At 40.8% G+C, this 140,590-nt stretch overlaps 14 protein-coding genes, 1 long non-coding RNA gene and 1 pseudogene across 15 annotated transcripts; 8 read left to right on the plus strand and 8 right to left on the minus strand.

Moving 5' to 3' along the window:
* Positions 1 to 1,984: 1,984 nt before the first annotated feature.
* On the minus strand, positions 1,985 to 4,939 carry LOC146611707 (leucine-rich repeat-containing protein 31-like). The gene is made up of 5 exons (XM_085343355.1): positions 4,721 to 4,939; positions 3,490 to 3,592; positions 3,000 to 3,164; positions 2,716 to 2,871; positions 1,985 to 2,442 (listed from the first exon to the last, which is right to left on the minus strand). The coding sequence occupies exons 1-5, from the start codon at positions 4,937 to 4,939 to the stop codon at positions 1,985 to 1,987; spliced, it is 1,101 nt and encodes a 366-aa protein (XP_085199481.1).
* An 880-nt stretch (positions 4,940 to 5,819) lies between these two features.
* Positions 5,820 to 6,699, minus strand: LOC146611708 (kinesin-like protein KIF1B). Its single transcript, XM_085343547.1, has 4 exons — positions 6,696 to 6,699; positions 6,263 to 6,371; positions 6,078 to 6,144; positions 5,820 to 5,930 (listed from the first exon to the last, which is right to left on the minus strand). Exons 1-4 carry the CDS (start codon positions 6,697 to 6,699, stop codon positions 5,820 to 5,822), a joined length of 291 nt encoding a protein of 96 aa, XP_085199673.1.
* A 5,718-nt stretch (positions 6,700 to 12,417) lies between these two features.
* Positions 12,418 to 13,907, plus strand: LOC146611709 (glutathione synthetase-like). Its single transcript, XM_085379262.1, has 3 exons — positions 12,418 to 12,654; positions 12,798 to 12,879; positions 13,888 to 13,907. Exons 1-3 carry the CDS (start codon positions 12,418 to 12,420, stop codon positions 13,905 to 13,907), a joined length of 339 nt encoding a protein of 112 aa, XP_085235388.1.
* A 6,240-nt stretch (positions 13,908 to 20,147) lies between these two features.
* LOC146611710 (uncharacterized) lies at positions 20,148 to 22,844 on the minus strand. Its single transcript, XM_085343356.1, has 3 exons — positions 22,746 to 22,844; positions 21,177 to 21,773; positions 20,148 to 20,825 (listed from the first exon to the last, which is right to left on the minus strand). The coding sequence occupies exons 1-3, from the start codon at positions 22,761 to 22,763 to the stop codon at positions 20,148 to 20,150; spliced, it is 1,293 nt and encodes a 430-aa protein (XP_085199482.1). The 5' UTR covers positions 22,764 to 22,844.
* A 2,870-nt stretch (positions 22,845 to 25,714) lies between these two features.
* LOC146611711 (serine/threonine-protein kinase pim-3-like) lies at positions 25,715 to 27,651 on the minus strand. Its single transcript, XM_085343358.1, has 4 exons — positions 27,373 to 27,651; positions 26,153 to 26,333; positions 25,896 to 26,066; positions 25,715 to 25,806 (listed from the first exon to the last, which is right to left on the minus strand). Exons 1-4 carry the CDS (start codon positions 27,649 to 27,651, stop codon positions 25,715 to 25,717), a joined length of 723 nt encoding a protein of 240 aa, XP_085199484.1.
* A 10,068-nt stretch (positions 27,652 to 37,719) lies between these two features.
* Positions 37,720 to 55,441, plus strand: LOC146611712 (DIS3-like exonuclease 1). The gene is made up of 11 exons (XM_085343361.1): positions 37,720 to 37,793; positions 38,327 to 38,488; positions 44,487 to 44,734; positions 46,754 to 46,846; positions 46,929 to 47,217; positions 49,650 to 49,885; positions 51,072 to 51,226; positions 51,402 to 51,580; positions 51,671 to 51,816; positions 52,480 to 52,656; positions 54,201 to 55,441. Exons 3-11 carry the CDS (start codon positions 44,496 to 44,498, stop codon positions 54,511 to 54,513), a joined length of 1,827 nt encoding a protein of 608 aa, XP_085199487.1. The 5' UTR covers positions 37,720 to 37,793; positions 38,327 to 38,488; positions 44,487 to 44,495; the 3' UTR covers positions 54,514 to 55,441.
* A 570-nt stretch (positions 55,442 to 56,011) lies between these two features.
* On the minus strand, positions 56,012 to 64,880 carry LOC146611713 (TIMELESS-interacting protein-like). The gene is made up of 8 exons (XM_085342865.1): positions 64,815 to 64,880; positions 63,501 to 63,648; positions 62,952 to 63,042; positions 61,668 to 61,743; positions 61,237 to 61,359; positions 61,087 to 61,150; positions 60,079 to 60,291; positions 56,012 to 56,256 (listed from the first exon to the last, which is right to left on the minus strand). Exons 2-8 carry the CDS (start codon positions 63,634 to 63,636, stop codon positions 56,012 to 56,014), a joined length of 948 nt encoding a protein of 315 aa, XP_085198991.1. The 5' UTR covers positions 63,637 to 63,648; positions 64,815 to 64,880.
* A 1,266-nt stretch (positions 64,881 to 66,146) lies between these two features.
* LOC146611714 (uncharacterized) lies at positions 66,147 to 75,942 on the plus strand. Its single transcript, XM_085343357.1, has 6 exons — positions 66,147 to 66,195; positions 66,306 to 66,418; positions 67,346 to 67,527; positions 75,271 to 75,427; positions 75,563 to 75,670; positions 75,808 to 75,942. Exons 1-6 carry the CDS (start codon positions 66,147 to 66,149, stop codon positions 75,940 to 75,942), a joined length of 744 nt encoding a protein of 247 aa, XP_085199483.1.
* Positions 70,642 to 73,991, minus strand: LOC146611715 (serine/threonine-protein kinase pim-1-like). The gene is made up of 9 exons (XM_085343354.1): positions 73,931 to 73,991; positions 73,280 to 73,522; positions 72,993 to 73,145; positions 72,777 to 72,871; positions 72,592 to 72,639; positions 72,277 to 72,495; positions 71,080 to 71,260; positions 70,823 to 70,993; positions 70,642 to 70,733 (listed from the first exon to the last, which is right to left on the minus strand). The coding sequence occupies exons 1-9, from the start codon at positions 73,989 to 73,991 to the stop codon at positions 70,642 to 70,644; spliced, it is 1,263 nt and encodes a 420-aa protein (XP_085199480.1).
* Positions 75,943 to 81,836: 5,894 nt separating the features above from the next.
* LOC146611716 (interferon alpha-inducible protein 27-like protein 1) lies at positions 81,837 to 82,744 on the minus strand. Its single transcript, XM_085343548.1, has 4 exons — positions 82,720 to 82,744; positions 82,535 to 82,558; positions 82,300 to 82,467; positions 81,837 to 81,970 (listed from the first exon to the last, which is right to left on the minus strand). The coding sequence occupies exons 1-4, from the start codon at positions 82,742 to 82,744 to the stop codon at positions 81,837 to 81,839; spliced, it is 351 nt and encodes a 116-aa protein (XP_085199674.1).
* A 1,840-nt stretch (positions 82,745 to 84,584) lies between these two features.
* LOC146611717 (interferon alpha-inducible protein 27, mitochondrial-like) lies at positions 84,585 to 86,022 on the plus strand. Its single transcript, XM_085343365.1, has 4 exons — positions 84,585 to 84,608; positions 84,744 to 84,773; positions 84,904 to 85,065; positions 85,719 to 86,022. The coding sequence occupies exons 1-4, from the start codon at positions 84,599 to 84,601 to the stop codon at positions 85,799 to 85,801; spliced, it is 285 nt and encodes a 94-aa protein (XP_085199491.1). The 5' UTR covers positions 84,585 to 84,598; the 3' UTR covers positions 85,802 to 86,022.
* A 2,339-nt stretch (positions 86,023 to 88,361) lies between these two features.
* On the plus strand, positions 88,362 to 90,119 carry LOC146611718 (uncharacterized). Its single transcript, XR_014904948.1, has 5 exons — positions 88,362 to 88,482; positions 89,231 to 89,332; positions 89,418 to 89,447; positions 89,523 to 89,684; positions 89,969 to 90,119. It is a non-coding gene; the product is annotated as an uncharacterized LOC146611718 (long non-coding RNA).
* Positions 90,120 to 96,841: 6,722 nt separating this feature from the next.
* LOC146611719 (interferon alpha-inducible protein 27, mitochondrial-like) lies at positions 96,842 to 98,275 on the plus strand. The gene is made up of 4 exons (XM_085343452.1): positions 96,842 to 96,867; positions 97,003 to 97,032; positions 97,163 to 97,324; positions 97,972 to 98,275. Exons 1-4 carry the CDS (start codon positions 96,858 to 96,860, stop codon positions 98,052 to 98,054), a joined length of 285 nt encoding a protein of 94 aa, XP_085199578.1. The 5' UTR covers positions 96,842 to 96,857; the 3' UTR covers positions 98,055 to 98,275.
* A 10,877-nt stretch (positions 98,276 to 109,152) lies between these two features.
* On the plus strand, positions 109,153 to 110,586 carry LOC146611720 (interferon alpha-inducible protein 27, mitochondrial-like). Its single transcript, XM_085343449.1, has 4 exons — positions 109,153 to 109,178; positions 109,314 to 109,343; positions 109,474 to 109,635; positions 110,283 to 110,586. Exons 1-4 carry the CDS (start codon positions 109,169 to 109,171, stop codon positions 110,363 to 110,365), a joined length of 285 nt encoding a protein of 94 aa, XP_085199575.1. The 5' UTR covers positions 109,153 to 109,168; the 3' UTR covers positions 110,366 to 110,586.
* Positions 110,587 to 129,456: 18,870 nt separating this feature from the next.
* On the plus strand, positions 129,457 to 130,894 carry LOC146611721 (interferon alpha-inducible protein 27, mitochondrial-like). The gene is made up of 4 exons (XM_085343427.1): positions 129,457 to 129,480; positions 129,616 to 129,645; positions 129,776 to 129,937; positions 130,591 to 130,894. The coding sequence occupies exons 1-4, from the start codon at positions 129,471 to 129,473 to the stop codon at positions 130,671 to 130,673; spliced, it is 285 nt and encodes a 94-aa protein (XP_085199553.1). The 5' UTR covers positions 129,457 to 129,470; the 3' UTR covers positions 130,674 to 130,894.
* A 7,663-nt stretch (positions 130,895 to 138,557) lies between these two features.
* Positions 138,558 to 139,254, minus strand: LOC146611722 (uncharacterized; annotated as a pseudogene).
* Positions 139,255 to 140,590: the final 1,336 nt, after the last annotated feature.

Consider the following 140,590-nt stretch of genomic DNA (forward strand, 5'->3'; position numbering starts at 1 on the left):
TTATTGGAGAGGTCAGTGCAGACAGGACGGATGGGGGGAAGGCGAGGGGGGAATGACACACAGGAAACTGTGTTGGTCAGACCCAAAGACAGGCGTGGGCAGTGAGGACTCTCACCTTCAGACTCACTGTCTAATCAGTCTGACAGTGAGTCTGAAGACAGAGCAACCCAACACACGTTACTATGTTCATCATCATCATCATTGTTTATTTATATAGCACTTTAAAAACACACAAGGCTGACCAAACTGCTGAACAATAGAAACATAATAGATACCATAAGAATAATAAATACGATACAATAATAAACATAGCGAAAAACAATAAAATACAAGTCAGTCAACCACTGAGTCAAAAGCCAGTGAATAAAAATGCTTTTTCAATCTGGATTTAAAAACCAGCACTGATGTCGATTGCCTAATGTGAAGAGGAAGATTATTCCAAAGCTTAGGAGCCACGATAGAGAACGCTCGGTCTCCTCTCAGTTTCAGCCGTGATTTGGGGACTGAGAGCAACAGCTGCTCAGCTGACCGGAGCGAACGAGTGGGGACATAGGGCTTCAGCAGGTGCCAGACCATTTAAAGATTTAAAAACCAATAAAAGAACTTGAAAATGAATCCTAAATTCAATTGGAAGCCAGTGCAGGGAGGCCAAGAGTGATGTTATCACTAAGCAGGACATTAAATCAAATTAATGAGACACCAAAACAAGAGCTGGAGCCCAAGACAGCCATGAAGTCACAGTGTACACAAATACACAAGAAACACAGAAACCAGCTGGGTGGATGTGGCTCGGGAACCTTCTGTTACCTTGAACGTCGGTGTTTTGAACGCTGGCTGCTCCAGTCTGCTTGTATTTGTCCAAGATTTCCCCTCATATCTTGGTTATGGTTATTTTTTCTTTTATTAAACTGATCACACTCCTGTTCATGAATAGAAAAAAACCCCATCAGTGTATTTTCACTTAAACAAGCAGCTGTTTTTTTTGCATTAAAGTTATATAAAAATGTAACAGTGCAAATTCCTCGCTGACAGTTTAACCAAAAGGCATTTCCAGTGGAAAGTAGCCGACATATCCTCAGCATAACCATGTATAATATCCACAAAACCTGAGAAGGTTGGAGAGAAGGTAGGTGAACTCTGCTGGGATCTGCGTTTAACAAAGTGTCTAAAGACGAAACAAAGAAATCTTTCTGTAAATGTTCAGATGCACAGACTGGACTGAAAAAGAGTGAAAAAGCAGCTAACGTCCAAAAATAAGAAAACTTTGAAAGAACTCCAAAAAAACCTGGAGAACTTTTGCTCAAAAAACAGTTTTGTTTTTTTTAAATTACAAGGCAATCTGACAAAATGTCATCAAATGAGACTCAAGACTTCTGCAGGTCTCTGCCATGACTCAATTTTTTTTCTTAACAGCAGAAACAATTGTTCCTTTTTTACTTTGTTTCTATTTTCTCTTCTTGTTTTTATCTGTTGAACAACAAACAACATTCATGCTGATTCACATAATATCCTGTCTCTAATCTCTGGGATTTCCTCGTAGCTCTTTGATGCAAAGAACATCCATCAAACGCTCCAGCTTGTGCTCAACATCATCGTGAACGGTGAAGGTACTCTGACGAGAAAATACTCAGTCGACCTTTTGGTTGATTTGTTAAAGAACCCCAAAATAGCTGATTACCTAACAAGGTATGCAGATAATTCACAGCTCTTTTCCTGAATAGCTGCTTTAAAACTCTGCTGAAAGCCTTTGTCCATTTCCAGGTATCTCCACTTCTCGGCATGTGTGTCTCAAGTGTTAGGACTGCTGCATTGGAAAGACCCAGACCCTGCAGCCAAGGTGAGAGACGACAAATATGATAACCCACACCAGCTGTGCTTAACTCTGTAAGTTCCCAGTATTCCCTGAAACCATCACGTGTGACACAGTTTACATCAGACGTGAGGCAGCTGACGTCAACACTGACCTTCTTGTGGTAACAGAGACTTAAAAAAATAATAATAAAGCAACAAAGTGGGTCGCTCTTTGACAGTAAATTCCAGTGCGGTCCGCTCCAATCTCCTCAGGCTGACTCTCTTCTAGGCTCTCCTGACTGTTCCCTTTACATGTTGATGATGTGTCTTGTAAATCTGGATCCCTTTCCAGCAGGACGCTCCTCTTTTTCAGACAGTACCTCAGCTGCTCTCTCTCCTGACAGTCAGCTGTCCACCTCTGCATGGCCAGTCGAGCCAGCGCCGGCATTTGAGGCAGAGCTCGGAGCAGAGCGGGCAGCCAGGCTGAGCACGGAGCAGAGGTTGAAGGTCGCAAACTGACATCCACGTCTTCCAGAGAGCCCAGACCTCCTGCTGCAAACAGACTGCACCAACCGTTGTCTCCCACCAAGCTGTTGTAGGACAGATCCAGTGCACGGAGTGAGGAGAGACAGCCCCGTCTGCACACGGCAGCTGCACAGAGGAAGAGGACCCATTGATAACTGATCACTTTATGCCTGTTCACTTTACTGTTTTGTTCACAATGTTTCTGATGGAGACAAAAATAACACCGAATAGTTTCATTGTTTTGTTTTATACGACAGCTACAGATGCTGGCAGCATGAAATAAATGAAAGAAATATCAATTTCCTTCAGGCTTTACTTGTCTTAATATACATTTATGCAGCCTAATGATCCACTACAGACCAAAAAAGAAAAAGTATAATGTCATTGTGTGTTAGTTACCCAGATGTTGCATGTCATCAGTGGTGAGCTCGCAGCTGCAAAGACGGAGCTCGCTGACGACTGATGGCTGCAGAGCATCCAGCAGGAGCGCCAAGTGACCGCCAACCACTTTACACCAGGAAATATCCACCGTGCGCAGATAGGACACCGCCAGGGCTGATGCATAAACACAAAGTTTTCACCATTTCAGGCTAGAGGGTGGAAGAGGTATTCGGGGAGAATGACTTGAAGGAAAACTTCTATAAATAAACAAGTGTGTGTGTGTGTGTGTGTGTGTGTGTTACCCAGAGCAGTGAAGGACTCGTTGCTCATGTAGCAGCTGTTGAATGGCAGCCTCCTCATTTGTGTCGCAGGGAGGGCGGAGACCAGCAGGTGGACCACACCTCCCACTTCCTTATTGGATGACACATCAAGCTCGGTCAGTGCAGTGAGAGAGGGCAGCACCTGGACTGAAAAACAACGAGTCACATGACTGCTGCAGCGAGCATGCGATTAGTGTCCGGCGTGTGAGATTGGTAGCAACTGACTCAGAGCCTCTAGATCATCTCGCGTGAGGCAACACAGGTGGAGGTCGAGTCTCTCCAGGTGTGTGACGTGAGCCAGGTGAAAGGTGAGGCGGCTCAGTCCACCAGCTAGAAGCAGCTTTACAGTATATTAATCAGAACAATGCTGCTCTCTAATGTATCTTGGTAAAGTGCAGAAAAATCTAATGTTTTATATGATACAGTGTGATTTCAGTAACATATCATAATGGAGGCTTCAGCAAGTACTTACGAAGGAAATCTTTCCTCTGCTCTTCAGTTAGTTCATCAAATACCTCCCAAAACATCTGTATGGTGGGGTGGCGGTCATGATATCTCCAACCATAACTTGTGTTCTGAAAACAGTGAAAATGACTGTTATAATCATAGAGTTTGTAAGGTCAGGCATACACTATGTTGCCAAAAGTATTCCCTAACACATCCAAATCATTCAATTAATGTGTTCCAATCACTTCCATGGACACAGGTGTATTAAATCAAGCACCTAGGCATGCAGACTACTTCTACAAACATGTGTGAAAGGACGAGTCGCTCTCAGGAACTGAATGAATTCCAGCATGGTAATGTGATAGGATGCACCAGTGCAACAAGTCCAGTCATGAAATTTCCTCGCTATTAAATATTCCATAGTCAGCTGTTAGTGATATTATAACAAAGTGGAAGTAATTGGAAATGACAGCGAGTCAGCTGATGCTAAGGCTCATAGTGCACTTAAGTCACCAATATCTGCAGTCTGCTGTTGTTACAGATGTCCAAACTTCATTGGTTTCCATGGCTGAGCAGCTGCATCCCAGCCTTACACTGACAAACACAATGCAAAGCGTCAGATGGAGTGATTTAAGCATCTCAACACTGGACTCTAAAGCAGTGGAGATGTGTTTACTGGAGTGACGAATCACACTTCTCTGACTGGCAATCCGATGGATGTGTCAGGGTTTGGTGGTTGCCAGAAGTACTTGTCTGACTGCACTGTGCCAAGTGTAAAGTGTGGGCATGTGTGCACATGGCTGGGCACCAGTGCACAATACAAGGTCCATAAAGACATGGATGAGTGAGTTTGGTGTAGAAGAACTGGACTAGCCTGCACAGAGTCCTGACCTCAACCTGATAGAACATCTTTGGGATGAATTAGAGCAGCAACTGTGAGCCAGGCCTTCTCCTCCAACGTCAGTGTCTGACACCACAAATGCACCTCTGGAAGAATAGTCAAAAAATTCCCATAAACACACCTAAACCTTGTGGAAAGCTTTCCCAGAAGAGTGGAAGCAGTTATAGCTGCGAAGGGTGGGCTGACTATTATATTATACTATCATACAAAAGTCTGGATTAAGACTGAGATGTGACTCAAGTTCATATTTGTGTTAAAGCAGCCGACTGAATGCTTTTGACAGTATGCAGTACACAGTTATTGTGCTACAGGACAGCTGTGAAACTACAGCCTGTGTCTGTTTGGCTGACTGTACCTGTTTGAACTTTTCCCAGTCATGCACGTCCTGGCCGACCAGCACTCCCTGCAGCTCCTCTGGTCGAAACAGCCTCACCAAATCCTGCTCACACACCAGGAAGAAGCCTCGCTTGAACTCCTGGAACAGATTCTCCACTGATGTGTTGAAGGCATGATTCACATAGGCCTCCACAAACTCCTTCCTGTTTAGGAGGGAAAATGTTAAATTAGCAAACATTTCACAGAGACAAAGGTGCTGCAGATGAACCTCACAAACACTTCATGTTTTATATTTACCTCATATTAAGACCTACTAAGGACCTGATTGTTTTTAATTATGTCCTGATACATAAAACCTGAGAGCTCACATAACTGCATATGCTCAGAATAGACAGCACACATGGATACAAATTACTGCCTTGCAGCAGCAATCTTCAGACCATCACTATGAGTTCCATACAAGGTTACACTGTTCCTGTTATTAACAGCAGGGGGCACTATCAGCCACAGACTGGGAGCCAGATATGCTCTGCTGGTGCCTCATTGTTACAGAGGAAAGACTCTATAGTGAGAAACAGCTGAGGGGGAAACACTGATCTGGAAACGTCTGAGTGTTACAGAGGATATACATAGCACTGTGGTTCAGTGTCACACAATCACAAACAAATACAGCAAAGTACTAAAAAGGGTGTTGCCTCCAAAGATTGCTTTTACTGGTTTGGAGCTTAGGAGGCTTAATAACAACAGGCATGAATGAAGACAGATCAGAACAGCTGTTTGATCACAGCATCCAGTACCAACACAATCATCCACACTCAAGAGCCTGTTGGCTTCAGAGTCAGCAGCTGAATGTCTAAAATATCAAATGTCATTTTTGGTCCATCAGCTACAGCATGAACTGCTTAAAGTGAGAAGCAGCCTGAAGCCCGACAGATTCATCTTTCCAGACTGAAAATATCTCAGAGTGAACCGAGTGGTGCGTTTTCAGGGTGATCTCACAAAGTCAAATCCCTTTAATGATGTTCTGTCCTGTCTTCCTCTATCAAAAGCACACAAACACTATAAAACATTGTTTCGGTGCTTTGGGGTTTTGTTTTCTACACAGAGGTATAGCACGACTAGACCCTAAAGGCAGGCTGCTCACCTACAACCAGCTCACGAACATCTTTCCAATGGAGCTCGCTGCCTTTCTCGTGGATGAGGGTCACTGTGATCCTCCGCTGGATCCCCTGCAGCAAACATAACAGGAGCTCAGGATCACAGTGAGCACAGCTAGAGCAACATTACGCTTTAAAAGAAGATATTCAACTGTGTACAAAGGAAGCAGTTACCACTGTGTGAGTAATAAGGAAACAACATGTGCACCAATCCTGTACCTGGTGCAGCAGGTAGGTACCATGACAGGGCAGGCCTCCACTGTGATCCACGATGGCTGGGATGTACCTGTGCATGGAGGGAGGAGGTGACACAACATCCCAACTTATAATATTCTTCCTGGAGATCATTTTTATGGTTCCTTTAAAGCTTGTGCGTGAATATAACACTCCAGGTGGATACTCACTCTCCAGTGGGCTCCAGCTCGCTGATCTCAAACCAGACCAGCAGGTCGTACTTGCTGACACACTGACCCAGGTTGGATTTGGTGATGGTGTTCAACTTGGAGGCTGCAACTGGCACACACACACACACACGCACACACGCACACACACACACACACACACTCAACGTTAACAAGTGGGAATTTTTCTGGATTTAAGAGAAGGTGAATAAAAGTGAGCAGTATTTACTACATGCTTTGGGTGACTAAATGGAGGATGGATAGGTGACATGAAAACACTACTGACCCTTTATACTGAGCCAATAGCTCACACACTTCTATTAAATCTGTCTAAAGAGCCAGTAATCACAGAGGATAGATACTGGAAGAAAACTGAAATGTTAGGAGGAACTAAATCACACATTACAACACCAGTGGCAGCACCCTGCTGTCTCACACATCGGGATCACGGTCCTGTTGAAGCGGGCTAATTGCTAAAGCTCACAGTTGCATTCCTCTATATTCAATATGATGGAAAAAACTATTTTAACAAACAATTAAAAAATGAACAAGTAAAAGATCTACTATAGCCAAAAGAAGACCATTTACAGACTATAGCCCTGTGAACAAGTATTTGCCTCCTTTCTCATTTCCTATCTTATTCCATATTTGTCACACTTACACCTTTCACATCAATACATTTATAACATTAGACAACAATGTCTAATATTCAACGGCAGTTTTCAAGGGCAAAACGCTATCCAAACATACTTGGTCCTATATGAAAAAGTAATCACACAGAAAACCTGATACCTTGTGTGTCACCTCTGACACCAACAACTGCAGCAAGCGTTTGGTGCTAGAGGTCACATTTGGACTCTGGACCTCTGTGGAGTGTGCACATGATCTCATTACTGTCTAAAAATCCAAGGAGTGCTGAATCATTGAAAAATACACAGTAACAGGTGTGTAGCATCGCTAACTAGGTAGCAACAAGCCTCTAACACAGTGTATGTATGCTAGCGGCTAATCTAGCAAACAAATGAACAGAGTGCTTTTAGGTGTTGCACAAGGATAAGATGATAAACTGTGTGTCTTTTTTATAATGACCTGCTTCAATTTACCTTAATCCAAGGAGTGCTCAGTGTGGGTAAATCTGCCATGAGCAGATAAAGTGGATGAGTGGGACTAGGTAGGTGTGCCGAAAACAGGCAACAAAGCTGACGCTGAAGAGTGTGCTGAGAACATAGTGGCGCCGCCAGCAGGTTTCCGGCTAGCAGGAAGACTTTGCAGTAACACCTCCAACATTGGCAGTCCCATTTTGTGAAAGCCAATAAAAAAATAGCTAGGTTTCCATGTGTCATTTGTGTGGAACAATACTGCACAACAAGCTAAATAGATTTAAAAAAACGAAAAAAAAAATTGTTGAACAATAGAAGATAAATGTCCTTTTTTTCTATTTCCAACTGGCCGGCTGTGTGGTGCGCAGCCTTAAGAGGCCAGCATTCAGACCCCAGAGTTTAACGGCCAAGTTCGAGTCTCTGACGGTCGGTCTGCTATAGCGGGGTAGGCCGAGCGAAAGACGAAGCTCCGGGCTCCCCCTTTTTCTCGTTTCTCTTTTTTTCATTCACATTTATTTACATTTATTTACATTTATTTAGATATCAAGCTGCAAGTAAAAGCTCAGGGAAACACTTTTAAGGCGCCCTTTAAGGTACCCTATATATGTCCTTTCACATCTTATCACTTCATACAGTGCTATGGACCAGTCTACACCTGCTACTTTCTGCACAAGCTTTTATCACACAAGACCCGCTGTTTACAGGTAAGAAACACAGTGTCAGTAATGTTAAAGTGGCTGTGTGGAGTAGCACAACCACTGCTAATATAACACTTTTCACATGCATTTCTACATATTACAGTGTCTTTTACCGTCTTTATGGTGCTAGCTTAAAGTCATGCTGTAAATGTTAGCTTGTAGTCAAACATATTCTGACCATGTTAGGACAGAAATATTGGCTTCTATCATGACTAGTTAACAGAGATGTTAACTGCCCACGCGTTACTGTAATCCGATTACTTTTTTCAAGTAACGTGACACACTGTTTACAGCAACACTGTTTACAGCAACAATACTGCACAACAAGCTAAATAGATTTAAAAAAACGAAAAAAATTGTTGAACAACAGAAGATAAATGTCCTTTTTTTCTATTTTCTTCTGGCCGGCTGTGTGGTGCGCAGCGTTAAGAGGCCAGCATTCAGACCCCAGAGTTTAACGGCCAAGTTCGAGTCTCTGACGGTCCGTCTGCTATAGCGGGGTAGGCCGAGCGAAAGACGAAGCTCCGGGCTCCTCCTTTTTCCAGCTTTTTTTTTTTCATTCACATTTACACTGAAGCTGTGTTCACATTCATCCTTTAATCATGACAAAACGTGAGGAATCACACTGAGGTGAGACCTTGACAACAGACAAATCAGAAGCCGACACCAATGATAAGAAAGAAATTCATTTACAGACACGTGAAAAAGCAGTTTAAGCTTCTAGATCTGGATGATTACAACACATCATTATTTATTTAAAGCAACCCAAAATGCACAAATGACTATAACCAAGTACATCCTGTGATTCAGCAGCTGATGGAACCAACTTTAGCAGCAAAAACTTGAGTTAATCATTTTTTATTAGTGTTTCACAGCCAGAGATGGGCAGTAACGCGGGGTAAAGCGTTACTGTAATCCAATTACTTTTTTCAATTAACGAGTAATGTAAGGGGATTACTATTGCAAAAAAGGTAATTAGATTACTGTTACTTTCCCGTAAGCACGCTGCGTTACTGCGTTACTAAAAAATTTTTGGCCAGAGTGCCTCATGACAATAACAGCTGTGTGCAGATCAAGAATGGATAATCTATGGAGGAGTGCAGAGAGAGTATGACCGTGCAGCGTTTAAAGCGTGGAAGTACTGAGCTTACTTTGAGTTTGATTCCGTAAAAAGTGACAAAAACTTTTAGAAACTTCTTTTTACAGCGAAAAAACCCTTAACTTCAGAGCAAGCACCGAGTACGCTACTATGGGATTGGAAATTCACAGAGAGACTCGCGGATTCTTCCACAAATTTCTTCTAGTCAGGATGTTGCATATAATTTAATTTTTGCTTGATGCATAAAGTAAAAAGATTCAAACTAATAAAACAAGTTTTAAAAACAGACTTTTCCATTTGATTACATTTTGTATGATGGATGATGCAGAAAAAGTAGAATTGGGCTGAAAGATCTATTGCTTTATTACCTATTCAGGTCATAAATCATGTTTTTAAAAAGTAACTAAGTAATTAATTACTTTTGAAAATAAGTAATCAGTAAAGTAAGGGGATTACTTTTTAGGGGAAGTAATCAGTAATTAGTTACTGATTACTTTTATTCAAGTAACTTGGCCAACACTGCTAGTTAAGTTACTACCATAGTTAATACAGTTACGGGTAACATGATAGTGCTAACCCATAACCCCGAACTCTGTAATACTGTAAATGATGAGTGATTTAAGTTAACACTAAACATTCAACAGTGTCTCCTGAACATTTATAATCAGGTGTGAGTCTGGCTGCATTGACTTTTGAAGATGCAAATTTAGCATGATGGCTGATGGTGCTGTGTAAGCTTCTACTTACCTTCTACACTGTGTTTAACACACATTTCAGAATAGCAAAGAGGAGCACTGTTGCTTCATCCTTAATACTTTAGAGGAGAACTGGACTGCAGCTCAAAAGGTCCTTAATAGCTTTTTGTCCTCCCCGACCCTCAAAGCCAAACCAGCCATGAGAGCTGATGGGACAGGATTTGTAAAAGTGACATTATCAGAAAGAAAGGGGAGCAAGAATACTTGATATTTGCATTCTTTAGAGAAAAGTATTTGAAAAGGCTGTCTGCTGTTTTGGATTGATGTCGTTCTCCGGAGGCTCAAAGAAGTAGGGCAGTGTCACGGTCCTTTTGGCAGCAGAAAGCTGCTGAGTGCTGGAAAGAAGCACGGCCACACCAGCTGAAATGTCTCACTGACACAGAAGCTGTTGGCCATCCTCTGTGTTGCCACTGTCTTCACCCTGCTGTTATTAAGTGTCAATAACATACATTTCTATGGAGCTAAGCTTGATGAGCGATGCCTTGTTGGCTGACATTTATGTCTTTGAGCGTGTGAGAAGTTTAATAATTATAAAACCACATGAGTTTGACAAATGTCCTTTTAACCGTCAGCTCATAGTGAAGCACACTGAGCCACCCGGAGCTATAATATCAAAATAGAAGCTGCTACCTTTGTCAAGAGTGGCTGGATCTGAGTGCATACTACTTTCAGTTATTCAAATTTTGCTGAATTTGTTCAAAGTCCTGTCTATGTGCAGAGAGTGTCTTCCAGAGGAATGGTTCTGTGGGGATTGTGATGTTCTACATCACGAACATCAGCCACTCCACAGCAGAGAAAGTGTTATTGATGTTTTTAAAGCCATTCCTCCAACCACATGTATTATTAGAGTGGATGGTCAAAATTGCACCAATATACAAGATATTTCCTCATGAGATTCACTCAATTTTGGTTTTCATATGTGTCTACAGCCAGTTAGAAAGAATCTATTTAAGTGGTTTTCTCTTTCTTGGTAGCTTGCATTCTGCCAACAGTAAAGCTTTGAAACTGCTCCTGTGGGTTGCGTAAACTTCACAGTATCAGCAGGAAAAATCGTGATTTTAATCGACATTAATAGTAAACAGCAACCTGCTATTTAGGTTTCTGTGATGGATTTGAACATAGTGTGATGGAGCATGTTTTCTGCCCTTGCTGTACAATCAGAACATGGTATTGCTTTAACAGAAGTCATCTGTGAAGGCAGTGGTGTATTATTCATGTTGTTTCTTCTTCTTTTTGGTCCAAGGACGTTATGATGTGCACCAGGCGATACACAGATGTCAAACATGGCAGCAGCAGTGCAGCCCTGATTTAAAGGACCTGGTTAGGAGTGGATATTGGCCAGCATCTGTCAACATGTCTACTCTTTACACTTTAGACCTCTTGAGCTCCTTCCTGGAACTAAAAGTATTTTCTCCATGATTCTCCAGGGAAGCTTTTGCAAAACTGTTGGAGCGTGGTACTACAGTGGCTTGCAAAAGTATTCGGCCCCCTTGAACTTTTCCACATTTTGTCACATTACAGCCACAAACATGAATCAATTTTATTGGACTTCCACCTGAAAGACCAACACAAAGAAGAAGTGGACCAACACACGTGAGAAGTGGAAGGAAAATCATACATGATTCCAAACATTTTTTACAAATAAATAACTGCAAAGTGGGGTGTGCGTAATTATTCAGCCCCCTGACTCAATACTTTGTAGAACCACCTTTTGCTGCAGTTACAGCTGCCAGTCTTTTAGGGTCTGTCTCTACCAGCTTTGCACATCTAGAGACTGAAATCTTTGCCCATTCTTCTTTGCAAAACAGCTCCAGCTCAGTCAGATTAGATGGACAGCGTTTGTGAACAGCAGTTTCAGATCTTGCCACAGATCTGAGGGGGGCGAATACTTTTGCAAGCAACTGCAAGTGTGGGGGAAGGCTGAGTGAAGTATTTCTTTGATATTGTTTTTCAATAAGCAGATGCAAATATTTACTCCTCTGTTATGTTTCTGTACATACAGACTGGGCGTGCCAAAAGCGATGCACTGCAGCACAGCTTTCTGGATGAGGAAGAGCAGCTGTGCTGTGATGTCAGCTTCAGCTGCCCAGCATGCACACCTGAAATGTTGGCGGTTTCAGTTGATGGTAACAGAAAGCTATATCACTTTCAGCAAAAAGAAAGGTGCTCATTGTTGATGTTCTTTGTGTTTGTGCCTTCCATGGTTAGACTTTATTGTTTCTCTGATGTTGCTCTGATGACCATGACTTTTTTGATGCCGTTTTTTTGTTGAAACCAACTGTTGTCACCCTCTGCTGCTCAGTGTGCTGGCTGTTTTCTCGGGAATCTCAACCACAAGAAAGTTTATACGAACGAAGCTAAAAAACCTGTGACAGTTTGTGAAACGTCATTAGCAGCAGTGAAATAAGTTAGTTAGTGAAATGATAGAGGCTATTTTATGCTGGAAAAATTCTTCCAGCACAAAGTGGCCCAATAAACGGAATTTTTTAATACAGAAATACATCTAATGATAAAAAGCAGAGAATTCATTGTCTGTTTTCCATTGCAGAGCTGGGATGCTCGTCTCCTCATGGAGCGCTCTCGAGCTGTGAAGTGTCCAGATATCAGCGCTCACCTGGCTGGTACCAAGAAGGTTCAGCAAGTGCTCCCCAGACCTGGAGTCCTGGACAGATTCTTCCCAGACCAGCCTCAAGCTGTGCAGCAGATCCGAGCGACATTGGCTGACCTCTACACTCTAGACATGGTGAGACAAAGGGCACGGTTTGTTCATTGTTTGGAAAATTTGGCATTAGATAATCCTCACCTGGGTGTTGCTGTTCAGTGTAAGCAATATCATTTGCATTTTATTCCTCTGATTTATTTCTCTGTGGTTGCGCTGGTCTACAGGGTCCAGAGAGGGACAAAACAGTATCAGTGGCCTTGTCAGCAGCAGAACGGTTTGTCTTGAAGTCTCAGCGAGAAGGAGGAGGTACAGCGGGGGGATAGAAGCATCTTTAAACATGTTGAAAACTTCTGTTTGTTGCTCACCATTTGTTAAACTAGGGAAGTTTAAGCAGTGCATGTGTGGATCTGCACACACATGCAGCATTTTCTTGCATTCCATGTATGAGCTAGCCTCAGTCAAAACAGTGACGACACATACATGACTGCCTGCTGTTTTGCATTACTGTGTATCTACTGTGATTCATGCATGCTGTACTGTGACTGAGATAATAGTGTATATGAGACACACTTGACAACAACATTGATCAGGATGTGAAAAAGCTACCAGATACAAGTTGTCAGCAGGTTATGTCTGACTAACCACCCTGCCTTACATCACTCTGGGCTAATACTGTAAAAAGCAATCATTAGTTTTCTTTGTAATATCAGATCATTTGTTTTGATAAATACAAAGTCCAGTATCAGGGTTCATATGAGCTATTTTAGCAGTAATTTTACACTCCACTATGATAGTGTTTAGCTGTTAATCATGTTAGCAAGGAAGCTCGGGTTTGTAATTCATTCTTAATTTAGCCACGCTGCATGAATTTGGATGATACGATTTTTGAAAATGGCAGTTTCATTTATGGGGCGTTTATAAAATGGTATTTCTTAGGCTGGCTTTTAAGGAAGGAGAAAAGGTATGTATCAGTTGGCTGGGAAGAAAGATGGAGGTGGAAAGGATGTGCAAGCTATGGGACAAAGTTGCTGAGACTAGGTTAAAAAGAGGTGAGGATCAGTGAGCAGGAGTGTGGCTTTGTGCTGAAAAGAGCACAACAGATTGTCTGGAGAGAAGGTGAAGGAAAGTCAGCTGAAGCAAGACAGTTTGTGGAGTTTGTGTTGGACTGTATGTTATGCTGGGAGCCTGGGGATTAGTGCACTTTGATTCCAAGTTAATACTAGCTAGTGTTTCTCACTGGTTTTTGGGTGGTGGAGTAAAAGGGATTGGTTGGTGGCTGTTTCTAATGTTAGCCTTTTCTTGGTTTTCTTACAGGCAGGGTAAAGACATGGTGATGAATGAGTGTGTGGGCCGTCTGCTGAGGACCAAGAGCTCAGGACAGTCAGACGGGGGCGTCGCAGCAGGAGTCACCGTGCTCGACAACCCTCTGCTGTCCTGAGATGTCAGACTCCTGCCTGCACATACAAACCACACTGAAGTCAAAGTTCCACCTGCACCTCCACCTGTTCTTGCAACAGCATGAAAACTGACAGAGGTGAGACAGCAGAAAAGTTCTTGTCTATTTTATTATTTTTTTTACTAAGTTAAGGAATTAAGTTAAGAAGAGTGATTAAATAAATAGTTTCTTGCATTTTTGATTTAATGATTGTGTTTAGGATTATTTCAGAAACATGTTTAGAGGATCTTTGTAAGCCTGTATTTACTTTAAAAGAAGGGAAGCACTTCTTCATCCTACAGAAAAGGTGACACATTACAGATGAGTTCATAAAAAGTGTCTCTGTCACTCTTTCAAGGCTCTGTCACTTTTTCTTTTTTACTGGAACAGCATGGTAAAGTAGGCCTAGGCTGCCATCTTGTGGCAGTGTGTTGTTACTACAACATATGAAATTGTGTTTCTATTGGAAATATAATTCAGCGCCACTGAGCCGCTCTCTCAGTTACAAACTGAACCTGTTTCTTAGACATATAAATCACTAAGTACAGTGAAGCTTTTGGTTTTGTAAAAGTGTTTCTTATTCTAAATGCATGTTGATTTTTATCAGGGTGAAGAGCAGTTAGCAGTGCATTCATGGACATCTTTAAACTATTAATTGAAGAATCTTTGGTCATGATGGCATGAACTAGAAGCGCGAGCTCCAGGTGAGACTGCACAGAACAACAAGTGTCCTTAAACTGCATCAACTGATGACGTCTTACAATTTTATTCCACTGTGTGTTTTTATCATTGAATGTTTCTGTCTTTGTGTACATGTAACGCAGACACTAAAGCTGAGCCAGAACTTCATGCTGAAGAGAAGGATTCTTTTAAAATGCATGGGGGAGCAAGCGAGTCAGATACCAAGGGCACGAAGATGAAGCAGGTCTGATCGGAAACCGTTTATTTCCAGGCCAGGGAGCACAAATAAAAACACCCTTAAAAGGTTCCCTCCTGCTCAACCGCGTCACTCCCTACGGAGAGAAGATCTACATGACCTTATCTGCGTATCTGGAGGTCAGCCGCTGCTCCGCCGTGTTGTACCTGTTTGTACGTGTTTTTAAGTCTCTTGATGTCATCGTGTCTAACACACACCCTTTATCTCCTCTCTGCAGCTGGACCATTGCATCCAGCCTGCCATTATCACCAAAGACATCTGCACGGTCTTTTACTCCCGAGACGCCAAGATTTCCCCACCCCGTTCTCTCAAGAACCTCTTTGGGACTGGATACTCCAAAACTGCTGACTGGTAAATCTGGGCTGCTGCACTGTGGCCATCTCTGTTTCACAATCAAAGATATCTGCCCTGTTACAAAGTTTCCTTGTTCAAAACTTCTGCTTCATTATAGCAACCGAGTGACTGGGATCTACGAGCTGAGCTTGTGTAAGATGTCTGACACTGGAAGCCCAGGTGAGCGGCCATGAAACATGTTTAAAGAACGGCAGCTGTTTTATCATAATTCTGTGGAGAGCTTCATCCTAATGAGGGCTCATGTCCTGAGCAGGGATGCAGAGGAGGAGGAGGAAGGTCCTGGACACATCAGTGGCTTATGTGCGTGGAGAGGAGAACCTGGCCGGCTGGAGGCCCAGAGGAGATAGCCTCATCCTAGAGCACCAGTGGGAGCTGGAGAAGATGGAGCAGCTGCAGGAGGTGGGGCCTTAAAAGATTCATAAAGAAATAAATCTGTTTAATATCGTAGAGGGAAAAATGACTTTTCAACTCAAAGACCAAAGTGCTATTCTAAAAAGTTTTTTCTTAGAGTACAGACGTTACATGACTAACCTCCCCTCTTCTCCCCACCTCACATTCGCCCCCATCTTTCGTCCAGGTGGAAAAGACCCGTCACCTTCTGGGAGAGGCGGCTCCCGTGGGAACAGCTCCCACCACCAAGTCCCTGAGTGAGTCTCTGTCCCCCAGCGTGAGCTCCGGCACTCTGTCCACGTCCACCTCCGTCTCCTCGCAGATCTCCAGCACCACCTTTGAAAGCGTGAGAAGGAGCTGGCCACCAAGGTGAGAAAAACGTGGGCTTAGTGGGCGTTCTTGTTGCTGCCTTCTTCCTTCTCTGCTCGGAGCTGATCGGTCTTGTTCCTGTTGTGTTGTAGTGCCTGCGCCTTCTGACACACATCTTCAATACTGAATACAAGCAGCTGGTGAACAGCATCAGTGACTGCAAGGTGAGAAATAATACAAAGAAATAAAAAAATAGCCTTTCTGTGTCACATCAGGGAGTTCCTATATTGACGTCTACCTCATCCTGCTGTTGTTTCACTTCAGCTTTCTCTCATCTCACCGATCGGACGTGATCCATCCGTGACGAGCTTCAGCAGTGCCACCCTCACCCCTTCCTCTACCTGCCCCTCTCTCTCGGACTCCCGCTGTGGCTCCATGGGCCAGAAGTAAACATATTTTTAGGAACATTGACCTCGATCTGCAAACGGTTATTGACAGGTTATCCATTTGATTCTAACTTGGTGTGATTTGTGTTAAAGGACCCCTGAGAACAGCTCACGTGCCTCCAGTCCCTCCTGCTCAGACTGTGAAAACTTCCCGATGGTTCCCACTCTGGAGACCTCCTACCTTGCGCGGGCTGCAAAGAACGAGTTCCTGAACTTGGTGCCTGATATTGAAGAAATGCGACCAGGGTGAGTAATGCCATATTAACCCAAATACTGTCACTATGACATGTGTCTCACAGACCAAATGTAAGTCGACACTCATGTTCTCTAGTTCAAGCAGAAATGATGTGGATCGATTCAAATTCCTGAGCCTGGATGATTTCAGCTGGAAACAAACCAACTCTGCTTCTTCCTCAGATAATTCAATTCAATTCAATTCAATTTTATTTATATAGCGCCAAATCACAACAAAAGTCACCTCAAGGCGCTTCATAGATACAGAGAAAAACCCAACAATCATATGACCCCCTATGAGCAAGCACTTTGGCGACAGTGGGAAGGAAAAACTCCCTTTTAACAGGAAGAAACCTCCAGCAGAACCAGGCTCAGGGAGGGGCGGGGCCATCTTCTGTGACCGGTTGGGGTGAGAGAAGGAAGACAGGATAAAAGACATGCTGTGGAAGAGAGACAGAGGTTAATAACAGATATGATTCAATGCAGAGACGTCTATTAACTCATACTGAGTGAGAAAGGAGACTGGAAAGGAAAAACTCAATGCATCATGGGAATCCCCGGCAGGCTACATCTATTGCAGCATAACTAAGGGAGGATTCAAGGTCACCTGGTCCAGCCCTAAATATATACTTTACCAAAGAGGAAAGTTTTAAGCCTAATCTTGAAATCTTGTCTTCTGAATCCAAACTGGAAGCTGGTTCCACAGAAGAGGGGCCTGAAAACTGAATGTGTTCACTGACCGGTGTTGCCAGCTTTGGTGGCTCGTCTCCCGCTCGAAGAGGACCAAAAAGAGAACAATACAGTGTTCAGCTGCCTGGCTGTGCTCTACACACACAGCCCTGCTCTGGTACAGTAAAAACCACATTTACATTTGTTTACATTTCCAATGTAGAGGATGAGTTTAGATCACTGTGGTCCAAGCTTGTCGTCAGTTATAGAAACTGGATGTTGCACAGGAAAGTGTGTTTCCTTACATTTATTTTGTGTTGACAGAAGTCTTTGATTCATATTGATTATTAAAGCGGGCTTTAACATGTGGAGAAACACGTGTGCTCTTGCTCCTTCAAACGGTTTTCTTCAGAGATTTCTCACTGTTTGTACACATGCTGAGTGGCTAGTTTTGAAAACACTTACTTTACCTTTACTACTCTGCTCAGAAATGCAACCTGTGACCTTACACAGCCCAAAAACTTATCCTAAAACATAAATTAACAAGGACAGAAGCTTTTTACAAATGCTTCAACAGTGTAATTCTAACAAGGTATGCAATACATCTAATGTCAGTTCAGAGGTATGAAGTGATGACACTTTGACATCACTGAATAAAAGCAGTCTTGTCATAATAAGCTTTGCTGTGGACAGTTGGCGCGTTAAACTTTTTCTTATAAATAAAAAAGGTAATCAGATGTTAAGTTTGTTCAGTTTTAGTTGTTCTCATCGTGTTGCTCCTCAGATCTCCCGTTGTCCCTGAGCCTGACTAAAGCTCGGCAGCTTGTTTTCAGGGCATGGCAATGCAGATATGAGCTAAATGTGACACAGCAAAGAAAAATCAGAATCAAGAAACCCTGAGCTGACTTACATGGCTGCAGACGTGACATTAAGAGCCTCACAGATCAAAAAAGTATGGGATTTAAACTGCTTCTAGACCTGCACACGTCTGTTTCCAGGGCAGGATACCCATATGGAAAAGATATATATAAATCTTATAAAGTTTGTATCTGTCTTGTGTGAAACTTGTATGAAAAGCATATAAGTGTGAAAACAGATATAAGATCCCTTGAAAAATTATATAATGAAACTTGTATGTTTTGGATACTTACTAAAACAATGTATGAAAGTAATGCGAAAGTGGCCACTTTCATGAGTAAATCATGTAAGCCTTATATGATTTACTCATGAAAGTGGCCACTTTCATGCCCAGTAATCAGTAATTACAAGTTTTTACTATTTCTTTTCCGTATGGGTATCCATTCCAGTGCAGCAGAAGGAGCGGTCAGTGTGGACCTCGGTGCTGTACAGGACCTCCTGGAGCTGCTTGTCTCCTGGCATCTGGGCTTTCACTCGTATCTGAAGGACAAAATAGGAAAATCAAGTTGCTCTCACTGTCACCTGATTTCCACAGACTGCCATCTGACCACATCCCTGCAGTTGGATCCCACCGCCGTACCTCTAGGATGGGTCTTCTTGGTGTCAACCCAAACCACCCTCTCCTTCAGCTCTGAGCTGAATATATACACATGATTGCTTCTTAAAAAACAAACAAAAACAAAAAAACGTCCCCACACGGAGTGAGACTCAGTCTTGGATGCCCAGATCAGCCAGTGTGGTGTCCAAGAAAGGGAAGGGTTGGTTTGCCAAGTTGGGCTGTACCTCGATGGGCAGTGTCACCAACATGGGGATATCCTGCTCCAGTCTGACGCGCAACATCTTGTTGTGGGACCCCGGGAGCTTCCTGTCTGCCGATCCGCCTCTCCGTCGGCCTGCTCCACAGTCGCCGCCTCCTCCAGAGAGCGTTTTGTGTCGTCTGCTGCCAGCTTGACTTGCTGATCTTTATCTCAGGAGGCAGTGGGTTTTTACCCTCTCCCCCTTTGATTCTGTGCGTTATCGTTTAAAACTCGCTATCTGCATCTTTTGGCTCCAGCACGTCTTTATTGTTAGAGTTGTTGCTTGCTGTGTTCTTCTGCAGGGTGCTGATGATTCATTGTTCTGCTTCTTCTGATGGTAAACGCCTCTGGAAAGCCTGAATATGTGAGCGCGTCTGATTCATACAGAGTTCTGCTCTGCCCCCCCGGACTGATATATGCAGCCAGTGTGAATGTGTGTTATGTATCACTCACATGTTAGGTTCATTAGACTGACACAAGGGTGATGCACGGATGTTGGTGTTTTTAGGGCCAAGTGTGAAAGTGGAAGAAAGACAATTTCTTTTGAAATGTTAAAAGAATGTTGGAAATTTGATCAGAATACAGTAAAAATGAGAGAAACAGATATTTTTCTCAGATCATTGTGTTAAATTGTCATAATCGCCATGTTCTCTTTAAGACTATCAGCTCTACTCTAAACAACCCTGAAAGCCTCTGCTGACACGTGTCATCAGTTCCTTTCTTTCTTTGTAAACAAGGTCGAGTCTGTCAGGTCAGCAATAGTACTTCCTACAGATGACCCATCAGTGTTTATTCCATGACTGTAAACATGTTTCCATTTGTCACTTCAGTCTTTACTCTGAAATACAGGAAATGACATCATGGCTCAAAATCTTTGTCGTTCAAACAATTCTTTATTTAACAATATTTTAACTTTATTTAACAAAATACATTCAATAAAAACTTGAACAACAGAAAACTGATTTTTAATCCAACCACTGAAAAAAAAGGTAACGACTGAACACAAACAGAAGAACAATTTATAAAGATTAAAATGGAACTACAGGAAGTTTGATTCACAGCCTCATTTGAACTTTAACTTAAACTTAAGGAGAGCCGACCTGAGCTCTGTGGAGCCTGATCTCCAGGGTTTTAAGTTGGACTCTGAAACCAGAGGATGTTTCTCTCTCTTCAGAGTCACTCTGATCCTGTGATGGGAACGATTTCAGCCCTGCGTGATCGCGCTGATGTTTGCACAGAGCAGATGATGAAGTGAATGTTTTGGCACAGTGGTAACAGTGAAACAGTTTAGTAGTAACGTGGGATCGTTTGTGTGCAGAGTATGAACTGAGATTACTGAAGCTCTTGTCACACTGCTCACAGCTGTAGTTTCCTTCCATGTGTGTACGTTCATGGTTGCTACGATGACCTGACTGTGAGAAGCTTTTGTCACAGTGTCTGCACTTGTATGGTTTCGCTCCTGTGTGGACTCGTTTGTGTCTTTTAAGGTGACCTGCAGTGGTGAAGGATGACCCACACTGATCACAGAGGTGCTTTTTGACCCCACTGTGAAAGAGTTCATGTTGTTTTAACTCAGCTGATGTGGGGAAGCTTCTCCCACATTCTTTGCAGTATTTCAGTTTGTCTCCAGTGTGTTTACGTTGATGTATTTTTAGGCCGGCTTGCTGACTGAAAGTTTTTCCACAGATGTCACAACGAAAGTCTTTCCCACCACCACAGCGATGACAGGGTTGAGAAGTGGATCCATCTGTGTCGCTCTGCTTCTAAACAAAGACACAAAGACAGTGTAAGTCAGTCCTTCAACACTTTTATCCTGAAAGTCGCCTGAAATAAAGAGCATCTCTGCAGACGTCCAATTACATTTTACTGTTTCAATTAACACACTCAGTTTACTGGGCTACAATAACTACAATACTACCACCATAATACTACAGCAATACTTATTTAATATTACAGTAACATCTGACTTACACTTAAATGAAATGAAAACCTGAGTAATGGCTCAGAGCTACTCTTCGGTGCAGTAGAAGTGCTAACATGCTAACACAATTTAATGAGCAGACTTGTTCCAAACAGTCAGACTGAACTTACAAGATAAAAATAAAAATACAAACCTCACAGTAACTGCACTTGTAGAGTCTCTTTCTGGTGTGGATCTGTTGGTGTTGTCTCAGGTACTGTGGAGTTTTAAAAGTCTTCTCACACAGGTCACATTGATAAGGTCTCTCCTCAGTGTGGGTAAACATGTGGTGTTGTAACTGTGCGTCTGTTGTAAAGTATTTGCCACACTGATCACACCAGTACACATCTTCTCCAGAGTGAATGCGTACGTGTATATTTCGGTACCCTAGCTGGCTGAAAGTTTTTCCACAGATGTCACAGCTGTATGCCTTAACTCCAGAGTGGGTAACTAGATGACTCTGTAAGTGGCTACTTCGAGTAAAAGCTCTGCCACACTGATCACAGCTGTAAGCTTTAACTCCACTGTGGACGACTTGGTGTGTTTTTAGGGCATTCTTCCAGGAAAACGACTTTCCACACAAGTCACAGCTGAACGGTCTCTCTCCAGTGTGGATGAGCTGATGTTGTTTTAGTTTAGACTTCCAGGTAAAATCCTTCCCACACTCGTCACAGGTGTTTTTTTTCTCTCTCTTTCTTCTGTGAGGTTTGTCGGCCTCCTGAGAGCGCTGACTTCTCGGTCCATGTTGGTCCTGCAGTGACAGAGATACAGAGTCAGTGAGTGAAATGCAGTCATTAAACAAACTGAAGCTTCAAACTCCCTCCATTAACACTAGTTTTAAACCTGAAGGTGGAGTGTGGCACCAAACACCACCAGAACCTGAACGACTGCAGGTGCTGATAAGTTGCGGTCGCGGTATTTCAACATCTAGTTAGCAATACAGAAGACGAGCGAGAATAAATGGAGTAATATTTTTTATGTGGCAGGTAATTTCAAATGCAGCGATTCTATCAGCCCAACAAACATCAGTAAACACACAAACTGTTTGTGTGCAGTTTGTCTCACAATGTGATGTAAAGACTGCAGTAAAATCCTCTGCAGGTTAGTGCAGGATAAGCAGGCAAGTTTACTGTAATGTGATGGATTTAAGTAAAGAACAGTGTGTGACTGGTGCACAGTGACTGTGGTGCTCATGTCAGAGTTAGATTACATCAAGTGTAGCAAAGATTAACTTAAACTTAAGCTCATGATGCTGACATTCATTCACTGAGCTCCACCCACATACCAACAGTTTAGTGTCTAATATAAAGACAGTGTACTGTCAGTGTAGAGAAAGGAAATCAGCCAGGACAACTCATGAAACATCTGCAGACATCTGGATGAATTCACAGAGAGCAGCAGGTCAGCTGATCACAGCCTGTACATTAAAAAAATCTACTGGAGCTCTCAATAGAAATGATTGTGAGCTGTGACCCTTTTCCCCACACTGAGCCACTACAGCTGATTTTAGGGTTGAATCCTGCTGAATCCCACTTTAACATCTTCCTGCTCATTTTGATGTTTAGAGGCAACGTCACCGTCTAAGATGTAGGCATTGTATACATTGTATACATTATTTCTACATTACATTAATATTGCACAAGGTTCATTTAGTTTAGCATAAAATATACATATCAGTACTTCAGCTTTTAATGGAGTATTTCTTAACACTAGTATCTGTCACCTTCTGTTTTGAGCTCATTGTTTTCTCTGCAGTGGCTGAGCTGAGTCCAAGTAGCTGAAATTTCCTCTGCTGCTCCGTCAGACTCTTCTCCTCCTCCTGATCAGCTGGGACACAAAACAGAACTTTGTTAAGCTCCACACTGCACTGAAGAGTCAAAGTGTCTCATATGTTCATCTGAGAACACACAGAACACATTTTAGCTTCCCTGGGTGGACAACTTGTTTGAAACAAACACAAAAGGTTTGAGCACCGATACCAAATTCAGCAGTATGACACACCAGTACCAGGAGAGCAATTCCTCTTTAAAATATGCCCTGGCCAAGAAAAAACCCGACAATATACGTGTGCCATGAGAAATGATAGATAGATAGATAGATAGATAGATAGATAGATAGATAGATAGATAGATAGATAGATAGATAGATAGATAGATAGATAGATAGATAAAATTTGTTTCAAATATGCAAATATAATTGAAATAACAACAGAAAAAAACCAACTTAAAAATCATCAAGTAGGTGGTAGGCCTAAACTTATTTTCAGAATAATTACATCTAAGACTTTGTTTCATTGTAAGATTATAACACTGACGGCAATATAATTGTTTGTTGTTCAGCAGAACAGTGTCCAGTATGTTGGCTGTTATACTTTGTTGTGCTTGAAAATAAAAGTTGGGCTGATTTTAACATCATTACAAAAAGTGTTGTTAATTATTTCTAATCATATTCAGGTTACCACAAATAGTTTTTTCATTTAGTTGAACTTGTTTGTCAGTAGGTAAACAATTAAAATTGTACAGTCAGAAATATCAAGTTATTCTTAATACTGCAGACTTGCAATGTGTAAGTTGTCCTAACAGTCATCTTAAGTAAGCTTTACTTAGTTTTTTTGAGGCAACGAGTTTCCTCAATTTTTTGGAGTTCTGGGAACTAACAAGGCTGTACAGTGTACTCAAAATGAGTAAGTTGCCCTAACTTGGTCATCTTACGTAAACTTGATCCAATTTTCTTGAGTTCTGGGAACAAATGAGCTTGTACAGAGTACTCAAAATAAATAAGTTGACCTAATTTAGTCATTTTTAGCTAAGCTTTACTCAATTTTTTGAGGCAACGAGTTTCCTCAATTTTTTTGAGTTCTGGGAACTAATTAGATTTTACAGTGTACCTACTTCTTTGTTCACTGTAAACAATTGTACTTTCTGTAAAGTGCTTTCAATAAAACAGAAAAGAAAAGTATGTTTCGTTTTGTTTTTTTTCTTCAAGATCTGTTCACATGTACTTAGCAAGAGTGAGTACACAGCGTTAAAAAATGGTACTTAGTGTAGTGAGGAAGGCGAAAAGCAAAGAGAGCGTATGAAGGTAATATTGAAGTAGGCGCAGTTTTGAAGTGGTGAAAGGCAAAGGCATGAGTGCAAGCGTAATAAAAGGTAATAGGAGAGATGTAGAGCAGGCGGAGGACTTGGCTGGAGCAGGAAAAAGCGAGTGCACGTCTCCCCGCCCCCCAAGCGAGGGCCGTGGCACTGAGTTCCTACGAGCTGTGTTGTCGGTTGCAACCTTAGATCACACCATAGGGAAGGCAAGAAGCTGGAAAATCGCCTCTCTTTTCATCCTTTCCCCTCCTGGAAGGCAGCGAAAGCGAAAAAGAGCACCCATCGGAGGTAAACCCCCCCCCAAACGTACCAAATTGCTCTCATTGTACGCTTCCAAATTTTTGCAGGAGCCGCAATCGCGGGTCATCGCGCTTTTCCATTGACTTTACATGTAAACCTGACGCTCTGTTCGCGTCTATCGCGTTCAAGCTTTTTATAGAATAAATTGCATGACTGCAGTGAGAAATCAGTAACATCACGACAATGTCAGTAGGGAGTGGGGAGAGGGTTTTAGGAAAGATTCGAGTGCCCGGTCTTACAACTGCAGCACAGATCATAATAAAATTGCTATTTGCTTGGGTATTACTTTCATGAATGACATCCATATTAATAGGAATCAAATTCTGCATCTTCAAGTTAGGATTTTAAGGGGGATAAGGGGCGGGGACACCAACTGATGTGCAACCTCTACTAAAGCTTTAGCATAGGAGTAATACTAATGATTCTTGACGCCAGCGAGGCTGACAAAGTGGTGTAACAATTTGGGTTTTTTTTAAAGATAGAATTTCCTATTACTGACAGCATTTAGAAACTAGGGTTTGACTCCTGTGTGAGACCGTAATTTTCTTTACTCTTCTTTATTTATGTAACTTTTGTTTTCACTGGCAATTTAGTATTAGGTTAGGACAAAAAACAAATTAGGAAGGTTAAAGACAGAACATTACTAGATTGTGGTTTTAATTAAAATGTAGCCTTTGACAATGCTGAACACATGAGAAGCTACTTTAAGGCATATCACCCAATTTGTAATATTGCTAAACATTTCTTAAGGCAGACGAGTCATGCTGGCTGGGTCAGTGTCATTTTTGTTGTAATTGATGTCTGGTTTGTTCTGTTCCCTAGTGATGGGTAGGGATGGGTACCAGTATCCGGTGTTCTGACATAATCCTTGAAATAGTAATAACACAGTATCCTCAGCAAAGATGAATTAAACAAGTTTTATTTTAATGGAAGTTTACTTCAAGTCTTCAGATTTTTACTGTCTTTTATTTGATTACTTTAAAGTATATGATTACATTAGAGTAATTAAATAAAGACAGTTTTGATGGAGCTCCTGAGCCAGCCCAAGCTCTCTATGAAGACGAGGAAAAACTCCCCTGGGGGGGCCAGACTGACGGGAAGAAACCTCGGGAAAGCCCATTCAAAGAGAGATCCCCTTTCCTGGGATGGCTGGGGGGGGTTACAGGAATTCCAAAACACTGAAATTTAAAGTGGGCCAATTAAAAAAAAATTATTTCCTGAAAAAAAGAAAGGTAATTCATACATCACACATAAATGATAACGTCTGAATTGTGTGTGTTTGTGTGTGTGTGTGATAGGCTTATCTCAGCCAAGTGTGATGCTGTAGCTCCTCCAGCGTCGGCCGCGTCTCCGGGACTTTGGTTAAACACGCGTCCAAGAAATCCTGGCAGTCTGGAAAGAAAGGAAAGAGAAAAAACATGAAGATGATAGTTCCAGTGGTCCAAGCCATCAGTCAGTCTTGAAGTGTGACGTTTTCTTACTTTTGGACAGATGTCTTTTGAATTTCAGGCGCTTTTTGAGGAAGCTCGTGGTGTTAAAGTCCCCGGCATGAAGCGCTTCGTACAGAACCACTCCCATTTGCCATACCGTGGTGGGTCCACACCTGTAGCAACTGCGCCCGTACCACTCGGGAGGGGAGTAAATTTCTGTACCTAATAAACAGACACAATTGCAATTTCTTCTAAAACAAAAGGCGAAAATTGTGACATCTGTGAAGAGCAAGAGCAGAATATGTTACCATAGAAGACACGGTACTGCGACTGCTCCTTAACAAAGCAGCTCAGTCCAAAGTCGATGATACGAACACGCGGTACATCTGAGCCGGTCTCAATTAGAATGTTCTCACTCTTGATGTCCCGGTGAAAGATGTGTTTATCCTCCAGGTGCTTCGCAGCATCAACCAGCTGCTTCAGAATGACCTGGAAATAGAGCAGGGCGATATGACCAAAAATATTTATCACGATATACATTTGAAAAGTTGCGATAACGATATAACTGACGATATAACTGACGATATAACTGACGATATAATTGACACTGGACAAAATACTTTACAACTCCACAACTTTATTAGTGCAAAAAACCCCATAAATGTATTTTCACTTACACAAGCAGCTGTTTTTTTATGTGCATTAAAGTTATATAAAAATGTAACAGTGCAAATGCAAATTCCTCGCTGACAGTTTAACCAAAAGGCATTTCCAGTGGAAATTGGCCGACATATCCTCAGCATAACCATGTAAAATATCCACAAAGCTTAAAAAGAGGTTATACACACACAATACGGTAATATCACGTTGAGGTGCAGTACGTATCACTCCGCGAGGCGCCTGCCTACGATAGCCGTAATGCTCCGACAATCCATCGAGCGGTGCGGCTTTGTAGCTTAGCAAAGTCGCCGTGTACATAAAATCGTTTTGAGGTCAGTAAACACAACCAGAATTCATACATAAGGCACACGGGATTATAAGGGGCACTGTCGAGTTTCAGAAAAATCAAAGGATTGATTTTAAGTGTGCCGTATTTTCCAAACAACACGGTAATAACGACGGCCCGCTAGCATGCGCTACCAAAAATCGTGCTTTGTTGTGTATCTGACGGACGAAAGCTAAACCAGTTCCACACCACTAAAGTTGCAGCATTTTTACAAACCAGTTCTGGTTCATCCGTTTCATTCAACGATCCACTTTTGCTCTTCTCTTTCTGCGTCACCGCCATCTGCGTATGTAAACATAGGCACTGCGCATGCGCGTTTTACCTATTCTAGCGCGATATTTCATTTTCCTATCGTTGCCCAAAATTACACCGGTATTACCGTGAATGGTATGATATAGCCCAGCCCTACCTGGAAACGATGAAAAAGACAATAATCAATCAATGGGTTAATGTTTCTCTAATACTCTGTGCTTTGATTGAATGATGTACAGTCTAAGACTCTTCTAAGGCAAGTCAACTTGCCTTGGCCTTGTCCTCTGGCAAAAATCCTCCATTTTCTTCTATGTATTTATCCAGGTCCACAGCGGGGACAGGTCTCTCCATCACCAGGATCAGCTCTCTGCCAAAGTCAAACCACTCCAACAGAGACACTGGGGCTGATGTTTCCACTGATCCATCTGCTTCAGCTGCAAGCTTCAGCATGATGGCAACTTCCACTGACACATTCTTCCCGTTATCATCCTGAAATATTTCAACAAAGTGGATGATGAGGCACAGACGTTCCACAGGTGAACGCTGCATGCAATCCACTAATGTAAAAACAATTCAAGTCTTGCACATTTACCTTCACTTTGCAGTACACTTTCCCCTTTGGGATGTGTTTGATGGCCACCTAAAAGACACAGGGCATTGATGAGCATTTCCTCAGTATGACATCATTAAAGGTGTAAAACAGCATACATCTCAGCTTACGATATTATCCCTTATCTGCATTACTGCCTGTCTTACTACCACCATCTGAACACTTACTGGTAAATGATCCTTTATGCGGTAGCCAGCAAACACTGCTCCGCATCCTCCTTCTCCAAGCCGGTGCTCCTCCACGTATCTCGCTTGGAAGTCACCTAAACAGACAAACACAAATTGGGTTTTACTACAGCTGTCACACAAATTACTCTCTGCTGTACCCTAAATGTTCATTTTGCTCTTCACCTGAATATAAGTACCTGGGTATGTGTCAGCCAGTCTTACAGGACTAACACAACCATTCACACTCGCATTTCTGCATTCACACCTATGGGCAATTTAGTGTTTCCAATTAACCTGTCACCACTAACTGCATGTCTTAAAATGCAGTTAGTGGTGATGTCATTAAAATGAATGCAACTTGTCTGCGTTGTTAACTATCCCCAAACACGGCACCTGCTTCCTGAAATGCTCAGAGTAGCTCATCTGCAACCAGTAACCAGCCGTGCTCAAAGTCTTTTAAACGACTTTCCTCCCCATTCTGATGCTCTGTTTGAAATGTTGAGTTGCATTCATAATCAAGCTGTTAGCTGTGTGTCCAGCTTAACCTAGCTACACATGTCTGTAGACATTGACCAGGGGTCAGCCTCATTATATCAGAGCTCTGCTGACAAAGCTGAAAGAGACGCAGCCTGTGACTTGAAATATGTGTCCAGCATAAACATGCAGGAGCGCTTTGGACAAACTTGATGAGCACTGTAAATAAGAAGTCCCACGTGAACTCGGGTTTCAGTCCAGTTTATTCCTGATTTGTGCTCACACAGCCATTTTAGAGTGTTGCATCATTAATGTGATGAGGCTTCACTTTGATAGCGTTAGGTGGACATCTGGTGAAACATACAGAGTTGTCATACTGAATCACTACTTACTGTTTTCCATTGACTTTAACGTACACAGCAAAGAGAAAAAAGCTTCATCGTGGACTCTCTTTGCAGTTTCACTTTGCAGAATCGCTGAATTTTCTATACATCATCTATATTAACTCAACTAGTGATCGGGGCATTTGTAGGCCTTTATTTCTTATTTCATCTGTTTGATCAGTACAAGTGTTCATTTTTAGTGTGAAACAGCTACTACATGTACTCTGAAATGTGCCACGTTAAAGTTAGTGCAGTATAGTGTTCACACATAGTCAACATGTTTCAGAAAAAAGCAATCTGCTGCTTTAGTTCACCAACTGGGCTTTTATTGTGAAACTCAAAGGATAACAAAGCCAGGTGTCATCCTCTTTCAATAATTTCAGATCAGGATCTTATGTTTAGGTCTAATGCATATTATCTGACAGACAAGTCTTTGTTTTATTTTGATTTTTACAAACAAGAGTGAATTTAAAAAATGAGCCAAAATGAACAAAGGAACATAAATTATGTTAGGAAAAGTCAACATACGTTGGTCTATTTTTTCTCCCTCGTGCTTCAGGGTTAACGTTCTCCTAACATCCCCACCATTCTCCCAAACTAATGAGAGGCTTTCTTGAGTGTAATTTATGATTTTATTGAATGTACTTGTTTTTGTAATGTGCGTTTGTGCAGATATTACAAGCGGCTGCAAACCCTTGTCAAAGACCCTCGACACGACTGCGTGCTGTTTGCCAATGAATTTCAGAAGTACTCTTACTGTCCACGAGAGAAGGCCGAGAGCCAGGAAAAATGGCAGACCAGGTCAGTGCTCATTATTTACCACACTCACTGAAGTGTACAGTCAAGTTGCTGCAGCACATGTAGCATAGAAATAGAGTCTATAGAGTCTTTTCCTTTCTCATTTTTTCCTCTTTGTCATGTTTTTTCTTCTACTTATACTTCTTTGACTTCATTTTGTTTTTCTGGGTCAAAGTGTGACGTTACATGTTTCACTAGGTGAAATTTGTAAATCTCATTAATTATAATGGAGATTATGCTAATAAAACATATTCAGTTCTTCAGTAAAGATGAAATACTTGCACCATGGGAAGTCCCCAATCTTGCCTATTGCAGCGTAACTAAGGGAGGATTCAGGGTCACTCAATCCAGCCCTAACTATAAATCAAAAAGGAAAGTTTTAATCCTAATCTTAATAGTGAGAGGGCGTCAGTCTCCCGTGTGCAAATAGGAAGCTGGTTCTACAAAAAAGGGCATGAAGGCTGATGCTCTGCCTCCCATTCTACTTTTGTAAACCCCACAAATAAGCCCGCAGCCTGAGAGTAAAGTGGGTGTGTAAAAGGGGTTTGATTATTCAAGACTTTTCTGTGTAAGAAGATTTTAAATTAAATTCTGGATTTAACAGGGAAGCCAGTATGGGAGAAATATGTTCTTTTGTTCTTGGACTGGATTAACTGAAGGTTTTTCAAATGATGCTTTTAGGACATCCTGATAATCATCCAATCACACAAAATGTCTTTGACTGCACCTGCTGACTACTTCTGCTCAGCAACTCTTGAAAGGAAATTGTGTTTCTAAAAATGTTAAGTCTCTGGGTTTAAAAAATATTTTGTGAAAGTGACATAAATGTATAGTTCACACGTGTGCAAAATTCATCTGGGAGATTTAAAAATGTAAACATTACATTTGAACTTTCTTTCAAATTGTGCAACAGGCCAGCGGTGCAGATGCATATGGCACTTAGAGCACACGTACTGGCTAAGATGTCAATCGAGCATTCATAGTGTTTTGTCCCAATAGGGGTTCAATGGGTAAAGGGGTCATTTTAACATTTTCAAAAATGTTTTTCCTCCACTTCAGGTAGAAAACAAGTGCAGGAACAAAGAAGTCAGGAGGACTTGTGAATGGCAGCTTAAAAGTGATTAATATTTATACCAGTTTAATAGAGAAAAGCACCAAAAGGATTTAATGAGTGTTTTTAATAATAGAGACTTGGTTGTAATGTTAATCACGATCTGACAAACTTTTATGTTGTGCCAACAAATGAAGCTAGAAGTGCAGTGTGTTCTCATGAAATGTGTTTATTATATAGATAAGGCACTCAATTATTTATTTTTTATATTCTTTCTGTGGAAGCACCATTTGAATTACAAGTAGTGTGAAATCATAACTTCCACCTACAAAACAGCAAAAACTTAGTGGGATATGTTAAAGATTATTGCTTTAGCGGGCAATTTGCTTTCATGCATCTTATGCTAAACTTGTGAGTTCATTTAATGTGTGTGTGTGTGTGTGTGTGTGTGTGTGTGTGTGTGTGTGTGTGTGTGTGTGTGTGTGTGTGTGTGTAGGTGTGTGTACTCAGCTGCAGTGTGGTACTACAACCACCTGGCAGGAATGATGAATATAGTGATGATCACTGAGGATCCTGAGGCCGTAGCTCAGTTCAGCAGCCTGACGTCTGGAGTGTACGTCATCTCCGTCCAGGTATATGAAATACCTTTATAATACCATCTACTCTATATCGGCTTCTTATATGTAGCCACCTTACAGGGATTTATCATCATGCATTTAGAGAAACACGTGGTTTGAACACCTAAAACTGAAAGTCAGCTCTTTGTGTTAAAGTCGTTGTGTTGGAGCCTATATGATGGAACAGTTGGTTGGTCTGTATTATTTCACTAATCTTCAGTGGGACTATTGTAGCATGTAGCAGGCATGGGTTTTTGAAACACTTACATTTTTGGCAGCAGTATTAGAACAGTCTCACTTAGAAGTGAAATTGGTGGTTGTTGTCAAACTTTCGGTCATTACACATGATTTCTTGGTTAAGTGACAAAATGTAAATATATGTGGCATTTAGTCTGTTTACATACGGAGAGCTGCACTTTGTTTTTCAATTCATGTCAGCCTAGCAAGCATGCTGTGGTTGTATAAAACACAGTGACAATGAGTCAGAAAACTATTAAACTAGTATGTAAATGAGAATTTCGCTAAAGGTGAAGGTCACAGCCTTGTTTGTAATTGCACTGATTGATCCGAGCTCTGTCAGAAAAAAACAGTTACACTTTTTACCTATTTGTCGATACACTGGTATCGCCATTTAAAATGGTCAATAAATGACAGTTAAAGTAAAGAAGAGAGGTTAGAAACAGCCTTTAGCCATGTTATGGGTATTGATATTATATGTTTGGCTTCACAGGTACTCTGCATCTTCTCTCTTGGCAACGTGTTTGGAACGCCGCAAACACGAGTCGGTCAGAGAGTAAACTCATTGCTCAATAAGGACTGATATCAAGTCTGATGTTTATTTAAAGGAAAAAGAGCAGTACATGCTAGTAGCCGTGAAATTAATATTACATCGCTTTCTATTGTGATACATTTTTGATACATTGCTGCCAGATTTGTATATTTTTATCCAAACATACGTACCCGGGTATTTTTGAAAACGCAGATTTTTCTATGTGTTTGCGCCTTTCGTCCACACGTAAACGGCGTTTTCGGTCACTGAAAACAGAGATTTTCAACCAGAATTGGTAGAATTCATTTAAATTGGTTGGTTTCCTAAAACGGTCGTGGCGTTTAAGCACGGTCCAACAATTAACAACAGGGTTGAGGTTGTTGCTTTGGGAAGCCCATTCCAAAAACTCGCTTTATTTATTCTGAAACCAGTTCTTATATCTATTTAACTATTATTGTAATACTAATACTGAGGACGTCTAACTGTATCAAAAGGTTTAAGCATCTGGCTGTTGATTTGAGGTGAATTTGAAAGATTTTACTCTATTTCTCTTTCTCGAACCTGATAAGGTTAAGTGGAAGAGGATCCAAAACTTAGGCCCTTGAAGGGATGTTACTGGAACTAAGAAGGCCAACTGAAGTAATTTATTTCTTGACCTGTGTGTTTTTCCTTTGCCAGGATTATTTGCAAAGCTTCTGGTCAGATCTGCAGGCAGCCCATGAACTGTTTAGCTCCATTTCTCAGGCACAACAAGAGACAGAGGGCGACGATGGGGAGAAAGAGTTTCCCGAACATCTTCCCGCTGAAGTCCTGGAGGCTGGTATAAAGTCTGAACGTTACATTCAGGTAAAAATGTACCAACCTGTTGTTGGGTCTAACGCTCAAACCCCGCTGACTCAGCGCTTTCTTTTACTTGCTGCAAGGGGAGAAGCTCTTCATCTGATCTTAGCCCAACTCCAGCCTTCCCTCAAAGCCCTTTTATTAACTTCAGTGGTCACACAAACATCAACATTAATGATGCGACAGATAAGACACGCACATGTGAACGTGTGTCTCTGCAAGAGTGAACATGTGATGTGTGTGTATGTGAATGTGTCTCTGTGAGCATGTGATGTGATCAGTGATGTGTGTGTGTAGAAAACAGAGGTGAGCATTCATGCTAAAGATCTGATCATCTTGTGCAATGACAAACATATTGATCCACAATTCTCTAACTCCTGTTTTAAGTATACCGGATCTCTCTTTAAAACACGAGTTTAAAACAACTGCAGGAACAAAGTTTAAATATTTTAGTAGCTTTAAGCCTGTTCATTTTTCAGAGAAACTGCAGGTACCTTTAATACATATACTAATCTATACTAACGAAATACACTGATGAGTGTAGGGAGTGTGCTGAGGAGGTAGGAGTATTTGAGGGGCTGACGAATAAAGAAAATGAGATGAAGAGCAGGACTGTTATTGAATGAAGAAGATATGAACTGTCTCTAAGTTTTCTTGCAGTTTAATTTTAAAGGAGAGAGACAGAAAAAACACATCATTATTATTATTATTATTATTTTAAAAAGTCATAAAGGGATTGGCAAGTTACTTTCAGTGAGTCCCCAAGCAAAACATGGCTTAGTATTTGGGGTAGAGACCTTTGTTGCCAGTGGTAAGACTTTTCTTGGTATCAAGTGGAGTAGTCAGAGGGTGACGATGGGGAGAAAGAGTTTCCTGAGGCAGATGGACATCTGCGTCTAAAGGTCAAAGGTCACTCTTTCGAGGATGCCAATGTTCACATTTTGGACAGAGAGGACAGATGGTTTGAAAGAGGAGTGAAAGAAGCCATCTATGTCCACTGTGAGCGACCATCTTTGAACAGAGGCGGGGCTTACGACACCAACTCTCTGCCATCTATAATCCAGTTTTGAGATCCTTCCCAGACGCCTTAACGCCCACTCACATCCTGGGCCATCTGACCTCAGGAATTCGCATGATAAGGTGGGGCCAGGTTTCACAATGAACACACCCGAAACTCTGGCTGATTGGGACCCACACCCAGTTTCACACCTTGGCTCAGGCGATTAGAGGATCATCAGGGGGTCCTTTTGTCCCTCTGTGGGGGGAAACTCCCACTAGGTTTATATCTGGGACTCTCCACCATTTGACCTTAGAACTGAAGAAGCTTCTCGGATGAGAGGTGAAACGTCTTCAAGCAACTTAAAGAAGTCCAGACGCTTTTCTTTGCAAGCTCCTTTGACTACGATGACCTGGATGACTGAGAACCTTCACAGACAGTTTTTGGTTGATATTCTATCGCTCTCCATTAAATGAAACTAACATTAAAGAAATAACATGAATAATTGTTCTTTCTTTGTAACTGAGGAAACCTACAAATTCAGCAGTGATAATTATTTCCCCAACTGTACCTGAGCAGGTATGGAGATGTCACAAAGAGAAGGCAGTGGAGTTTTTCACCAGATTGTTTAACACAACCTCAGTGGCAGAAGAGTAAATGTCTTGTTTCATTCCTTTTTACTAGGGTACACTGAATGTTAACAAGCATCGGGCACAGAACGAGGCTTTCGTCAGGCCGAAGAACTTCTCAACCAAGAGCACAGGTGAAAACGCCTTACATTTTCAAAACAGGTGGAACAGACACATTAAACTTATATTTGCTAGACGTTTCTGATCTCTTCTCCCGACTTTGACCCCCCCCTATCCATCTTAGATCTGACTTGGGATGTGCTTGTGTATGGTCGAAAAAATCGAAACAGAGCGGTGCATGGGGACGAGGTTGTGGTGGAGTTGTTGCCCAAGAACGAGTGGAGAGGGAGGGACACAGCCCTGACTGATGGGGATGAAAAAACTGGAGAGGACAATGAGAGTACACCTCTGCCAACAGGTGGGAATGTTTGTACTCCATTCATTCACATTTGATTTATTTTTGTATTTAATGATATTTTGTGTATTATATTTTCTGTCTGATTTGCCTAAAATATGTTCAGGATATCTCACAAATAAGTAATGAAAACAATGAAGCATCTTGATCGAACCACATGAATGGTTCGATCCGTGGCTCCCCGAGTCTGCAAGCCGAGTATCTTTGGGAAAGATACTAACCCCAAGTTGCTCTCCGATGCATCCATTGGAGTATAGTGAGTGTGAATGTTGCTTAGTAAGCACTTAAACGCATAGAAGGAAGTGCTTGTGTGAATGGGGTGATTGGGTGAGAGTAGAAAAGAGCTGTATAAGAATTAGTCCATTCACCATTCTTGTTTATATCACCTGCATGAAGCAACATTATAAGAACATATTTGGGTGAAATAACATTTGGAAGCTATTTTCTGGACAGGCATTCACAATTAAACTTTTTTTAAAGTTGCTACTGATTTTTATTACAGTTCTGGTGTAATTTGGCACAACTGAACCTCTTCTCCATGGTTCCATTCGTCAGGGAATAGCTTCTTGACAGCCACATTTCCAGAGATTCAAATAACGATGAAGTTTCGTCGAACAACTCAAGGGCCAAATGCATCTCTCAGGTTCTGTGTCACGTCTTTGCTGGTTTTTCCTGCTTTTTAATGACATGGCAGATATTGTTCATCTTCTGTAGAATTTTTTTTACGTCTGACACCTTTTCTTTCGTCCAATACAAAAGAAAGTTTTAAGTCTAGGAGACACAAATGGCAGGGAACGCATCCTGAGCTTCCACTAACATACAGTTCCCTTTACCAAACACAACAGAACAGAGACAGACGGGGCCCCGTAAGTTTGCCAGTGTAACCTCGCAAATGACAAAAGAGAGAAAGAAAGAAAAACACTAATTAATTAAGCACACAACTCAGGGCCCAGTATTCAAAAGGCGAGGAACACTCCTGCAACTATACACGTGGACTCGCACAAATAATCAATAATCTTTTCAGCTGTGGCAGACCTAGAACAGGGAGGGATAGTTCAGGTGCAAAAATACTGTTTTAGCTTGTCACACTTTTAATTTGGCTAATGGGAACACCCTGTGTTTTTACATAAAAAATATGCAACACATAAAATACATTTTAATCTAACTGGAGGCAATTGACCATTGTTAACCCTTCTTATTGTTATTATTTTTACACACGAGGTCCTAAGGACAAAAAACTTCCCCCCCCCCCTGCGGGCGGTCAATCCTTCAAGCTCAGGTCCTCTACCAGAGGCCTGGGAGCTTGAGGGTCCTGCGCAGCATCTCTGCTGTTCCCAGGACTGCGCTCTTCTGGACAGAGATCTCAGATGTTGTTCCCGGGATCTGCTGGAACCACTCGCCTAGCTTGGGAGTCACCGCACCGAGTGCTCAGGTTACCACGGGGACCACTGTTACCGTCACCTCCACATCTTCTCAAGCTCTTCTCTGAGCCCTTGGTACTCTAGCTTCTCATGTTCCTTCATCCTGATGTTCCTGATGATTGCTAAATCTGTCACTACAGCCGTCTTCCTCTGCTTGTTCACCACCACTATGTCCGATTAGCCATCACCATTTTGTCCGTCTGTATCTGGAAGCCCCGAAGCATCTTAGCTCGGTCATTCTCCATCACACTAAGGGGCGTCTCCCGTTTTGACCTCGGGACTTCCAGGCCATACTCGGCACAGATATTCCCTTTATACTATGCCGGCCACTTGGTTATGGCGTTCCATGTATGTCTGCTAGCATCTTGCACCCTGTTGTTATGTGCTGGATTGTCTCAGGGGCATCTTTACGCTTGTATCTGGGGTCTTGACTGACTGGTCTGGTAGACCCCAGCCTCTATGGATCTTGTACTTATGGCTTCATGTGCTGCCATTATTAGTGCCTCTGTGCTCTATTTCAGTCCAGTCCAGCCACTGGTAGGATTTCTGGATGTGAGCTAGTTCTTTTATCTGTTGGTGGTACTGTGCAGGATCCTGTCCTTCCATGATGGTTCCTCTTCTTGCTCCTCTTTCTTGGGTTTCTGGTGCCTGAGGTATTCACTAAGCACACCTGAAGCCCCTACCAGTCAAAAGTGTGGACACGCCTTTTTTTTAGTGGTTTTTCTGTCATGGCCTGGTACTTCTACATAGTAGATTCTCACTGAAGGCATCAAAACTACGAATGAACACATATGTAATTATGTAGTACATATGTATATACCGGCTCCCCCCCAGTGCTGCGTTCTTTCTCCTCTGCTCTTCTCCCTGTACACCAACTGCTGCACCTCCACCCACCAGTCTGTCAAGCTAATCAAGTTTGCAGATGACACCACCGCTATTGGACTCATCTCGGACGGGGATGAGTCTGCCTACAGGAGGGAGGTTGAACGTCTGGTGTCCTGGTGCAGCCACAACAACCTGGTGCTGAATGCCCAGAAGACAGTGGAGATTATTGTGGGCTTCAGGAAGCACACAGCCCCACTCCCCCCCATCATCCTGACTGACACCCCCATCACCTCTGTGGACTCATTCCGCTTCCTGGGTACCACCATCACCCAGGACCTGAAGTGGGAGCCTCCGTCACCTCCGTCATAAAGAAGGCTCAGCAGAGGATGTGCTTCCTGAGGCAGCTGAAGAAATTCAACCTGCCAACACGGACGATGATGCAATTCTACACCGCAATCATCGAGTCCATCCTCACTTACTCCATAAATGTCTCTCTGTACTGATGTCTGACATTTAACCCCACAGGTCGTATTGTAGGGATCCTGCAGAGGAACTGGAGAGACTACGTGGTAACTTTCCCCACTAGGGATGGGATTCAGTCCTAGAGCAGGAATTCCCAGCGGATACTGACCATACCTTGGGACCAGCGTATTCCTAAAATACGCATCAGTACTCAACAGGCTGAAGCTCTGCAGGTCTGACTTGACTTACATCTATAGGTTGATTTTATTTTCATGATGTACATTATGGCTTAGTCACATGAGTAAAAATAGGACGGCACCTGCCTTGTAACAAAGAAAAAACGCTGCTTTTCCAGTGATTGCAGTGAATATTTTGCATTCAGCGTTCAATTACAAGTAGTTACGGCAACCAACTGGTCGATCAAAGGTTGAGAATACAACACTGTCAACCTCTGGATGAACGCTTTCAAGGTGATTGCCTTGAAAAGCAGGACTCTATCTCCAGACCATCTTATCACCATTTGATTGGTGTTTTGCACCCTTTAAATAAAAGTAACTGACTGAGAGTAGTTGCAGAATTAGTCCCCGTCTTTCAAAGAAGCATTTCAAAGCCAACAATATTGCAAATTCATTGCACATAGCAACACCGATCTTGTTTGCGCTCCAGTCTCTAGTGTTACTATAGCATTATGCTTTTGTCTCATAGTGTGACCAGTGTTTACTAAGTGCTGTCTCATTTCTATCCCTGTCTTCTCATCCTCACCTAGGACCACAGAGTTGTGGTGCGCATTGATTCATGGGAAAGCACGTCATTCTATCCCAACGGCCATAGTGTACGGGTTTTGGGTCGAGCTGGAGAGCTTGAGACTGAGGTCCAGACCATCCTCCTAGAGAACTGCATCCATATTCTTCCTTTCTCAGACGCACAGGTGAGAGCACCTACGTTAGAGATAAATTCAAGTTTTTACATCTCTAAAAGGCAAATTCCACAAGCCTATATAGTATGTTTCACCTTTCGTATTTAGCTGTTGTGAACCCATCAGCAATTATTGTGAATATAAATATTATGATAAAATGTGATTTTTTTTTATGTCTATAAATTGCAATTAAACAGTTAAATTCAACCATAATTGACGCAAATGGTGGCAAATACCCATCTACACAGTTTGGAAATACTTTGGTGAGTAATTTGCTTCATCCTGTGTGATAAAACTTGCAGGATTCTAGTAAGTTAAGTAATTTCAGAAAATATGTTTTTGTTACTAATTCCCAGCTCTGGTTGTACTTTGGATGTAGGTTTTTGATTGTTAAGGATTAATAAGCTTCAGAATTGTCCAAAAACAGCTGGACATTATTAAAACATTATTACCAAATCACCAAGCAGTGAAAGAACCCTAGCAGCTCCATATACCAAAAGCTTGGGGAAAAAAAGAGTCTGGACTTTTTCTTGAAGATGTTTCACCTCTCATCTGAGAGGTTTCTTCAGTTCTAGGAGAAACTGGTGCAGAGTCCCAGATTTTAAGCCCTATGGGAGTGTCCCCCAGGAGAGATGGACCCCCTAATGATCCTCTACCTAATCACACGAGCCAAGGTGTGAAAATGGGTGTGGGTCACAATCAGCCAAGTATTCGGGTGAACCCACTGTGAATCCTAGCCCCACCCTATCATGTGATTTCCTGAGGTCAGATGGCCCAGGATGTGAGTGGAAGCGTCTGGGAAGGGATCTCAAAACTGGATTATAGATGGCAGACAGTTGGTGTCGTAAGCCGCTGCCTCTGTTCAAAGATGGTCGCTCACAGTGGACATAGATGCCTCTTTTACTTCTCTTTCAAACTATGTCTTCTGACAGCTGAGTCTTGTCTCATTTTAAGAGCTTCCTTTACATGTGTGTGTTCCCTCTTTTTTCCTTCAGGCTTAGAGGGAACATGTTCTGCCCGGTGGTGTAGGGTCCTGATTACTCAAAGTTTGTGTTCCAGAGGGTGATGGGAGTCAAACAGGAGGTACTGGTCCGTGTGTGTGGGCTTCCAGTAAACTTCATGTTGAGGTTTCCGTTCTCTTTAATGCGCACGGCAAAGTCCAGGAATGGCATACTGTTATCCTTTGTGTCTTCCCTGGTGAACTTTGTTTTTATCCACAGCGTTGATGTAAACAGTGAAGGATTCTACTTCCTGGGTTTTGATTTTGACCCATGTGTCATCAACATATCTGTACCAGTGGTTAGGTACTGTCCCTTTAAAAGAGCCAACAGCCTTTCTTTCCACCAGTTACTCCTAGACCTGAAGAAGCTTCTGACAGGTGAAACGTCTTCAAGGAACTTATAGAAGTTTGGACGCTTTTCTTTCCAAGCTCCTTAGACTACGATGACCTGGATGACTGAGAACCTTCACAGACTTATATGACCAAAAGGTTTGCAAGTTGACAGCTCGGTCCATAATAACCCTTAATGTGGTCACCCTACTGTCAGCTTACTTGGCTAAGCTCTTTCAGGACATTGGCCACCTGCTTGATAAGGGCACCTGTATGCATTTTCCCCTTCTCAACCTCATACCAGTGATACTGAGTGGGGTGAGGGAGGAGTAGCTGTCTCTCATTTTTATAGATCCCATACTGGCCCATCAGGCCATTGATGGCAGAACTAGCTTTTCTGTTCCACTACTGGCCATGACCATTGCCTTTGAACATTGACTTGGCGTGATTTTTTTCTTCCACATCCCAAATGGTCAGCACTCTGGGCGTGGCACACGAGTGGCTGATTTAAAATGAAGCAGGTCTCTCTCTGAGAGTCATTGTGAACATTCAGAATGCTAGATCACTTTCTACATGCTCATTTTATGAAGTATTTGAGAGATTCCTTATCTATACTCTGTTTAGGGATGGGTATCGTTTAGGTTTTATCCGATACCGGTACTTTTGAAACTGTGCGGGTGCTTAAATGGTGCTCTAACCGTTGCTTCCTTCTCTCACCCCAACCGGTCGCAGCAGATGGCCCCGCCCCTCCCTGAGCCTGGTTCTGCTGGAGGTTTCTTCCTGTTAAACAGGAGTTTTTCCTTCCCACTGTTGCCAAAGTGCTGCTCATAGGGGGTCATATGATTGTTGGGTTTTTCTCTGTATCTATGAAGCGCCTTGAGGCGACTTTTGTTGTGATTTGGTGCTATATAAATAAAATTGAATTGAATTGAATTGCTTAAAGAATGGAGAACACAAACTTTGTCCAAAAACCTCTTATGTTTTTATTTTTAGCAGTCTCTTTTTTCTGCAAAATGATAACCAAGTTAGCCTTTTCTTTTGATACAACATACCTACTTTGTTTGGAACCGGTGAATAATGGAAAACATGTTTAGCTGTTTGTTTTTTTGTAAAAAGATAACGGTGTTAGCTTTTTCTGCAGCTACAGGGCATGTATGGTATCACTCTATCAAACAAGAAGACAGTCGCATGTAACTACGACGGTGTTTGCTAGTTCACCTTACATGCATTAATGTAATAACGTGGTTAGCCTACTCAACGTAAATTACACACGAACAACATTAAGCTACTCACGCAGAGAAGAACGGCTGCTGCTGCATCATCATCCGTCTGCTACACTGGCAGGGCTAGGGGCCAGGACTCTCCTCTTCGGGTTTTTGGGGGATGTTGCTAACTCCAGGTCCAATAACAGGCAACCCACCCGCAGCAGATGTGCTCGGTGTGAAGTCTCGCAGCAAGCTATCAAATACGGCGCATTTCTCTGCTTTTAAAAAAACGCTATTGCGTTGCCAGGTGTTTCATCGGATTCGAGGTGTTACTTCCTTTGCACAGTATCACAGTATCACCTTAAAGCACTTGTTGCTGCTGAGTTTGCATATTTTGCTGTGAAGTACAGCCAGACTTTTGACCGCTTTGCCTTGGACATTTAATCTGTAGCTCTGCTCTCAAAGAACATACGTACCTGGACCCGCCTACTATCCTCGGAAACGTAAAATGATTGGCTAGAATCCAAAGTGTATGACATCTCAAGAAAAAAAAAAGCCACCCGTATCCGGTATACCCGCACCCAATGTTCCCTCTAATTTTTCATGTGTCTGAGCGAACACAGAAACTCCCTGAGCGATCCCTTGGACCACTGTGAGCAACAGCAGACGTGTGCACTGTGGTGACGCCAGCATTGAATCCATGCAAGTTACATGGTTTATTAAAATAATAAAATTACAGCATTTACATTTATGTTAGACTACTTTTAATTAACTATTTTAGCCCACTTACAATGAAAATTTAAAAAAACAAAACAAAAAAATCTTGTTCATGACCTGTGTAGCATGTTAACACTATTGGAAGTAAAAATAACTTGAACTCCAATTTTGAAAACACAAGTTTCTTTTGTTTTTTTTTTCATAAAGCTCTGACTTGTATTATGAGTCTGTGGTCTGGGAGAGAGTCTGTAACTCTGTCTGCAAAATACAGTAAATAATGACCAATGTTGGGTAATTAATTATATAGTTACTTCTTCAAAAAAGTAACTGAGTTATGCAAACAACAAAGTTTTTTGCAGCTGTTTACCTAAAAATGCAGCCAAGGCGTTTTTTTAAATAAACATTTTAAATTATTTAGAGAACAATCATCAAATTGCATCAAATCTGATGCCACACAAATTATTTGTGCCACTCCAAAAATAATTTCTGTCAACTATGAGATGAAGGAGAACAACAGCCTGATACCTGCAGGCCTGACAGCAGCAGATGTGTCACTGCTGTAACACCTGTAACACTCAGCAGTCGCCTCATTGTTCTGACACACACTAAACGTCGCCACGCCGCTTTGCTCGCTAAAACACCGGTGTCGGCACATAAGGACGCTGTCAGAGCCTGTCAACGACATTGATTAGCTGCGTATATACGAATGTGAATCGCATTACTGGCTGGATCCCATACGGGAGCAGCCAGTCACTGACTAACACTGCAAAACAGACTTGTTAAAGTATTGATTTTAATTTCAATTCAGGTTAGATTTTTTTTTTTGTGCGCAACGCAGATTTTTTGTGCGCAGAGACCGTGCCAGCAGTGCGCAATTGTGCACACACACAGCTTCGAGGGAACATTGCCGGTACCCATTCCTAACTCTGTTCCACATGTTATGTTTCCTTCAGGATTAGCTAAATAAGAGAGGATTATTTTCCATTTATTAAACTGCATTTAGCTACTCTTTCGTATCACATTTACTTTGGGAATGCACCAATTGGTCCACATCCTGTTTATGCAGGGCCCACTTTTAAACGGTAAATTGCTGAAAATGTAGCCATATATAGCGCTTTTCTGTGTCTTGCACTCCTTTGCATAGATTGAAGCATCTGTGTGTTCCTGTTTTGTTGAGTGTATCTGTCTGTGTGGCTGTTGAAGGCTACTGAGAGTGTGACCTTCACAGTTCACCAGAGGACCATCTATTACATTTGTTAGGTTATGCGTTTTTGATATTATTGCATCCTCACTGGCACACTCAGTCCTTAGTGTGGGCTTACCCTGCTCCATACCTTGTTAAGGATAAAGAACTTACAACCTGGAAGTAGATTATATCTCCCATAGTGAGATACAGAGAATGGTTGCTTACCAGGGTAACTCTGGTTTTCTGAAACCCAGGTGATGTTTGGTTTTCACCTCCAAACAATCGCAGTCAGAGATCAGGTGAAAGAGGAAAGAGCAGAGAGCGTCAAAATAAAAGGGAAATTATGGGAGCAAACACCAGAGTTTAACAATTGTTCATCACTAAATACAGTACAGATATTTTAATAAGGAGAGGTTATTTGAAAGAATGAAATTGATTTACTGATGAACAGAATTTAAACAGGTGATTTGCCGTTAGACTCAGATGGCCTATCTCAGCGGAACAGAACCCCGTCTGTGAAAAGGATTAGAGCAGGAGCCCCGAGAGCCTGGAAGCTGGTGGTGGAATGGTTGAATGGAGCATGAGTGATGAGATGAGGCGTGTACAAGGAAGAATAACCGAGGACACAGCATGAATGCTGATTGGCCTGGAGAAGGTGATTGGACTAGACCACTTCAGGAACGCCTTTAGCCACACCTCACCAGGTGTAGACAATCGGCAGTTAAACCTAGGCAACACCTGAAGACAACTGCATTTCCACTGTAAGGAGTGTAAGGGTTGCAATGGGCTGTAACAAAGGACAAGCACAGATGAGTCCACTATCATAGACTGGAACATCATTCATAACTTTTTATGTTATAAAGGGGGTGGCAGTAGAGCTTCTGTGATTGGTCACATCAGAGAGTGCTTGGTTATCAGAGAGTTACCATAGTAACCAAAGGTTTTAAAGATTGCAATATAGCTATTGTTGTCCAGAGGGGCCGATGGTGCGATATGGCAGCCTCGCTTCTGTCAGTCTGCCCCAGGGCAGCTGTGGCTACAACTGTAGCTGCCTCCACCAGTGTGTGAATGTGAGAGTGAATGAATAGTGGCATTGTAAAGCGCTTTGGGTGCCTTGGAAAGCGCTATATAAATCCAATCCATTATTATTATTATTATTATTATCAAATCAACAAAATATTAAAGAATCATTAAATATGTGGAATAGTTCATTCTTTCCTTTTTTCATCAGTGGTTTACACACTGGCTTGCAGGCAAAATGTCACTGGTTCGATTGCAACCGGAGATACAAATCAGGGTTGTGCCTGGAAGGGCATCTGGTATAAAACTCTGCCGTATCAAAAGATGCTGAGCTATCAGGTGTGGTGACCCCTTGTGACAAGGGAGCAACTGAAAGTGAAACACTGTTTTGCTTTGTCTTTGTGTAAAGTGTCCTTGAGTGTTTTGAAAGGCGCTTAATAAAATGTATTATTATTATTATTATTATTAATGTTTTGTATAGAATCATAACAAAATGTGAAAAGTTCAAAAGACTATGCGGCTGTTTAGCTGTGCCTGTCCGTCTGCCATCAGCTGAGAGAGATGCCGGTCAACTCTCTGGAGAAGCCGTGGACGGTAGACCCCTCTGAGGTGGCAGAGCGGCAGGATCTTAGGGACAGTCGCCTGGTGTTCAGCATCGATCCACGCGGCTGTGAAGATGTAGACGACACGCTGTCTGTACACAAGCTCCCCAACAGAAGGCTGGAGCTGGGAGTTCACATTGCTGATGTCACTCACTTTGTCAAAGAGGGTTCGCTCACAGACTTGGAGGCACGTTCAAGGTGAGGAACTGGTTGGAGTGGTTGGGTAGAGTAGGTGGGATATAAAAGGATAAAAGAAAATTACAGCATCTTGCATAAGTGTTCAGAGGAACTTTCAGAAGTACAAAGAGGCAAGAAAGTTGTTGCCTGAATTAATGTTGCATCAGCAGCATGCCTTGTAGCGCAATTATAAATAACACAGAGGGCCACCTTAAATAAGGCTCGTGTCTGATGTGAAGCATTAAGCCTTAAATGTCTATCATTTAATCACATGTAGAAGGACTTCACAGGGTCCATGATGGCTTTGAAAGTATCACTGGCACCAGGAATTGAACCAATGGTCAGCACGTTGTTGGTTCAATCCCTGGTGCCTTCGGGCTTCATGTTAAAGTCACCTTGCACAAAATACTTAACCCCCAAATTTCCCTGGATGCATCCGTTAGTGTGAGTGTGCATGTGAGAGAAAATGCTTAAAGGTATAGACTAACGCGCTGTATGAATATGTGTGCGAATGGACGAATGCTGGTCGTGCTAAAAGGTGGTTGGGGTTCTCACAGTAGAGAACTGCTACACACAGAACACAGTGGTCCATGTTGTTACGAAGAACTTGTGCTCATTTTGAGTACGATGCCATTAACAGGACAGGGGAATGTTTCCGCTGTGGGAAAGCCTGAGTGATTTTCACTGTGGCCTTCATAAACATATATTACTACGGGACATGGCAGCCATACTTGTACACAACATTCAACCAGAAGGTCATGCAGCAAAAAAAGGAAAAATGAGTCCGCTTCCAACTAAATTAGTTTTATTCTACTGAGTGGTAGAAGTAAAGAACAGTGTGTCACACATCATTTGTTTTCAGATCCCCTTTGTACAGTTACGGGTGTCAGGAAAACACCGGAGGTCACATGATGGCATGTGACCTTGAGTACCTGATGTTAATGGTTTGTCTATAATTGGCTTTCAGTGCATCTTATTAATAAAGAGGATGATGATACAAGACAGTTGAACCACAGTAATAGAACAAGAAGATATTCATCTGTGTTTATGTCCAGATATATGCACATGTTCTGATTTATTTATTTATTTTGTGCTGTATTGTACAAATGAATAAAACTGAGTTTAAAATATCTGCAGTAAATGAAGTGAAGGTCGGGGCTGCAAAAGTAATGCTTGCACTTGATCTCCACAAATTTTCCTTCCTGGGAACATGCAGCGATGACACCATGTGACAGGGAAGCAGCCCAAAAAAATTTGTGTCACAGCTGAACGGCCGACAAATCTGCAGCAAATGCATTCTGCTGTCATCTCGGTGTAATCTCGCTATAATCCAAAATCTCTACGGAATTCTTTCAGCACCTTGTTGAGTCTTGGAAGTGAAGAAAGGAGTGTTCAGAAGGCAGAAGTGTCTAACCCAGTGCTAATAAAATGTATCTGATAAAGTGTAGTCTGCAGATAAATTAGTAAGAAGGTCCATGAAGTGCATGTCGTTTTTTAAAGGCAGCAGCAGCAGCAGCAGCAGCATGTACAGAAGATGATTGAGAGCCGAGTGAGGAGAGAAACTCTGTGTAGACTGTTAACAACGTGCACTTATAAAATAATACTGAAATCTTACTATATATTTTTTATGTTGTGATTTTTAATGTAGTTTTGGTCCTCTGCTTTCTCTCTGACTTACTCTAAAATTCCATTTTACATTTCATAGCTGTCCACAAAGCAGCGTGCAGATCACCCACCTGTCCAGCTCGCCTCCACACTTTAAAGAAGTAAATTAAAATCTCATGATTGTGGTTTGAAGCCTTAAATTCTATTTCAGAAAATGGGGAATATTTATTAAATCATAAGAAAAACATTTTGCTTATTTATTTCATCCTTCCTGACTTATTAATAAACAGAAGGATGAAAATGACAAAGGTGGAACAAACTCTGAATATTTAGTACTTATTTTCAAATTATGTCTCACTTTTGATTAGAAAGAAGATGATAAAGCTGCTGCTTTGATCTCATTGCCTTTTTATATTTATTATGTCACTTCTTAAGGGCTACAACCTACTACCTGGCAGACCGCAGGTACGACATGCTGCCTGCTATTCTCAGCGCAGACCTTTGCTCACTGCTGGGAGGTGCTGACAGGTTAGTAGACTTCCCATCACACGTTTCATTTTCATATGCTTAAAATGCATGCTAGTTGTGTAACTGACACTTTCAAATTCAGGTATGCAATGAGCGTGCTTTGGGAGCTTGACGCAGAATCCCTTGAAGTCCAAGAGGTCTGGTATGGTCGTACACTCATCCGCTCCTCCTATCAGCTCCACTACGAGCTGGCTCAGGCGCTCCTCAACGGAGAACAGGTTGAGGTAGCGGAACTGGCCAACCTGGGTCCTCAGGAAAAGGGTTCTAAGCTAGCTCAACTCACTGAGGCACTTGAGATGCTCACACATGTAGCCAGACATCTTCGGGCAAAGAGGGACAGAGGAGGAGCGCTGGAGCTGGAAGGAGTGGAGGTATGATTGGTTTCTTGTATCTTCATAGAGTATTTTGTGTGTTTTGGTAATGTGTGTACTTAACAGTAAGACTATATAAATAAAGACTGCAAACATTTAAGGTTCATGTTCTTAATTGAAAGCGTAAGCATGTTATAGCTGAGTGTCTAACCCTAACACATCGTCACTACTGACGTCTAACATACGACACAAAATGATTCAATGAATCTGAAGTGAATCAAACAAAGTAAACCGTGCACATAGCTTCAGTGGAGAGAAATCCATTCTGCACATTAAAAACTGGAACCACTATCTTTCTCGCACATTTCAGCTGCAGAAGATTCTCCCTTCTAAGCTTCTGTCTAAGTGAAAGTTTGACTTAACCTCTGTGTTTGGTCATTTTGTCAGATGACATCATGGTTAGAAAATTCAGTATCAGTCACCCCGAAACACTTCATACAGCCGAGGGGAGGAAATCAGGTCAAAAGACACCTGTGGAAAAGGGCCAGGGATTAATGATAACTAATGATTAAATGGAGATTGGTCTATAAACATGTAGTCAGTGATAATGATGACAAAGAGGTGATGATGATGTTCGGCGTCATCATGAGAATCCCCCAGCTGCCACGGTCTATTGCAGCATAACTAAGGGAGGATTCAGGGTCACCTGGTCCAGCCCTAACTATATGCTTTAGCAAAAAGGAAAGTTTGAAGCCTAATCTTAAAAGTAGAGATAGTGTCTGTCTCCTGAATCCAAACTGGAAGCTGGTTCCACAGAAGAGGGGCCTGAAAACTGAAGGCTCTGCCTCCCATTCTACTTTTAAATACTCTAGGAACAACAAGTAGGCCTGCAGAGCGAGAGCGAAGTGCTCTAATAGGGTGATATGGTACTACAAGGTCATTAAGATAAGATGGGGCCTGATTATTTAAGACCTTGTATGTGAGGAGCAGGATTTTGAATTCTGGATTTAACAGGAAGCCAATGAAGGGAATCTGCTCTCTCTTTCTAGTCCCTGTCAGGACTCTTGCTGCAGCATTTTGGATCAGCTGAAGGCTTTTCAGCGAGTTTTTTGGACATCCTGATAATAATGAATTACAGTCGTCCAGCCTGGAAGTAATAAATGCATGAACTAGTTTTTCAGCGTCACTCTGAGACAGGATATTTCTAACTTTAGAGATGTTGCGCAAATGGAAGAACGCAGTCTTACATATTTGTTTAATATGTGCATTGAAGGACATGTCCTGGTCAAACATGACTCCAAGGTTCCTCACAGCGTTACTGGAGGCCAAGGTAATGCCACCCAGAGTAAGAATCTGCTTAGATACCATATTTCTAACATGTTCAGGACTCAGTACAATAACTGAATGAATTTAGACGCAGGAGTCTTCCAGGTCTTTATGTTTAGTTTGGTTTTTTGCTGTGTTATTTACAGAATTACAGATGGATACCATATATTTCTTTTCATCGATAATAAATTATAGTACGGTCTAATAGAGACGTTATTTTTAAAATCAGGCGTCTAAGCAGAACACGTTCCTCAGCAGAAAACATTTTATCAGAAAGTCATTTCAGTGAGAATATTGGAATAAAGAAACCAAGCACTCCACTGTGAAACCACTGACAGTTTTCACATTAGATCACAGCCATTTATCTACAGCGGCTGGTCGGCCATCTGTTAAAACCTCATATGGACAATTCCTGTTGTTCTATAAGATGCTCTCTAATAGGATGTCTTGGATTTATTTATTATTCAGTTATTGCATTCCTGTTATGGCTGTACGCACACAGAATATTGATATGAAGTAAAAATGATTCTCTCGGGTTGCTTCTGGGATAGTGGAAAAACCAATATATTTCTAAAAGTGTGTTTAATGATTGAGCTGCCACCCAAAAATCAAGTTCTTATCTTGACAAAGCTGGATTATTGACCGCTGGTGAAACATCTGTTGTCCTGAAGGATAAGGACAACAGATGTTTCATCTTGATCTATTATATAAAACGGCCAAAACTGTGTTCAAATCCAAACTTTCTGGCTTCTTTTGGTTCCTGCTGAAGTGCTTTGGGTCCCCTCAGTTCATCCTTAGTCTGAGAAAAGTTTTGTTCTCTCTTTAAGGCACATTTCCTTTGAGCTAACTTAAACTCTGATTGGCTGTCCACTATAAACAAAAAGCATGAACAGCAGATCGGTGGAGTTTCTGTGCCCATGAGCAGAGCTGTGTGCCTGTTAGGGATATGTGTTCTTACTGGTATGATAGAGAGCTGAACGTAGGAAAGACAGTAGACTGTTTTCAGGTTGAGATTCATTCACATTTGGTTCTCCGTGCAGCATTTGTTCCGGTGGAATGGTGCATGTTCAACTGAGTTAAAGTAAACTGTAGTAAAATGTGGCCCACTGATGCATTTTCATATTCTTTTTCATTGAAGTCACGTTAGAAGCATTTTCCCTTTTCAGGTGGGTGCCCAGCTGGATGAGGAGAGGAACATTACGGCCCTGGTCCCTCGTCAGCCCCTGGAGGTCCATGAGACCGTGGCAGAGTGCATGATTTACGCCAACCACTGGGTGGCCCGCAAGATCCAGGAAGCTTTCCCCAACCAGGCCCTTCTAAGGTGTCACCCACCACCACAACAGGAGCTATTCAACCAGCTGGTGGACACTGCAAAGGCCAAAGGTTTCACCATTGACACCAGGTAATGTTTTTGACTGTTCAGTATAGAAACTGAGGAAATGCATATTGTAGTCCAACGCACATCATGTTCAGACACACAAGTGTGTGAACCTGAAATGTTTGATAACACGGGGACACACTCAGGTGTCACATGAGCAGTCAGACAAGAAGAAGACATGTTCCTTCAGCTCAGGTTGAGGTTGAAGCCAAATATGCTTCCAAACCAAAGACTAGAACATATGATGAAGCATATCTTGCCTTTGGCTTCAGCTTCACAACAGCTGTCGTGGCAAGGTCGGTCTCCCCGACAGAATTAGTTTCCCCTGCGTCGGGAGCACACGCTGGGCTGTCCAAATCACGGACAAACAGGATCCCACATTCTTGATTTTCAGTTCACAAACACTTCTTATAACGACTAACTACTCCTGAAACTTTGGAGGTTTTAGCTCTTTACACAGTAAAGTTACGGGATAAATATAATTATCAGGCAAAATGTCCTTCGTTTGTTAAAATAATCCCGTCTGATACCACGAGAGGACAATAAATATTTCATTTTCTGTTGTAACCCTTAAACTGAATGGTAATGTAACGACACTCAGGTTTCACTTTTTTACAAAACTAAAACATCACTACTTCCACGTCTGACTGTTTGTAATGGAGGCGGCGTAACCTGGATCCACACTCCGTGCCCAGCGAACGCTCGCCACGCAGGGGGAACACATGCTGTCGGCGATGCCGACCTCGGCACAACGCTGATCCTGCCGCAGTTTGTTCCCCGGTTCAAATCCCGGACAAACAGGATCCCACAGCTGTTTATGCTTTTAAACCCGTTTTGCACAGAGAGCAGTGTTGAATATTCTCACACGGGAACAAAACAAACAACTCAAATAATTAAAGATGGTTTGTTTTTCTGTTTTTTAAAAGAGGCAGTGATTTATTTAATTACAACCTGTAATCTATTACAGTTAACTTTTATTTGTTTAACTGTTTACAAAAGGTCTGAGGATCTGAGGCGTGGAATGAACTGCAATGGAGTTTGAAAACAAAATATGAATGTGCGGTTGGAGGATTGTGGGGGGGGGGGGGGGTTAAACCAACAGCAGAACCGGTCCCAGGACAAGAGACATGGTGATGCAAGTAGCTTTGTGTCACTGACTGCTGAGATGAGAGGCCTCACTCATCCCTGGTTTCTGGCTCTGTTCCTTCAGGTCCAACAAGGCTTTAGCTGCCTCACTGGACCGAGCTGTGGACCCACAGGACCCCTTGGTGAACAGGTTGTTCAGAATGATGGCCACCACTGCTATGTCACAGGCTCTGTACTTCTCCACTGGTGCTCATCCTCAAGACCAATACTACCATTATGGTACGATACCGCTGCACAGCTTTTATTGGCTGCACTAGAGTTTCAGTGTGACTGTGGGTCAGTCCATCCATCACACGTCTGCACACACTTGTCCAACGTCTGTTGTTTGTGAAGAATTATTCGACTGAGAACTAGAAAGAAGGCTAACGTGCTGATATTTGCTTCGTTGTCGTAGGTCTGGCTCTGGATCGCTACACACACTTTACCTCACCCATCCGTCGGTACGCAGACATTGTCGTGCACCGCCTTCTTACCGCAGCCCTGCACATGCAGAGGGGCGTTGTATCTGGTAAAGCACCAGCCAGTAACAAAGAAGTGGAGGAAATGGCTCACCATGTCAACAGCAAGAACAGGGTCAGGGGTGTTTTATTGTTTGTGTTTTTCAATGATTCACCTCTTACTCTATTAACAGAAGCTGTGCTGACGTCTGTGTTTCATTTGCAGGCAGCACAGGCAGCCCAAATGCGATCCACAGCACTGTTTCAGTGTCTGTTTTTCAGAGAACGAGACCCTCAGACAGACCCGTGCTGTGTGGCTGACGCTGTTGTCTACTCCATTCGAGACAACGGTGTCTTGGTGTTTATCCCAGAGTAAGAACCTTCAGTCCTGTGTTTTGTTCTGCAGTCTTCTTCTTTTCCTTTGTTTAATGGAGCTGTACAGCAGCTCACAGACGGCCAACCACTCGTGTATTTTTAATAGACGAATTCAAAGTTTATGACAATGAATGAATTTGTTGGAAGATGTAATTGCACGCTAATCAATGTATATTTAACAGTATACACGCTAGTTTTATTTTCTCTTAAAAAACCTCAAAATGAGTTTTAAATTGTATAAATTTACTAAACTAATTCCTTAAACATTTATTGTGAGCAGGGAAAATCGGCTAAAACCCCGAATCTTTTCTCTACCAGGCTTTAAATAAGTTAATTGCATTGCTGAAGTTGAGTCTGTGGGGAGGGACGGTGCTTTGGAGCCAGCCTTGTGTTTGTGGCACTTCTACGTTAGCTTAGCTAACCTCTGGAGGTTGCTGCTTGTTTATTGCAAGGAAAGTGTAATTTAATAACATCAGTGTTCTCCATGCTTGTGGTGTTACAGGGATATGCAATATTAACAGTTTATTAAAATGTAACCTGTGGTCATTTTGAGAAGGCTGTAGAATCCATGTAATGATTAAAATCACAGGGCGCAAAGCAGGTTGAGTAATATCACTGAGTAAGTAAGGCTGCCTCTGACCACAGCCATGTTGTTCACAGGTATGGTGTGAGGGGGCCTGTGTATCTGAAGAACAAAGAGGGCCTGGTGGTGGTAGCGGGACAGGACGGCAGCTGTGATTGGCAGGGTGGCACTGTGCGAAAATACCCGGACCGCATTACCACCACCTCCAGCTGTGGCACCTCCACCTTCAAACTGTTTGACCACATCACCGTAAGTCACAGAAAACGCTAATCAATCATTTTAGAAGGTTTCCAGCAATGCAGCGCCTAAAGGCGACGATTCCAAATATATATGCATGAGTGTATATGAATCACAGGTTCATACGACTACTGGATCTTTTGTGGTCCAACATTAAGAGACGTTTTATGATCTTGTTGTGATAAAGTGTTGTGTGGTTGCTGCTTTGTTAGCTAATCTCAAGGTAACAAAACGTCAGTAAGATGAATGAGACGAAAATGATTCCTGAAAATAAATCATTTAAAGTTATTCAGTTTATTGTTTTTAAATATTATATGAAAACAAAAACATAAGTGTGGGGGGGGGGGAGGCTCTCCTCCAAGACAAGAAATGTAATGCTTCCAGTTTGTGGCGTTTCTACACAAACCTTTTTGTAAAGGGAGATAAAAAATGACAGTGGGCGGTAATTGTTTTCACATAAACGCCTTTAAACGCTGCACGGTCGCACTCTCTCTCTCGCACTCGATAAATGATCCATTGTTGCTCTGCACACGTTTGTTACCACAAACGTCGCATGCACTTATGTCATTGTCATGAGACACTCTTGCAAACAAACTCACGGTTTAGTAACACAGTAGAGCAGCGTGTTTACGGGACAGTAACAGTAATCTAATTACCTTTTTTGCAACAGTAATCCCTTACTTTACTCGTTACTTGAAAAAAGTAATCTAATTATGCGTTGCTGCCCATCACTGGCGTCAAGTTATATTAAGTTCAGGCATGTTACACACGATGATTGTGAGGAATAAGTGCATGTGATTTAAGCAAAAAGAGCAGGAAACATTACCCTAAGGTTAGCTAACAAAAAGAAACTGAAGTAACGGTGTGTTATTCTCACATCTTTGGCTTTAAGACATGAAAAAGTGACAGAGTACTGCTGCTTCCACTGTTATCAACATCTTTTCTTTCTTTCATGAATTTATCCTGGGGTCATAAATGTCAAAGGGCAAAGGCAATGCTAACAACATAGCTTACTGATGGATGATGATGGATGACACATGTGGCCAAAACAAGATAGAAAGAAACATTAGCCCAAACACAAGTTGTCCACCACAGCATTGACTGCTGTCAAGCTATGATCATATCAAACAAAGAGATGATGATGATATTCAACAAACAAATCAACAAAACAACAACCTCACTGTGACACTTGACCGAGGTCACAGTGTTAATGAATGTTTTTCTCCCCCTCTGCTCCAGTCTCCACGTCGTGTGAATGTTAGAAAGCACAGTAAAGAAAGTTCGTGTACGGATGGATGAACGTTTGTTACATTGGATACGTGTGTGTAACATACGTATCCAATTTATCCTATTTATGAACAAAATTGTGGCACAGTCGGAAACTTCTCCACTCTACACCACTGTCTACTTAGCTGTGACGCTGCGCACAGTGCTGAGAGGACTGCTGTTATATATTACGTCACAAACCTTAAGTGGGCCTGTCTTTGCATAGCATTCCATTAGACTATTTTCAGTAGGTGCCATTACTGTGTAGTGATCGAACTGAGGAATACTGTGACTTACGTTCTCTGCTCTCTTCAACTTGCCACGCTGACCGTCTAAACCTCGAGGTCATCAGCAACAAGCCTCACCACAGTGCCAAGTCCCAGCAGCCCAGCCCTCAGGGCCGCAGTCAGCTGGTCAAAGAGGTGGTGCGTCAGAATGAAGAGGCGCTGGCTCAGGAGAAGACAGCCCGGCGCCCCAAACTCTCCAAAGAGGAAAGAGAGTTTCGTCAGAGCAAAACTCCCAGTCTGTACTCTATTCTGGAAGAAATCAGAGAGTTGGCTCTGATGGATCTGGAAAGGGCTTCACGCCTCCCGGCAACAACAGCATAGAAACGCTGTAGCCCAGCTTTACCTCCAAGCAGACACTTGTGAGAACTGCACGCTGTGCGCTAACAGAACGGTGATCATTGAAGATCACTCGTGCTGAGTCATCCAGGTCATTCTTGTAGCTCCAGATTGTGTGTGGACAAACCACACGAGTGTGTGAAGTCACAGGAAAGCAAACACAATATTAAGTAAAAACATGTCCCGCCATCTTTTTAGAAACCAGAGTCAAACCGAATCAGTGGATACGTTTTGTAAAAGTTAGTTTTTAAAATCACATCAAGTTAAACTTAGTTGTAAGGAGGATAGGGAACGTGTTAATGCCAGTGAAGTGTCAGCAGTTACTTTGACAAGACCTAGTACTCACTGCAAATGTGGTTCAATCCTGCAGGAAACTAGTCAACTGCAGCAGGTTAAAGAAGTCTGGTAACAAAAGGCTTTTCTCTCAGCACCAGTGATCTCAATATCTCACTGGTGGGATCAATGTCTTGTGTAAATTAAATGTCTTGTGTTATAGAACCATTTTTGGTGAGTTCACACATATTGTACTACCTGTGACCACTTCATACAAAACCCAGCACGAGTATTGTTCTGGAGATGATAAAACGTCCACTCGTCCATTTTCTTCTGCACGTCCTGGAATCTGTCCCAGCTGTCATAGGGTGAGAGGCAGGATACGCCCTGGACAGGTCACCGGACTGATAAAACTTCATGTCACTCATTAGCAGACTTTAAAATAAACCCGTAGAGTAATGAACACACCTGAGGTTGGTTGTATTGGAAGTGATGTATAAAACTAGGATGTATTTATCTTATAGTTTGTATATCAAGAGCCTGTATAGAAGACACCAACACCAAGGACATTTTTATTGTTTGAACTGGTAAATAATCAGAACCGTTTTTTGGTTTGTGGATTTTAAGATTGTTTTCTAGAACTACCAACAGAAATATGAACTGTACATAACTATTTCAATATGTGTGCAGTGGCCTGTAATTAAAAATGGTGTTTTCATTAGCGCAGATGGAGCCACTTCATCGTGTTGCGTTTCATGTCCCTGCAGTAGCTTAAGAAAGAACTGTTCATAATTGAACGAGCACTTAATGCTTGGAAGAGGGTGATGGTCAGTTGACAGCTCACATACTACACACACACAGAGGCCTTTTATAGAAACATGTTTGCAACCAAAATTCTGCCAATAGTGAAACTGGAGAAAGAAGATGCATCAGAGCAGGAACTGTGGATCAGTTCAAATATTTTTCTGTAACAGATACCAACACATGGTAAATACGTTTAGGATTTGGACTTTTAAAAATAAGAAAAACATTTCCATTGATTATAAATGTCTTTGCTAACCCAAAGCTGACGTCACAGTAGGAACATGTGCTCAAGATATAAACCACCAGAAATGCACAACATTACTCGAATGAGCAGGCACGAACATTGGGAAACCTTTAAATCTGCTCACTGCCAAAGCTTTTCAGCAGAAACTGCTGCACGTGAACTTTAATCCCCCTCTACACAGTCGTTGCTGAGCTGTTGCTCAGGGCTGAGGCTGGTCTCAGCCTCAGCGGGCTCAGAGTCTTTGGGGGGAAGCGGGCTGGTTTGTTGCGTGGAGGTGTTGTTGGAAGGCTCGAGGTCAGGATCTTCTACAGTTTCATCTCCATCAGTAGAACCTTTGATGACATTTGGTGAGGATGCAGCTGGAGGTTTGTCTCCTAACATGTCAGCAGTCTGAGAGGCTGAAGGGCCTGAAAGGGTTGAGAATTAGAAACAGTGATGGTTTCAGTCAACACAGACACACTCAGTCTACTACGATTTATAAAAGACAGGCAAAGCTGAGATAATGAAAAATGAAACTGTAAACTGCAGGGTTCAAACTCATTGTTCAGGGTCAAATTTAAGCACTTTAAGCACTTTCAAGGTCCATTATCAAGCTTTTCCAGCACATTACCAAAAAAACAGTTTGCATGTTCCACTTTGCATCACCTCAGTAAGACCATGTAAAAATAAAAACAAATCGTCTTAGGTTGACTTAAATGTTCTTTGTTCCTCTTTTGTTAAAACAGAGAAAAATGCACCACACAAAAATACTGAAAAAGGAAATGGTTGTCTTATATGCATATAGTGCACAAACTCAAAAAACTCATTTCTCTCAAAAATGCAGATGTGCAAATGTGAACAAATCAACTTGTTAGAGATGCTCATCTCCACTTGGAAAAAACAACCACACAAAAGAAGAAATCTGCACAAATGAACAAGTCTGCTCATCAGATATTGATGCTTCTTTCCTACGTGACACAACAACAGGAGACAGATGTTTGGTACTTTAACTAGTTAAGCACCCACACCACCAAAAATGGGGGAAAAGAGAGGAGATCACATTTAATCGGTTATAACACGAGGTCAGAAATATAAGTGCAGACATGAGTGTCCACAGAAGCCTCTGAATCTCAGCTGTAAACCATTTCTACAAACACCAAACAGTTAAAAGAGCAGTTACATCACCATGAATCTGTGGACAGGTAACATCCATATTTTGATTTATGATTTTCTGGAGTTAAATGTGACCCAAAGTATATTTTATAGCATATAAGCTATAAAATACTTTTAAAAATTAGGTGAGGGAAATAATCATTTTTTTCTATGTTTGAGTCCCAGTAACTTTGACATGGTAACATCTGCAGTAATATTTACCCCTCTGATGACAGCTCACAAGCGTTAGCTTTATTTTGATACCAAGACTGTTTACACAGAGTTTGTAATTGCAGAGAAATACTCCATTTATTTTGGCCTCTTCATTTTCGAGCAGGAAGCTCAGAAAAGCCCTGGGGGCCTAACAGGTCAAAGTTCATTCCCAATAAAACTAACTGTGAGATGTTTGACTACATTGCTCTCTGGATTATTGTTACAGTCCTAAATGATCAGCTTTAAAGTGTTTGTGCTAATAACACCATGTACAGTAAGACAGGCATGGAGAACAGCACTGACGGGAGGCTTTGAACAGATGACACACTCAGTTCAATTCAACATATAAGACTTTAAAAACGCACAAACATCGACCTAAAATCTATTTATTCAGTCCATCACCTGTCATAGAATTATGTCAAATAATAATGTATTGTTCATCTCCCTTAAATAAACAGGCAGCCTTAAAGTATGAAACATTCATTCATTAAAACACTAAAATGTGTCTGTCGTCTCCGTGGCTGATAGAGCCCCACAGGCATCAATGTGAGCTTAAAGCCATTTATAATTTTTAAATGGTTTAATGTGTCGGTGCTCACGATAAACACATTTTGAATGAAAGCCAGGGAACTTCAGCAGCACAAGAAATGGCTTCTTTGTGCCCACATGCATCAGTCCCTCTTTTTACCAGTTTTTCTTTAAGGCTTAAGTTGGCTAGTTAAGTGTCGGACTAACGATTAAAGCTTTCACTTGAGTGAAGTCACTAATATTACTGCTACTGCTAAGTAATGTTAGCCAAGTTTAAAGCACACTGCATAAATCACCATGCCATAACTAACTGCTGTGCTAGCACTGCCGTACTCTATCACACTCAGTGCATTTCAATCATTTCTCCAGCAAGTTTGATAGCTAGCAAAATAATAATCATAGTTTTAAACATTAGCCTGTGTTATGTACACATACTCGAAATTATTTACTGTCATGTGACTCAAGAGTACAAATTCCTTCAGTGTCGTTTTCCATCGAACACTCATTAAAACAGCACGAACCCTGAAACTGCTTATTAAAATAATATGTATGTAAATAATAGTATGTTGCATTATAAAAAATTAAGCTTTTGACTGCCCTCCAGAGTTCACGTTAACTTCAGATCTCTGGAAGCTACACTACCCGAATGATGTCAGCTGTTTAGTTTCTATACTGGACAGAAAAAAAAAAGGGGGGGGGGGGGGGGGTGGATTGGCTCCTCTTAAGGAGGACTAATGACTAAAATGTGAAAGTTTAAAGTCGATGAGTAAATCATGCTCGGGTAATACAATGGAAACGGTCTCATATCACCATCTAGTGTTATAAACTGTAAACACATTTTTATGGGTGAAGGCTCATAATAGAGACCGATCAACAGGTCATTTTCTTTTCTATGGGTCTCATTTAAATCACATTACATCATTTCTGCGGTAAATGAGGACCCTGAAGAACGATTTAATGTCACTGTTAAAGATTTGTAGACAATAGATCGCAGACAGCTGGCTCCGCTTTAACTAAAGAGGAAGTAAAAACAGTTTGGATCACAAGTGTAAGGCAAAAACAAAAATACTACGCCTAATTGAAGCTGACATCAGACAGGCAGTAAAGAAATCAATGTTTTCTACATGCTTTGCCTCTTATTACCAAACTCCACACTAATGTGAGGAATCTCTGGTGGTTTGGACGAACTGTGCAATACGGGAACTCGTCACTCGACCTTCAGGGTTTCTGGTGGATATATACACTAGATCCACTTCACTATATTGTAAGGAGTATTCACTCACCACCCATCATCCAAATCATTGAATTCAGGTGATCCAGTAACTTCCACAGCTGTATAGAATCAAGCACCTAGGCATGCAGACTGCTGCTACTAAGTGGAAGTGTTTGGGAACGACAGCAACTCAGCCATCAAGTGGTGGATCACGTAAAATCCCAGAGTGGGGGTCAGTGGATACTGAGGCGCACAGAGGTTGCTAATTTTCTGTGGAGTCCATCGCTCCAAACTTCACGTGGTCTCCAGATTAGCTAAAGAACAGTGCACAGAGAGCTTCGTGGAATCCATTTCCATGGCCGAGCAGCTGTAGTCCAAGCCTTACATCACAGAGTGCAACGCAAAGCAATGGGACACAGCGGTGTAAAGCACGCCACCACTGGACTCTAGAACAGGAGAGATGCAGTCTATGGAGCGACGGATCACAGTTCTCAATCTGGAAAGCCGATAGACAAGTCAACTTAGCAGTTGCCAGGACAACAGAGCTCCAGGTTTGGTGGCAGGGGGATTTCGGTGCGGGGTTGTTTTTCAGAAGTTGGGCTCAGTCTCTTCGTTCCAGTGAAAGGAACTCTTAATGCTTCAGCATGCAAAGACATTTTGGCTCCCGACTTTAAGGGAACAGTTTGGGGATGGCTTCTTCCTGTTCCAGCATGACTGGGCACCAGTGCACAAAGCAAGGTCCACAAAGACATGAACTCTGGCATGGGAGTCCTGACCAGAACACCACTGGGATGAATGAGAGCAGAGACTTGGAGCCAGGCCTTCAACATCAGTGTCTGACCTTACAAATGGTCATAAACTCCCATAAACACTCCCAGAAGAGTTGAAGCTGATATAGCTGCACAGGCGGACGTCGTGAATGGGATGTCACTCGAGTTCATATGAGTGTGGGGGCAGATGAGCAAACACTTTTGGCAATATACTGTACATTCAATGTTTTGCTTTTTGTATTTTCATATAAAGTTAATACACCAATGAAGCTAGATGATCCTTATGAACCTTCGCTGGATGTTTTGTAGCAGAATCATTAATTATTTCTGTTATATTGTGTCCCAGCTGTATGATACATTTTTGCCATTCTTACCAATTTGCTGCTGGCGTGCGCGCCTCTTTTCCAGGGCCCGCTGTCTGTTCAGCTCAATACGTTTCTGCTGCTCTTCGGTCAGAGAGGGAGTAGGTGGGGGAGCGAGGGCTTCGGCAATCTGCCCTTGGGGAGCATTAATAAAACTCTCTCTGCTGAACAGATCAGGATCCCCAAATGTTTCCAGTTCACGTTGTACCTCTTCGTCACCAGCACCTGAACACAATTTCAAGCAGTGCTGATAATTAAGTCCTGTGGAATATGGCAAGTATTTCCTATGTGCACCTGCAGGTGTGAATCCACCGTAGGGCTGTTCGATACAACGATATATACGGTTTGACGATATAAAAACGTCTATTTCATTTTACGCTATCGTTTGTTTCGTGGTGTCGCAAAATAAACTGTTTACGGCAATATTTCTTCATGGTTCTGATGTCACTGTAGTAAAGTTCTCTCTTTCTCTTATATATAACCACACTACGGACGGACAAGCGCCTGTTTTTATGCGTTGTCGTTAGCAACAATGACGGTAAAACCATCGCGTGTCCGCTTGTTTATGTTCCACATAAACCTTTCAGAATAAAGCTCAAGATCCTGTTGAGGCTTTTCAAAATAAACGGAATCACGTGAAAGAGCAGAGTGTTTACGGATGAGAAGTAAAACAGAGCCGCCAGGTGCTAAAAAATAAACCTTAGACTCAAACGTTAGAACAGGCTTTCCCCCGCAGCACGCCGTGTAATAAATACTCACAAAGAAAACGGCGCCGTTACAACTTCTGTCTAAAAATGTGTCGTTTCATGCATCGGTTAAAACACTCGACTCCAGCTACATGACGCGCAGCTGGAAACACTTCACGCAAGTCGAGATTCACAGAATTGACAGAAAATGTTACATTTCTGTGATTTATATCGTTATCGGACGATAGAATTCTTATATCGGGAGATGAGACTTTGGTCATATCGCACAGCCCTAGTCCACCGTATCCCCATCAGTAATGATTTTTCTTCTTACCATCTGTACTTGTAAAATCTTCATGTGTCAGGGGCATGTCCAGTCGTATTCGTTTAAGACATGTCTATAGAAGAATGAGTAAAAAATTACAAATTCTGAACATTAGGAATCCCACACGCTTGCAGGAAATATTCTACTGCTTCCTCTCACCTGCACTTCCTTTTTGCTGCCGAGCCTTTCCACTTTGTCAATAAAATCTTCAAATTGCAATTTGGGGTACAACCTGTGGGCCCAGTTCTCCATCTTCTGCATCAGCAGCCGCAGGTCTGCAGCCTAATGGGGCAAACATCAAAAACAGCGAGTAGTGATATGAAAGAGGGCTGTGTGTGATAGGACGCTTCTTCTTCCCACTAAAAAATGACTTCCAGTCATTGGAACAAAAGACATCTTAATTTGGTAAACCAACCTCTGGTTCCCCTCACTCATTTTTGACCACGACAGAAAGGGCAACTTTTGACCTTTTAGTCTCAAACCAAATTTAGGACATCTAATTAAAAGCTGACAGGCCAAACAGATTTAGCTCAAAAACCAATGTTCATTCACATCTGGTAATTGGTGGGACAGATGTTATCATATCCTACCTCGTGTCCTTTGCCTTTGAACTGGATATTGTCAAAGAGAGTGCCCAGAGCTGGAAGCCCTCGATCTGATATCAGCCTGGGAAAAAATATTAAGACTAAGTTAAACCATTAATGGATTACAAGCAGGGTTAGCAGCACATCCAGGCGTATTTGGCTTATCCAATTCAGGATCGTGGATGGCTGAAGCCCATCCCAGCAGCCAGGTCGCCAGCCTGTCACAGGGCCAACACAGACAGACCCTCTGAATGGAAATGTCAGTGCCTTCAGATGTACCATGTTCAGAAGGCAGTAGCTTGTTGGGGGGGGGGGGGGGGGGGGGGGGGGGGTAGGGTGTTTGGTTTTCAGGGTGCCCACAACCTTTCTTTTCCTACCTGTTTGTACATAAGGCAGTATAATGAGAAATAGTCAAATTTCTCCATCTAAAAATAAAAAATAAAAAATTGCTATATATATATATATATTTATAGCAAAGTTGCAATTAATTTGAATATTTTATCAAATGAAAATCTATGTTTTTCTTTAATACAGCTTGCAAGTTTTATCCTAAGTATAATCGACGTTCTTACTTAAAAGCTTATTTAACATCCTTTGATTTAGTATAACTTAGTTCTGTCCAGGAACATTGTGAACAGAACAGTAACAGAGGAGTGCCACTGGGACACCCACTGGGAGACTACTGGGAACGAGCCTGACTTATGGTTGGCAATACTAACCAGGTTCACACTATAGGTGTACAGAGACTGGAAACATCTTTCTCACACACATCCAGGGATGTCTCCAACGCTCTGACAATTTTCAGTCTGGGAATTTTGCCCATCCAAATGATGAAAACAACAATGGTATTAGAGTCTTTCTTCTTTAAATGACTGGCAGAGTGAAGCTGCACCATCATCACACAGATGCAGTCATTTGTACCCGCCGCTAAAGCGTAAGAAGACGCTGCAGTACTCTGCGAAACGACAGGTGTCGCCACTCAGATAATATCACATCACTTTTTTTGTGCAAAGTTCTTTCCACAAACTTACGTTTTCAAACATTTGCAACAACTCTGTGTGTCAGTGTGTCTCTGAGCCTCTGTGCACGATTATTAGTGAAACGGTGATAAAAACCAGTGCAGTCACAGACTCGTGTTCAACCTGGCTGCAACACTGACAGTCTGCACACGTCAATCAATGATTTTGGCCTCCTTGTGTCCCAGCTCACACAAGATGACATCAAATTCCTATTTAAATGCGCATTTTAATGCATTTCAACCCTCTGTCGTGATATAAATGTCTTTGCTACCTGTGGGAGTCCAGCTTGGGTTGGGGTCTCTTCACGCCTCTCCTTTTAGCAGTAGGGACATCAGCCAGCTGTGATACCTCACCTTCATCTCCTGCATTGAAAACACATGACAACAGGATGTGTTTCTAACTCATTCTGTTGGCAGCGTGGCAAACTTCAAGCTTATCTTTAAATCCAGACAAATTATAGACTGGAGGTTACAGAAGAAATGTGCTGGTTTGAACAGTATCTGATAGGTTTCATTTGCTCACGCAAACAAAAACATGTGTGTTGTTATTGTTAGAAACATCCAGTCTCAGAGAGATGCTGAAAAACCAGTTCATGCATTTGTTAATTCTAGGCTGAACTAACAAATTCATTATTATCAAGCTGTTCCAAAAAGCTTTGTGGAAGGACTATGAGAGGTTGTATTTCTCCCACATTAGCCTTTTTTCCTGAATCTTATTTTTCTATGATTCTTCATTAAACCATGAATTTAAAATACAAAGTTCTGAATCATCACATCTTAAAGACCTCATAGTAATCCTGTAAGAGCACAGCAGCATCTACCATCTGCAAAAGGGTCTCCTTCCTCCTGGCCTCCCCGGCCTGGGGAGTGTGGTGGTGGGAGTGGGGGGAAAGCTTCATCCTCTATGCCGTCATAGTCAGGAATGTCCTGCGGGCTATTTTCCTGTGGGTCAACCATGGTGAGTCGGTCCTGGAGACAAAGTAAAAGACGTGTGAGCCCCAGTCGTCAACAGCATCAGCATTAAGTTACATGAATTTAACTGCAAGTTGAAAAAATGACATTTATTTCTGTAAGAGTAATTCTTTACTGTGTTACAACATCAACATGAAAACCTAAAAAAAACTGGCATTTACTTTTTTCTTTTTTTACATCAACAGGAGGAGCTGTATAGACACTCATCCCACCTGGAATTATACCCCAAATTCAGAAATGTACTATTATGATACATTAATGGTCCATTATGTTTGTTTCACAGTTATATACATAATACAATTTATAGATTTGTATATATTTACATTCTATCAGGGATGAACTGGTTGTGAACCTTTGGGCTGATAATGACATTTAAAAGTTACAATTTGGATGAATTATTACTGCGATACTTCTTTTGGACTCTGTAGTACCACAGAAATATCATTAAAGTAACAGGTTTGTTTTAAAGTCTTTCAGCTGTTCCGTAAGCATCATCGTCATCATCATTTATATAGCACTTTAAAAACACACCTGGCAGACCGAAGTGCTGCACAATACAAATGTAGTAATAAAATAGCAAAAAACAAACATAGCAATAAAGTAAACTCTTGAGCCAAAATGATGTGACACAACTAGGGCTGCCACAAACGATTATTTTGATAGTCGACTAGTCACCGATTATTTATGCAATTAGTCGACTAATCAGATCATCATCCACTGGACGTAAAACTACAGCTTATTGCACCATGCAGCATATGCTCTTATATAACTATCATTAGCTTACAGCTTTAAGCTTTTAAGGTGCTAACTAAAAATAAAGACAAGATGATAGTTTATTCAATTTTAATGAAATTTGCAGATTGTTTCGGTGAAGTTTAATAAACTCCTTGCTATCTAAAATATAACAGGACAACGGAGTATATTCTCCAGCATCTCACACTTCTGATAATCAGCTGTCTGCTTGACGTTTATTCAGCTGTGTAAAAACTATAACTTTAATCTCAGACAAACCGATTTACTCAGGAACAAATAAAATACTAAAAAAAAAAAAAGCCAAACAACAACATTTTTAATTTATCTAAGTGACTCATATATATTTAACCTGAGTAGCGAAAGACGGCGGTGGGTTTGAAAACAATTTGCCTGGAGTCCGGTGTTCTCACCGTGCTAGTGACCTAGCCCCCGGCTAGCTATCGAGCTAGTGGGTAACAGACGTCTCTGAAAACGTCGGAGCGCTTTTGAAAATATGTGGTGTCCTGATAAACTGAGCCGATATTTGAGGTTTACACAGCTACATTCTCGGCTGAAAATATGTTAAACGTTTATTTTGTGACCCAGAAAGAATAATAAGAGTAATATTAAAACTAACTAGCTGCCGCCATTGTTGGAAACTGAGCTGGGCCGCGCTATGAATTCTGGGACACAGCGGCTTCTTCTTCTTCTTCTTCTTCGGGGTTTAACGGCAGCTGGCATCCTTGTACATGCAGTGCTGCCATCTTCTGTTTCAGTCCGTTATTACACTCTTAAATCCTGCTACTTATTCCTGCGTCTTTTGGGATCTTACAAAGCTTCAAACGACGCGTCGACTATTAAATCAGTCGTCGACGATTTTGATAGTCGACGTAATCGTGACTAGTCGACAAATCGTGGCAGCCCTAGACACAACACAGACACAAAAGGAAATCTTCTACATTGTTTTGCTGTTCACACAAGTTCTAATGCTACCCTTTGTTTCTGGAAGGAGACGATTTTCTGTCCAGTATTAAAGTTCAAAGAACAGGGTATCCGTCTCCAGTGGGCTGCTAAACAAGTTTACCAGAAAAATCAGACCCACGGTCATGTTGTGTCACTTTGAGTGATTAGTCAGCAGCAATAACAGGGAATGACAAACTGACAGACTTTGGATATAAAACAAACAATTTAAACATTTAGAAGTTAAACATCTTCTCGGATTCCTTTTGCTGCACATGTCTATGTATGTATTTGCTGTACAGTGTCATTTGTTTGGAACATTAATCTTGATGTATACATAAACATTTGATTTAAAAAACGTGTTTAAAAATGAACACTGACACAATTAAACACAACACTGGTGCACGGTGACTGCAAACAGAAGCAGCTGCTTGTATCCTCCTGTGGATACAAACCAGCAAGAACTCATCAGATCTCTGTCACTTACCATTAATGAAGTTTGGCTTTTATTAATAAACAGAGAGCACGGATATCTATGGAAGAAATATAGTATCATCAGAATTCAAGTATTTTTAGACATTGAATTTATGACACTGAATTTTTATCCTCCAAATTTCCCTGCAAAAATATTCACCTGCAAAAATTCACCTGAAAAAAATTCACCTGAAAAAAATTCACCTGCAAAAATTCACCTGCAAAAATTCAACTGCAAAAGTGATGAACTTTAATGACCCAAGCCAGAGCAATCAGCACCAGATCGAGTCGAGTGGCTCTCAGCCAATTAAATTACGCTGTTTGATCACATGACACCGTTAGCCAGCAGTGTGTCTCCTAAAAGAGAGCTGTTTAAAGGTGAGTGATTAAGTTTTTCTCCTAAATAGAGATCATTACAGAACGCCTAGTCCTACTTAAAATCCCATTTATTATTATTATTTTTTTTTTTATCATCTACTCGAACTAAGGAAAACGTTTGACTAACTCAAAGACAATTTCCACGCCTCCCCTGCCTGACTGCAGAGGCAGTTTTGAATTTAGGAGCGCCAAGATGGCAGCGGCAAACCCTGGCGGCTCTCCGGTGAGTATATATATATATTTTTTTTATCTTCAAGTTTGTCTTTTGAAACCTTAATTTTATTTAAATCCGTTGCTCACGTATAAAGTACACAGACACAACTCGTCTGAGGCGTGTCTCACTAAGCGCTACATGCTAGCATCCTGCTAACCGAGCTACCCTTTACATGCTGTGCTTTAGAAAATAGGATACTCGTTAAAAAAAATACTCCGCAGATATTGATAGATAGACGAACACTGCAAATATAATGTTGGAAACGAGAACGGCCTTTGGTGAAGGGGTAAAATACACCATGAATAAAGCCATAGAGTGAATGGCTGCCATGGTTGCAGAACAGCCTGATTTAATGACAAGAATGGGGAAGAGTGAGGTGAAGTGAACCACAGCCACAAAACACGGTCAGACAAGGCGGCAAAAGGGCAGTGATCTGTCCGTCAGTATGAAGTTGGTGTGTGCTTTGGTGAACAAAAACCCAGACTGGTAGCAGGAAGATGGGAGACTCGTGTTTCACTGGAATAGTGGTGAATTAAAACATCCTTTGTTGGGGACATTTCGGTGTAAATGCATCCATACAGGCAAGACAGAGGCAGACCAGACAGTGAAGAAAACAAGGCAAACATTAGAAATATAAAAACGGAAATATAGGATGAGTCGGGGATGAGTTCCTGCCCCAAGTGGAGGAGTTCAAGTATCTCGGGGTCTTGTTCGCGAGTGATGGGAGAAGGGAGCCGGAGATCGACAGACGGATTGGGGCTGCAGCTGCAGTAATGCGGATGCTGCACCGGTCCGTCGTGGTGAAGAGGGAGCTGAGTGTAAAAGCGAAGCTCTCAATTTACCGGTCGATCTACGTCCCTACCCTCACCTATGGCCTTTACATGACTAACGTCCCCTCTTCTCCCTACCTCACATTAGCCCCCATCTTTCTTCCAGGTGGAAAAGACCCGTCACCTTCTGGGAGTGGCGGCTCCCGTGGGAACAGCTCCCACCACCAAGTCCCTGAGTGAGTCTCTGTCCCCCAGCGTGAGCTCCAGCACTCTGTCCACGTCCACCTCCGCCTCCTCGCAGATCTCCAGCACCACCTTTGAAAGCGTGAGAAGGAGCTGGCCACCAAGGTGAGAAAAACGTGGGCTTAGTGGGCGTTCTTGTTGCTGCCTTCTTCCTTCTCTGCTCGGTCTTGTTCCTGTTGTGTTGTAGTGCCTGCGCCTTCTGACACACACCTTCAATACTGAATACAACCAGCTGGTGAACAGCATCAGTGACTGCAAGGTGAGAAATAATACAAAGAAATTAAAAAATAGCCTTTCTGTGTCACATCAGGGAGTTCCTATATTGACGTCTACCTCATCCTGCTGTTGTTTCACTTCAGCTTTCTCTCATCTCACCGATCGGACGTGATCCATCCGTGACGAGCTTCAGCAGTGCCACCCTCACCCCTTCCTCTACCTGCCCCTCTCTCGGACTCGCGCTGTGGCTCCATGGGCCAGAAGTAAACATATTTTTAGGAACATTGACCTCGATCTGCAAACGGTTATTGACAGGTTATCTATTTGATTCTAACTTGGTGTGATTTGTGTTAAAGGACCCCTGAGAACAGCTCACGTGCCTCCAGTCCCTCCTGCTCAGACTGTGAAAACTTCCCGATGGTTCCCACTCTGGAGACCTCCTACCTTGCGCGGGCTGCAAAGAACGAGTTCCTGAACTTGGTGCCTGATATTGAAGAAATGCGACCAGGGTGAGTAATGCCATATTAACCCAAATACTGTCACTATGACATGTGTCTCACAGACCAAATGTAAGTCGACACTCATGTTCTCTAGTTCAAGCAGAAATGATGTGGATCGATTCAAATTCCTGAGCCTGGATGATTTCAGCTGGAAACAAACCAACTCTGCTTCTTCCTCAGATAATTCAATTCAATTTTATTTATATAGCGCCAAATCACAACAAAAGTCGCCTCAAGGCGCTTCATAGATACAGAGAAAAACCCAACAATCATATGACCCCCTATGAGCAAGCACTTTGGCGACAGTGGGAAGGAAAAACTCCCTTTTAACAGGAAGAAACCTCCAGCAGAACCAGGCTCAGGGAGGGGCGGGACCATCTTCTGCGACCGGTTGGGGTGAGAGAAGGAAGATGGGATAAAGACATGCTGTGGAAGAGAGACAGAGGTTAATAACAGATATGATTCAATGCAGAGACGTCTATTAATACATAGTGAGTGAGAAAGGTGACTGGAAAGGAAAAACTCAATGCATCATGGGAATCCCCGGCAGCCTACGTCTATTGCAGCATAACTAAGGGAGGATTCAGGGTCACCTGGTCCAGCCCTAACTATATGCTTTAGCAAAAAGGAAAGTTTTAAGCCTAATCTTAAAAGTAGAGATAGTGTCTGTCTCCTGAATCCAAACTGGAAGCTGGTTCCACAGAAGAGGGGCCTGAAAACTGAAGGCTCTCCCTCCCATTCTACTTTTAAATACTCTAGGAACAACAAGTAGGCCTGCAGAGCGAGAGCGAAGTGCTCTAATAGGGTGATATGGTACTACAAGGTCATTAAGATAAGATGGGGCCTGATTATTTAAGACCTTGTATGTGAGGAGCAGGATTTTGAATTCAATTCTGGATTTAACAGGAGAAATCTGCTCTCTCTTTCTAGTCCCTGTCAGGACTCTTGCTGCAGCATTTTGGATTAGCTGAAGGCTTTTCAGTGAGTTTTTTGGACATCCTGATAATAATGAATTACAGTCGTCCAGCCTGGAAGTAATAAATGGTAAATGCCCTGTATTTATATGGCGCTTTACTAGTCCCTAAGGACCCCAAAGCGCTTTACATATCCAGTCATCCACCCATTCACACACACATTCACACAATAAATGCATGAACTAGTTTTTCAGCGTCACTCTGAGACAGGATATTTCTAATTTTAGAGATGTTGCGCAAATGGAAGAACGCAGTCTTACATATTTGTTTAATATGTGCGTTGAAGGACATGTCCTGGTCAAAAATGACTCCAAGGTTCCTCACAGCGTTACTGGAGGCCAAGGTAATGCCATCCAGAGTAAGAATCTGGTTAGATACCATATTTCTAAACTTTTCAGGGCCGAGTACAATAACCTCAGTTTGATCTGAATTAAGAAGCAGAAAGTTAGCGGCCATCCAGGTCTTTAAGTCTTTAAGACATTCCTGCAGTGTAACTCATTGGTGTGTGTTATCTGGCTTCATGGACAGATAGAGCTGGGTGTCATCTGCATAGCAGTGAAAATTTATGCTATGTCTTCTAATGATGCTGCCTAGGGGAAACATGTATAATGTAAACAGAATTGGTCCTAGCACTGAACCCTGTGGAACTCCATAATTAACCTCAGTGTGTGAAGAGGACTCTCCATTTACATGCACAAATTGGAGTCTATTAGATAGATATGTCACAAACCAAACTGTACACTGGTAAACTGTTACAATAAAAAAGACCGTAATTTTCTTTACTCTTCTTTATTTATGTAACTTTTGTTTTCACTGGCAATTTAGTGTTAGGTTAGGACAAAAAACAAATTAGGAAGGTTAAAGACAGAACATTACTAGATTGTGGTTTTAATTAAAATGTAGCCTTTGACAATGCTGAACACATGAGAAGCTACTTTAAGGCATATCACCCAATTTGTAATATTGCTAAACATTTCTTAAGGCAGACGAGTCATGCTGGCTGGGTCAGTGTCATTTTTGTTGTAATTGATGTCTGGTTTGTTCTGTTCCCTAGTGATGGGTAGGGATGGGTACCAGTATCCGGTGTTCTGACATAATCCTTGAAATAGTAATAACACAGTATCCTCAGCAAAGATGAATTAAACAAGTTTTATTTTAATGGAAGTTTACTTCAAGTCTTCAGATTTTTACTGTCTTTTATTTGATTACTTTAAAGTATATGATTACATTAGAGTAATTAAATAAAGACAGTTTTGATGGAGCTCCTGAGCCAGCCCAAGCTCTCTATGAAGACGAGGAAAAACTCCCCTGGGGGGGCCAGACTGACGGGAAGAAACCTCGGGAAAGCCCATTCAAAGAGAGATCCCCTTTCCTGGGATGGCTGGGGGGGGTTACAGGAATTCCAAAACACTGAAATTTAAAGTGGGCCAATTAAAAAAAATTATTTCCTGAAAAAAAGAAAGGTAATTCATACATCACACATAAATGATAACGTCTGAATTGTGTGTGTTTGTGTGTGTGTGATAGGCTTATCTCAGCCAAGTGTGATGCTGTAGCTCCTCCAGCGTCGGCCGCGTCTCCGGGACTTTGGTTAAACACGCGTCCAAGAAATCCCGGCAGTCTGGAAAGAAAGGAAAGAGAAAAAACATGAAGATGATAGTTCCAGTGGTCCAAGCCATCAGTCAGTCTTGAAGTGTGACGTTTTCTTACTTTTGGACAGATGTCTTTTGAATTTCAGGCGCTTTTTGAGGAAGCTCGTGGTGTTAAAGTCCCCGGCATGAAGCGCTTCGTACAGAACCACTCCCATTTGCCATACCGTGGTGGGTCCACACCTGTAGCAACTGCGCCCGTACCACTCGGGAGGGGAGTAAATTTCTGTACCTAATAAACAGACACAATTGCAATTTCTTCTAAAACAAAAGGCGAAAATTGTGACATCTGTGAAGAGCAAGAGCAGAATATGTTACCATAGAAGACGCGGTACTGCGACTGCTCCTTAACAAAGCAGCTCAGTCCAAAGTCGATGATACGAACACGCGGTACATCTGAGCCGGTCTCAATTAGAATGTTCTCACTCTTGATGTCCCGGTGAAAGATGTGTTTATCCTCCAGGTGCTTCGCAGCATCAACCAGCTGCTTCAGAATGACCTGGAAATAGAGCAGGGCGATATGACCAAAAATATTTATCACGATATACATTTGAAAAGTTGCGATAACGATATAACTGACGATATAACTGACACTAGACAAAATACTTTACAACTCCACAACTTTATTAGTGCAAAAAACCCCATAAATGTATTTTCACTTAAACAAGCAGCTGTTTTTTTTATGTGCATTAAAGTTATATAAAAATGTAACAGTGCAAATGCAAATTCCTCGCTGACAGTTTAACCAAAAGGCATTTCCAGTGGAAATTGGCCGACATATCCTCAGCATAACCATGTAAAATATCCACAAAGCTTAAAAAGAGGTTATACACACACAATACGGTAATATCACGTTGAGGTGCAGTACGTATCACTCCGCGAGGCGCCTGCCTACGATAGCCGTAATGCTCCGACAATCCATCGAGCGGTGCGGCTTTGTAGCTTAGCAAAGTCGCCGTGTACATAAAATCGTTTTGAGGTCAGTAAACACAACCAGAATTCATACATAAGGCACACGGGATTATAAGGGGCACTGTCGAGTTTCAGAAAAATCAAAGGATTGATTTTAAGTGTGCCGTATTTTCCAAACAACACGGTAATAACGACGGCCCGCTAGCATGCGCTACCAAAAATCGTGCTTTGTTGTGTATCTGACGGACGAAAGCTAAACCAGTTCCACACCACTAAAGTTGCAGCATTTTTACAAACCAGTTCTGGTTCATCCGTTTCATTCAACGATCCACTTTTGCTCTTCTCTTTCTGCGTCACCGCCATCTGCGTATGTAAACATAGGCACTGCGCATGCGCGTTTTACCTATTCTAGCGCGATATTTCATTTTCCTATCGTTGCCCAAAATTACACCGGTATTACCGTGAATGGTATGATATAGCCCAGCCCTACCTGGAAACGATGAAAAAGACAATAATCAATCAATGGGTTAATGTTTCTCTAATACTCTGTGCTTTGATTGAATGATGTACAGTCTAAGACTCTTCTAAGGCAAGTCAACTTGCCTTGGCCTTGTCCTCTGGCAAAAATCCTCCATTTTCTTCTATGTATTTATCCAGGTCCACAGCGGGGACAGGTCTCTCCATCACCAGGATCAGCTCTCTGCCAAAGTCAAACCACTCCAACAGAGACACTGGGGCTGATGTTTCCACTGATCCATCTGCTTCAGCTGCAAGCTTCAGCATGATGGCAACTTCCACTGACACATTCTTCCCGTTATCATCCTGAAATATTTCAACAAAGTGGATGATGAGGCACAGACAGGTGAACGCTGCATGCAATCCACTAATGTAAAAACAATTCAAGTCTTGCACATTTACCTTCACTTTGCAGTACACTTTCCCCTTTGGGATGTGTTTGATGGCCACCTAAAAGACACAGGGCATTGATGAGCATTTCCTCAGTATGACATCATTAAAGGTGTAAAACAGCATACATCTCAGCTTACGATATTATCCCTTATCTGCATTACTGCCTGTCTTACTACCACCATCTGAACACTTACTGGTAAATGATCCTTTATGCGGTAGCCAGCAAACACTGCTCCGCATCCTCCTTCTCCAAGCCGGTGCTCCTCCACGTATCTCGCTTGGAAGTCACCTAAACAGACAAACACAAATTGGGTTTTACTACAGCTGTCACACAAATTACTCTCTGCTGTACCCTAAATGTTCATTTTGCTCTTCACCTGAATATAAAAGCTAAGCTGCTTGCTACTTACGTTTCTGTTCAGCCACTGACTTTTTGGCAACGGTTTTGGTTTTGTCCTGGTCCACGTTCTTTTTCTTAGGTGGGTCCCTGGTGTCTCCCGCAGCTTTCCTTTTGCCAGCCTTTTTGTTTTTACTGCAGCTCTCTGAAATCTCTATGCTGCAGTCTGCAGATGTGGAAAACACCAAAAGCACGTCAGCTTATTAGATAATAGACACAAATATCTCCCAAACACTAATATCTTCAAACTAGCAACCAGATGTACACTTAATCTACCCCTCACTCAACTAATTAGCCTACCTTTACCAGTGTCCAACCAGGAAGATGCCTGCCCCTTGTCACCGCTCACATGCTCAAGAAGTTTACGCTTTTTTGCTGTATTGGTTGTCCCCGCTTCATCTTGTTGGACCTTTCGCTTGACTCCCCCGACCACATGAGCATCTGAGCTGGTGGAAGGACCAGCCTGCTCAGTGACCCTCCTTCTTTTTATGGGGGTCGTTTTTTCAGGACTGGCCTTTCTTTTAGCCATCCTGCTCTTACAATCTATAAACAACAACAACACATTAGTGAAAAAGAGCGCTCGACATCAGGACTAGAAGGATTTTGATGTCATTGAATTTTAAATTAGTATTGCTTACAATATAATAACAAGTTTATCCTTTTGATAAAAAACACACCAACACGAGTCCATACTAGGTCTACTAAGTCTAGATACTGATGACACTTGTTGCTCTGTTTTCACTGCTCAGTCCAAGAATAAACTTGTCACATTATTTTACCAAAAGACAAAGTGCCCCAGTAACCTTTCTTTGATTAGACATGTTGCACTCAGGTTAGTTTCAATCAAAACCAGGATTTAAATCCTCTAAAAATGAATCATTTTATACACAGAGCCTCAACATTGTTAGAAATGTACATTCTGTTATTTAGGGGATTTTATTTTTTACTTACTTTGATCTCCTGGATCTTTCTTATCTGCCTCAGTCGTAACTTTTCTTGTTTCCTTTTTCATCTTAATTTTTAAAATAGAAAATGTCACCTTAATGAGTGAATAGTCCTTCAAATGTCTGGATGCTTGACTTTTCTAACTAAGCTGTATAAGTCAGTTCTGTAAGTGAGCTTTAAAAGTAAACTCCGGAGTCTATGGCAACACAACATTAGAACCTTGCCTTTTAGTGACATCACTAAAAGGCAAGTAGTTTAAAGAAAAACACTCTGGCATTTCATATAATTCAGTAATTTCACATTAAACTTTCTTTCATTATCCTTTCATTATTTGTTTAAAGACTTGATGTGTGGATGCTACTATGAAGACTTCTAGTTGAGCAAACACTAATAAACACTGACTAGTTTATCTGAGATAAAATATAACACTTTTTTATTAAGTCAGTGTTAACTCTGTTTTTTTCTGTTAGGATCATTCAATAGTATCAGAAGAGAAAAGAAAAGTATGTTTTGTTTTGTTTTTTTTCTTCAAGATCTGTTCACATGTACTTAGCAAGAGTGAGTACACAGCGTTAAAAAATGGTACTTAGTGTAGTGAGGAAGGCGAAAAGCAAAGAGAGCATATGAAGGTAATATTGAAGAAGGCGCAGTTTTGAAGTGGTGAAAGGCAAAGGCATGAGTGCAAGCGTAATAAAAGGTAATAGGAGAGATGTCGAGCAGGCGGAGGACTTGGCTGGAGCAGGAAAAGGCAAAAGGGGAAACGCGAGTGCACGTCTGAAACTTCTTCACTGTCAGTGAATCCTAATTCTTAAGACTAACTAAGAAGAATAAATCTATGTATGAATGTCGTTTTGAGCACATCTCCTCTTTCTACTGATCAATTCTTCCACCTAGTGGATAGATGATAGTATTGCAGCTTGTCTCATCACCTGTTGTGTGTTTTGTGTGCTCCAGAACCTGCGTCCTGTTGGAGTACTGTACGTAAAACACACAAACACTGGAGTGAACACAGCTGCTGAACATCTCTATATTCATAACTTCTTCCTGTTATCTCATATCTGTCTCCCTTCATCTGTGTAGGAACGGTGTACAGATGTATGATTATGTCACTCCTGCTCCTCCACCTAACACCTCCACTCCAAAGTAAGTTTGCTCTGCTGCTTTGGTTCACTGATCTGCAAGTATCTGTCATTTGTTTGCAGATGTCTGCAGGAATTATTGTAATGATCCATTAATGGTGCCTGATTTCATTCAGTTTTACAGCTTGTCTCGTGTTTTTGAACTGCTTCCCTCACAGTTGTACACAGTGCTAACATGTGCTCTTACTCTGTGTTTTATTCCTGAAGAAAAAGAAAGTGCCCAGCCCAGCAGGATGAAGATGGGCCATACGTCAAGAAGCCGCCAAATGCCTTCATGCTCTATCTCAAAGAGCAGAGGCCAAAGGTCATTGCTGAACTCAACATCCCTGGAAGTGCAGCCGTAAATGCAGTGGTGGGACAGAGAGTAAGTGTGTAACTCTGCATACATTTATGCATCTGTTAATGTTGTCTGCTCATGTTTTTGCATGTGTCCCAGCTGTCCTGTAGTTATGTGTAGTAGCAGTGCTCACAGTGTGTTCTTATGATCTTCTGTCCACAGTGGAAGTCGCTTTCAAACGACCAGAAAGCCAGATATTTCAAGCAGGCTGAAACAGAAAGACAGAATCATGCCAAAGAGCATCCAGCCTGGTCGACCAAAGAAAACTATGTATGTCCAAAGTGCCAACATGCAGTTCACACATGTGTGCATCACTGCACTGAATGATGAAACAGTCACTGCACAGAGTTTGTATCAGCTAATGAAAACTCTGTGTTTGTTTTCCTCATTGGACTCCCCTGTTGCAGCCCTTCAGTTCCAGACAGAGGAAGCCTTTGTCGCAGACAGTGAGGAAGAACTGCTGTCAGTGCTGGAAGAGCTCGACCCCCTCCCCATCACTGCGCAGTCTCAGCAGCCCTCACCCACCCCTGCCTCTCCTGTAGATGCCTCTCAAACTGCATCAGTTCAACCCCGAGTTGAATTATTTCAAGACCGAGATGAGCCCATCTGTTTTGCTGAAATCCAAGAAGACATGTGGTCAGTGCTTGACTACCTCCCCGTCTCTCAGCAGTCTAATGTGCTCTCCTCTCCTCATTCACACAACTACTCGACTCCTAAACAAAATCTCATCTGTCCTGCTGATTCCCCTCCATCCAAACTGGCGTCCTCCCCTGTTGCATTCACTGAATTGCCGTCAACAACCCCCATCTTTTGCCAACTAATGAAAAACAATAATTTCACTATAGACGATTGGACCGATTTCAATTGAATTAAACTGTTACTCCTGTTATTTCAACATCTGTCTTTGTGTAAATAAATGAAAAAACAAACAATAGATGCTTCTGTCATAAGTTACAGCAGGATGAAACAACCTTCATGTAGTTCTTGTTTTTAACACTGCAAACCTTCTTTAGTTCTTTTGTTTCCTTTCATATTCAGCACACATCTGTCAGTGTCCACTAACTGTCAGGGAAAAGCCAGATAAAAACACTGTGGGGTCTTTTGGGACACGTGCTCGTTGGGTTTACTCATAGATATCAGAAATGATCTGTTCTGTATTCAAAGGATACACGAAGGACGTTTGTATTAAATGCAATATAGCGACTGATCATATGCTGCTTTCTTTGGGGGCTTTTCACCACCATGTTACACAAATCCAGTTTCTAACTGAAAAGAAAATCCTTCACCATTTTCTAATCAAATTCCCTGGTTTCCCATGTCAGAGATGTCATGGCTGAAAGGATCATCGCATATTGAGCTCAAAGCTAAACTCTTGTGTAGGGCCTCTTTCCATGTTGTACCATTCATTTTAAAAAGTCCTGGTAACAAGAGACAGAGGTGACTTGATGTATTACAGTTACTTCCCAATTTACAGAAATGATGTGACTTCTGACATTTTCCTAGCAGGAAATGTGCTACTGTGGGACACTGAAAGAATAAACAGCAAGGCACGTTTTGTTTTAATAACTTTTCTTTACTTCATTTGTATGAACTAGGTTTACCTTACAAAATCTTATACTGTATATAATGTTTTATGTTTAATTCATGTCAATGTCAGCTCGTGTTTACTCGGGTGAGCAGTACCGGCCCACAAAGAGAATGCTCTTGGTGGGTTTATGTCAGATGAAGAAGATGAAGTGATGGTCAAAGAACATTTCAAAGCCCACACTGAGAAGTTGTTCAGAAAAAGAAGTTGAACCTGACCAAGATGAAATCCAAAATTGGGAATTAATTGTTTTATTGTATTATTTTTAATGTCACATATGGTGTTGTGTAATCCGTGTATGTATTATGTGTCTCTGCTGATGTGTTTTATGCCTTACTTTCATTTTACTGTAATTAGGCTAGTTTTAAGTTTCTTGAGTATTCTGATAAGGATACTGTGTAGTATGATTTGCAAATGAAGAGGAATCAATTAGTCTTAAATTAATTGACTAAGAGAAATGAAGCGTTGGAAGAATCTTATGTTGATGACTATGAGGTTTCTGGGGTTTATTCAATAGAGCAACAACTGTGTGGGATCTTTATACAAATTCTTATATTCTATTTAGAGCTTGCTTTAAAGTATGTTAGCAAAAAAACAGCGCACGCATTCGTTTTCACGATTTTGGTTCTTCTTTAGTCATTGGGTCTTTTTAGGTGGTACCTCCAGGTACCACAAGGGGGGATGTGGTGGATTTTTGTGTGATATGTATAACTATGTAACTATATACACTATATATCTATGTGCACTGAACATATATATTTTAACTTTCATGTAGAGTCTTAAGCACAAGACATTTTGCTTCACCATGGTTTATTAAGGTGGTGCAGTAACAGGGCAGTTAATGCTGCTGAGAGTTCTCCTGCATAACTCGCTCTCCAGCTAACTAACCTTCCCTAACGTCTTTCATGCAGCACATGTCTGTATCTATTTTTTTCTACTCTTTTACAGAGCATCTTTTTGAGTGTCTTGATTTTAATTTGATCTAAAAGGGTTGGATCTCCACATCGTTGGTGGAAGAAGATTATCAGGATGGCTTCAAAATTTGCGACTACAGCCCCTCTTCTGTGGAACCAGCTTCCAGTTTGGATTCGGGAGACAGACACTATCTCTACTTTCAAGATTAGGCTTAAAACTTTCCTCTTTGCTAAAGCATATAGTTAGGGCTGGACCAGGTGACCTTGAATCCTCCCTTAGTTATGCTGCAATAGACGTAGGCTGCCGGGGATTCCCATGATGCATTGAGTTTTTCCTTTCCAGTCACCTTTCTCACTCACTATGCATTAATAGACGTCTCTGCATTGAATCATATCTGTTATTAACCTCTGTCTCTCTTCCACAGCATGTCTTTTATCCTGTTTTCCTTCTCTTACCCCAACCGGTCGCAGCAGATGGCCCCGCCCCTCCCTGAGCCTGGTTCTGCTGGAGGTTTCTTCCTGTTAAAAGGGAGTTTTTCCTTCCCACTGTCGCCCAAGTGCTTGCTCATAGGGGGTCATATGATTGTTGGGTTGTCCAGCAGTTCATCTATATGTAAAGAAGCACTTAAACTAAAACAGACATAGCTACGTTAATCCTACCGTAAAACAATAAAACAAGGTACGACCTCTCCCATGCTCCCAGGATGTGGGGGTGCATTCCTGGGGTGCACACCAAGCCTGCAGCCTGCTAGAGATCACACACAATTGATTATATGCCTCTAAGTATACATGGTTGAATATTTCCTAATACAAATAACTACATGCAGTATTCTACCATATGCAAACTTATATCACTAAAAGATTATACTGACTACTAAATACAATTTTCCATTGACACCTAATAATTCTGCACTCCCTGTATATTGTATTGCCTCCTGCAGGACAGGCTGCACATGTGAATTTGTCACTGTTTTTTCCTCCTTCTCTTTTTCGTTGTGTTTTTCTCCCAAGTTGGTTTTAGAGTAGGGTCACCTTTTAAAACTATTTGTTTTTTATGCTGGGTTTGTTTTGATTTCCAATGGGCTGGTGCAATATTAGTCGGGCAATGTGCAATTCCTGAGCTTATCCCCTCTTACCTTAGGGGAATTAGGTCTTTTAGAGGTGCTCCGTGTGGATTTGCAGTGAATAAGTTATATTAAGTGATTTTAGTGCCACCAATTATTGCCTGAACTAAAACACTTAGTGCATGCGATAAGTGTTCTGTTGGGCTCGTATTTATTTGGGGTGGATTTGTTTCTTTTAAAGCAACGAGCATCTGGGACCGCCGAGGGAGAGCAAGCCCTCAGGTGATTCAATTCAATTCAATTTTATTTATATAGCGCCAAATCACAACATAAGTCGCCTCAAGGCGCTTCATAGATACAGAGAAAAACCCAACAATCATATGACCCCCTACACAGCAAAATCTCCAGTTTTAAATTAACACTTTTGACAGTGTTATATGTTTAAAAGTAACCTAGTCAGTTTTGAAGATTAACAATGGCTAACACTGAGCAGTGCTGATTTTCTAACACTGGAATATTTCTAACATTTTGAGTTATTTTCCAGTGTTAGAAAATCAGCACTGCTCAGTGTTAGCCATTGTTAATCTTCAAAACTGACTAGGTTACTTTTAAACATATAACACTGTCAAAAGTGTTAATTTAACACTCAACAGTGTTGTATTTAACACTCAGAGGTGTGGACCCATATAGACACTCTCTAGTGTTAATTTAACACTGGAGATTTTGCTGTGTATGAGCAAGCACTTTGGCAACAGTGGGAAGGAAAAACTCCCTTTTAACAGGAAGAAACCTCCGGCAGAACCAGGCTCAGCGAAATAAAAAAAAATTGAAAAAACAAAAAAAACAAGCGCATCCATGCTCACAGGTGTACACACGGGTGATCACACCCACAAACTACACCCTTTTTGGCTCCTACCTCAAAGCACACTGTTCTGTTGATCTTATGTGCTGCACAATAATGTTTAATATTTAGTATTTACTGTCATATTCCCATATATCATTGTGATGTTGTTTATTCTATTACTCTTGTTCTCTTCTGCTTGTTTTCTTTTTTCTTTCTCAACAGGTGATCCAGGTGATTGAAATATGCATTTTTTTTCTTTTTTCTTTTTTTTTCTTTTTTTTTTTCCCTGCCCATTCTGTTGGTTTTTGGTTTTTGCCCTTCTCCCCCATCCCTCTTCTCAGCTGTTTCTCTTTCCCTCTTTCTTTCTCCCCTTCTTTCCTCCAGTCAAGTCTGTCCCGTATTCAACAAGTGAAAATAAAATAAACAATAAAAGGTGAATCAAATGGACCATTATGGCAAGGCTGGGATGGTCAATTTGGTAAAGTAAATCCGTTGGGCATCGTTCTTTGCCTTTAGACAATAATTCTGATGGCAAAAGAGCCAAACGGGACAGGCAAAAAAAAAAGAAAAAAAAAAAAAGAACCAGGCTCAGGGAGGGGCGGGGCCATCTGCTGCGACTGGTTGGGGTGAGAGAAGGAAGACAGGATAAAGACATGCTGTGGAAGAGAGACAGAGGTTAATAACAGATATGATTCAATGCAGAGAGGTTTATTACTACATAGTGAGTGAGAAAGGTGACTGGAAAGGAAAAACTCAATGCATCATGGGAATCCCCCGGCAGCCTATGTCTATTGCAGCATAACTAAGGGAGGATTCAGGGTCATCTGGTCCAGCCCTAACTATATGCTTTAGCATATAGTGATAGTTGCATTGCTGGCAGGTTGCACCAATAAGACTATATTGTGGTCGTTAGTGACCTTTTCCATTTTGATGTTTTAGGCCTTTTGCAAACCCTTTGTGTTTTCTTTTAAAATAATAAATTTTAACGCATCTGACTGATATTGACCCTCTTGTCCCGTTTATTCTGGGCTCGTTCCTGTAAGAGCTTTGGGCCTGAAAGTTTGCACGAGTAGTATAGAGGCCCTTAGCGGTTACTCTGTGGCTTTTACTCGCTACAGTACACGATGAAGATGTTTTATCTGGTCCAATGACTGCGTGCTTCTGTTGTCTTTACAAATTTAATGTGAAAATAAAAACACATGCAAATTAAAGTCCAGAGCTTAACCTGACTGAAATGCTGTGGTGTGTGGGTCATCGGGACTGCGTGAGACAAAAACAGTATCCTGTAACTCAGCCAGGGTTGCTCTCATGGTCAGTAGGACAACACATTATTTGGTAAAGGTTAGAAAATAGGGAAAAATCGTTAGTGCTGAGAGGCTGGGACTAGTTTGGGGCACTAATGAAGGGATAGTTTAGTGCAAACTATAATTTCTCCCCATCAGTTTTAACCAGTTACACAGACGCACATTCTCATATAAAACTTTGTATACTGCTAAGCCAGGTTACTCTCTCTTGGGAAGACTGGCTGCAGTTAACTGCCTGTGGTTTTCTGAACAAAAGAGATCTGTCAGTGTTCCTGGGTCATTGTCCCAGTGTTTTTCAGTTTTGGACTTTGTCACTGTTTCCTGTTTTATTATGTTAGCTCCGACCTGTGTGCGTTATCTTTTGTTCCACTTCCTGTGTTATTACTTAGATTTAGTTCAGCTGTGTGTATCACCTTTGTTACGTCCCTCTGCAGCCTCTAATCTTCTCAGTGTGTTCAGCTGGTGCTAGAAAAGGCCCTAATGCTTTATTCATCTGGTTCCTGAATGTAAAGGAGGACTATTCATGGGCGAAGCTTCATTATATTCCTTTGCTGTTGTCACTGCAGTTGTGTGACGTCACAGTTATGTCAAACAACCACCAGAATCAAATCAAATCAAAATGTTTTTTTAAATGTTTTTGTAATTTAATTCTCAAATCATCCTTTAATCTGAGTGTTCGACATTCACACATAAGAATAAAGTTTCATTCAGGTGATTGAGATTTGTCACAGCAGGAAACATTTATAGGTCAGTTTGTGTTTATTCTCTGTGTGAATCTTCATGGTTGAGAGCACCCAAGCCACTGCTGCTCCAGCACTGCCAAACACTAAAGTGGCAGCCCATGACAGACCTGATGCACCTAAAGTGAAATCACATTACACACCATTAGCTGTTTGTTATACTTGTTCAACATGTGCAAAGTTTTAATTCTTCATAAAATAATTTATGATGTACATAAATTATCTTACTCATGAACCTTTATTTATAGAGACGTGTCCAAGAAGAGCATTTCATATCTTTGACATTTAGATAAACAGCAACAGTCAAAGTGGACTAAAATATTACAATTTCTAATTTTTCTGGCAGTAATCCTGCTCTATAAGAAAACATGTCTATTTGTTTGGTTGCGGATTTTTTTACACACATTTAGAGAGAGAGAGAGAATATGTAACAAATTATCCAGTTTACCCCAGGACTGCAAGATTGCTATGACAGCTGCTAGAAGTCCACCTCCACCACTGCTGACGGCAACAATTGACATTAGTTTGGCAGCGATGGAGCCTGCTGCTATTCCAGCTGCAGTGAACCCCAGTTTAGCCAGAATGGCAGGAGTCAGAATCACAGTTCCACCAGCTCCTGGATAAAAAAGTTTATATTCATATATTCATATCAAAATTATGCTGTGGTTAATGTGATGGCATACCTGCAAACACAACGACCGCCTTGCCTGTTAATGAAATACAAAAAGATTTCAAATAAAATCTTTACAATTATAAAAATAATTCATATCCACTGCATAATGTGATAACACTGTTATAATATATATATATATATATATATATATATATATATATATATATATATATATATATATATATATATACTCACATATCTCTTCAAAGCTTGTGTCCATGCTTCCAATGATAACACTAAGACACCGAGAGCTCAACTGCAGTCATGGAAAGCTGATCCATGTCTTTTACTTTTTTTTTTTCAAGAGTTGACACTCCCATTTCTGAAAGAACAATACACACTAGACAGGGGAGGAGCAGCATGATGTTTTTTTTTTCTAAACAGTAACATATTCATCTTATGATTGTGGAAACCACATAAAGAATGAAAGAAACATTTCTTTGCAATGATCCAAATAATCTCATTGCAGTAACAATGGGCTCTGCACAATAACAAATTATGTGTAGTAATAACTTCATTATTATAACAACAAACCTGGGGCAGCACGGTGGCACGCTGGTTAGCAGTGATGCCTCACAGCAAGGTCCTGAGTTCAGTTCCACCTTTCTTTCTGTGTGGAGTCTGCAGGTTCTCTCCAGGTATTCTCCCTTCCTCCCACAGTCCAAGAGCTCAACTGCACAGTCCAAACATATGCAGTTAGTGGGCCTAGGTCAGTTGGAAAGTCTGAATTGCCCATATGTGTGAATCTGACTATGAACGATTGTGTCTATGAGTTAGTGATCCCTGAGACAGACTCAGTACCCTGCCTCTTGCCCTAAAACAGGGGGGGTTGTTACATAAAAACACTTGCAGTTTCTCTGTAGCAAAGACTTAAACCTTTAAGTGTTATAGTCATGATTGTTGATTGGCTTCTTCTCCACATTTTTATAACAGCACTACTTTCTACACTGCAGTACCTTTTAAATAATGCTCACAAGGATATTGAATCAAAATGTGTTCCAACACACAACTTTTACACCCTTTTGTTTATAAGTCTGTAGATGAGGATGTTAGAGCTCCATGAGACAGACTTAAAGCCTATAAACCATCATTTATATTAAGGTTGACATTTTTTAAGCTTAAACTGTGTTGATTCACATTAATGTCATGAGGAATGCCGAGCTTTGCTATCATGAGAAAATAAATGCACACAACTTGTTTTGAAAGGAGAAAGAGAAAGACAAAGTCCTGTTCCTTCAATCATCACTTACCTGAATGTAAACTATGCCGGTATGTCATGGGTATGTTTGCAGTATGGGCGAGGTTTAATGCTGTCGTCATTGCAGTGGTGTGACAATCTTTGAACAACTACAAGAACCATTTCTTATGAACTGAAACTTTTGTGCAACAAAATAAATACACAACAACCAAAGTGCTTGTTTAAATCAGGTCACCTAAGACATTTCTTGTAAGGCAATAAAGACGTTTCTGTTCTGGTCTCCATGAAATGTTCCAGTTGTGACATTAAAAATCCAGCACTTTCAAAAATGTGCTTGGATGCATGTTGGTGTCTGTCTCCACCTGAGGAAGAACTTTTTGGCCTCTAATTATTTTAAATGTGTAATTTATTTTCTCTGAGGAAGGTCAGAGGTTTAAAGAAGTGCAGTATATCTGCCGTCCTTACAGATCTGCCAGTGATCTTTTTTGCTCCCACACATAATACAGAAACATTTTCAGTGACCCAAGTAACGTTTATATATGCTCCCTGTGATAAGGTTGTTCTTGTTTGTTTTCATATTAAGCAAGTGATTTAACATAAGGATTAAAACAGAAAGAAAAACCCTTGAAATAATCCATGTGTAAAATCCGTAATAAAGATGGCATTAAATAAATGAGTAAATATGTCAAACCCCTGAGATCCAACCTCACAATCACTTGTTCCATGATGACTAAAGAAAGTTTATTTACATCACAGACCCAGTGACGCCCATTCTAAGAGTTTCATTTTCCGGGAAAACAGCTGATCCTCACACTCCTATATAAGTCCAGTCGTCCAACACAGTCCAGGCTTAGGCTCCTGATCCTGAGTGCAACAATGGGTCTGTGTGAGTACAGCTGCCTTTTTCAAATCATCTCTACATCATATAAGTTCATGATTGTAGCATCACTGAAAATGTCTAAATAGCTCAGGCTGAGCTTTGGTAAGATGTTTTTTTTCCCCTTTCTTTCTTATGTTTCAGTGACAGGCTTAGCGATCGCAATCGGAGCAGGTAACAAACCTCTTTGTTTATTGATGTATTTTTACATCTAACACTCATAGGTGAAGTCACACATATCATACATGTATTCATTTTAAAACATCCTGATGATCAGTAACCAGGTGTTTCTTCCTGTTGTCAGGTGGAGCAGTGGTCTCTGCTCCTATTGTCCTGGGGGCTGTAGGTTTCACCTCAGTTGGTATAGCTGCAGGCTCCTACGCTGCAAGCATGATGTCTGCAGCTGCTGTGGCCAATGGAGGAGGAGTGGCAGCAGGAAGTGCAGTGGCTGTTTTGCAGTCAGCAGGTAAAAATAAATAAATAAATATTTTACCAGCGATTACTCAAAAACCTTTATTATAAACCTGAAAGATCCCAGAAACAATAACATGTGACTGTGCTGCAGTGAGGATAATACGACGGACTATTAGGTCCACGTAAAGAAAAAATATTATCAATCATTTTGAGAATAAAGTCGAAATGTGGAGATTACAAGTGTCTGAAGAAAAGCTCCCACGGTTGCTACTGTATGTCATCAGAGTTTGTGAAATTGTGCTTCAGAATCGGTTTTAGTAAGAAAGAAAGAAATGATTTTTCTTTAAGCTCATAAACACAGTGTGGTGATAAGTGTTAGGTTGTACAAAAAGCTGCGGCTGGTAATGGACAGATGCGAGGTTATCGATGGTTACATCCTCATGCAATAAAGAGGATGAATGTTGTATCACAAGACGGCTGATCAGTTTGTTTCACTAACTCATCTAAATAAGGAATTTTCTTTAGCGGATATAGCGCATGTGGCAGTTTGTGTTCAAACAGTAATGTCCATATCAACAACTTTTTTCTTGTGGCTCTAATACTCCGTCGTAGGATAAAGCCTCCCCCTCTCCTCTGCAGCTCAGTTACTTCATCTAACTGCTCGATCAGCTGTCTGGTGTTCTGAAGCCTGTTTTCTCTCTGCAGGTATGGCAGGTCTGTCTGGGGCCGCCACCGCAGCCGTGGGCTCTGTTGGAGGGGCTGTGGGATTTTTGGCTACTCTCATCTGAGACCAGGAAATTATGATAATCAGAAAGAAAAATAATAATAACAAAGAATATAATTACTGTTGTTAGAAACAGTTACCAAAAGTATCAGCGTCATGCTTCAGTAAAGCTTGGCTGAAATGTGAGTGCTGGTAATGCTGTGGTGTTTTATTACAAAACACATGAACACGGTCAAATTGTGCAACTTTAAATAAAGCCCTAATAATGAAAAGCATTTTAAAGTTGTGTTCTGGTTATTTTTATTATTTTGTTTATATTTTATTATTCTATTTATGTTATCTGAAAATACTAAGACATGTATCATTATTTTTATATAATTGAGTACCAAAGCTGACATATTTGGTTTCTATAACTGGCAGAAATAAAGCGATCACCAAAGCTTGAAGTGAAGTCAGACACACTGAGTGTCGCACATGATACAAATTCTACTTGTAAGCATAAATTATTTGGATTTATTTTCTCACTGCATTATTATACTGATAAGAAAGTGATATTTTGCCATCTGGTTATAAATAGATGGTCTGCTAAAAATCTGATTACAACTCATTTAAACTATGGGTAATGACGTCGTTGCATTTAATCATGCAAATCTCTCATGATTGAAATCAACGCATTTTTTGTTTTATTTTATTTTATTTTATGCTATATAGAACTTTCCTGTCAGAAGCTACAGCCACAATGATACTGGTTTCTTTATTTATACACGTAACCCCTTCATAAACGAAACACAAAAATACAGATAGGGGAGACCGGGGATAGTTGTAACATTTTTGACATTTCTGTCTGTAAATTGAAGCTCTTTTAAGGTAGTGGATTCAAATTGTAATGCAAAGTATTTACATGTCTCTGCTATTAAATAGTGCAGCTATTTTCTCTGCAGCACAATTACCCATTGCATGGTATGGTCTCAAACACGAAGAGTGAAATGTTACAATTAACCCCATAGTCTGGGTTAGTTGTAACATATCATGCGGTAAAATGTAACACAATGAAATAAGGGTACTAACAAAACATTAACATGTAATCTTTGTTTATTCAACACATGAATGCACTTAGAGCCATTTATGTAGCTCTGTGTGTGTGTGACAGAATGCAGAAATCTAGCTTTTGAACATATTCCAACCCCCCCAAAAAAGACAAATTATGGAAATTTCTGCAACTGAATATTTCATTAATTTTGGTTGGTCTTCCTTGAGTTTGGCCTCATTGGCTCAGTGGGCATTATAACCTAAAACTCTTGCACCAAATTTGAACATAACAATGAAGCTGAAAAAATGTAGTTTTTCACCAGCATCGCAATTCCATTACTTTTTATCATGGCTTACCTTGGTGTGGTTTGCAAAGTGCTTCAGAAAGATGAGGAAATCTGTTTCTTGCACCCATCCTGATTTATTTCCACTACCAGTACTTCCTACTGGTCCATCTCTGACACAGTGGTCTGCATAATGTATGTGTGGGAACACAAACAGTGGAGGAATTGTGTTGCCAATGGCATTAACCGCATATACAAATGCGACCAGTGAACCTCTCTCTGCTGATGTTGTTGCCCCAACTTGTTTAATATAAGTTAAAGTAATAGTGTGGCAAGTTGTAACATCTGCATTATTGTTACAACTAACCCAGACTGTTGCTGTTACAACTGACCCAGACTCCTATAGCCATGAACTAGCTTACATTACAGCCAACGGCTAAAACACTAGCACTAAAGACCTACACAGAATATATCCCCATAGACATACAAATAACATAATTTAAGTTTGATGAGTTTAACTGCAAAGCAGATAATGCTATTAGGAATTGAAATAAAGTAGAAAAACTTACTTTTTGGCAAACAAATTACTTTTTTTCGTGTTAAATTGTCTGTGTTTGACAAAATGTGCTGATTTTTCACATGTGATAGCAGAACTGAATTGGGCATGCACAGGATGAGTCACATCATTTGAAACTTAGCCCTGATTGGAGAAATTGGAAGTGTTACAACTGACCCACGTTACAACTATCCCCGGTCTCCCCTACAGTTTGTGTTGCTCTCTGTCGCCCTCGGTTGTTCAGCTCTGAACATAAGGTTTTGTTACTGAGGAAAGGAAACCTTGCTTGCTATAAAAATCAGCCCATTTCAGAGCAGACGCAGGACAGAGGAGCTGTCATGATCCTGGGTCCTTTTGACCCAGCGTTTTGTGTTTTCTCTTCGCGATTTTGGTTCTGTTCTCTAATTGGTGTTTACCCTGTTTCCCCCCCGTGTGTTCCTGTTTTATTGTGAAGGTCTGCGTCTTATGTGAGTGTTTTCAGTTTGCCTCCCTGGTCTCGTCATGTTAATCACTCCCAGCTGTGTCTCCCACCTGTGTGTAATCTCCCTGTGTTCTCTGATTGTATTTAAGTTGTATTTTCTGTCTTGGTAATCGCTGGTTCGTCTGTGTTGTTTCCCCTCGCTCTCCCTGTATGTATTTCTCCGGACCTCCCTGCATCCTCATTCTGGTTTGTCTTATTAGTTTACACAGATTAGGTTTCCGGTTTCATGTTTTGTCGCCACCGCTGTTTGTACTCACACCCCTGTAAATAAACACTCATCTGCACCAGAGCTGCCGCATTTTGGGTCCTATTTCATATTCCACACGGCTTGCCCCAGCAAACCGTGACAGGAGCAGTGGCAGCTGGACGTGTGGTGGCTGTTTTGCAGTCAGCAGGTAAGTTAATACTTAGATGTTTCATTAGGATTTTAACTTGTAACAAAGAAAAAGTTCATGAAAACATCATAATCTTAGATTAGATAATGACACTATGCTCTATCATTATAATAGTACATATAACAATGACATAATCAATGATCTAATTAATGATAACAATAACTGTGAATAATGATTCAATTCATTTTAATTTTATTTATACAGCACTAAATCACAAACACAGTTGCTGAGTAACTGAGTCCCAGGGCTGACATACTTGTTATACTTGCTATAGAAATAAAGCGATCACCAAAGCTTGAAGTGAAAACACAAAGTCGGACACACTCGAGTGTCGCACATGATACAAATTCTACTTGTAAGCACAAATTGTTTGGATTTTGTTTTATCAGTGCATTATTATGCACTGCTAACAAAGTGACATATTACCATCTGGTTATAAATTGATGGTCTGCCAAAAACTAATTTCCGACATTTAAACTGTTGTGAATGACACACTGGCGTTTAATCTGATGCAAATTTCTCATGAACGAAATCAAAAATTATTTATTTTATTTTATGCTATAAAGAACATTTCTTTCAGAAGCTACAGCCACAAAGACACTGGTTTCTTTATTTTATACATGTGACCACTTCATAAATCCTACTAACACCACGGCATTTACCAATATAAGCAAAGATAAGAAACACAAAAAGTAAAGAGAAATGACTCTCCAGTTTGTGTGGCTCTCTGTCGCCCTCTTTTTTTCAGCTCTGAACATAAAGTTTTGTTTCCGAGGAAAGGAAACCTTTCTTGCTATAAAAATCAGCCCATTTCAGAGCAGACGCAGAGCAGATAAAGACATGGACCCCGGTGAGTCATTTGAGTTGCTGTGCATGGATCGTCTTTGATTTAAAAAAATTATGGAATGTTAATGTGTTCTTATGTTGTGTTGTAGTGACAGCTGTGTGCAGTGCTGCAGGAGCAGGTAAGCACTTTATTCAATTTTAACTCATTTGAATCAAAGCCCGATCCATGTCTGATCCATGTCTTCTTCCTGCAGTAGGTGCCGTAGTCGCTGCTCCTGCTCTTCTGGGAGCTGCTGGTTTCACCTCAGCAGGAATAGCTGCAGGCTCCTACGCTGCAGGCATGATGTCGTCTGCTGCAGTTGCTAACGGAGGAGGAGTGGCAGCTGGAAGTGTGGTGGCTGCTTTGCAGTCAGCAGGTAAATAAATAATTAGACGTTTTATTCGGATTTTAACTTGCAACAACATGCAAAAAGACAATTTTCATGAAAATATCACAATTTTAGATTAGATAATGACACTATATTGTATCATTATGATAATAAATATAACAATGACATCATCAATTGTATCATTAATGATAACAATAACTGTGAATAATGACGATGATAATGATTCAGTACACTGTGATATCAGCAGGACTGAAGTTATATAGGCACAAAGTATAAGTATTTCTCAGCTTCTTTGTGTCATGGTGCTGCAGGTGCAGCTGGTCTGTCAGCTACTGCTGGTGCTGCTGTAGCTGGTGCTGGAGCAGCAGTGGGATGGCTGGCGAGTTTCATCAGCTGAAAATCATGAAGAACTCATATATTTGCTTTACCCATCTTTTTATGCCTAAAGACGAATAAAAATACTTAAGAAAAAAATCCTGATTGAAGTTGTCATAATTCATGCATGAAAGGCTTAAGTATTACATTAATAAAAAGATTTAAATTCCAGGTGATCTCAGCAATAATATTGTTTTTTAGCCGTTTGTAATACTAACTGTACTGTTAAACTTATATATAACAAGGACAACACAAGTTCTTACAGATGGACGACTGATGAGGCAGGTTTAAGAGTGCAGTCAGAAATGAACATAACTGCCATGTGTTATGTGTTTAGTTTATCTCTCTTTTAGTTTACAGTTAAAAGGAAGCCATTTTATCCAAAAAATCCAAATCCAATTTAAAAACAGAAGGTTTCCCCAAAGTGCTGTACAGAAACAAAAGGGTAAAACACAAGATAAAACCACTGACACTCACATTGAAGCATAATAATATACATAATGAACATATCAACTCACACCAGTCTAGATGCTATCGAAAAAAGGTGTGTTTTCAAAAGCGACTTAAAAACAGGAAACGAAGATGCCTGTCTAATATTTAAAGGCAGCATATTCCAAAGTTTGGGGGCCATAATCGAAAAGGCTCGTTCTCCTTTACGTTTTAGCCTAGATTTTGGGACAACCAACAGCTGCTGGTCAGCTTTTAATGTCACCTCACAGATTATCATCATCATGATTACAGCAACTGTTAGCGTGTTTATTTATTCACCTTGAGAACTCAAAGCCAAAACATTTCTTCTTTTGATAAATGTATTTGTTCAAGGTTCAAGGGTTCAAGGTTCAAGGTTCTTTATTTGTCACATGCATAGTTATACAAGTATATGTGTATATGTATATGTGTATACGTATGTATATGTGTATACGTATGTATATGTGTATACGTATGTATATGTGTATACGTATGTATATGTGTATACGTATGTATATGTGTGTGTGTGTATATATATGTGGTATTTACATTGGGTGAATATGCATTAGCAGCAGCAAGCAGGTGAATTCTGTACATTAATATGAATAGACATCTGACTATTTTACAGGATAGACAATATAAACATATTTAAAATTAAAGGAATTGAAATGTACATTGTGCCTTGGTTTAGTGTCTGGAAGAGTCCTGTCTCAGTCAATTATAGATGATGTGAGAGGGCGGGTGTGTGTGTTTAGGGCACGGATGGCTTGGGGATAGAAGCTCCTCTTGAGTCTCCCTGTCCTTGCCCGGAAGATGAGGAACCTTCTACCAGATTGCAGAAGTTGGAACAGTTTGTTGCCAGGATGGGACGGGTCCTTCAGTATCTGTAAGGCATTGAATGATTTATAAGGCATTTAATGATTAAAGATGAGCATGTACATGAGTCCTGTCAGGCTCATGTGCTGAACTGAACCAGAAACACACATGCAGAATCAACAATGACAATAAACTGAGAGAAACAGAGGGTTTAAATTAAACTGGGTAATGGTGATAAGAACAAGGTGATACACACAGCTGAACTAAATCTAAGTAATAACACAGGAAGTGGAACAAAAGATAACGCACACAGGTCGGAGCTAACATAATAAAACAGGAAACAGTGACAAAGTCCAAAACTGAAAAACACTGGGACAATGACCCAGGAACACTGACAGATCTCTTTTGTTCAGAAAACCACAGGCAGTTACCTGCAGCCAGTTTTCCCAAGAGAGAGTAACCTGGCTCAGCAGTATACAAAGTTTTATATGTGAATGTGTATACTGGTGTAACTGGTTAAAACTGATGGGGAGAAATTATAGTTTGCACTAAACTATCCCTTCATTGGTGCCCCAAACTAGTCCCAGCCTCTCAGCACTAACGATTTTTCCCTATTTTCTAACCTGTACCAAATAACGTGTTGTCTTACTGACCATGAGAGCAACCCTGGCTGAGTTACAGGATACTGTTTTTGTCTCACGCAGTCCCGATGACCCACACACCACAGCATTTCAGTCAGGTTAAGCTCTGGACTTTAATTTGCATGTGTTTTTATTTTCACATTAAATTTGTAAAGACAACAGGAGCATGCAGTCATTGGACCAGATAAAACATCTTTATCCTCTACAATTATATTTTATTTCAAAATCATGAGTAAAAATCAGCAACAAAGGTTATCAAACATTTTTGTAATTCTCAAATCATGATTTAATCTCAGTCTTTGACATTTACATATAAGAATACATTTTCATTCAGGATATTGAGATTTGTCACAGGAGGAAACATTTGTAGGCCAGTATACGTTATTCAATGGTTTAATCTTCATATTTCACAGTCACGTTACACATAGTTGAGATCACCCAACCCACTGCTCTTAATAATAATAATAATAATGGATTGCATTTATATAGCGCTTTTTGGGGCCCTCAAAGCGCTTTACAATTCCACTATTCATTCACTCTCACATTCACACACTGGTGGAGGCAAGCCACAGTTGTAGCCACAGCTGTGCTGGGGCAGACTGACAGAATGCAAGAAGGAATTTCCTCTTAAGCAAACAGAACATACAACAAAAGAAAAAACAGGTCACTCAAACTAACCTGCCTTAATAATTAAAAGTACAGAACTTGTTTTGAAGTAAGAAAGAAAAGGCCCTAAAGGCAAATTCCTACGAGGGCCTAAGAGTACATCTTTCACCATCTTACAATACTGTGATTACAGCCATTCCCCAACTCTCTGTCAATGGTATTCATGGCCAATGATCAGTGGGCTTTGATCAATGGTTGCTGATCAATGGTCATGAGAATTTGCATAATCATGATGAAGGAACTGACCTCCCAGCCCATCCCAAGAAGGGATTTCCTCCTAAGCAAACAGAACATATAACAAAAGGTAAAACGGGTCATTCAAACTAACCTGCCCTGACAAATTCAATGCACAGAACTTGTTTAAATAGAACAAGTATGATAAAAAAAAAAATAAAATAAATATGAGCATTAAAAAACATAAATACATGTCAAATATTCATAAAAGCTTTTTAATGTTAAAAAAGAGCATTAAGAAGCAACACCTAAGGCAATAAAGTTCCTGTCCTCCATGAACTGTTCTGTGACAAAAAGACCACTGTGGGGTCACCTGTCCGAATGACAAGTTTTGTGGTTTGTTTAGATGAATCTTTGCAAAGCTGCTGCCTTGTTCTTTTGAAAGATAACAGGCTTCTCATGGCAGCCCTTCCAGCCATTTTCTAATTGTATGAGCTTTAGGATAATAACAGAGAAATCTATAGAAAGTAATAAAGTCAGTGATGAAGCTCTTTGTTTTCATTTTGTTTTATTTGCAGTTTCTCTAATCCTTGCATGGTCTGAGCTTCCAATAACATTGTGGGACTGTGCAGAAAACAAGCACCAAGCAGTATATCAGTGAAGAGCCGGGGTAAAAAACGAAAAGACTTTCTTTCTTACATATCTGCCTTAATTTGTATCTCCATCAATGATATTATTGTAAGTGATCTCAGTCCTCAAATTGTCAGTGTTGTCTTCAGGCCTTTAAATCCAGTCTCTATATTTCTTCCACGTTTCAGTTACAGTGGTAGAAAAAAAATTTTGAACCCTAAACAATTTGTATGCTTCCCCAGTTACAGAGAAATGAACAGTCACTCGTTTTTATGGTAGTTTAATTTTAATGGAGAGGGACAGAAAACCCAGGAAAAAAACACATGACAAAAAAGGTGTAACTTGCCCGTCACTGACTGAAACAGGTGTTTGAGCCCATTGAACACAGTCAGATTACTGGCTCTGTAAGAGTGATGCATTTATGGACTATGGATTTGATATTGTTACTGTACATTACATTATGGTGTTTACAATAAAACCAACTATACTTTTATTTTGCATGTGTTTTTATTTTGACATTAGATTCATGAAGAGAACAGAAGCGTCAAACAGTCTTTGGATCTGATAAAACATCTTTACCCTTTACAATAATATTTTACTTCAAAATGACAGGTAAAAATCAGCAACAATTTTTATCAATGATTTTTGTAATTCAGTTCTCAACACATGCTTTATCTAAGTGTTTGAAAATTTGTGTTTATTCAGTGTGTTAACCTTCAAATCTCACAGTCACGTTACACGCAATTGTGAACATCCAACTTGCTGCTCCTCCAACACTGCCAAACAATAAAGGGGCAATCCAAGACAGACATGCTGCGCCTACAGTAAAATCACATTAGACACCATTAGCTGTTTGTTATACTTGTTCAACATGAGCAAAGCTTTTATTTTTCCATCTTCACCACCTGATACATAAATTATTTTAGTCGTGAACATTTATTTATAGAGACGTGTTCAATAAGAGCATTTTATATGTTTGACATGTACTTAGATAAACATCAAAAGCGAAGTGGACTAAAATATTACTATTCTGAATTTACCTGAAGCTGATCCTGTTCCCGCTCAATGAGAAAACATGTCTGTTTGTTTGGTTTTGTTTTACACACATTTAGAGAGAGGGAGAGGGAGAGAGAGAATATATAACAAAAATGTTTTTTTACCCCAGGACTGCAAGATTGCTATGAGACCTGCTCCACCTACATTAGCGAGTGCTAAATGTGGAATCAGGTTGGCAGCGATGGAGCCTGCTGCTATTCCAGCTGAAGTGAACCCCAGTGTAGGCAAATCGGCAGGGGTCAGAATCACAGTTCCATCAGGTCCTAGATTAAAAACAAAAAACAAAAACAAACTTATAATAAAGATTTTCATATCAAAATTATGCTGTGGTGATGTGATGGTGTACCTGGGGACCCAAGGACTGCCTTGCCTGTTAATAAAATACAAAAAGATATCAAATAAAATCTTGACAGTAACAATAATAATTCATATAGACTGCATATATATATATATATATATATATATATATATATATATATATATATATATATATATATATATTCACATATCTCTTCAAAGCTTGTGTCCATGCTTTCAATGATAACACTAAGACACCGAGAGCTCAACTGCAGTCATGGAAAGCTGATCCATGTCTTTTACTTTTTTTTTTTTCAAGAGTTGACACTCCCATTTCTGAAAGAACAATACACACTAGACAGGGGAGGAGCAGCATGATGTTTTTTTTTTCTAAACAGTAACATATTCATCTTATGATTGTGGAAACCACATAAAGAATGAAAGAAACATTTCTTTGCAATGATCCAAATAATCTCATTGCAGTAACAATGGGCTCTGCACAATAACAAATTATGTGTAGTAATAACTTCATTATTATAACAACAAACCTGGGGCAGCACGGTGGCACGCTGGTTAGCAGTGATGCCTCACAGCAAGGTCCTGAGTTCAGTTCCACCTTTCTTTCTGTGTGGAGTCTGCAGGTTCTCTCCAGGTATTCTCCCTTCCTCCCACAGTCCAAGAGCTCAACTGCACAGTCCAAACATATGCAGTTAGTGGGCCTAGGTCAGTTGGAAAGTCTGAATTGCCCATATGTGTGAATCTGACTATGAACGATTGTGTCTATGAGTTAGTGATCCCTGAGACAGACTCAGTACCCTGCCTCTTGCCCTAAAACAGGGGGGGTTGTTACATAAAAACACTTGCAGTTTCTCTGTAGCAAAGACTTAAACCTTTAAGTGTTATAGTCATGATTGTTGATTGGCTTCTTCTCCACATTTTTATAACAGCACTACTTTCTACACTGCAGTACCTTTTAAATAATGCTCACAAGGATATTGAATCAAAATGTGTTCCAACACACAACTTTTACACCCTTTTGTTTATAAGTCTGTAGATGAGGATGTTAGAGCTCCATGAGACAGACTTAAAGCCATTTATATTAAGGTTGACATTTTTTAAGCTTAAACTGTGTTGATTCACATTAATGTCATGAGGAATGCCGAGCTTTGCTATCATGAGAAAATAAATGCACACAACTTGTTTTGAAAGGAGAAAGAGAAAGACAAAGTCCTGTTCCTTCAATCATCACTTACCTGAATGTAAACTATGCCGGTATGTCATGGGTATGTTTGCAGTATGGGCGAGGTTTAATGCTGTCGTCATTGCAGTGGTGTGACAATCTTTGAACAACTACAAGAACCATTTCTTATGAACTGAAACTTTTGTGCAACAAAATAAATACACAACAACCAAAGTGCTTGTTTAAATCAGGTCACCTAAGACATTTCTTGTAAGGCAATAAAGATGTTTCTGTTCTGGTCTCCATGAAATGTTCCAGTTGTGACATTAAAAATCCAGCACTTTCAAAAATGTGCTTGGATGCATGTTGGTGTCTGTCTCCACCTGAGGAAGAACTTTTTGGCCTCTAATTATTTTAAATGTGTAATTTATTTTCTCTGAGGAAGGTCAGAGGTTTAAAGAAGTGCAGTATATCTGCCGTCCTTACAGATCTGCCAGTGATCTTTTTTGCTCCCACACATAATACAGAAACATTTTCAGTGACCCAAGTAACGTTTATATATGCTCCCTGTGATAAGGTTGTTCTTGTTTGTTTTCATATTAAGCAAGTGATTTAACATAAGGATTAAAACAGAAAGAAAAACCTTTGAAATAATCCATGTGTAAAATCCGTAATAAAGATGGCATTAAATAAATGAGTAAATATGTCAAACCCCTGAGATCCAACCTCACAATCACTTGTTCCATGATGACTAAAGAAAGTTTATTTACATCATAGACCCAGTGACGCCCATTCTAAGAGTTTCATTTTCCGGGAAAACAGCTGATCCTCACACTCCTATATAAGTCCAGTCGTCCAACACAGTCCAGGCTTAGGCTCCTGATCTTGAGTGCAACAATGGGTCTGTGTGAGTACAGCTGCCTTTTTCAAATCATCTCTACATCATATAAGTTCATGATTGTAGCATCACTGAAAATGTCTAAATAGCTCAGGCTGAGCTTTGGTAAGATGTTTTTTTTCCCCTTTCTTTCTTATGTTTCAGTGACAGGCTTAGCGATCGCAATCGGAGCAGGTAACAAACCTCTTTGTTTATTGATGTATTTTTACATCTAACACTCATAGGTGAAGTCACACATATCATACATGTATTCATTTTAAAACATCCTGATGATCAGTAACCAGGTGTTTCTTCCTGTTGTCAGGTGGAGCAGTGGTCTCTGCTCCTATTGTCCTGGGGGCTGTAGGTTTCACCTCAGTTGGTATAGCTGCAGGCTCCTACGCTGCAAGCATGATGTCTGCAGCTGCTGTGGCCAATGGAGGAGGAGTGGCAGCAGGAAGTGCAGTGGCTGTTTTGCAGTCAGCAGGTAAAAATAAATAAATAAATATTTTACCAGTGATTACTCAAAAACCTTTATTATAAACCTGAAAGATCCCAGAAACAATAACATGTGACTGTGCTGCAGTGAGGATAATACGACGGACTATTAGGTCCACGTAAAGAAAAAATATTATCAATCATTTTGAGAATAAAGTCGAAATGTGGAGATTACAAGTGTCTGAAGAAAAGCTCCCACGGTTGCTACTGTATGTCATCAGAGTTTGTGAAATTGTGCTTCAGAATCGGTTTTAGTAAGAAAGAAAGAAATGATTTTTCTTTAAGCTCATAAACACAGTGTGGTGATAAGTGTTAGGTTGTACAAAAAGCTGGTAATGGACAGATGCGAGGTTATCGATGGTTACATCCTCGTGCAATAAAGAGGATGAATGTTGTATCACAAGACGGCTGATCAGTTTGTTTCACTAACTCATCTAAATAAGGAATTTTCTTTAGCGGATATAGCGCATGTGGCAGTTTGTGTTCAAACAGTAATGTCCATATCAACAACTTTTTTCTTGTGGCTCTAATACTCCGTCGTAGGATAAAGCCTCCCCCTCTCCTCTGCAGCTCAGTTACTTCATCTAACTGCTCGATCAGCTGTCTGGTGTTCTGAAGCCTGTTTTCTCTCTGCAGGTATGGCAGGTCTGTCTGGGGCCGCCACCGCAGCCGTGGGCTCTGTTGGAGGGGCTGTGGGATTTTTGGCTACTCTCATCTGAGACCAGGAAATTATGATAATCAGAAAGAAAAATAATAATAACAAAGAATATAATTACTGTTGTTAGAAACAGTTACCAAAAGTATCAGCGTCATGCTTCAGTAAAGCTTGGCTGAAATGTGAGTGCTGGTAATGCTGTGGTGTTTTATTACAAAACACATGAACACGGTCAAATTGTGCAACTTTAAATAAAGCCCTAATAATGAAAAGCATTTTAAAGTTGTGTTCTGGTTATTTTTATTATTTTGTTTATATTTTATTATTCTATTTATGTTATCTGAAAATACTAAGACATGTATCATTATTTTTATATAATTGAGTACCAAAGCTGACATATTTGGTTTCTATAACTGGCAGAAATAAAGCGATCACCAAAGCTTGAAGTGAAGTCAGACACACTGAGTGTCGCACATGATACAAATTCTACTTGTAAGCATAAATTATTTGGATTTATTTTCTCACTGCATTATTATACTGATAAGAAAGTGATATTTTGCCATCTGGTTATAAATAGATGGTCTGCTAAAAATCTGATTACAACTCATTTAAACTATGGGTAATGACGTCGTTGCATTTAATCATGCAAATCTCTCATGATTGAAATCAACGCATTTTTTGTTTTATTTTATTTTATTTTATGCTATATAGAAGTTTCCTGTCAGAAGCTACAGCCACAATGATACTGGTTTCTTTATTTATACACGTAACCCCTTCATAAACGAAACACAAAAATACAGATACAGTTTGTGTTGCTCTCTGTCGCCCTCGGTTGTTCAGCTCTGAACATAAGGTTTTGTTACTGAGGAAAGGAAACCTTGCTTGCTATAAAAATCAGCCCATTTCAGAGCAGACGCAGGACAGAGGAGCTGTCATGATCCTGGGTCCTTTTGACCCAGCGTTTTGTGTTTTCTCTTCGCGATTTTGGTTCTGTTCTCTAATTGGTGTTTACCCTGTTTCCCCCCCCGTGTGTTCCTGTTTTATTGTGAAGGTCTGCGTCTTATGTGAGTGTTTTCAGTTTGCCTCCCTGGTCTCGTCATGTTAATCACTCCCAGCTGTGTCTCCCACCTGTGTGTAATCTCCCTGTGTTCTCTGATTGTATTTAAGTTGTATTTTCTGTCTTGGTAATCGCTGGTTCGTCTGTGTTGTTTCCCCTCGCTCTCCCTGTATGTATTTCTCCGGACCTCCCTGCATCCTCATTCTGGTTTGTCTTATTAGTTTACCGAGTTTAGGTTTCCGGTTTCATGTTTTGTCGCCACCGCTGTTTGTACTCACACCCCTGTAAATAAACACTCATCTGCACCAGAGCTGCCGAATTTTGGGTCCTATTTCATATTCCACACGGCTTGCCCCAGCAAACCGTGACAGGAGCAGTGGCAGCTGGACGTGTGGTGGCTGTTTTGCAGTCAGCAGGTAAGTTAATACTTAGATGTTTCATTAGGATTTTAACTTGTAACAAAGAAAAAGTTCGTGAAAACATCATAATCTTAGATTAGATAATGACACTATGCTCTATCATTATAATAGTACATATAACAATGACATAATCAATGATCTAATTAATGATAACAATAACTGTGAATAATGATTCAATTCATTTTAATTTTATTTATACAGCACTAAATCACAAACACAGTTGCTGAGTAACTGAGTCCCAGGGCTGACATACTTGTTATTAGTGATGGGCAGATGAAGCCCCATGAAGCACTGAAGCTTTTCATCCAATTGGTTCACCCCAACGCGAAGCTTCATGAAGCTTCATTTGCTCTAGCAGGACACCTACTGGACGTAAAAATAATAGCTGGCATGAATTTGAAGAGTGTGGCATTTTGCACACAGCCTGTAAATGTCAACAACAAAAGGAGTGTGTAAAACATGTATATTGTAGTGATGGCAGTATACTGTGTATATTTATAGTGGCAGTATGGGAAATGATTATTTGGAAATGCTTGAAATGGAAATGATCATTTACTGTGAGGTGAGGTGTGGTTGGGGTGTGGACAGTAGTTGTGCTTTTGTAACGTTGAGGTATGGACAGCTACACACTGAGGCTTTGAGCCTCAGTCCTGCCTGTTCACATTTTATTCTGTAAAAACTAAATTTTCACTGCTTTTACGTCCTTTTTAGTGGGGAGAACATAGCTGGGATTTAATGATTTAACAAATCTTTTGAATCCTTTGTCCTCCACAATGCTAAATGGCTGTGAGTCCTCAATCACCATGCTGACCAGGTCTTCATCTATTTGAGATTGTTCTCCTGAGGAAAGACAATAAAGACAAAGCACAAATATAAATATCACACATGTAACTTATAACAGTTGTATAATATTGTTATATCATTTAGTAACATTACTGCATCCTATATTATCATTGCATTTGATGGCTCACCTGGTCTTGCTCCACAATCGGTGTTCCTCTTATTCTCATGCAAAGCTCTGTAGTGCCTAAGCATGGATGAGGTGTTGTTGTTATATCCCAGCTCCCTGGCACATAGCAAACACTTCACCTTGTACAAAAGTCAAGACAGCTCAACATAAATTGTATTGCACCATCAGTATCATGACAATACATCTTCTGTAGAAATTTACATACCTTGTTGGGAGGAATAAAATCAAAATGTTCCCACACAGGGGAGGACATCCTCCTCTTCTTAGCTGGCTCCATTCTCTCCTGACTTTCTCTCCTCACTCTCATAAACCTCCAAACTGTCTCCAAACTCTCACTAACCGCAACTCTCCATCAAACACCTACATTTTGAATGAAGTCTGAGGGGTTTATATCGCTGTCATATCTCGCGGCAAAGTTCGAACCACTTCATGAACCAGTCACGTGGTACAGCCGGGCAGCGAGGCTTCGGACGTCATCATTTTCAGCTCCTCCCATAAATGAAGCAAGCCTCGATACGCGCTTCGCGGAAACGCCCCCTCCATTACTCGACACACGCTCCGAAGCCTCGATACAGAACGTCCCATCACTACTTGTTATACTTGCTATAGAAATAAAGCGATCACCAAAGCTTGAAGTGAAAACACAAAGTCGGACACACTCGAGTGTCGCACATGATACAAATTCTACTTGTAAGCACAAATTGTTTGGATTTTGTTTTATCAGTGCATTATTATGCACTGCTAACAAAGTGACATATTACCATCTGGTTATAAATTGATGGTCTGCCAAAAACTAATTTCCGACATTTAAACTGTTGTGAATGACACACTGGCGTTTAATCTGATGCAAATTTCTCATGAACGAAATCAAAAATTATTTATTTTATTTTATGCTATAAAGAACATTTCTTTCAGAAGCTACAGCCACAAAGACACTGGTTTCTTTATTTTATACATGTGACCACTTCATAAATCCTACTAACACCACGGCATTTACCAATATAAGCAAAGATAAGAAACACAAAAAGTAAAGAGAAATGACTCTCCAGTTTGTGTGGCTCTCTGTCGCCCTCTTTTTTTCAGCTCTGAACATAAAGTTTTGTTTCCGAGGAAAGGAAACCTTTCTTGCTATAAAAATCAGCCCATTTCAGAGCAGACGCAGAGCAGATAAAGACATGGACCCCGGTGAGTCATTTGAGTTGCTGTGCATGGATCGTCTTTGATTTAAAAAAATTATGGAATGTTAATGTGTTCTTATGTTGTGTTGTAGTGACAGCTGTGTGCAGTGCTGCAGGAGCAGGTAAGCACTTTATTCAATTTTAACTCATTTGAATCAAAGCCCGATCCATGTCTGATCCATGTCTTCTTCCTGCAGTAGGTGCCGTAGTCGCTGCTCCTGCTCTTCTGGGAGCTGCTGGTTTCACCTCAGCAGGAATAGCTGCAGGCTCCTACGCTGCAGGCATGATGTCGTCTGCTGCAGTTGCTAACGGAGGAGGAGTGGCAGCTGGAAGTGTGGTGGCTGCTTTGCAGTCAGCAGGTAAATAAATAATTAGACGTTTTATTCGGATTTTAACTTGCAACAACATGCAAAAAGACAATTTTCATGAAAATATCACAATTTTAGATTAGATAATGACACTATATTGTATCATTATGATAATAAATATAACAATGACATCATCAATTGTATCATTAATGATAACAATAACTGTGAATAATGACGATGATAATGATTCAGTACACTGTGATATCAGCAGGACTGAAGTTATATAGGCACAAAGTATAAGTATTTCTCAGCTTCTTTGTGTCATGGTGCTGCAGGTGCAGCTGGTCTGTCAGCTACTGCTGGTGCTGCTGTAGCTGGTGCTGGAGCAGCAGTGGGATGGCTGGCGAGTTTCATCAGCTGAAAATCATGAAGAACTCATATATTTGCTTTACCCATCTTTTTATGCCTAAAGACGAATAAAAATACTTAAGAAAAAAATCCTGATTGAAGTTGTCATAATTCATGCATGAAAGGCTTAAGTATTACATTAATAAAAAGATTTAAATTCCAGGTGATCTCAGCAATAATATTGTTTTTTAGCCGTTTGTAATACTAACTGTACTGTTAAACTTATATATAACAAGGACAACACAAGTTCTTACAGATGGACGACTGATGAGGCAGGTTTAAGAGTGCAGTCAGAAATGAACATAACTGCCATGTGTTATGTGTTTAGTTTATCTCTCTTTTAGTTTACAGTTAAAAGGAAGCCATTTTATCCAAAAAATCCAAATCCAATTTAAAAACAGAAGGTTTCCCCAAAGTGCTGTACAGAAACAAAAGGGTAAAACACAAGATAAAACCACTGACACTCACATTGAAGCATAATAATATACATAATGAACATATCAACTCACACCAGTCTAGATGCTATCGAAAAAAGGTGTGTTTTCAAAAGCGACTTAAAAACAGGAAACGAAGATGCCTGTCTAATATTTAAAGGCAGCATATTCCAAAGTTTGGGGGCCATAATCGTTCTCCTCTACGTTTTAGCCTAGATTTTGGGACAACCAACAGCTGCTGGTCAGCTTTTAATGTCACCTCACAGATTATCATCATCATGATTACAGCAACTGTTAGCGTGTTTATTTATTCACCTTGAGAACTCAAAGCCAAAACATTTCTTCTTTTGATAAATGTATTTGTTCAAGGTTCAAGGGTTCAAGGTTCAAGGTTCTTTATTTGTCACATGCATAGTTATACAAGTATATGTATATATGTATATGTGTATACGTATGTATATGTGTATACGTATGTATATGTGTATACGTATGTATATGTGTATACGTGTATACGTGTGTATATGTGTATACGTATGTGTATGTATATACGTATATATGTGTGTGTGTGTGTGTGTGTGTGTATATATATGTGGTATTTACATTGGGTGAATATGCATTAGCAGCAGCAAGCAGGTGAATTCTGTACATTAATATGAATAGACATCTGACTATTTTACAGGATAGACAATATAAACATATTTAAAATTAAAGGAATTGAAATGTACATTGTGCCTTGGTTTAGTGTCTGGAAGAGTCCTGTCTCAGTCAATTATAGATGATGTGAGAGGGCGGGTGTGTGTGTTTAGGGCACGGATGGCTTGGGGATAGAAGCTCCTCTTGAGTCTCTCTGTCCTTGCCCGGAAGATGAGGAACCTTCTACCAGATTGCAGAAGTTGGAACAGTTTGTTGCCAGGATGGGACGGGTCCTTCAGTATCTGTAAGGCATTGAATGATTTATAAGGCATTTAATGATTAAAGATGAGCATGTACATGAGTCCTGTCAGGCTCATGTGCTGAACTGAACCAGAAACACACATGCAGAATCAACAATGACAATAAACTGAGAGAAACAGAGGGTTTAAATTAAACTGGGTAATGGTGATAAGAACAAGGTGATACACACAGCTGAACTAAATCTAAGTAATAACACAGGAAGTGGAACAAAAGATAACGCACACAGGTCGGAGCTAACATAATAAAACAGGAAACAGTGACAAAGTCCAAAACTGAAAAACACTGGGACAATGACCCAGGAACACTGACAGATCTCTTTTGTTCAGAAAACCACAGGCAGTTACCTGCAGCCAGTTTTCCCAAGAGAGAGTAACCTGGCTCAGCAGTATACAAAGTTTTATATGTGAATGTGTATACTGGTGTAACTGGTTAAAACTGATGGGGAGAAATTATAGTTTGCACTAAACTATCCCTTCATTGGTGCCCCAAACTAGTCCCAGCCTCTCAGCACTAACGATTTTTCCCTATTTTCTAACCTGTACCAAATAACGTGTTGTCTTACTGACCATGAGAGCAACCCTGGCTGAGTTACAGGATACTGTTTTTGTCTCACGCAGTCCCGATGACCCACACACCACAGCATTTCAGTCAGGTTAAGCTCTGGACTTTAATTTGCATGTGTTTTTATTTTCACATTAAATTTGTAAAGACAACAGGAGCATGCAGTCATTGGACCAGATAAAACATCTTTATCCTCTACAATTATATTTTATTTCAAAATCATGAGTAAAAATCAGCAACAAAGGTTATCAAACATTTTTGTAATTCTCAAATCATGATTTAATCTCAGTCTTTGACATTTACATATAAGAATACATTTTCATTCAGGATATTGAGATTTGTCACAGGAGGAAACATTTGTAGGCCAGTATACGTTATTCAATGGTTTAATCTTCATATTTCACAGTCACGTTACACATAGTTGAGATCACCCAACCCACTGCTCTTAATAATAATAATAATAATGGATTGCATTTATATAGCGCTTTTTGGGGCCCTCAAAGCGCTTTACAATTCCACTATTCATTCACTCTCACATTCACACACTGGTGGAGGCAAGCCACAGTTGTAGCCACAGCTGTGCTGGGGCAGACTGACAGAATGCAAGAAGGAATTTCCTCTTAAGCAAACAGAACATACAACAAAAGAAAAAACAGGTCACTCAAACTAACCTGCCTTAATAATTAAAAGTACAGAACTTGTTTTGAAGTAAGAAAGAAAAGGCCCTAAAGGCAAATTCCTACGAGGGCCTAAGAGTACATCTTTCACCATCTTACAATACTGTGATTACAGCCATTCCCCAACTCTCTGTCAATGGTATTCATGGCCAATGATCAGTGGGCTTTGATCAATGGTTGCTGATCAATGGTCATGAGAATTTGCATAATCATGATGAAGGAACTGACCTCCCAGCCCATCCCAAGAAGGGATTTCCTCCTAAGCAAACAGAACATATAACAAAAGGTAAAACGGGTCATTCAAACTAACCTGCCCTGACAAATTCAATGCACAGAACTTGTTTAAATAGAACAAGTATGATAAAAAAAAATAATAAATAAATATGAGCATTAAAAAACATAAATACATGTCAAATATTCATAAAAGCTTTTTAATGTTAAAAAAGAGCATTAAGAAGCAACACCTAAGGCAATAAAGTTCCTGTCCTCCATGAACTGTTCTGTGACAAAAAGACCACTGTGGGGTCACCTGTCCGAATGACAAGTTTTGTGGTTTGTTTAGATGAATCTTTGCAAAGCTGCTGCCTTGTTCTTTTGAAAGATAACAGGCTTCTCATGGCAGCCCTTCCAGCCATTTTCTAATTGTATGAGCTTTAGGATAATAACAGAGAAATCTATAGAAAGTAATAAAGTCAGTGATGAAGCTCTTTGTTTTCATTTTGTTTTATTTGCAGTTTCTCTAATCCTTGCATGGTCTGAGCTTCCAATAACATTGTGGGACTGTGCAGAAAACAAGCACCAAGCAGTATATCAGTGAAGAGCCGGGGTAAAAAACGAAAAGACTTTCTTTCTTACATATCTGCCTTAATTTGTATCTCCATCAATGATATTATTGTAAGTGATCTCAGTCCTCAAATTGTCAGTGTTGTCTTCAGGCCTTTAAATCCAGTCTCTATATTTCTTCCACGTTTCAGTTACAGTGGTAGAAAAAAAATTTTGAACCCTAAACAATTTGTATGCTTCCCCAGTTACAGAGAAATGAACAGTCACTCGTTTTTATGGTAGTTTAATTTTAATGGAGAGGGACAGAAAACCCAGGAAAAAAACACATGACAAAAAAGGTGTAACTTGCCCGTCACTGACTGAAACAGGTGTTTGAGCCCATTGAACACAGTCAGATTACTGGCTCTGTAAGAGTGATGCATTTATGGACTATGGATTTGATATTGTTACTGTACATTACATTATGGTGTTTACAATAAAACCAACTATACTTTTATTTTGCATGTGTTTTTATTTTGACATTAGATTCATGAAGAGAACAGAAGCGTCAAACAGTCTTTGGATCTGATAAAACATCTTTACCCTTTACAATAATATTTTACTTCAAAATGACAGGTAAAAATCAGCAACAATTTTTATCAATGATTTTTGTAATTCAGTTCTCAACACATGCTTTATCTAAGTGTTTGAAAATTTGTGTTTATTCAGTGTGTTAACCTTCAAATCTCACAGTCACGTTACACGCAATTGTGAACATCCAACTTGCTGCTCCTCCAACACTGCCAAACAATAAAGGGGCAATCCAAGACAGACATGCTGCGCCTACAGTAAAATCACATTAGACACCATTAGCTGTTTGTTATACTTGTTCAACATGAGCAAAGCTTTTATTTTTCCATCTTCACCACCTGATACATAAATTATTTTAGTCGTGAACATTTATTTATAGAGACGTGTTCAATAAGAGCATTTTATATGTTTGACATGTACTTAGATAAACATCAAAAGCGAAGTGGACTAAAATATTACTATTCTGAATTTACCTGAAGCTGATCCTGTTCCCGCTCAATGAGAAAACATGTCTGTTTGTTTGGTTTTGTTTTACACACATTTAGAGAGAGGGAGAGGGAGAGAGAGAATATATAACAAAAATGTTTTTTTACCCCAGGACTGCAAGATTGCTATGAGACCTGCTCCACCTACATTAGCGAGTGCTAAATGTGGAATCAGGTTGGCAGCGATGGAGCCTGCTGCTATTCCAGCTGAAGTGAACCCCAGTGTAGGCAAATCGGCAGGGGTCAGAATCACAGTTCCATCAGGTCCTAGATTAAAAACAAAAAACAAAAACAAACTTATAATAAAGATTTTCATATCAAAATTATGCTGTGGTGATGTGATGGTGTACCTGGGGACCCAAGGACTGCCTTGCCTGTTAATAAAATACAAAAAGATATCAAATAAAATCTTGACAGTAACAATAATAATTCATATAGACTGCATATATATATATATATATATATATATATATATATATATATATATATATATATATATATTCACATATCTCTTCAAAGCTTGTGTCCATGCTTTCAATGATAACACTAAGACACCGAGAGCTCAACTGCAGTCATGGAAAGCTGATCCATGTCTTTTACTTTTTTTTTTTTCAAGAGTTGACACTCCCATTTCTGAAAGAACAATACACACTAGACAGGGGAGGAGCAGCATGATGTTTTTTTTTTCTAAACAGTAACATATTCATCTTATGATTGTGGAAACCACATAAAGAATGAAAGAAACATTTCTTTGCAATGATCCAAATAATCTCATTGCAGTAACAATGGGCTCTGCACAATAACAAATTATGTGTAGTAATAACTTCATTATTATAACAACAAACCTGGGGCAGCACGGTGGCACGCTGGTTAGCAGTGATGCCTCACAGCAAGGTCCTGAGTTCAGTTCCACCTTTCTTTCTGTGTGGAGTCTGCAGGTTCTCTCCAGGTATTCTCCCTTCCTCCCACAGTCCAAGAGCTCAACTGCACAGTCCAAACATATGCAGTTAGTGGGCCTAGGTCAGTTGGAAAGTCTGAATTGCCCATATGTGTGAATCTGACTATGAACGATTGTGTCTATGAGTTAGTGATCCCTGAGACAGACTCAGTACCCTGCCTCTTGCCCTAAAACAGGGGGGGTTGTTACATAAAAACACTTGCAGTTTCTCTGTAGCAAAGACTTAAACCTTTAAGTGTTATAGTCATGATTGTTGATTGGCTTCTTCTCCACATTTTTATAACAGCACTACTTTCTACACTGCAGTACCTTTTAAATAATGCTCACAAGGATATTGAATCAAAATGTGTTCCAACACACAACTTTTACACCCTTTTGTTTATAAGTCTGTAGATGAGGATGTTAGAGCTCCATGAGACAGACTTAAAGCCATTTATATTAAGGTTGACATTTTTTAAGCTTAAACTGTGTTGATTCACATTAATGTCATGAGGAATGCCGAGCTTTGCTATCATGAGAAAATAAATGCACACAACTTGTTTTGAAAGGAGAAAGAGAAAGACAAAGTCCTGTTCCTTCAATCATCACTTACCTGAATGTAAACTATGCCGGTATGTCATGGGTATGTTTGCAGTATGGGCGAGGTTTAATGCTGTCGTCATTGCAGTGGTGTGACAATCTTTGAACAACTACAAGAACCATTTCTTATGAACTGAAACTTTTGTGCAACAAAATAAATACACAACAACCAAAGTGCTTGTTTAAATCAGGTCACCTAAGACATTTCTTGTAAGGCAATAAAGATGTTTCTGTTCTGGTCTCCATGAAATGTTCCAGTTGTGACATTAAAAATCCAGCACTTTCAAAAATGTGCTTGGATGCATGTTGGTGTCTGTCTCCACCTGAGGAAGAACTTTTTGGCCTCTAATTATTTTAAATGTGTAATTTATTTTCTCTGAGGAAGGTCAGAGGTTTAAAGAAGTGCAGTATATCTGCCGTCCTTACAGATCTGCCAGTGATCTTTTTTGCTCCCACACATAATACAGAAACATTTTCAGTGACCCAAGTAACGTTTATATATGCTCCCTGTGATAAGGTTGTTCTTGTTTGTTTTCATATTAAGCAAGTGATTTAACATAAGGATTAAAACAGAAAGAAAAACCTTTGAAATAATCCATGTGTAAAATCCGTAATAAAGATGGCATTAAATAAATGAGTAAATATGTCAAACCCCTGAGATCCAACCTCACAATCACTTGTTCCATGATGACTAAAGAAAGTTTATTTACATCATAGACCCAGTGACGCCCATTCTAAGAGTTTCATTTTCCGGGAAAACAGCTGATCCTCACACTCCTATATAAGTCCAGTCGTCCAACACAGTCCAGGCTTAGGCTCCTGATCTTGAGTGCAACAATGGGTCTGTGTGAGTACAGCTGCCTTTTTCAAATCATCTCTACATCATATAAGTTCATGATTGTAGCATCACTGAAAATGTCTAAATAGCTCAGGCTGAGCTTTGGTAAGATGTTTTTTTTCCCCTTTCTTTCTTATGTTTCAGTGACAGGCTTAGCGATCGCAATCGGAGCAGGTAACAAACCTCTTTGTTTATTGATGTATTTTTACATCTAACACTCATAGGTGAAGTCACACATATCATACATGTATTCATTTTAAAACATCCTGATGATCAGTAACCAGGTGTTTCTTCCTGTTGTCAGGTGGAGCAGTGGTCTCTGCTCCTATTGTCCTGGGGGCTGTAGGTTTCACCTCAGTTGGTATAGCTGCAGGCTCCTACGCTGCAAGCATGATGTCTGCAGCTGCTGTGGCCAATGGAGGAGGAGTGGCAGCAGGAAGTGCAGTGGCTGTTTTGCAGTCAGCAGGTAAAAATAAATAAATAAATATTTTACCAGTGATTACTCAAAAACCTTTATTATAAACCTGAAAGATCCCAGAAACAATAACATGTGACTGTGCTGCAGTGAGGATAATACGACGGACTATTAGGTCCACGTAAAGAAAAAATATTATCAATCATTTTGAGAATAAAGTCGAAATGTGGAGATTACAAGTGTCTGAAGAAAAGCTCCCACGGTTGCTACTGTATGTCATCAGAGTTTGTGAAATTGTGCTTCAGAATCGGTTTTAGTAAGAAAGAAAGAAATGATTTTTCTTTAAGCTCATAAACACAGTGTGGTGATAAGTGTTAGGTTGTACAAAAAGCTGGTAATGGACAGATGCGAGGTTATCGATGGTTACATCCTCGTGCAATAAAGAGGATGAATGTTGTATCACAAGACGGCTGATCAGTTTGTTTCACTAACTCATCTAAATAAGGAATTTTCTTTAGCGGATATAGCGCATGTGGCAGTTTGTGTTCAAACAGTAATGTCCATATCAACAACTTTTTTCTTGTGGCTCTAATACTCCGTCGTAGGATAAAGCCTCCCCCTCTCCTCTGCAGCTCAGTTACTTCATCTAACTGCTCGATCAGCTGTCTGGTGTTCTGAAGCCTGTTTTCTCTCTGCAGGTATGGCAGGTCTGTCTGGGGCCGCCACCGCAGCCGTGGGCTCTGTTGGAGGGGCTGTGGGATTTTTGGCTACTCTCATCTGAGACCAGGAAATTATGATAATCAGAAAGAAAAATAATAATAACAAAGAATATAATTACTGTTGTTAGAAACAGTTACCAAAAGTATCAGCGTCATGCTTCAGTAAAGCTTGGCTGAAATGTGAGTGCTGGTAATGCTGTGGTGTTTTATTACAAAACACATGAACACGGTCAAATTGTGCAACTTTAAATAAAGCCCTAATAATGAAAAGCATTTTAAAGTTGTGTTCTGGTTATTTTTATTATTTTGTTTATATTTTATTATTCTATTTATGTTATCTGAAAATACTAAGACATGTATCATTATTTTTATATAATTGAGTACCAAAGCTGACATATTTGGTTTCTATAACTGGCAGAAATAAAGCGATCACCAAAGCTTGAAGTGAAGTCAGACACACTGAGTGTCGCACATGATACAAATTCTACTTGTAAGCATAAATTATTTGGATTTATTTTCTCACTGCATTATTATACTGATAAGAAAGTGATATTTTGCCATCTGGTTATAAATAGATGGTCTGCTAAAAATCTGATTACAACTCATTTAAACTATGGGTAATGACGTCGTTGCATTTAATCATGCAAATCTCTCATGATTGAAATCAACGCATTTTTTGTTTTATTTTATTTTATTTTATGCTATATAGAAGTTTCCTGTCAGAAGCTACAGCCACAATGATACTGGTTTCTTTATTTATACACGTAACCCCTTCATAAACGAAACACAAAAATACAGATACAGTTTGTGTTGCTCTCTGTCGCCCTCGGTTGTTCAGCTCTGAACATAAGGTTTTGTTACTGAGGAAAGGAAACCTTGCTTGCTATAAAAATCAGCCCATTTCAGAGCAGACGCAGGACAGAGGAGCTGTCATGATCCTGGGTCCTTTTGACCCAGCGTTTTGTGTTTTCTCTTCGCGATTTTGGTTCTGTTCTCTAATTGGTGTTTACCCTGTTTCCCCCCCCGTGTGTTCCTGTTTTATTGTGAAGGTCTGCGTCTTATGTGAGTGTTTTCAGTTTGCCTCCCTGGTCTCGTCATGTTAATCACTCCCAGCTGTGTCTCCCACCTGTGTGTAATCTCCCTGTGTTCTCTGATTGTATTTGAAGGAAATTGCCTTCCCGGGTTTCCTCCGTGGCGTGAGCGATAAGCAGAGTTCTGTCCTTTCCTTATAAGATTCCTAATTATTTAAAGTAACACTCAGGTATGCCATTCAGCTGGGTTAGTTACGACGTCGGGAGCAGCTTGGGAGAACAAGGAAACACAGACTGCTTCAGGTTGTCTTCCCAAATCGACTCAAAGGTTTATTTGATACACAGCAGTTTATATAGATGAAAAAAAAGGTTCGTGTGTCAGCTTTCCCAGTTCAAACCGGTACAGACCAAATAAGGAAACGTCTTCCTGCCTTGTGAACAAAGAAGTATCCTGTGTGTAGTTTATCAGCTCAGCTACAATTTATGATCATCCCAGCAAAATACACTCCTAGACATAAAATACAGAGTTCTTTCATTAGTGAATTCTGAAACAAACCACCTAGCCTTTAACGAGCCTTTTCCAGGAGATAAAGAAAAAGGGAGGATGGGAGTAAGGAAGTGGTCTCATCTCTGTGGTGTTTTCGACCTTGGGGTACCAGCTTGTGAGTCCTACACATTAATTCTTGGGTCACAGAGAAAGAGAAAAACAACTAGTAGTTGGGCCTTATTGAGTAACAGTTTTCCTGTATAAAACAATATCCTGTAAATGCTACTATGGTATCAAAATACCTAACAGTTCCCCTCTTTTATTATTTTTAAAAATAATAACTCAAATAGAAAGGAAAAATCACAAATGTAATAACATAATATAAAAAGCAAATCATAAAATGTAATAGTTCACAACCTAATGTTCAATATACACATCAGGAACATCATTGGTGACATCTGACACATAATCTGGGTCAATTTGTGCCAATTGCAAATACATTGAAGTAGCTGTACTAACAGCTATACGGGTTATCATTGAACGTACACAGGGTACCACACAACAGACAATAATCATCAAAAACATGCTGCAACGGTTACAAAGGCTACAATTAGTTCCTTCCATCTCCCAAACGTGTCCTGTAGCCACTTATGTAGCCACTGACCGTGACCTGTATTGGCAATTAGTTCTATCTGCAATGCTTCAAGTTTATTCATAGCTTGTGTGAATGAACCGTTAGGGGCGGTATTATTGGGAATGAAAGTACAGCATACATCAATGGTTACTAGACCACAGGTACCGGTCCAATTAACAGGTAAAGCTAATCTAAGAGTATTATTGCACATCCAATAAGCATGTGGGATTGGTCTGGTCAGGCGCGTGACCATGTGTGATTTAACTAACTCCCCCCAGTCAGTATCATTTAAGACACCGTCTGGGGGAACAATGATCGATTCTGCGCTCGAACTTGAACTGTGTGTGTGTTCCTCCAGATATGATACAACTTCAGCCATAGAGACAGCTAGCCATGTCTCATTACAGCGTGCACCTGGGGAGTCAGAGAAGAATGTATAGTTATCCTTTGTATAATCTATGTGTGTGTCTGGGCCAGTTAACTTTAGTCTGCGCAGACATATCATACTAGTATTAAAATGGAGAGGGATCTGTCCTACGGGCAGTGAGGGTTTTAACCTATTCTTAGGGCGTTTCATTGGGGCGCAGGTCCCTGCGGTGTCATTAGATAACTTCAATAATTCGCCTAATGGAGTCTCAGGGTTAGTTGGTGTGTGTGTGTGTCTAAGTAGGCAGTCGAGAGGGCTCAGAGTCAACTGTAAAGCGTCTTTAAAGAGAGCATTATTTCCGCTGATTTTCTCTAGTCCCTCAGTGAGGGGGAAACCGGATATGGGGTATCCTACTATTACCTGTTCTGGATTAGCCTTTGAACAGACATAACAGTTACTGTTTCCTAAATCACGAGCGGCTGTTCTGGCATTTTCATACCAGGCGTTAGCTCCTGTTCTAGAGGGTGCATAAAATGGTTTATTAGTGGCGTCTATGTTGCTATTTACTGATTTTAGGGAACGTGAGGAGTGCATTAAGTAGGTGTCTTGCAAAATGGAGCATGAGGTATAGTCAGCAAAATATGACCTGCAGAAATGTGAACATGGTTGCAGTTTACAATACAAAATAGCAAAGAGAAATCCTAAGGTTAATGCGATAGATATGATAAATAACCTAAATATATAAGACAATATATAAGAAAAACAGTTCTTCAGTCGTCTCCTGGCCTGGTCCCAGGTTCGAGAGACACAGAATAAGCGTCGTATGATGACAATGGGCATTTCATTCTCTCCATTATCAGGATGAAATGAGTCTGGCTTTATCAGGTTAGACATCATGTGGTACTTTTGGCTTTCTGTTCCTGCTGGATGTTTGAGTACCTTGTTGTTGTTCTTTCAGGCGTTGTGTGTTAATCAGTGATTGTGTGTGTGTGTACATTGGATCCGGGCGCTGGCTCGCCTGAGATGTCATCTACCCGTGTGTTTATTTGCTCTGGTTCCGGGCGCTGGCTCGCCGGAGATGTCGTCTGCTTGATCCGACGCCTGAGATGGTCCGATTGGGCTGGTCTTAACCCTGCTGGCATGAATCCACTGAGGTTGTCCGTCTGTGAGGATGCTGGTTCTTCGTCACTGCCAGTACAGTCTGGGGGCTGGAACACGCGCGGCCTCCCAGAGAGTCCTTGGTTTTAGTGGCTTCTCCAACATGCATCTCCTTGTCTCCACTGGTGGAACTGTGGAGGGGAAAGGCTGAGAGAGACAAACTTTCTGATAGTTATTATTCAGTTTTTCTATCAGGTTGTGAACATCAGTGGACAATGCAATATACATCACCTTCTACTAGCGGTGCCCCTCTGGAAGCTGACCATGGTCTTGGAAATAGTCTTATTTCAAATGGAGATAATTTGGTTACTGCAGATTGAGTCCTTCTAATCTCACACAGGACTTGAGTAAGTAATTTGACCCAGGTCATTAAAGTTTTAGCACACTTTTGAATTACTTCTGATGTGAATGAAGATCCTCTATCACTGTTAATCTGGTGAGGTATTCCGAATCTGGGTATTATTTCATTGCTCAACTTTTGACAGACTACTTCTGCAGTTTCTTTTGAGGTTGGATAAGCTTCTACTCATTTACTAAATTGATCCACTATTACCAGTAAGTACTTGATGCTTCCTTGTGCTGGCATATGTGTGAAATCAATTTGTAATGTATGAAATGGAAAATCTGGTTGTGGTAAATGCTGATGTTTTGCTTTTGAGCTACCTACATTAGTTCGCGCACATGTTAGACAGGTTGCTAATATGCTTTTTACTGCATGCAATGTTTTCTCAATTACAAATCTTAATTTTATTGCCCCTATTACCCCTCTTTGTCCGACATGACTCACACAGTGAAAATGTCGGGCAAGGACTGGCATCAGGGAATATGGGAGGGCAATCAAACCCTTAAGATTTTTGTATAGGCCATCTCTGTCTTCTAAGGTACAGTCATTATTCTATGCAGAGGCTTGCTCTTGTATGAATTTTAAATCAACATTTGTGTCTAAATAGTCTGGGAGTGTAACAAGTGACAGCTGTAGGGGCACAGATAATACTTCCTGCGGAGGTGGGAGCTGTGATGCAGCTGCAGCCTTGGCTGTCACGTCTGCTAAGGCATTACCTGTTGCTTCGTCTGTGTCAGCTGTACTGTGTCCTTTCGTTTTTACAACTGCAACGGCCGATGGCAGCTGTATAGCCTGAAAAAGTCTTTGAACAAAATCAGAATTTAGCAATTTATTTTCCATCAGCAGATCTAAATCCTCTCTGTCTCCACAATGTGCCAAAGTCATGCACAACGCCAAATGCATAGCGGCTGTCTGCGTAAATTGTCACATGCTTATCCAAATGTAGCTCACAGGCGCGTATTAAAGCCATGAGCTCTGCTTTTTGTGCTGAGTGAAATGGTAATGAGTGAGCCTCTAGTATGATGTCAGGCACTGTTACCACTGAATAGCCACAAAGAAATGAGTTGTCACTCGGCCTTGAACAGGACCCGTCCACATAAACCGTGGCTGAGTCTGGGATAGGTGTTTGCTCTAAATCTGGATGTGGTGCTGTGGATTCCTGTATACGTGTCATGCAGTCATGATCGTCAAGCCTGTCTGAGCCATCCTGTCGGTCAGAAGAACACAGCATAGGATCAATAAATGTGCTGGCGAATCAGGTGTGCTGCTCGCTTTTATAGTGAGATTTGCATATGCTGTTTAGTTATGTTTGCTAGAATGGTCGTGACCTGGTGATTGGTGTATAGAATAGTGTCATGTGAGAGTGTGAGCTTCTCGCAGTCCCTTATCATGATAGAGCAAGCTACTACCGCCCTCAGGCAGGCCGGCATTCCTGAACAATTCAGGCAGCACCTTTGAGTGGCGGAGATCAGCACTCCCTGTAATGCATTGAAAGAGGCAGTCATTTCTGTGGATCACAGTATTCGAGGAGGCTTGTCTTTTTTACAACAGTCACGCAGAATGTGGTCATGAAAAGAACAGTCTGGTATCCACTGTCTGCAATAGTTCACCATGCCTAAGAAGGACGACATGTCCTTCTGTGTAGTGGGACGAGGGACGGAGGTCACAGCTTTGACCCTGTCTGCAGTCATGGAACGTTTTCCGTGAGACAGTGTGAATCCCAAATATTGAACAGAAGTCTGACAGTACTGCATTTTCTTTGCAGATGCTTTGTGGCCAGTCTTTTGGAGGTGCTGGAGAAGCATGTGTGTAGCAGTTTGACACAGTTTTTTCACTTTCAGCACAGAGGAGGAGGTCATCCACATGTGGATCAGGGTGCAGCCCTGGAGGAGTGAAGCACCATTGAGAAAGCAGCAGAGCTGTCTATCATGCCTTGGGGCAAACGAGTCCAAGTGTACTGCTTATTTCTATGTGTGAATGCAAATAACGGCTGTGTGTCACAGGTACTGAGAAAAAGGAGCGGAGCATAAATCCACCACGGTAAAATGTGTATGCAATGCATGTCAATATGCTGTGAACATCTGAAACGAGAGGTGGCAGAGGAATGTTGACTGCATTAATTTGCCTTAAGTCTTGTATGAAACGCCATACGCCAGGTTTGTTAGGCTTTGGCACAGGATTGACAGGAGTGTGGGCTTTATTACTGCTGTAGTCAATAAATCTCCTATCATGACATCTAGAGCTGCGGCTTTTTCCGTGGAAATGGGATGCTGCTTGACATATACTGCTTGTTGTGTTTTAATAGGTGTACGTGATAAAGTGTACAGTCAATAAATCCTATATCATTCTCACTTCTTGACCACAATGTCATATTCTGGTATTCAGCTGGCAATGTAACTGCAGAAATAGTACAGTCGATAGGGTAGGTTAGATCTATGTGACGACATATTTCGTAACCTATGTCTGAGTTATGTAACAAAATCACTGTTTGACCTTCACTTGTGTGAACAGTTATCATGTTGTTGAACAGTGTGAGAGAAACAAAAGTGTGGCTCCCAGTCATGGGATTACCTGTTAGTGGCGTCTGTACACGTTTTTTTTTTTTTTGGCACAGTGTGTGACATAGAGTACCGGACAAAAGGATGTTGAGTTCATTCTCTGCTGAGGGTCCAGCTGACACAGAGGATGTTCCTTCTCCATCATGTCGGTACATAGGGCAGAGAAAACATAAGCTGTTATCAGTGTCAGCAAACATTTCACCCTTTATGTTAAATTAAATACACAAATTCATTTTTGCTTTGGGTGTCTGCGGCTGCTGGAAAACTGAGCTAAATTTGCACCTCTAGCTTGTCCAACAGTGCATAAAGCGTTTTATGAATACTAGGATAGATTCATCAGGCTTCTGTTTACACATAGTTACTGCATTTAAGTCAATTTTGTCTCTGGACATTGTTAGCAGGAATTTCTTTAGATTCTTAAAGAAATTGGTGATTTTGTCATTATTTACCCTCCTTTTGTCCATAGCGGTAACATTTGATGCATCACGTCGCGGCATTCTATCATATATTTTCTACAGGACTTTTTAAGCAGACTACTTTTCTTATCACAAATGATATTCAACATTTCTACTGACCTGTTTTCTGGCGATAATCGTTCGGGATAAGGCTCCGGAAATAAATTAGAATGCATTGAGCTTCTTAAGTTGTAAACAAAGTCAGTCACATAAGCACTCCCGCATGTTCTGGATACGTGATAATAATAATAATAATAATAATAATAATAATAATAATGGATACTTTATTGATCCCCATGGGGAAATTACTTGTTTTTCTCTGCATTTGACCCATTCACTCAGTGAAGCAGTGGGCAGCCCACTAAGCAGGCGCCCGGGGAGCAGTGTGTAGGGACGGTACCTTGCTCAGGGGTACCTCAGGGTAGCCGTTAAGTGGATTCGAACCGCCGACCTTCCGATCATGGGGCGACCACTTTACCTACTGAGCTATCCCTGATCATGGACGTCTTCACCGATTCGCGGACGTAGGTTACACGTAACCGGAAATGGGAGTTATACTGAGCCGTTATTTGAGACTTTATTTTGTATTTTATTAATTTTTTGGTTTTACAGGTACTTTAGATTTTTTATCGGACCTGTCTGTGGTCTTTGAATAATTCTGACCCATGTTCAGTGATTTCCAGAGGGGTTTACACGCTAGGAGGATTTAGGTTAGTATTTTCGCTGCGGCACAGCTGAGGTCACTTTAAATTTATTGCTAGCAATTTTTTGTTTGTGTGAGCAACTCTCACTTAGCGAGCAACTTCTCGCTTAACGAGCAACTTCTCGTAAAACAACAGGCAACTTCCTGTGTCTTTCTGCTTTTAATTTACTGCTTTTAACCCTTGTATGGTAATCGGGTCTGTGAGACCCGTTTTCAGTTTTCTTTCGTTTTTTTTTTTTTTTTTTAACAAAATTAAATTTAATTATTTACTAGCTTTCTGTGAGTGAGCAACTTCTCACTTCTTAACGTACGTTTCAAGATAACAGACAACTCCCTGTGTCACTCTTTGGTGAGCAACTTCTCTCTTAACGAGAAGTATTTAAGACAACAGGCAACTTTCTGTGTCACTTTTCTAAGTGAGCAACTTCTCACTTTTTAACGTACGTTTAATTAAACAATTAATTATTATTATTTTTTTAAACAAAATTAAAATATTCAAGACAACAGGCAACTTCCTGTGTCCACCAACACCACACAAGGGTTAATTTACTTTATTCGGGGACTGAGGAAGTCGTCAGTGTATCTCTCTGGATCACTAAGTGAAACTTCGTCAGCATATCCCGTTTCTTTATGGATCAATCACTGAGAGAGGTATAATAGGTCTTTATATAAATATGAAAGACGCATATTTACCTTCTGTCAGGGATCCCACTTCTGACACCAAAATTGAAGGAAATTGCCTTCCCGGGTTTCCTCCGTGGCGTGAGCGATAAGCAGAGTTCTGTCCTTTCCTTATAAGATTCCTAATTATTTAAAGTAACACTCAGGTATGCCATTCAGCTGGGTTAGTTACGACGTCGGGAGCAGCTTGGGAGAACAAGGAAACACAGACTGCTTCAGGTTGTCTTCCCAAATCGACTCAAAGGTTTATTTGATACACAGCAGTTTATATAGATGAAAAAAAAGGTTCGTGTGTCAGCTTTCCCAGTTCAAACCGGTACAGACCAAATAAGGAAACGTCTTCCTGCCTTGTGAACAAAGAAGTATCCTGTGTGTAGTTTATCAGCTCAGCTACAATTTATGATCATCCCAGCAAAATACACTCCTAGACATAAAATACAGAGTTCTTTCATTAGTGAATTCTGAAACAAACCACCTAGCCTTTAACGAGCCTTTTCCAGGAGATAAAGAAAAAGGGAGGATGGGAGTAAGGAAGTGGTCTCATCTCTGTGGTGTTTTCGACCTTGGGGTACCAGCTTGTGAGTCCTACACATTAATTCTTGGGTCACAGAGAAAGAGAAAAACAACTAGTAGTTGGGCCTTATTGAGTAACAGTTTTCCTGTATAAAACAATATCCTGTAAATGCTACTATGGTATCAAAATACCTAACAGTATTTAAGTTGTATTTTCTGTCTTGGTAATCGCTGGTTCGTCTGTGTTGTTTCCCCTCGCTCTCCCTGTATGTATTTCTCCGGACCTCCCTGCATCCTCATTCTGGTTTGTCTTATTAGTTTACCGAGTTTAGGTTTCCGGTTTCATGTTTTGTCGCCACCGCTGTTTGTACTCACACCCCTGTAAATAAACACTCATCTGCACCAGAGCTGCCGAATTTTGGGTCCTATTTCATATTCCACACGGCTTGCCCCAGCAAACCGTGACAGGAGCAGTGGCAGCTGGACGTGTGGTGGCTGTTTTGCAGTCAGCAGGTAAGTTAATACTTAGATGTTTCATTAGGATTTTAACTTGTAACAAAGAAAAAGTTCATGAAAACATCATAATCTTAGATTAGATAATGACACTATGCTCTATCATTATAATAGTACATATAACAATGACATAATCAATGATCTAATTAATGATAACAATAACTGTGAATAATGATTCAATTCATTTTAATTTTATTTATACAGCACTAAATCACAAACACAGTTGCTGAGTAACTGAGTCCCAGGGCTGACATACTTGTTATTAGTGATGGGCAGATGAAGCCCCATGAAGCACTGAAGCTTTTCATCCAATTGGTTCACCCCAACGCGAAGCTTCATGAAGCTTCATTTGCTCTAGCAGGACACCTACTGGACGTAAAAATAATAGCTGGCATGAATTTGAAGAGTGTGGCATTTTGCACACAGCCTGTAAATGTCAACAACAAAAGGAGTGTGTAAAACATGTATATTGTAGTGATGGCAGTATACTGTGTATATTTATAGTGGCAGTATGGGAAATGATTATTTGGAAATGCTTGAAATGGAAATGATCATTTACTGTGAGGTGAGGTGTGGTTGGGGTGTGGACAGTAGTTGTGCTTTTGTAACGTTGAGGTATGGACAGCTACACACTGAGGCTTTGAGCCTCAGTCCTGCCTGTTCACATTTTATTCTGTAAAAACTAAATTTTCACTGCTTTTACGTCCTTTTTAGTGGGGAGAACATAGCTGGGATTTAATGATTTAACAAATCTTTTGAATCCTTTGTCCTCCACAATGCTAAATGGCTGTGAGTCCTCAATCACCATGCTGACCAGGTCTTCATCTATTTGAGATTGTTCTCCTGAGGAAAGACAATAAAGACAAAGCACAAATATAAATATCACACATGTAACTTATAACAGTTGTATAATATTGTTATATCATTTAGTAACATTACTGCATCCTATATTATCATTGCATTTGATGGCTCACCTGGTCTTGCTCCACAATCGGTGTTCCTCTTATTCTCATGCAAAGCTCTGTAGTGCCTAAGCATGGATGAGGTGTTGTTGTTATATCCCAGCTCCCTGGCACATAGCAAACACTTCACCTTGTACAAAAGTCAAGACAGCTCAACATAAATTGTATTGCACCATCAGTATCATGACAATACATCTTCTGTAGAAATTTACATACCTTGTTGGGAGGAATAAAATCAAAATGTTCCCACACAGGGGAGGACATCCTCCTCTTCTTAGCTGGCTCCATTCTCTCCTGACTTTCTCTCCTCACTCTCATAAACCTCCAAACTGTCTCCAAACTCTCACTAACCGCAACTCTCCATCAAACACCTACATTTTGAATGAAGTCTGAGGGGTTTATATCGCTGTCATATCTCGCGGCAAAGTTCGAACCACTTTATGAACCAGTCACGTGGTACAGCCGGGCAGCGAGGCTTCGGACGTCATCATTTTCAGCTCCTCCCATAAATGAAGCAAGCCTCGATACGCGCTTCGCGGAAACGCCCCCTCCATTACTCGACACACGCTCCGAAGCCTCGATACAGAACGTCCCATCACTACTTGTTATACTTGCTATAGAAATAAAGCGATCACCAAAGCTTGAAGTGAAAACACAAAGTCGGACACACTCGAGTGTCGCACATGATACAAATTCTACTTGTAAGCACAAATTGTTTGGATTTTGTTTTATCAGTGCATTATTATGCACTGCTAACAAAGTGACATATTACCATCTGGTTATAAATTGATGGTCTGCCAAAAACTAATTTCCGACATTTAAACTGTTGTGAATGACACACTGGCGTTTAATCTGATGCAAATTTCTCATGAACGAAATCAAAAATTATTTATTTTATTTTATGCTATAAAGAACATTTCTTTCAGAAGCTACAGCCACAAAGACACTGGTTTCTTTATTTTATACATGTGACCACTTCATAAATCCTACTAACACCACGGCATTTACCAATATAAGCAAAGATAAGAAACACAAAAAGTAAAGAGAAATGACTCTCCAGTTTGTGTGGCTCTCTGTCGCCCTCTTTTTTTCAGCTCTGAACATAAAGTTTTGTTTCCGAGGAAAGGAAACCTTTCTTGCTATAAAAATCAGCCCATTTCAGAGCAGACGCAGAGCAGATAAAGACATGGACCCCGGTGAGTCATTTGAGTTGCTGTGCATGGATCGTCTTTGATTTAAAAAAATTATGGAATGTTAATGTGTGTTCTTGTGTTGTAGTGACAGCTGTGTGCAGTGCTGCAGGAGCAGGTAAGCACTTTATTCAATTTTAACTCATTTGAATCAAAGCCCGATCCATGTCTGATCCATGTCTTCTTCCTGCAGTAGGTGCCGTAGTCGCTGCTCCTGCTCTTCTGGGAGCTGCTGGTTTCACCTCAGCAGGAATAGCTGCAGGCTCCTACGCTGCAGGCATGATGTCGTCTGCTGCAGTTGCTAACGGAGGAGGAGTGGCAGCTGGAAGTGTGGTGGCTGCTTTGCAGTCAGCAGGTAAATAAATAATTAGACGTTTTATTCGGATTTTAACTTGCAACAACCTGCAAAAAGACAATTTTCATGAAAATATCACAATTTTAGATTAGATAATGACACTATATTGTATCATTATGATAATAAATATAACAATGACATCATCAATTGTATCATTAATGATAACAATAACTGTGAATAATGACGATGATAATGATTCAGTACACTGTGATATCAGCAGGACTGAAGTTATATAGGCACAAAGTATAAGTATTTCTCAGCTTCTTTGTGTCATGGTGCTGCAGGTGCAGCTGGTCTGTCAGCTACTGCTGGTGCTGCTGTAGCTGGTGCTGGAGCAGCAGTGGGATGGCTGGCGAGTTTCATCAGCTGAAAATCATGAAGAACTCATATATTTGCTTTACCCATCTTTTTATGCCTAAAGACGAATAAAAATACTTAAGAAAAAAATCCTGATTGAAGTTGTCATAATTCATGCATGAAAGGCTTAAGTATTACATTAATAAAAAGATTTAAATTCCAGGTGATCTCAGCAATAATATTGTTTTTTAGCCGTTTGTAATACTAACTGTACTGTTAAACTTATATATAACAAGGACAACACAAGTTCTTACAGATGGACGACTGATGAGGCAGGTTTAAGAGTGCAGTCAGAAATGAACATAACTGCCATGTGTTATGTGTCTAGTTTATCTCTCTTTTAGTTTACAGTTAAAAGGAAGCCATTTTATCCAAAAAATCCAAATCCAATTTAAAAACAGAAGGTTTCCCCAAAGTGCTGTACAGAAACAAAAGGGTAAAACACAAGATAAAACCACTGACACTCACATTGAAGCATAATAATATACATAATGAACATATCAACTCACACCAGTCTAGATGCTATCGAAAAAAGGTGTGTTTTCAAAAGCGACTTAAAAACAGGAAACGAAGATGCCTGTCTAATATTTAAAGGCAGCATATTCCAAAGTTTGGGGGCCATAATCGTTCTCCTCTACGTTTTAGCCTAGATTTTGGGACAACCAACAGCTGCTGGTCAGCTTTTAATGTCACCTCACAGATTATCATCATCATGATTACAGCAACTGTTAGCGTGTTTATTTATTCACCTTGAGAACTCAAAGCCAAAACATTTCTTCTTTTGATAAATGTATTTGTTCAAGGTTCAAGGGTTCAAGGTTCAAGGTTCTTTATTTGTCACATGCATAGTTATACAAGTATATGTATATATGTATATGTGTATACGTATGTATATGTGTATACGTATGTATATGTGTATACGTATGTATATGTGTATACGTATGTATATGTGTATACGTATGTGTATGTATATACGTATATATGTGTGTGTGTGTGTGTGTATATATATGTGGTATTTACATTGGGTGAATGTGCATTAGCAGCAGCAAGCAGGTGAATTCTGTACATTAATATGAATAGACATCTGACTATTTTACAGGATAGACAATATAAACATATTTAAAATTAAAGGAATTGAAATGTACATTGTGCCTTGGTTTAGTGTCTGGAAGAGTCCTGTCTCAGTCAATTATAGATGATGTGAGAGGGCGGGTGTGTGTGTTTAGGGCACGGATGGCTTGGGGATAGAAGCTCCTCTTGAGTCTCTCTGTCCTTGCCCGGAAGATGAGGAACCTTCTACCAGATTGCAGAAGTTGGAACAGTTTGTTGCCAGGATGGGACGGGTCCTTCAGTATCTGTAAGGCATTGAATGATTTATAAGGCATTTAATGATTAAAGATGAGCATGTACATGAGTCCTGTCAGGCTCATGTGCTGAACTGAACCAGAAACACACATGCAGAATCAACAATGACAATAAACTGAGAGAAACAGAGGGTTTAAATTAAACTGGGTAATGGTGATAAGAACAAGGTGATACACACAGCTGAACTAAATCTAAGTAATAACACAGGAAGTGGAACAAAAGATAACGCACACAGGTCGGAGCTAACATAATAAAACAGGAAACAGTGACAAAGTCCAAAACTGAAAAACACTGGGACAATGACCCAGGAACACTGACAGATCTCTTTTGTTCAGAAAACCACAGGCAGTTACCTGCAGCCAGTTTTCCCAAGAGAGAGTAACCTGGCTCAGCAGTATACAAAGTTTTATATGTGAATGTGTATACTGGTGTAACTGGTTAAAACTGATGGGGAGAAATTATAGTTTGCACTAAACTATCCCTTCATTGGTGCCCCAAACTAGTCCCAGCCTCTCAGCACTAACGATTTTTCCCTATTTTCTAACCTGTACCAAATAACGTGTTGTCTTACTGACCATGAGAGCAACCCTGGCTGAGTTACAGGATACTGTTTTTGTCTCACGCAGTCCCGATGACCCACACACCACAGCATTTCAGTCAGGTTAAGCTCTGGACTTTAATTTGCATGTGTTTTTATTTTCACATTAAATTTGTAAAGACAACAGGAGCATGCAGTCATTGGACCAGATAAAACATCTTTATCCTCTACAATTATATTTTATTTCAAAATCATGAGTAAAAATCAGCAACAAAGGTTATCAAACATTTTTGTAATTCTCAAATCATGATTTAATCTCAGTCTTTGACATTTACATATAAGAATACATTTTCATTCAGGATATTGAGATTTGTCACAGGAGGAAACATTTGTAGGCCAGTATACGTTATTCAATGGTTTAATCTTCATATTTCACAGTCACGTTACACATAGTTGAGATCACCCAACCCACTGCTCTTAATAATAATAATAATAATGGATTGCATTTATATAGCGCTTTTTGGGGCCCTCAAAGCGCTTTACAATTCCACTATTCATTCACTCTCACATTCACACACTGGTGGAGGCAAGCCACAGTTGTAGCCACAGCTGTGCTGGGGCAGACTGACAGAATGCAAGAAGGAATTTCCTCTTAAGCAAACAGAACATACAACAAAAGAAAAAACAGGTCACTCAAACTAACCTGCCTTAATAATTAAAAGTACAGAACTTGTTTTGAAGTAAGAAAGAAAAGGCCCTAAAGGCAAATTCCTACGAGGGCCTAAGAGTACATCTTTCACCATCTTACAATACTGTGATTACAGCCATTCCCCAACTCTCTGTCAATGGTATTCATGGCCAATGATCAGTGGGCTTTGATCAATGGTTGCTGATCAATGGTCATGAGAATTTGCATAATCATGATGAAGGAACTGACCTCCCAGCCCATCCCAAGAAGGGATTTCCTCCTAAGCAAACAGAACATATAACAAAAGGTAAAACGGGTCATTCAAACTAACCTGCCCTGACAAATTCAATGCACAGAACTTGTTTAAATAGAACAAGTATGATAAAAAAAAAAAATAAAATAAATATGAGCATTAAAAAACATAAATACATGTCAAATATTCATAAAAGCTTTTTAATGTTAAAAAAGAGCATTAAGAAGCAACACCTAAGGCAATAAAGTTCCTGTCCTCCATGAACTGTTCTGTGACAAAAAGACCACTGTGGGGTCACCTGTCCGAATGACAAGTTTTGTGGTTTGTTTAGATGAATCTTTGCAAAGCTGCTGCCTTGTTCTTTTGAAAGATAACAGGCTTCTCATGGCAGCCCTTCCAGCCATTTTCTAATTGTATGAGCTTTAGGATAATAACAGAGAAATCTATAGAAAGTAATAAAGTCAGTGATGAAGCTCTTTGTTTTCATTTTGTTTTATTTGCAGTTTCTCTAATCCTTGCATGGTCTGAGCTTCCAATAACATTGTGGGACTGTGCAGAAAACAAGCACCAAGCAGTATATCAGTGAAGAGCCGGGGTAAAAAACGAAAAGACTTTCTTTCTTACATATCTGCCTTAATTTGTATCTCCATCAATGATATTATTGTAAGTGATCTCAGTCCTCAAATTGTCAGTGTTGTCTTCAGGCCTTTAAATCCAGTCTCTATATTTCTTCCACGTTTCAGTTACAGTGGTAGAAAAAAAATTTTGAACCCTAAACAATTTGTATGCTTCCCCAGTTACAGAGAAATGAACAGTCACTCGTTTTTATGGTAGTTTAATTTTAATGGAGAGGGACAGAAAACCCAGGAAAAAAACACATGACAAAAAAGGTGTAACTTGCCCGTCACTGACTGAAACAGGTGTTTGAGCCCATTGAACACAGTCAGATTACTGGCTCTGTAAGAGTGATGCATTTATGGACTATGGATTTGATATTGTTACTGTACATTACATTATGGTGTTTACAATAAAACCAACTATACTTTTATTTTGCATGTGTTTTTATTTTGACATTAGATTCATGAAGAGAACAGAAGCGTCAAACAGTCTTTGGATCTGATAAAACATCTTTACCCTTTACAATAATATTTTACTTCAAAATGACAGGTAAAAATCAGCAACAATTTTTATCAATGATTTTTGTAATTCAGTTCTCAACACATGCTTTATCTAAGTGTTTGAAAATTTGTGTTTATTCAGTGTGTTAACCTTCAAATCTCACAGTCACGTTACACGCAATTGTGAACATCCAACTTGCTGCTCCTCCAACACTGCCAAACAATAAAGGGGCAATCCAAGACAGACATGCTGCGCCTACAGTAAAATCACATTAGACACCATTAGCTGTTTGTTATACTTGTTCAACATGAGCAAAGCTTTTATTTTTCCATCTTCACCACCTGATACATAAATTATTTTAGTCGTGAACATTTATTTATAGAGACGTGTTCAATAAGAGCATTTTATATGTTTGACATGTACTTAGATAAACATCAAAAGCGAAGTGGACTAAAATATTACTATTCTGAATTTACCTGAAGCTGATCCTGTTCCCGCTCAATGAGAAAACATGTCTGTTTGTTTGGTTTTGTTTTACACACATTTAGAGAGAGGGAGAGGGAGAGAGAGAATATATAACAAAAATGTTTTTTTACCCCAGGACTGCAAGATTGCTATGAGACCTGCTCCACCTACATTAGCGAGTGCTAAATGTGGAATCAGGTTGGCAGCGATGGAGCCTGCTGCTATTCCAGCTGAAGTGAACCCCAGTGTAGGCAAATCGGCAGGGGTCAGAATCACAGTTCCATCAGGTCCTAGATTAAAAACAAAAAACAAAAACAAACTTATAATAAAGATTTTCATATCAAAATTATGCTGTGGTGATGTGATGGTGTACCTGGGGACCCAAGGACTGCCTTGCCTGTTAATAAAATACAAAAAGATATCAAATAAAATCTTGACAGTAACAATAATAATTCATATAGACTGCATATATATATATATATATATATATATATATATATATATATATATATATATATATATATATATATATATATATATATATATATTCACATATCTCTTCAAAGCTTGTGTCCATGCTTTCAATGATAACACTAAGACACCGAGAGCTCAACTGCAGTCATGGAAAGCTGATCCATGTCTTTTACTTTTTTTTTTTTCAAGAGTTGACACTCCCATTTCTGAAAGAACAATACACACTAGACAGGGGAGGAGCAGCATGATGTTTTTTTTTTCTAAACAGTAACATATTCATCTTATGATTGTGGAAACCACATAAAGAATGAAAGAAACATTTCTTTGCAATGATCCAAATAATCTCATTGCAGTAACAATGGGCTCTGCACAATAACAAATTATGTGTAGTAATAACTTCATTATTATAACAACAAACCTGGGGCAGCACGGTGGCACGCTGGTTAGCAGTGATGCCTCACAGCAAGGTCCTGAGTTCAGTTCCACCTTTCTTTCTGTGTGGAGTCTGCAGGTTCTCTCCAGGTATTCTCCCTTCCTCCCACAGTCCAAGAGCTCAACTGCACAGTCCAAACATATGCAGTTAGTGGGCCTAGGTCAGTTGGAAAGTCTGAATTGCCCATATGTGTGAATCTGACTATGAACGATTGTGTCTATGAGTTAGTGATCCCTGAGACAGACTCAGTACCCTGCCTCTTGCCCTAAAACAGGGGGGGTTGTTACATAAAAACACTTGCAGTTTCTCTGTAGCAAAGACTTAAACCTTTAAGTGTTATAGTCATGATTGTTGATTGGCTTCTTCTCCACATTTTTATAACAGCACTACTTTCTACACTGCAGTACCTTTTAAATAATGCTCACAAGGATATTGAATCAAAATGTGTTCCAACACACAACTTTTACACCCTTTTGTTTATAAGTCTGTAGATGAGGATGTTAGAGCTCCATGAGACAGACTTAAAGCCTATAAACCATCATTTATATTAAGGTTGACATTTTTTAAGCTTAAACTGTGTTGATTCACATTAATGTCATGAGGAATGCCGAGCTTTGCTATCATGAGAAAATAAATGCACACAACTTGTTTTGAAAGGAGAAAGAGAAAGACAAAGTCCTGTTCCTTCAATCATCACTTACCTGAATGTAAACTATGCCGGTATGTCATGGGTATGTTTGCAGTATGGGCGAGGTTTAATGCTGTCGTCATTGCAGTGGTGTGACAATCTTTGAACAACTACAAGAACCATTTCTTATGAACTGAAACTTTTGTGCAACAAAATAAATACACAACAACCAAAGTGCTTGTTTAAATCAGGTCACCTAAGACATTTCTTGTAAGGCAATAAAGACGTTTCTGTTCTGGTCTCCATGAAATGTTCCAGTTGTGACATTAAAAATCCAGCACTTTCAAAAATGTGCTTGGATGCATGTTGGTGTCTGTCTCCACCTGAGGAAGAACTTTTTGGCCTCTAATTATTTTAAATGTGTAATTTATTTTCTCTGAGGAAGGTCAGAGGTTTAAAGAAGTGCAGTATATCTGCCGTCCTTACAGATCTGCCAGTGATCTTTTTTGCTCCCACACATAATACAGAAACATTTTCAGTGACCCAAGTAACGTTTATATATGCTCCCTGTGATAAGGTTGTTCTTGTTTGTTTTCATATTAAGCAAGTGATTTAACATAAGGATTAAAACAGAAAGAAAAACCCTTGAAATAATCCATGTGTAAAATCCGTAATAAAGATGGCATTAAATAAATGAGTAAATATGTCAAACCCCTGAGATCCAACCTCACAATCACTTGTTCCATGATGACTAAAGAAAGTTTATTTACATCACAGACCCAGTGACGCCCATTCTAAGAGTTTCATTTTCCGGGAAAACAGCTGATCCTCACACTCCTATATAAGTCCAGTCGTCCAACACAGTCCAGGCTTAGGCTCCTGATCCTGAGTGCAACAATGGGTCTGTGTGAGTACAGCTGCCTTTTTCAAATCATCTCTACATCATATAAGTTCATGATTGTAGCATCACTGAAAATGTCTAAATAGCTCAGGCTGAGCTTTGGTAAGATGTTTTTTTTCCCCTTTCTTTCTTATGTTTCAGTGACAGGCTTAGCGATCGCAATCGGAGCAGGTAACAAACCTCTTTGTTTATTGATGTATTTTTACATCTAACACTCATAGGTGAAGTCACACATATCATACATGTATTCATTTTAAAACATCCTGATGATCAGTAACCAGGTGTTTCTTCCTGTTGTCAGGTGGAGCAGTGGTCTCTGCTCCTATTGTCCTGGGGGCTGTAGGTTTCACCTCAGTTGGTATAGCTGCAGGCTCCTACGCTGCAAGCATGATGTCTGCAGCTGCTGTGGCCAATGGAGGAGGAGTGGCAGCAGGAAGTGCAGTGGCTGTTTTGCAGTCAGCAGGTAAAAATAAATAAATAAATATTTTACCAGCGATTACTCAAAAACCTTTATTATAAACCTGAAAGATCCCAGAAACAATAACATGTGACTGTGCTGCAGTGAGGATAATACGACGGACTATTAGGTCCACGTAAAGAAAAAATATTATCAATCATTTTGAGAATAAAGTCGAAATGTGGAGATTACAAGTGTCTGAAGAAAAGCTCCCACGGTTGCTACTGTATGTCATCAGAGTTTGTGAAATTGTGCTTCAGAATCGGTTTTAGTAAGAAAGAAAGAAATGATTTTTCTTTAAGCTCATAAACACAGTGTGGTGATAAGTGTTAGGTTGTACAAAAAGCTGCGGCTGGTAATGGACAGATGCGAGGTTATCGATGGTTACATCCTCATGCAATAAAGAGGATGAATGTTGTATCACAAGACGGCTGATCAGTTTGTTTCACTAACTCATCTAAATAAGGAATTTTCTTTAGCGGATATAGCGCATGTGGCAGTTTGTGTTCAAACAGTAATGTCCATATCAACAACTTTTTTCTTGTGGCTCTAATACTCCGTCGTAGGATAAAGCCTCCCCCTCTCCTCTGCAGCTCAGTTACTTCATCTAACTGCTCGATCAGCTGTCTGGTGTTCTGAAGCCTGTTTTCTCTCTGCAGGTATGGCAGGTCTGTCTGGGGCCGCCACCGCAGCCGTGGGCTCTGTTGGAGGGGCTGTGGGATTTTTGGCTACTCTCATCTGAGACCAGGAAATTATGATAATCAGAAAGAAAAATAATAATAACAAAGAATATAATTACTGTTGTTAGAAACAGTTACCAAAAGTATCAGCGTCATGCTTCAGTAAAGCTTGGCTGAAATGTGAGTGCTGGTAATGCTGTGGTGTTTTATTACAAAACACATGAACACGGTCAAATTGTGCAACTTTAAATAAAGCCCTAATAATGAAAAGCATTTTAAAGTTGTGTTCTGGTTATTTTTATTATTTTGTTTATATTTTATTATTCTATTTATGTTATCTGAAAATACTAAGACATGTATCATTATTTTTATATAATTGAGTACCAAAGCTGACATATTTGGTTTCTATAACTGGCAGAAATAAAGCGATCACCAAAGCTTGAAGTGAAGTCAGACACACTGAGTGTCGCACATGATACAAATTCTACTTGTAAGCATAAATTATTTGGATTTATTTTCTCACTGCATTATTATACTGATAAGAAAGTGATATTTTGCCATCTGGTTATAAATAGATGGTCTGCTAAAAATCTGATTACAACTCATTTAAACTATGGGTAATGACGTCGTTGCATTTAATCATGCAAATCTCTCATGATTGAAATCAACGCATTTTTTGTTTTATTTTATTTTATTTTATGCTATATAGAACTTTCCTGTCAGAAGCTACAGCCACAATGATACTGGTTTCTTTATTTATACACGTAACCCCTTCATAAACGAAACACAAAAATACAGATAGGGGAGACCGGGGATAGTTGTAACATTTTTGACATTTCTGTCTGTAAATTGAAGCTCTTTTAAGGTAGTGGATTCAAATTGTAATGCAAAGTATTTACATGTCTCTGCTATTAAATAGTGCAGCTATTTTCTCTGCAGCACAATTACCCATTGCATGGTATGGTCTCAAACACGAAGAGTGAAATGTTACAATTAACCCCATAGTCTGGGTTAGTTGTAACATATCATGCGGTAAAATGTAACACAATGAAATAAGGGTACTAACAAAACATTAACATGTAATCTTTGTTTATTCAACACATGAATGCACTTAGAGCCATTTATGTAGCTCTGTGTGTGTGTGACAGAATGCAGAAATCTAGCTTTTGAACATATTCCAACCCCCCCAAAAAAGACAAATTATGGAAATTTCTGCAACTGAATATTTCATTAATTTTGGTTGGTCTTCCTTGAGTTTGGCCTCATTGGCTCAGTGGGCATTATAACCTAAAACTCTTGCACCAAATTTGAACATAACAATGAAGCTGAAAAAATGTAGTTTTTCACCAGCATCGCAATTCCATTACTTTTTATCATGGCTTACCTTGGTGTGGTTTGCAAAGTGCTTCAGAAAGATGAGGAAATCTGTTTCTTGCACCCATCCTGATTTATTTCCACTACCAGTACTTCCTACTGGTCCATCTCTGACACAGTGGTCTGCATAATGTATGTGTGGGAACACAAACAGTGGAGGAATTGTGTTGCCAATGGCATTAACCGCATATACAAATGCGACCAGTGAACCTCTCTCTGCTGATGTTGTTGCCCCAACTTGTTTAATATAAGTTAAAGTAATAGTGTGGCAAGTTGTAACATCTGCATTATTGTTACAACTAACCCAGACTGTTGCTGTTACAACTGACCCAGACTCCTATAGCCATGAACTAGCTTACATTACAGCCAACGGCTAAAACACTAGCACTAAAGACCTACACAGAATATATCCCCATAGACATACAAATAACATAATTTAAGTTTGATGAGTTTAACTGCAAAGCAGATAATGCTATTAGGAATTGAAATAAAGTAGAAAAACTTACTTTTTGGCAAACAAATTACTTTTTTTCGTGTTAAATTGTCTGTGTTTGACAAAATGTGCTGATTTTTCACATGTGATAGCAGAACTGAATTGGGCATGCACAGGATGAGTCACATCATTTGAAACTTAGCCCTGATTGGAGAAATTGGAAGTGTTACAACTGACCCACGTTACAACTATCCCCGGTCTCCCCTACAGTTTGTGTTGCTCTCTGTCGCCCTCGGTTGTTCAGCTCTGAACATAAGGTTTTGTTACTGAGGAAAGGAAACCTTGCTTGCTATAAAAATCAGCCCATTTCAGAGCAGACGCAGGACAGAGGAGCTGTCATGATCCTGGGTCCTTTTGACCCAGCGTTTTGTGTTTTCTCTTCGCGATTTTGGTTCTGTTCTCTAATTGGTGTTTACCCTGTTTCCCCCCCGTGTGTTCCTGTTTTATTGTGAAGGTCTGCGTCTTATGTGAGTGTTTTCAGTTTGCCTCCCTGGTCTCGTCATGTTAATCACTCCCAGCTGTGTCTCCCACCTGTGTGTAATCTCCCTGTGTTCTCTGATTGTATTTAAGTTGTATTTTCTGTCTTGGTAATCGCTGGTTCGTCTGTGTTGTTTCCCCTCGCTCTCCCTGTATGTATTTCTCCGGACCTCCCTGCATCCTCATTCTGGTTTGTCTTATTAGTTTACACAGATTAGGTTTCCGGTTTCATGTTTTGTCGCCACCGCTGTTTGTACTCACACCCCTGTAAATAAACACTCATCTGCACCAGAGCTGCCGCATTTTGGGTCCTATTTCATATTCCACACGGCTTGCCCCAGCAAACCGTGACAGGAGCAGTGGCAGCTGGACGTGTGGTGGCTGTTTTGCAGTCAGCAGGTAAGTTAATACTTAGATGTTTCATTAGGATTTTAACTTGTAACAAAGAAAAAGTTCATGAAAACATCATAATCTTAGATTAGATAATGACACTATGCTCTATCATTATAATAGTACATATAACAATGACATAATCAATGATCTAATTAATGATAACAATAACTGTGAATAATGATTCAATTCATTTTAATTTTATTTATACAGCACTAAATCACAAACACAGTTGCTGAGTAACTGAGTCCCAGGGCTGACATACTTGTTATACTTGCTATAGAAATAAAGCGATCACCAAAGCTTGAAGTGAAAACACAAAGTCGGACACACTCGAGTGTCGCACATGATACAAATTCTACTTGTAAGCACAAATTGTTTGGATTTTGTTTTATCAGTGCATTATTATGCACTGCTAACAAAGTGACATATTACCATCTGGTTATAAATTGATGGTCTGCCAAAAACTAATTTCCGACATTTAAACTGTTGTGAATGACACACTGGCGTTTAAAACACTAGGAGGACCAGGCTTCTACCTTTCTACCTTTAAAACCCGCCACCAGCCAAATGGCTGGTAGGCTTTTAGCTAAGCTTTAGCTTCAGCCAAGTGGAAGCTAAATTGGCTAGTCATTCATATGTATATTAGGTTGTTACCTGGGAATTCTGGAGGGAGGGGAGTGGGGGTGTGTGATTGAGGGCGTGGGGGAGCTGCTAAAAGCTGTGCACAGTCACCAACTTGGAGTGTTTCAGTTTGCCGTCTTAGGGAGGACATTTTTACAAATAATAATAAAAAGTGAGTGAGTACATTCCAACATTTTCAGCAATCACTCACAATCCTGTCACTGCCATGGTATCTGTAGTCTGCATTTACCTTGGCTTGGCTTCCTGATCAATTGTCCACTACCAAAAGGAAGCAAAGCCCTGTGATCACACCCTGTTTTGTTGTAAAGGATGACAGGGCTTGATCAGTCGTCCATTGTGGCATCAATGTGATCACACCTTGTTTTGTTGTAAAGGATGACAGGGCTTGATCAGTCGTCCATTGTGGCATCAATGTGATCACACCCTTTTCCCATCAAAGACTCGGTGCAGTTTCCTGCAGTATATTGCAAATAAACCGGACAAGTTTGGGATCAAGTTTTGGGTGGCCTGCGACCTAAAATCCAAGTACATTTGCAATGTCTTCCCATATCTTGGCAAGGACCCCAATCGTCCCACTGGGGAGAGACTTTCTGAAAATGTAGTAATGAGGCTGATGGAACCATTCCTAGACAAGGGCAGAAATGTTACCACGGACAATTTCTTCACATCGCTTTCACTTGTGCAAAAACTTCTTGGACGGAAAACCACCATCCTCAGCACAGTCAACAAGATTCGCAGGGAAATTCCTCAATCCACTAGACAGACAGATCGCAGTGAATTCACCACTCAGGTATGTTGCAGGTCTTTTGTGGTTCTATGTTTATGTGTTTCATTGTGTGTAAAAGGGCTATGGAAATAACAATTTATCTTATTTCTTAGGTGTTTTCAACCTCTGCTGCCACGTTGACGGTGTATGCGGCCAAACGGAAGAAGTCTATAGCAGCATGCACAGCGTGGTTCAGACTGATAACACTACCAAAAGGAAGCCAAACACTGTCACCCTTTACAACAAAACAAAGTGTGGCGTGGATGTGATGGACCAGATGGTTCGGGAGTACACTGTCCGCAAAGGAACACGGCGCTGGCCAGTTGCCGTGTTTTATAACATGATTGACATGGCAGCACTGAATGCACATGTGCTGTATCAAGCATGCACCGGGACGAAGGAAAGACGGGTGGACTTCCTGGTGGAGCTTGCAAGAGAGTTGGCTCACTCTCATGTAGCTGCGAAGAAGGCAAGAAAACAACAGTTGCTTCGGACACAACCCTCCACACCGAGCCCTGGAAAAAGAGCCATGTGTCAGGTCAAACACAATTGCAAGAACAATCATGCCACTGTGCGATGTGTTCACTGCAACAGATACACATGTGGTAAATGCAGACTACAGATACCATGGCAGTGCCAGGATTGTGAGTGATTGCTGAAAATGTTGGAATGTACTCACTCACTTTTTATTATTATTTGTAAAAATGTGTACAAATGGTTGGTTTTTTGTACTGTTTTTATCAATAAATCTCAGCAACAAAGGACATACACCCATGTGTGTTGATTTCTCCCTAAGATGGCAAACTGAAACACTCCAAGTTGGTGACTTTTGGAGATTTATTTCCCTGGATGATTGAGAATGCATCAAACTGAAACACTCCAAGTTGGTGACTGTGCACAGCTTTTAGCAGCTCCCCCACCCCCTCAATCACACCCCCCCACTCCCCTCCCTCCAGAATTCCCAGGTAACAACCCAATTTACAAACAAAGACTCACAGCCTTGGCCAGCCGCTTGAGGAGGTACACCAGAGAGATAGAAGGCAGGAGAATAAACCAGCTGTTCTCCACAGAACCAGCAAAGGTGGTTCTCAGTGGCAAGAGAACAGTACCACCAAGGCTGGAGACGGAGCAATACTGGAAGAGCATATGGGAGAAGGATGCAACCCATAACGGCAATGCTAGAGGATCTGAGGGCAGACCACAGCGACCTCCCTGAACAGGGTCCAGTAACCATCACAGTGGCAGATATCCAAGAAAGGGTCTCCAGTATGAAGAGTTGGACAGCACCAGGGCCCGACATGGTTCACGCCTACTGGCTGAAGAAGCTGACTGCACTCCACGAGCGTCTGGCAGCACAAATGAACCAGCTGCTAGTTAACGAGAGACACCCGGAATGGCTAACTGAAGGCCGGACGGTCCTGATCCCCAAGGACCCCAAGAAGGGACCGGTCCCCTCCAACTACCGACCAATAACCTGCCTCAGTACTACATGGAAGCTCCTGTCAGGCATCATATCGGCTAAGATGAACAGGCACATGGGTCAATACATGAGTGGGACACAGAAAGGAATTGGCAAGAATACCAGAGGCGCAAAACACCAGCTACTGGTAGACAGAACAATCAGCCGAGACTGCAAGACCAGACTGACCAACCTGTGCACTGCCTGGATTGATTACAAGAAGGCCTATGACTCAATGCCCCACAGCTGGATACTGGAATGCCTAGAATTGTACAAGATCAATGGGACCCTAAGAGCCTTCATCAGGAACTCAATGGGGATGTGGCGTACAACACTAGAGGCCAACTCCAAGCCCATAGCACAAGTCACCATCAAGTGCGGGATCTACCAAGGAGATGCTCTGTCCCCACTGCTGTTCTGCATAGGCCTGAACCCCCTCAGTGAGATCATTAACAAGACTGGCTACGGATACCGACTACGGAACGGAGCAGTTGTCAGCCACCTCCTGTACATGGATGACATCAAGCTGTATGCCAAGAGTGAACGAGACATCGATTCACTGATCCACACTACCAGGCTATACAGCAATGACATTGGAATGTCGTTCGGACTGGAGAAGTATAGTCGGATGGTAACAAAGAGAGGGAAGGTAGTCAGAACTGAGGGGATTGAACTACCAGAAGGCAACATTGCAGACATAGAGGACAGTTACAAGTACCTGGGGATCCCGCAGGCGAATGGGAACCATGAAGAGGCCGCTAGAAAGGCTGCAACCACCAAGTACCTGCAGAGGGTCAGGCAAGTCCTGAGGAGTCAGCTGAATGGTAAGAACAAGATCCGGGCCATCAACACGTACGCCCTGCCCGTGATCAGGTACCCTGCTGGGGTAATAGGCTGGCCAAAGGAAGAGACAGAAGCCACTGACATAAAGACAAGAAAGCTCCTTACCATGCATGGAGGGTTTCACCCCAAGTCCAGCACCCTGAGGCTGTACGCTAAGCGGAAGGAAGGGGGCCGGGGACTGGTGAGTGTCAGCACCACAGTCCAGGATGAGACAACGAACATCCAAGAATACATTGGGAAGATGGCCCCAACTGACTGAGTGCTCAGTGAATACCTCAGGCAGCAGAAACCCAAGAAAGAGGAGGGAGACGAGGAACCATCATGGAAGGACAGGCCCCTGCACGGTATGTACCACCGGCAGATAGAGGAGGTGGCTGATATCCAGAAATCCTACCAGTGGCTGGACAAAGCTGGAGTGAAAGACAGCACAGAGGCACTAATCATGGCAGCACAAGAACAAGCTCTGAGTACAGGATCCATAGAGGCTTGGGTCTATCACACCAGGCAAGACCCCAGGTGCAGGCTGTGTAAAGATGCCCCAGAGACAATCCAGCACATAACAGCAGGGTGCAAGATGCTAGCAGGCAAGGCATACATGGAACGCCATAACCAAGTGGCCGGCATAGTGTACAGGAACATCTGTGCCGAGTATAACCTGGAAGTCCCGAGGTCAAAATGGGAGATGCCCCCAAGGGTGGTGGAGAATGACCGAGCTAAGATCCTGTGGGACTTCCAGATACAGACGGACAAAATGGTGGTGGCTAACCAACCGGACATAGTGGTGGTAGACAAACAGAAGAAGACGGCCGTAGTGATCGATGTAGCGGTTCCGAATGACAGCAATATCAGGAAGAAGGAACACGAGAAGCTGGAGAAATACCAAGGGCTCAGAGAAGAGCTCGAGAGGATGTGGAGGGTGAAGGTAATGGTGGTCCCCGTGGTAATCGGAGCACTAGGTGCGGTGACTCCCAAGCTAGGCGAGTGGCTCCAGCAGATCCCGGGAACAACATCGGAGATCTCTGTCCAGAAGAGCGCAGTCCTGGGAACAGCTAAGATACTGCGCAGGACCCTCAAGCTCCCAGGCCTCTGGTAGAGGACCCGAGCTTGAAGGATAAACCGCCCGCAGGGGCGAGCTGGGTGTTTTTTATATATATATAAATATATATAAAATTGGGTTTCTCCTCCACCACCTCCAGGCGTCTTCCCCGAAAAATGTGACCGCAGTCAAGTGAGCCCTCACTTACGAAGACACAGTCAAGTGCTGATAATCGGGGATGAGCCACGGCTTTCCCAGGAGCTCCTCCTCTAGCTGGGTGCAAGCTGCTTGCTGCCGCTCACAGCAGAGGTCGAAATCCATTATTTCCGAAGTAGGTCTTTCAAAACTACTAAACACTGTACTTTCAGCCTCAGAACACGATTCAGTCATAGTTTCCAGCCCCGGCGAATCAATGCAAATCTCGCTCTTCTCTATAGATGGATCGTGAGACAGAGACACACAGTCACTCACCCCCGGGGGTAGCGCGGTGCGACGGCAGCGGCGCTGATGCCAGTTCTTTCTGGAAGTGGGTACGATGGATGCTGATGCCACCGAAGAAGAGGGTGACGTGGCGGCAATCTCCTCGTCTTCTGCCCACATCCTCGCCAGAAACGAGGCAGGTGAAGTAAAGTCCGAGTGGGGTGGAGAGGGCAAGCGGCTGGTCTGAGGCGGTGCAACAGGTGAGAGCTCCTCCTCGGGAATGAGCCAGGGCTTCCAACGGAGCTCATCCTCCCGTAAAGCCAGCAATACCTGCTGTTGCTCATCGTCGCTGAAATTTGTGGCCTCCACCATCTCGGTGCGCTGGGCTGCGCAGCTTGACTGTGGCGGAGACGAACTGTGAGACGATGGCGGAGCAGCGGTGAGCCTCAGTGTCCCTACTATGACTGCCTCCGGCTCGCGAGGCAGCGGCGACGACAACGACAACCGTTTATGGGTCGGAGTCGTAGGTGCTGAGGCGGCGTTCAACAGCGCACGGGTGCAAAGCTCCTCCTTAAGTGGGGGTCAAAGAGTCGAACACCTCAAAAAGCTGGAGAAACTGCCGGAGCTGCAGCGCCTTCTGGAGGATGGCGCCTATGGCTGCCACAGATGCGCGTCATGAGCCGGCTGATCCGCTGCAGCTCCTCCCCAATCTCGTCCAGACTTTCCGCTGGGTCTGACATAGTCAGATCGTACTGTCATGGCGGGGTGCGCCGGTGTGAGGAAAGAGGTAGACCCAGATGCAGACACGGTGGAGACCAAACGTAGTTTCAAAAAATAAAGCGAGCCTTTATTGTGGCTGATTGCAAAAGAAAAACATGAAACTAGAGAAACTAAGGAGACTATGAACACTGTGTTAACAGAAGGCAGTGAAAAAACTATGAACACTGAGTAAACTAGGAGACACAGTGAAACAATGAGGCAAACCTATGAAAACTGTGGTGAGGTTAACAGACGATCTGACACTGACTGAGCGGAAACACACAGATTAAGTACACATAAGGAATGATCAAGGGAAGCGGAATCACATAGGGAAAACAGCTGACAACAATTAACATAATGACAGGACAGGGGACGTGAAACTAAATACAGTGAACAAAAAACACAAGGCTCTTTCAAAATAAAATGGGAAACATAACGAAACCCAGACATGACTCGAACTTGACAAAGAAAACTTGGACATAAATCATGACAGATAAACACACGAAGACTTAACATGACAATCTGACACAGAAAACTTCACACAGGGATGAGACAAATGGGGATCTTGATAAATCATGAACTAAAACTGTAACCTAGGCATGACAGGATGTAACTAGATAAACTGAAGACAAACATGATGCCAAACAAAAATGATTTCTTCTGACAGAGTAAACCTGCTTTCCTGTTTTACGTGTCTGCTTTTCTAAAATATCAAATCTGTGACAAAAGATCTGTTTCCATTAGAAACCGGTCACACAACATCACTGCAGCTGACACAGAGTCAGACAGAAGGGTGGAAAAAATAAAAAACTGAAATGAGTGACTACAGGAATAATGTTTACATACAAAACATCCTGTATTTAAGTGCAAAATGGGGATAAATCTGTAAATACCACTGCAGCTGCTACACTGATGGGAGCTCATGCTGTTATTTTAAAATGTTCAGCTATTAATCAATTACTGTGTTATAGGACTAATGGCCAGCGGGGAGGTCTTTATCAGTTGGAACGTTTTTTTAACCTTGTGAAAAATACAGTTAATTTGGCCAGTGGGTCAGATTAGAATCTTTGCTGGGCTGATTCAGTCCACTAGGCCTTACATTTGACACTCCTGTTCTCTAATTTGACATGTTAAATTAGCTCGTTGTGATCATTTTAATGTTACTTAAGTTATCTGTCTAGTATATGAACTGTTAAATAATTCTCTTCAGCGTCAAAGGAGCTTGCAAAGAAAAGCGTCTGGACTTCTTTAAGTTGCTTGAAGACGTTTCACCTCTCATCCGAGAAGCTTCTTCAGTTCTAAGGTCAAATGGTGGAG

Source organism: Diplotaxodon limnothrissa, linkage group LG19, assembly GCF_057381915.1.
Source record: "Diplotaxodon limnothrissa isolate DT_005_m linkage group LG19, D_limnothrissa_male_GT1.1, whole genome shotgun sequence".
NCBI classification, from domain to species: Eukaryota; Metazoa; Chordata; class Actinopteri; order Cichliformes; family Cichlidae; genus Diplotaxodon; species Diplotaxodon limnothrissa.

Excerpts from the sequence above, each read along its gene's own strand:
- LOC146611707 (XM_085343355.1), bottom strand. The coding sequence starts at position 4,939 with ATGTTTGCTAATTTAACATTTTCCCTCCTAAACAGGAAGGAGTTTGTG. Across the intron at positions 3,165-3,489 it reads GCAGAGGAAAGATTTCCTTC|TCCAGGTGCTGCCCTCTCTC; the intron begins GTAAGTACTTGC and ends GTTGTTTTTCAG. Across the intron at positions 2,443-2,715 it reads TGATGACATGCAACATCTGG|CTGCCGTGTGCAGACGGGGC; the intron begins GTAACTAACACA and ends TCCTCTGTGCAG.
- LOC146611708 (XM_085343547.1), bottom strand. Across the intron at positions 6,145-6,262 it reads GAGCTGGAGCCCACTGGAGA|GTACATCCCAGCCATCGTGG; the intron begins GTGAGTATCCAC and ends CTCCATGCACAG. Across the intron at positions 5,931-6,077 it reads GTACCTACCTGCTGCACCAG|GGGATCCAGCGGAGGATCAC; the intron begins GTACAGGATTGG and ends TGTTTGCTGCAG.
- LOC146611709 (XM_085379262.1), top strand. The coding sequence starts at position 12,418 with ATGATAAAAAGCAGAGAATTCATTGTCTGTTTTCCATTGCAGAGCTGG. Across the intron at positions 12,655-12,797 it reads ACCTCTACACTCTAGACATG|GGTCCAGAGAGGGACAAAAC; the intron begins GTGAGACAAAGG and ends GCTGGTCTACAG. Across the intron at positions 12,880-13,887 it reads GTCTCAGCGAGAAGGAGGAG|GCAGGGTAAAGACATGGTGA; the intron begins GTACAGCGGGGG and ends GTTTTCTTACAG.
- LOC146611710 (XM_085343356.1), bottom strand. Across the intron at positions 20,826-21,176 it reads ACAAGTGCAGTTACTGTGAG|AAGCAGAGCGACACAGATGG; the intron begins GTTTGTATTTTT and ends GTCTTTGTTTAG.
- LOC146611711 (XM_085343358.1), bottom strand. The coding sequence starts at position 27,651 with ATGCAGCGTTCACCTGTGGAACGTCTGTGCCTCATCATCCACTTTGTT. Across the intron at positions 26,067-26,152 it reads GCAGTACCGTGTCTTCTATG|GTACAGAAATTTACTCCCCT; the intron begins GTAACATATTCT and ends TCTGTTTATTAG. Across the intron at positions 25,807-25,895 it reads CAAAAGACATCTGTCCAAAA|ACTGCCAGGATTTCTTGGAC; the intron begins GTAAGAAAACGT and ends CTTTCTTTCCAG.
- LOC146611712 (XM_085343361.1), top strand. The coding sequence starts at position 44,496 with ATGCCGGTCAACTCTCTGGAGAAGCCGTGGACGGTAGACCCCTCTGAG. Across the intron at positions 44,735-46,753 it reads GACTTGGAGGCACGTTCAAG|GGCTACAACCTACTACCTGG; the intron begins GTGAGGAACTGG and ends TCACTTCTTAAG. Across the intron at positions 51,817-52,479 it reads GTCTTGGTGTTTATCCCAGA|GTATGGTGTGAGGGGGCCTG; the intron begins GTAAGAACCTTC and ends TGTTGTTCACAG.
- LOC146611713 (XM_085342865.1), bottom strand. The coding sequence starts at position 63,636 with ATGGTTGACCCACAGGAAAATAGCCCGCAGGACATTCCTGACTATGAC. Across the intron at positions 63,043-63,500 it reads AGGAGACCCTTTTGCAGATG|GAGATGAAGGTGAGGTATCA; the intron begins GTAGATGCTGCT and ends TTTTCAATGCAG. Across the intron at positions 61,744-62,951 it reads CCCAAGCTGGACTCCCACAG|GCTGATATCAGATCGAGGGC; the intron begins GTAGCAAAGACA and ends ATTTTTTCCCAG.
- LOC146611714 (XM_085343357.1), top strand. The coding sequence starts at position 66,147 with ATGACACCGTTAGCCAGCAGTGTGTCTCCTAAAAGAGAGCTGTTTAAA. Across the intron at positions 66,196-66,305 it reads TAAAAGAGAGCTGTTTAAAG|GAAAACGTTTGACTAACTCA; the intron begins GTGAGTGATTAA and ends ACTCGAACTAAG. Across the intron at positions 75,671-75,807 it reads GGTCGACCAAAGAAAACTAT|CCCTTCAGTTCCAGACAGAG; the intron begins GTATGTCCAAAG and ends CCCCTGTTGCAG.
- LOC146611715 (XM_085343354.1), bottom strand. The coding sequence starts at position 73,991 with ATGAAAAAGGAAACAAGAAAAGTTACGACTGAGGCAGATAAGAAAGAT. Across the intron at positions 73,523-73,930 it reads GAAAGATCCAGGAGATCAAA|ATTGTAAGAGCAGGATGGCT; the intron begins GTAAGTAAAAAA and ends TGTTGTTTATAG. Across the intron at positions 72,640-72,776 it reads GCATAAAGGATCATTTACCA|GTGGCCATCAAACACATCCC; the intron begins GTAAGTGTTCAG and ends TGTGTCTTTTAG.
- LOC146611716 (XM_085343548.1), bottom strand. The coding sequence starts at position 82,744 with ATGGACACAAGCTTTGAAGAGATAT. Across the intron at positions 82,559-82,719 it reads CACAAGCTTTGAAGAGATAT|GCAAGGCGGTCGTTGTGTTT; the intron begins GTGAGTATATAT and ends TTTCATTAACAG. Across the intron at positions 82,468-82,534 it reads GGCGGTCGTTGTGTTTGCAG|GAGCTGGTGGAACTGTGATT; the intron begins GTATGCCATCAC and ends TTTTTTATCCAG.
- LOC146611717 (XM_085343365.1), top strand. Across the intron at positions 84,774-84,903 it reads AGCGATCGCAATCGGAGCAG|GTGGAGCAGTGGTCTCTGCT; the intron begins GTAACAAACCTC and ends TCCTGTTGTCAG. Across the intron at positions 85,066-85,718 it reads GGCTGTTTTGCAGTCAGCAG|GTATGGCAGGTCTGTCTGGG; the intron begins GTAAAAATAAAT and ends TTCTCTCTGCAG.
- LOC146611719 (XM_085343452.1), top strand. Across the intron at positions 97,033-97,162 it reads AGCGATCGCAATCGGAGCAG|GTGGAGCAGTGGTCTCTGCT; the intron begins GTAACAAACCTC and ends TCCTGTTGTCAG. Across the intron at positions 97,325-97,971 it reads GGCTGTTTTGCAGTCAGCAG|GTATGGCAGGTCTGTCTGGG; the intron begins GTAAAAATAAAT and ends TTCTCTCTGCAG.
- LOC146611720 (XM_085343449.1), top strand. Across the intron at positions 109,344-109,473 it reads AGCGATCGCAATCGGAGCAG|GTGGAGCAGTGGTCTCTGCT; the intron begins GTAACAAACCTC and ends TCCTGTTGTCAG. Across the intron at positions 109,636-110,282 it reads GGCTGTTTTGCAGTCAGCAG|GTATGGCAGGTCTGTCTGGG; the intron begins GTAAAAATAAAT and ends TTCTCTCTGCAG.
- LOC146611721 (XM_085343427.1), top strand. Across the intron at positions 129,646-129,775 it reads AGCGATCGCAATCGGAGCAG|GTGGAGCAGTGGTCTCTGCT; the intron begins GTAACAAACCTC and ends TCCTGTTGTCAG. Across the intron at positions 129,938-130,590 it reads GGCTGTTTTGCAGTCAGCAG|GTATGGCAGGTCTGTCTGGG; the intron begins GTAAAAATAAAT and ends TTCTCTCTGCAG.